At 31.4% G+C, this 123,299-nt stretch overlaps 7 protein-coding genes across 7 annotated transcripts; 4 read left to right on the top strand and 3 right to left on the bottom strand.

The window, feature by feature from the left end:
• Positions 1–20,037: 20,037 nt before the first annotated feature.
• LOC125820884 (peroxidase 27-like) lies at positions 20,038–22,954 on the bottom strand. Its single transcript, XM_049500308.1, has 4 exons — positions 22,722–22,954; positions 21,937–22,122; positions 20,699–20,864; positions 20,038–20,585 (listed from the first exon to the last, which is right to left on the bottom strand). The coding sequence occupies exons 1-4, from the start codon at positions 22,944–22,946 to the stop codon at positions 20,176–20,178; spliced, it is 987 nt and encodes a 328-aa protein (XP_049356265.1). The 5' UTR covers positions 22,947–22,954; the 3' UTR covers positions 20,038–20,175.
• A 17,634-nt stretch (positions 22,955–40,588) lies between these two features.
• Positions 40,589–46,205, top strand: LOC125820940 (diacylglycerol kinase 5-like). The gene is made up of 13 exons (XM_049500363.1): positions 40,589–40,659; positions 41,579–41,786; positions 42,209–42,331; positions 42,411–42,539; positions 42,842–42,927; positions 43,319–43,442; positions 43,756–43,804; positions 44,194–44,276; positions 44,439–44,506; positions 45,346–45,420; positions 45,499–45,586; positions 45,681–45,797; positions 45,903–46,205. The coding sequence occupies exons 1-13, from the start codon at positions 40,610–40,612 to the stop codon at positions 46,203–46,205; spliced, it is 1,503 nt and encodes a 500-aa protein (XP_049356320.1). The 5' UTR covers positions 40,589–40,609.
• Positions 46,206–52,190: 5,985 nt separating this feature from the next.
• On the top strand, positions 52,191–56,362 carry LOC125820870 (vesicle-associated protein 4-1-like). The gene is made up of 7 exons (XM_049500293.1): positions 52,191–52,438; positions 53,091–53,161; positions 53,517–53,598; positions 53,718–53,836; positions 55,746–55,823; positions 55,908–56,027; positions 56,124–56,362. The coding sequence occupies exons 1-7, from the start codon at positions 52,306–52,308 to the stop codon at positions 56,187–56,189; spliced, it is 669 nt and encodes a 222-aa protein (XP_049356250.1). The 5' UTR covers positions 52,191–52,305; the 3' UTR covers positions 56,190–56,362.
• A 261-nt stretch (positions 56,363–56,623) lies between these two features.
• LOC125820869 (cyclic nucleotide-gated ion channel 4-like) lies at positions 56,624–63,824 on the bottom strand. The gene is made up of 8 exons (XM_049500291.1): positions 63,187–63,824; positions 61,069–61,284; positions 60,320–60,633; positions 59,548–59,656; positions 58,864–59,100; positions 57,551–57,637; positions 57,280–57,422; positions 56,624–57,013 (listed from the first exon to the last, which is right to left on the bottom strand). The coding sequence occupies exons 1-8, from the start codon at positions 63,760–63,762 to the stop codon at positions 56,641–56,643; spliced, it is 2,055 nt and encodes a 684-aa protein (XP_049356248.1). The 5' UTR covers positions 63,763–63,824; the 3' UTR covers positions 56,624–56,640.
• Positions 63,825–68,971: 5,147 nt separating this feature from the next.
• LOC125820873 (probable sodium/metabolite cotransporter BASS1, chloroplastic) lies at positions 68,972–73,876 on the bottom strand. Its single transcript, XM_049500296.1, has 7 exons — positions 73,254–73,876; positions 71,658–71,751; positions 71,549–71,582; positions 71,383–71,437; positions 70,066–70,149; positions 69,696–69,983; positions 68,972–69,503 (listed from the first exon to the last, which is right to left on the bottom strand). Exons 1-7 carry the CDS (start codon positions 73,773–73,775, stop codon positions 69,351–69,353), a joined length of 1,230 nt encoding a protein of 409 aa, XP_049356253.1. The 5' UTR covers positions 73,776–73,876; the 3' UTR covers positions 68,972–69,350.
• A 12,989-nt stretch (positions 73,877–86,865) lies between these two features.
• Positions 86,866–91,562, top strand: LOC125820896 (B-box zinc finger protein 22-like). Its single transcript, XM_049500321.1, has 3 exons — positions 86,866–87,048; positions 89,853–90,281; positions 91,227–91,562. Exons 1-3 carry the CDS (start codon positions 86,866–86,868, stop codon positions 91,512–91,514), a joined length of 900 nt encoding a protein of 299 aa, XP_049356278.1. The 3' UTR covers positions 91,515–91,562.
• Positions 91,563–103,870: 12,308 nt separating this feature from the next.
• On the top strand, positions 103,871–105,205 carry LOC125820895 (acetyl-CoA-benzylalcohol acetyltransferase-like). Its single transcript, XM_049500320.1, has one exon. The coding sequence runs from the start codon at positions 103,871–103,873 to the stop codon at positions 105,203–105,205; it is 1,335 nt and encodes a 444-aa protein (XP_049356277.1).
• The last annotated feature ends 18,094 nt before the right edge of the window (positions 105,206–123,299 follow it).

Raw genomic sequence — 123,299 nt, 5'->3', positions numbered from 1 at the left:
TATGCGCCGCAACTTCACTTTTTCTCTTTGCAAACTGCTCCAACAATGCAGCCATTTTTTTCATTAAATGCTTTGCCAAGAACTTATTTTTGGGATTTCATTATCACGTTAGCATACGTAGCGCTTCTTTAGCATTGCGGCCCTAAGAATTTTGTTGTCTTTTTCCAATGTCTCAACATCAAACATCACCATAACTAGATAGCTAATCTCTAAAGATGTAAGAATAATGTAATAATGAACAAGTAACCCTAAGAATATTGTATTAATGAAAAAGTATGAATAAAGGTAGTAAGGAAAAGTATAATATATACATATAGTTGTGCGTTTTTTGTATTGAAAAAGGATTACCAAAGTTTCCAAAAATTAATTAGGGGTAGTTACTATATGGAAACTTTTCTAACGCTTAATACCAGACTTGGTTAGGATTGTGTGTTGAGTATAATGGCGGTGACATTATTTGTCTTCCAAATACATCTAGGAAAAGGAATTTTTCAACTTGTTATATATAGGACCTATTATTATACAATTTTTCTAATCATTCATTCTAAATTCTAAATTAAAGTTTAACCCTTTCTATTGCAAAGTTTGTCTTCCAATTAGGAAAAGGAATCCCTTTCTCAGTTGAAGACGAATTTTTCAACTTGTTATATATAGCACGCATCAGTATACAATTTTTCATTCATTCTAAATTCCAAATTGAAAGAATTATAAGTATGATTACAACAGATAACTAGGATTGTTCAACATCTCTACTACGGTTAATGATAATCCTTTTGGTGATTATTGGATTTCAGAGTGCCATTTGCTTACTACAACCTGTGATAAATGGATAGCCAAAATAAGGAGATTAATCAATGATCTAAAGAGGGAATTAACGACACAGTTGAAACCTACAGAGGACATGACTCTAGATAGGAAGATATATATATATAGAGGTCGGAGATTAGAATAGAAGACTAATTACTAGGATTGTTCTTAATTACTCGTATATTATCTTGTTCCAATTTAATTTATTATCTTTTTTTTTTTTTACTTCGGTTATAATATTATTATTGTTCTCTTTTGCAATACTATATTTTCTTTTTAATAATTGATTTTGTTATGCCTGACTCTACTGAATTCATGTTCTGTCAATTAATTAAGAAATTGTTTGCTCCAAACTATTCTGTAATTTACATGAGCATACACATATGTTTGAACTTCTGGAGCAATAATTACTTTTTTCATTGAAATATTATTATATATAAACCATCACATTAGTCTCATATCCAAAACATGATAAGTTGATGCAATATCCAATACAATAGAATTGACTGAGTAGAAGAATAATCAAATATATTCAGTTATTTGCTTTTATTAGCACAGAGTTTATACATATTACAACATAAAAGAAACTAGATTGTTTGTCCAATATATTTAAACAATAATAACAATATAATCAGTGATATTCAATATACTTAAAATAGAACATAAAATTGATTTAAAATATGCAATACATATACAACTTTAAAGATAAAATATAGGCAAGGCATGCAATAATATATATTACCTTTATTTTCATTATTGCTACACACATATATAAATGATATAAGCAAAGACTATTGGTTTCAGGAAACTCGTAACTAAAGCTTTGGATCCACCACTTATTCATGTCAATCCATATTATAGACATTCCGTAATTAAGTATAAGGAATTTGAGATCTTTGATTACGAATGAAGGAATATTTATCATTTCAAGCACTATTTGGAGTTGTGTGTGCTATGAAAAGTTATATGCTACAAGAAAATAACACAAAGCTGTGAAAAAGTATAAGAAAATATTTATAAATTATATCAAAGTTGGAACACCCAGAAAATTTCTCAGCTAAGACCCAAATCATTCTTCATTTGCGTATAAGGTTGTATCGGGTGATTTGCAAATTGTTCTTAGGTGTTAAAGTTAATTCTTTAGTGTGAGAATGATTTTGGATATGAATTAAGGTCACTAGAATCACCTGACACAAAGTTACGTTGAAAGCTTCCTTACCGATTAAGTTTTGATGTAAGATTCTACTTAGGTAAACTTCAGATGATCATGCATCTCAGTACATAATGAATTATGTGGCCCATGACCTATCAAATTAAAGGACTATGAGTCCTCTTTCCAACGCCACCAAGTTTGCCTCATTTTGAATTTGGAGTAAAAAGTTATGATGGTCTTACCAGAAACTACCACAACACAATTTTTTGAGTCAGTAGCCTACGAATCACTTCTACGAGTCATAAAATGTAACACCCCAGAGAATTTTTCGAACTAAGACTCGAGCCGTCCTTCATGTGGAGTGAGCTTTTACCGAGGAATAAAAATTTCTTGAGTGTTAAGTTAAGGTCCCTAGATGTAGCACATTGAGTTCCAAGAAGAGTTGAATTGGAAATAGTCATTTTTGGAAAGAATTCAAAAATCTGGAAAATTTGGCTAAGTATGGAAAAAAAAGGTGAGTTTTTGGTCAACTTTGAGCAGTCATAACTCCTATCTCAAAATGATTTAGGCGAATTTCCAGTTATGTCTGGAAAGCCCTTGGAATGATCTTTCCAACTCCGTGGAGTTTGCTCGATTCCGAGTTCGTATGAGCAAGTTATGCCCTTTGAAAGTTGGGCAGTCGGCAGGGGATCCGTCCGGAAATTTTAAGGGTATTTTGGTCTTTTCCCTAATCATTTCTTTGGGTTATATTGAGGTGTTAGACTGATGTTTGGATCATTTTTGTCCCATTTTGAAGAGTGAGAGTAAGAGTGAGAGTTAGGGCTTGGGAAGATAAGAGAGAAAGAAGAGAAGAAGAGGAGAAAGGGAAGATCAAGCAAGGAGATCATCGTGGATTTCGTCGAGGGTGATCCCTATCAAGGTATGTGAGTTCTTAGTGATGGGTTGATCCTTTCCCCCATACACCAAAATCGTTTTATTTTTGAGAAAAAATTGGTCATGTTGTTGGTGTTGTTGGTTTGTGTTGTTAAAGTTGTTGGAAGTTCTTGTTGGTTTAGTACATGATTTGATTGTGTTTTTGAGTTGAATCTCTTGTTTGTTGAGGGATTTTATGATCCTTAGTGTTGGAGTTGAAACCCGTGAAGTTAGGGTGGTTTAGAGATGGAGAAACAAGAGAGGAAAGTTGAATTTCGGGGAAAAAGGGGCTGGGGCGTCGCGCCAGCCAGCGCGCCCCTGCAGGGGCTCTGAAGTTTCCCCTATGGGGCGCCGCGCCTAGCAGTGCGCCCCAGCAGATCCTCTGAGCTCCAAGGTCTGGCGCCCCGCGCCTTGCAGAGCGCCAAATTTTTCCCATTCCTTCCCCACTTTCTCATGCATGTTCCTAGGTATTATACCTATGTTTCATAGTTGTTTCCGACACTCCAAAGTACGTCTAAACATCAAGAATCCCTCCATAACATGTGATCAAACACCTTGAATTCATAATTCCAATTCAAGGAAAGTTAGTTTTCAAGTCAAGTAGAGTTAGTTTCCAAGTCAAGTGAAGTTAGTTTCAAAGTCAAGTGAAGTTAGTTTCCAAGTCAAGTGAAGTCAAGCTTAGAAATAAGTAAGTCAAAACAAGTCTTCAAAGTTTTCAAGAGTCTTCATTGAACGTTTTAACTTCATTTTAAGGTTCAAGTTTCAAGTTAAGTTTAGAGTTTCAAGTCAAGCAAATAGTATAGAGTTTTAAGCTAAGTAAAAAGTCTCAAGTTAGAAGTCAAGTAAAGAGTATCGAGTTTCAAGTTAAGTCAAGAGTTTCGAGATAAGTCAAGAGTCAAGTGCATTTCTCAAAAGTTATTAGGGAACTAAGTATTTCCCAAAGAAGTTTACAAATGTTTTCACATTTAAGATGAGAGGAAACTGAGATTTCCAGAAGAGTTTTGAGAAGTTTGAGTACTATCTCTTTTTGAGAAAAGATGAATTTTGCAAAAGAGTTTCTAAAACATGATTAGTATGACAAATCGAGTATGTCATCAATGTTTAAACAGTATGGTCTCTAGATATACCATCAATGTTTAAGCAGTATGAATATCCCGAGTCATCAATGATCATATTTAAAATATGGTTTTGATTTGTTCCTTTTAAAAAGAGTTTTCAAGAGCCTTTGGGCTAAGTTTTGAGTAATTATCTCAACTAAAGAAAGATGTGTTTAAAACACTTATGAGCTAAAGTATTTTTGGGAGTAGTTTTGAGCACCGAATTGGGGACACGAGTTCATATTAACTCCACTCTCCATAAGAGCCATGTAGCCAAACATGGGATTTCTCGGATCATACTTTTTAGATGATCACGAAAGTTAAGCTAGTGGATCTATTAAGCAAAAAGTTAAAGTTAGCTTCCTATATCACGGCAAGATATAGGATGGTCCTTGGGCAACGTGAGGTAAAAGTATCACTACTTAAGCATGTAGTGGTGGTTATCGGTTAGAGAACTCCCACAGTAGAAAGAGCTTGGTTCATCGAGAAGTTCTGCTTAGTGTGGATGGGGGTATAGGACTTCATTCATGCATTGCACAAGTAGACTTCGAAAGGAAGCATGGTATTTTCATGATATTATAAATATGATTTTTACGTCATGTTTTAAATAGTTTTGCAAGCTTTATATATATTGCACGTGTCTCATTGCTTTATATTGAGTTCAGTTATTTGTAAGTTGTATAGAGCCGAGGTAAGTTCTCTTTTGTATTCTTTTCAAGCTTAAGTTATTGTTTAGCGTTCTAGCTCGCATACTCGTACATTCCATATACTGATGTCAGTTGGCCTGCATCTTGTTATGATGCAGACGCAGGTACCCAGGATCAGCATCCAATACACCGTTGATCCAGCTGAGCACTCCAGAGTCAGTGGTGAGCCTCTTTGCATTCCGGAGGACTCAATTATTTATGTTCTTAAGTTTTGTTTTATTAGGATGTTGCGGGGTCTGTCCCAACATCCATCTCAGTATTTTAGAGGCTTAATAGACAGTCAGTCAGTCAGTCAGTTAGTTTGAGTCTCTCTTTTGTGTATATATATGTAAATATTCTATTTTGAGACTCAAGTTGCCGTTTTGGCCAGATTTTATCAATTGGTTGTTTTATAACCTTTCATTGCATTGAGTTATGCTTTTGAGATAAGTTTTCGCTGAGTTAAGAAAGGCAGGCCAAGGGTTCGCTTGGGGCCAGCAATGGTCTCCGAGTGTCGGTCCCGCCCAGGGTGTAGGTTCGGGTTGTGACATAAAAAGAGCTACAACCCATACTGTTGACTCTTAGAAAAAGTACTAAAAGTCAAAATTTTGGGTCAAATTCCTATGGACCCATCTATGGTTGTAGTGTGGGCCTATAGAATGAACTTTTTATCCTTAAAACTTTTATATGAATTGTTGTGTCGTAATTTTCCTATCTATAGAAAAATCACTTTTTTGAAATGTTCTAAATATAAAACATTTTAAGAAAAATACTTAGAAAAGAGTCGCCACTTAATTTTTTAAAGAAATTAAGAAAACTTATAATTTTCAAAGATTTAAACAGAAAAAATTATTTGAAAATACCAAAGAGGGTTCGGGGTTCAATTTACACTTCGAGAAGGGTTTAAGCATTCGAAGTGTCCGCTAACATGCGGTTGACCTGTGACTTGACTAAAATATATTTGACTATTTTTTATAAAAAATAAAGATTTAGCATAAAAAAATAATAACTTACAATATATTTGATTAACTTTGAGAAAGTAATTAAATAAATGACGCATTTTTTATTTTTAATTTATTTTTTAGAGAAAGGGACCCAAAAATGAAACATTTGACTCGAAATACAAGTGATTAGAATATTAACAAAACTAGATTAATTAGAATTTATTTAATTCATTTTGAAATAACAATTTAGACCAATTTAATAAATTAACGCATGAACATCATTTTAAATTAATTGACTAACCCTTTTTAAGAAAATGACTAAGTAAGTATTTTATTTTAATTAATTGAAAAAAGGCTTTCTAAAGTTTATTTGGGAGAAACCTTAACTTGAAATAATTTTTTGATGAACTAAAAATGTGTTAAGTGAAAAACATTAAGTAACTCTTCTTTTTAAGAACAAAGAGTTTTAATTCAATTAATGATATAAGATCTTATTAGTAAAATAAATGAACACAAAAAAAAAATTAAAAGTAAACCAACATATCAAAAAATAACTCATCTTTTGGGGAATCTAATTAGAATTATAAAGTTAGAGTTAAACAACAAACAATAAATAATCACAATTAAATAATTAAAGAGTAAGGGAGATTGAATTTGGGCCCTTTTTGGGCCAAATTCGCTGCTACTATTGGGCTTAATCCAATTCCCCTTTTTTGTATACAGCTGGTGTATATCAGTGTATATCAGCATGTGCATAGGCTCTTTTCATGTATCTCTTGCTTCCGAACACCTATATTTCACCTTAGCCTTGTATTTTGCGTTTTTGACCTGTATATAAGTGTATACAGCGGCATATAGCGTATATTGAATGTATATTGTCCATCTTAGGACTTTTGGAGGCTTGTATCTGGGTTTCCAGCCCTTGTGTTTTCGTTCTACTGCCTATAACCTATTCATCGGCTATTTTTGGACTCAATAAAGGGAAGCATAATCCCCGAAATGCAAGGATAGGAGTGGAGTCCCCATGGACTCAAGTGGCATTCGCATATAGCGAAAGAAAGAAGAAATATATTAGTACGATTCAAAGAAAAAACTTTCATGACATAAGAAATAACTATTTTTACTTGGGATGGTAAAGAAGATAAAATAAATTCAAGTAAGGGAATTCGAAACAAAAAGTGAACAAATGAAACAACTCTCAAGCATAACTATTCAGAACTTAAAATCAAAAGCACCTGTCCACTTAAATATACTTCCCTTTCCCAGATAACAAAGAACATAAATAACATCAAATATAAACCTTTCTTAAGCTCAAATAACATCAAGAGATAGATGTGTTTAACGTACCAAGAAGTGATTAAACCACAAAGATGAGCATACCAAACAAATATGACTATATGAAATGAGCAATAGTGACAAGTTGGGAACAAGAAATGATTTTGGAGCACTTGTATTTTGGGCAGCAGCTTACTGCTAGTCTCAGTCCCTCTTTTTAGAACATTATAACCATGATACACACTCTCCAGAAGCTATAAACAACAAGCAAAAAAATTTCTTTTTTTTAAACTTAAATCTGGGCGGAATGAAATCCATTGTTAGAGGACTATCTCGAGATAAAAAAAAAGGGGAGAAAATACGAACTATTGCATCCAATGCATAACAGACACAACAACATTCAATCTCCGTATTAACTAGCTTCGAGATTACAAAACAATACTCTAAAAAAAACAACAATGAACCCAAGAGCATGTCTCATGCTTCAAACAACTAAGACAATATTTAACTTGAAAACCAAACATTCCACTATCAGACTTCAGCAGCAAGCTACAAATAACAGGGATGCAAGCTAAGAAAAGACAGAAACAAACGAGAGCCCTAGTTCACAAACAAAATATCAACTAAAACACTAAAATCAAAGACATTTACCTTTGAGGGAGCAGCGAAACAGGGGTGAGACGAGCAACCACGAAGACGATTTCACCACCAAAGGAGATTACAAAGACTCCTACAAATGAGCAGGGGAATCACACTATGATCACACTAATCTATTATCTGTTTCGAATATGTTTCGTATGTATTTTACTATTTTTTGCTTGAGTTCTTTAGGTTCTTTTTCGTTCCCCCAAAATTCAACCTTGAACAATGGAGAAGGAGGGGATATATATAGGGGGGAAAACTAGAGCTCGCGATTTGGAAGAGTCGGGTGAATTTCTGGAGTAGCTTAGGGCAAAATCGTCAATCCGGATTCAATCCATTTGAATTTTTTCTCCAAGGGGAGGGAAAGCTGCTGCTTGTACCAGATTTTCAACCGAAATCCCCCAAAATTTGGATGAAAAGATCAAGGTAGGCGGCTGTTGCAGAGAAAGTTGTGGGAGTTGTTGGATATTGATGCGTGAGGTAGAACAAAAATGCACACTGCTGCTGTATGGTTCACGTGAGCTGCTGGATTCGCGTAGAAGAAGGAGATGCGCAGGGGTCGGGTCTCTTTGTGAAGGAAAAAAGTGAATTTGGGCCGGGTTGAGGGTAATGGGCTGGGAATTGAGGGAGTGGGGCTGTTGGTCGGTTGTTGTACGTTGTTGTTGTTAATTTTGTTGGGTTTGGGGAATGGGTTGGGAATTGAGAGAGTTGGGCTGGAAATTTTGAGAAAGGTCCCAATTTTGGTCCTTTTAAATGGGTTAGGGATAAAATTAGATTGGTTAGATTTTGGAGTTTAAGAAATAGCCAAATTTAGTTAAATTGAAAAATTCGGCTAAAATCTAAGTAAGATGAATTAAAACAAGATTAATTAACAAGCTTCTTATCTTTTAACAAAATAAAATAATTAACTTAACCAAACTAATTATTTCAAAAACATACCTATAATTCAAACTAAATTAAATTAGTAAAGTGTTTAACGTTTAAAATAAATGAAATATTTTCAAGATAGTTTTCAAGTATATGTAAAATATACTAGTTACATACGTAACAATACAAAACATATTTATTATTTCAAATATTATAAAAGTGAATAAAATTCTTAAAAATATCTTGAAACATATTTTGCATTTTTTATAAAATCGATTATTTCAAATCGTTTGAAATTAAAGAAGCTCGAAAATTAATTATTATCGGGGAGGGTCAAAATCGGGTGTCAACATGAATTCCACGGATGGGATCTACCGTCCGTAGATCAAACTACGAACTGTAGATGGCCCCTGAAAGTTTTTCAATAGTTTTTCAAGTTGAGTTTCTTTTTTTTCCCCCACTTTTTCTAAACCCAAGCAATTACGTTTTAAGTTCAATTAGGGGAATATATTCCACCAAGTACTCAATTTTCTTTTAATTTTTTGCTCTCAACTGCCCAACTCAAAAAGAAAACCGCAAAGAAGACAAAAACTAGGGTTTCAAGGCTTCCAATCAAGTTTCTCTTCAAACTTCTTCAAGAACTTTGTTCTTGTAGGTATGCATGGCTACTCATAGTGATGGACTAGTTTGTCCTCAGGCCCTACATCTCAATTCAGTCAGTGAAACATTATATATTTAGAGTTCTATCCGCAGTTTTCTTGAAATTTGAATTCAGTTGTGTTTCTTATTTTGAGTTCCAATTCCTTAATCGTTGAGATTTTGATTTCTATTTGTGCATATTGAATTCTAAATTGATGTGCATGCTTCGTATCACATGAACTTTATAAAAGTCATGTTTTTAAAGATCATTATATGAGATTTCTTATACATCAATTTCAAACTTAAAGGCTGAGTCGAGAAGTATATGTTTTAAATGCATGTTTTGAAAGGAGTTTTTAAAGAAAGATACAAATGATTTCATATGTACTATTTGACAGTTGAAAAGAGAAAGAGTATAATTGATTTTCTAGAAAACTAATTCAGTAAAGAAAAGTGAAAGTAATATAAAGTAAGTTCTCTCTGAGGACTATTGAGCATATTGATATTGATCATTGTGGGAGTAGTATCGAGCATCGAAATGGGTAAGAGTCTATTTTTAACTCAACGCCCCATAAAACTACGTAGCCAACGTAGAATAGGATTGTACCCACTTCATGGTCGACTCATCGCTGCCTCAAAAAGGCTTATTGGATGGATCCATAGTTATAGCTAGCATCCTACCCCAGATAAAGTATAAGATGACCTTTGCAATATGGGTGAAATGTTGTATCATCGTTATGATCATAGTAATGGTTGACGGTTAGAGAAACTCCCCATAAAGTAAAGTTTTCTACTCTTATATTGTTTTTATTGCATTTCTTATTGTAAAGTAAAAATGATTTTCAATACTTGTTCATACATTAATTTACTTGATATGTGTTTAATATCAGTCCAATTATCATTTTATTCAGTCATATTACATACTCATGCATTTAATTTACTGATGTCATTTGACATGCATCTTTTTATGATGCAGATTCAGGTATTTAAGATCATCAACAGGCGTTCCATTGAGATTACTTCATCTACTCATCAGCTTCTGGTGAGATCTCACTACTTTTGAAAAACTCTATTTTTATTGCTCTATAGTAGTAGGGTTTTGAGGTGTCATTGGAATTTCCCCGAAACACCAATCTTTAGATAGCAGAGGCTTCATGGGCAGGCAGAATTAAACGGTTTCCAATATTTTTCTCAGATATTTTATAAACATTTAACTATTTATATTTAAGTATTTTCAGACGTTGTTTTAAAAGTTCTTTAAAGCTTTTAAATGTTCATCTATTAAAGCTTTCATGGATTCTTTTGAGTTATATGTGTCATAGTCAGCCTGGCCCAATGGTTCGTCTGGGAACCAGTAATGATTCTCGAATATAGGCCACATCCAAATGTAGGCTCGGGACATGACAAAAGTTATATAAAATAAATTGTAATTTGGTCTGGGATTGACTTTTTTAAAGTTAAAACCAAACCAACCCAAGTATAATCTGTAACACCCCAGAATTTTTTTAAAACTAAGACTCGAACCATCTTTTGTTGTGAGTAGTATTTTACCGAGGAACTAAAAGTTTCTTGAATGTTAAGGTCACTAGAGTATCACATTGAGTTCCAAGAATAACTAAAGAGAGTTAATTTAAGTCATTCCTAAGTTCTTCTAAGTTTTGGGTCAACTTCAAACGACCATAACATTTAGCACAAGATGAGTTAGGTAGCCCATAAGATATCAAATGAAAGGTCTTTGAATTATCTTTCCAACGCCACCAAGTTTGCTAATTTTAGAGTTTGGATGAGTGAGATATGCCCTTTTGAAGTCAGGTTGTCCAATTAAGGAAAGTTACCCGAAAATAGTGAGGGGTATTTTGGTCTTTTCCTTACCTAATCAAATTTAATTCATTTTTAGTAAGGTTTTAGGGGTCTAATATAATTAGGTTCAATTTTATAATCCTAATATACGCATAGGATTTTAGTTGAGAGTTCAAGAAGAGAAAAAAGGAGATGATCAAAGCTTTTGTCGAGATTTTTGAGCTTTGTTGAGGATTTTTGCCATGGGTTTAATCCCTAAGAGGTATGTAAGTTTCCATAGTGTTGGATTCTTTTACCCACACGCCAATCATATTATTTTCAACGTAATTTCATTCTCAAAAGTTGAAGGTTTTGAGTTCTTGATAAGTGAAAGTTCATTCTAAATCTGGTTTTGTTGGGTTTTTAATGAATTCTTGAGATGAAAGTTAGTGATTTGAGTGTTATTTTGAGTAGATTAGTTTGTACTTAGGTTGGGTAATTGAACCTAAGGAAAACTTGAGAAAAGAAATCGATTAGAAGTGATTTAGGATCAGAAAACGAGAGACTAAATTCGTCAAAATTCTTCCTGGGAAGGGCGCACCTCAGCAGTGCGCCACAATCATGCCTCTGAAGTTAAGAAGTTGGAGCCCCGCGCCCCATTCCTTTTCCGTCGGTTGTCCCGTTTGAGTCCCTTTAAAGTGTACCTTCACTCCATTTTGTTTCTAACTACTCTAAACTACTTCTAAACACCTAGAAATCATTCATAACATGAATCATAACCTTGAATTCATAATTCAAATTCAAGGTAGAGTTAAGAGTTAAGTCTTAAGAGTTCTTTCGAACATTTTAAGAAAATCCCTTTGAGTCTTTTTGAGGAGTCTTCTATAATTTTTAATAACTTGTTTCAAGACTCGAGCAAGTGAGTATGAGAATGAGGAGAATGTATTCATGAGTCTACTTTATCATGACGAGATCCTTCATATCATGAACCATAACTCTTGAATTCATAATTTACATTCAAGAGAAAGTTAAGAGTAGAGTTCAAGAAAGCTTTTGAGTTCAATTGTGAATCCTTTGAGATCAACTATCGATTTGAACTAAATTTTGAGAAAATAAGTATGAGAAAGGGGAAGAGTTGTATACATGAGTTCCATACTGTTATGTAGACCCCCGAGTCGAGTCGTTCATGCCCATAAATTTCGAATGAACTCCATAAGTTGAGTATTTTTGAGAGGAGTAGTATCTTCAAGTTCTAAGTCTTAAGTATTGAGTTCCTAACCATTTTGAGATTATATTCCTAATCATGGGGCTATTACATATTACCCATGAAGGTTCTTGAGTTGAGTTGTTCATGCCCATAATTCCGCATGAACCTTATGAGTTGAGCAGTCTTGAGATGAGAACTATCATTGAGCCCTTGAGTTGAGTAGTTCATGTCCATAATTTCGCATGAAACCCCCCCCCCCCCTTTGAGTTAAGTATTCTTGAAATGAGTAGTGTCATTGAAGTTCTTGAGTATTCTTGAAATGAGTAGTGTCATTGCGAAATAGATCATTTGTATCCTTTGTTATATTTTCAGATCAAAATTTTCCCCACCGTTATCTCAAGAGACCACAAATACCCAGTCATAGGCTTTCTGATTCTCAAAGGCACTTTGTAACACTCCAAAAAAGTTTAAATTGATATCTGCATTTTCAATTAATCATTTTTCGATTGAAGATTAAAATTTACTGCACACTTTCTAAATGTGAATTTTACAATATTAAAAAATCTGCTTATTTTAGACTGTGATAATATTTTTAAAGGAGTATTTTTGAGGTATTTATGTAAAATACTTTTTTTGTCATTCTCTAAATTTTCCATCTCCTCTCATTCATGTCAAATAAATCTCAATATTCTCTTATCACCAAATCAACCAATAAGACTTAATTTCTTCTTCTTTTTTTTTACTGAAACTCATGTTACTCTCTCCTAAATTAATTTTCTAAATGTTCATTCAAATTTTGAAAATTATATTTAAATATCACTTTTGTTTATTTAAGAGCAAAATATTACTCAACTATATCTATTGTCCTAAAAAATACTAATTACTTCAAAAATCTCGTTCTCTCCTAATTAACATGTCATGTCATTAAAATCCCATTTTTTTTAATAATAAACTTATTTAGTTCATCAATTTAACTAAATTTATAATCTTATTTTTTTTATAAAAAATACATTAATTTACGAAGAAGAAAATTTCATACTATGAACCCTTTATCATTTTTTTTTATACTATGGAATAATAAATCTTTAGAACTTAGCATAAAGTTATTACTAAAATAAATAAATTAGGTTTTAACGTACCAACTAAGAGAGAATGAGGCTTTTAAAGTATTTAGTATTTTTAGAGAAAATTGTGATAGTTTTTGAAGTAGTACGCATTTGTTGACCAATTAATTTATGTTTAATTATTTTTGAAGTTTTAGCTATATTGACTCATATTTAAAAACATTAAAATCTAATATTCGATATCAAAATTAGAATCTGACTAAATCCATCCTAACAAAGTCATAAATTATTTTATTATAAATATATAAATTCTAATAACATATGCAATAACAAAGACAAAATAAACAACATAATGTCAATCGACATTCAAACATCGAAAACTGCATAAACTTAACATTATTCAAAACTTCCTACATAAAAATAAATTAAATACTAAATAAATTACGTATTCATTATATTTTATAAAATAAATAAAAAATACTAAACAAGTTTGTTAGCAAGTGCAGTGAAGAACTAACAAGATGTATGGTTATGTTAGGCATAACATTAAAAGTTAGTTACAAGCTAATGAGGTGGCAGTAGTTAGTTACAAAGTTGTTAAAAGATATTTTGCACTCTTTCATTGATAGTGTACTATAAAAGGGCATACATGTACAAATTCATTGCATCAAGACATTAATACAATCTTCTCTTCTTTCTTCTTTCTTCAAATGCTCTGTAATTGCTTCTAGTTCTCAACCTCCATTCATGGAGTTATCATGGTATCAGAGCCCTCAATCGTGAAGGGTTAAACAACAAGTAGCTAAGCAAAAGGTGTTCAGGTTCACCACTGTTCAAAGGTGGATTGAAAGAAAGCATCAAAAGTAAAGCTAAACAACAATGGCGATTGGAAATGCATCTGAGGAAACAAACACTGGAAATGGGACTTCAAGTCAAGTTGTATTCTCAGTAATTGATCACAAGCATCCATTATTTCTTCAACACACTGATATTCCAGGTAGTTCTCTAATCTCTCTTCAGTTAACTGGTTCAGAAAACTATTCTTTGTGGAGTAGGTCTTTTAGGATTGGATTGGTAGGGAAAAACAAGCTAGGTTTTGTAGATGGGCGATTTCCTAAGTCCATGTTTGTACCAATTTTGTTTGATCAGTGGGAAAAGTGCAATGTTGTAGTATTAAGCTAGATTATGAATGTTGTACGATCAGGACTTCTAAGCTCTGTAGTGTATGCTTCAGATGCACGAAAAGTGTGGCTAGATTTGAGAGAGAGGTTTGATACAATAAATGGATCTAGGATTTTTCAATTGCATAGAGAGATTCACACACTGGTGCATAGAACTATGTCTGTTGCTGACTATCATTCTAGACTAAGAGATTTGTGGGATGAATATGATGCTCTTATGCCTTGTGGGATGAATATGATGCTTTTATGCCTTGTCCTAGTTGTCCCTATCTAGAGTCAAAGAAATTTGGTGAACACTGTGACTATCAAAGACTCTTACAGTTCCTTATGGGACTAAATGAGTCCTACTCAACTCCTAGAGGTCAGATTCTCATGATGAGTCCAATGTCAACACTTAACAAGGCTTATGCTCTTATTATTGACCAAGAGAGTCAGAGAAATCTAGCCAGTTCTGCTTCTAATAGCTCAGGGTGATAGAAGGAACATCAATGTATACTCATAAAAGAAACACCTACAGTGGTAGAGCAGGTACATCTAAAAACTCTTTCCCAAGTAGAGCAGGTGGTTCATATTCAGGAGGATTTTGTGGTGGATATAGCAGTGGTGCCAGTATTTCTGGAGGAAATTACAAAGCCAGGAAGTCATTGCTTGTGTATGAACACTGTGGGTGTAAAGGTCATTCTACGGAACAATGCTATAAAATTGTTGGATATCCTGTAGATTTCAAATCTAAGAGGAAGTCAAATATGTATGATAATCAAGCTACTGCTTCAGAGGAGTGTGGACATGAGGTCAGGGTCAACAACAATTCACTTTTAAATCAATTAGGAGCTGGTGCAGGGTCAAACAATGGTACATTTTTCACTTCAGATCAATACCAACATATACTACAAGTCCTTACAAAATCTAGAGGTGACAAGGTAGGAGAGTCCTCTGCAAACATTGCCACTGTTGCAAATGCATATAGCTCTCTTATAGCTTTATCTTGTAGTAGTAGCTGTAGTAGTAAATGGATTATTGATACAGGAGCCTCTCATCATATTACATCTAACATGGATATTGTTGACAAAGCTAAGAAGACACCTCCTCATACAGATAATAAAGTACATCTACCAAATGGAAAAAATATCAGTATCACATGTTGGCAAGTCTTACGTGTTCACATATCAGTCCATTTCTAATGTTCTCTTTATTCCAGAGTTCAAGTGCAATTTACTATCAGTTTCAAAGCTCACCAAAGAATTACAGTGTATGGTAGCATTTTTTCCTGACTTCTGTGTTTTCCAGGACCTCTCCATTGGTCAGGTGAATGGGATTGGTAAATAAAAGCATGAACTCTATTTTCTTCATGAGGAACCAAGTAACACTCCAAAGAAGTTAGTCAATACTATTACTGCAGTTTCTGTATTTGCTAAGTCTGTTTCTAGTGATGTTTGGCATAAGAGGTTAGGACATGCTCCAATTGATGTAATAAAGAGACATGAGTCTCTTAGATCTCTAAACTTCACAGACCACTTTCATTGCACTGGGTGCCCTGTCGCTAAACAATCAAAGCTTTCATTTTCTTAAGTGTTCATAACACTACTATTGTATTTGAGTTGATTCACTGTGATATAAGGTCCCTACTCATAATGGAAAGAGGTACTTTGTTACAATTGTAGATGATTTTAGCAGATACACTTAGGTGTTTTTGATTACTTCCAAAGCTGACTCAATAATTGTAATCAAACATTTCCTTACAAGAGTTCATAATTTATTTTCCACTAGTGTGAAATCATTTAGGTCTAACAATGGCTGTGAATTTCTAAGTACTGAGTTTCAGAATCTACTGAGTGGAATGGGCATTGTACATCAGACTACTTGTGTATATACCCCACAACAAAATGGGGTTGCTTAAAGAAAGCATAGAACCATTCTTGATATGGCCAGAGCTCTAAGGTTTCAAGCATCTATACCTTTGAGGTTCTGGGGAGAGTGTGTCCTCACAGTTGTGTATCTTTTAAACAGACTTCCTACCAGGTTACTAGGCTACAAATCCTCGTTTGAGAAACTGTATATGCATCCTCCAAACTTATCTCACCTAAGGGTATTTGGTTGTTTGTGTTATGCTACTAGTCCTAAGAAACCTGATAAGTTCTCTGCCAAGGCTGTTCCTACAATTTTTATGGGCTACTCCTCAACACAAAAGGGTTATATTATCTATGATCTTCATGCCAAAATGTTTTTTGTCAATAGACATGTTGTGTTTCAAGAAGAATTATTTCCCTACAAAGCTAGGCTTGTGGCTAGAGGTTTCAGTCAACAAAAAGGGCTTGATTATGGTGAGACTTTTAGTCCTGTAGCCAAAATGGTGACTGTCAGATCTGTGGTAGCTTTGCCTGCATCAAAAGGGTGGTATATATATCAGATGGATGTCCACAATGCCTTCTTGAATGGTGACTTGCAAGAGGAGGTCTACATGGAAATTCCCTGTGGTTTTGCCATACAGGGAGAGAGTCACAAAGTCTACAAACCCCACAAGTCATTATATGGCTTGAAACAAGCACCTAGACAGTGGAATATGAAGTTAACTGAGGCACTAGTCCAGATGGGGTTCAAACAAAGCCACTATGACTATTCTCTATTCACACAGTAAACTGGGAGTGACATTGTGGTGGTGCTGGTGTATGTAGATGATCTTTTGATCACTGGAAGCAATCACAAACTTCTATGCAACACAAGAGAGGAGATTCAAAAAAAGTTCAAAATGAAGGACCTAGGGAAACTAAAATTCTTCTTAGGTATTGAGTTTTCTAGATCAAACAAGGGTATATTGATGACACAGAGGAAATATGCCTTGGTGATTTCTGAGACTGGCCTAGGAGGAGCAAAGCCTGCTAATACACCATTGGAGCTGAACAAAAAACTCACATCAGTTCAATATGATGAATATATGACTGGTTCAAATCCTGATCATGATAAGCCACTTGTTAATCCCACAATGTATCAAAAGCTGGAAGGAAAGCTCTTTTATCTAACCATGACTAGGCCTGATCTTGCTTTTACTTCACAAGTTCTTAGCCAGTTCATGCATTGTCCTAAGGAATCACATATGGAACCAACATTAAGAGCAGTAAGGTATATCAAAGAATCCCCTAGTCTAGGACTGCTAATGCCAGCAGAACAAACCACACAACTAACAACTTATTGTGACTCTGACTGGGGGGCATGTCTTGAAACAAGGAAGTCAGTTATAGGGTATCTGGTGAAGTTTGAAGGAGGATTAATATCTTGGAAGTCTAAGAAGCAAGGAAATGTGTCAAGAAGCTCAGCTGAGGTAGAATTCAGGAGCATGGCTACATGTGCAGCTGAAATAACTTGGTTAATAGGCTTATACAAGGAGCTGGGAGTCAATGTAGCATTACTAGTCAAAATGGTATGTGATAGCAAGACAGCCATCCAAATAGCTGCCAATCCTATCTTTCATGAGCGTATAAAAGACATAGATTGTCATTTTGTGAGAGAAAGAATCTGTCAAGGAGTACTGCAGACAAAATACACTAACACTAAGCATCAACTGGCTGATCTATTTAAAAAGAGTCTTGGACAAGGACAACACAATCTACTACTAAGCAAACTTGGAATGAAGAATGTATTTCAACCATAAGCTTGAGGGAGAGTGTTAGCAAGTGCAGTGAAGAACTAACAAGTTGTATGGTTATGTTAGGCATAACATTTAAAAGTTAGTTACAAGCTGATGAGGTGGCAGTAATTAGTTACAAAGTTGTTAAGAGAAATTTTGCACTCTTTCATTGATAGTGTAGTATAAAAGGGCATACATGTACAGATTCATTGTATCAAGACATTAATACAATCTTCTCTTCTTTCTTCTTTCTTCTTTCTTCTTTCTTCAAATGCTCTGTAATTGCTTCTAGTTCTCAACCTCCATTCATGGAGTTATCAATGTTCTTACACTGGACAGAGATAGGAGTTATTACAACCTGATGGAAGAAGAATACTAAACAGTGATAAAAGTCAGACCCCATACATACGAATATCACCATTAAGGAGGCAATGGGAAAGGGGAGGATCGAGCCACAACTAAGGTGAGTAAGTTTCTGGGAAAGGAAAGGAAAAAAGCAGAATTAGGAAACGCTAACAGTCAGTGATTATAAGGAGTAGGGTGACCGAATGGGCTAACTTGATTTATGTGTATTGTTTTATTGGATTTGGGTATTAGACCCAAATGAGCTTGTAATTGTTTACTCCTGATTTGATATTAATGAAAGGCCTGCCAAAATTTGTTTAAAAAAAAGAAAAGGTAGGAGTTATTACACGTAAATCCTTTATTTACCAGGACTACGAATAATATTATATTAGTATACAAAAATACTAATTATGGAAATAATGTAACTTCAAATTTGTATTCCAATTAGGAAAAGGAATCCTTTTCTCCGTTGAAAACGAATTTTTCAACTTGTTATATATAGGACCTAATATTATACAATTTTTCTCATTCTTCATTCTAAATTCTAAATTGAAAGAACTATAATTATGATTACAACAGATAAACGTTGGATTAAACAGTATGTTCTTGGTATTGGATTTAATGGCCCTGTATATTTGGCAACACATTCTTCTGCCAACAATTATTCCCAAGCTGTAGCTGTCAAATCTGCAGAAATTGACACAGATGAGTGCTCTATTCTACGTGAAGAAGGAAAAATTTTGAACAAATTAAAAGGTTGCCCTTACATCGTTCGATGTTTTGGGGAAGACGAAAGTATTGAATACACAAAGTGGACGTATAATCTCTTGCTTGAATGCGCCCCTAGTCGCACTTTACGAGATTTCATACTTTGGAATGGAAGAATTCCGGAATCAGTGGCAGCACTCTATGCTTATCAACTCTTGAAGGGTATCCGTCACATTCATAACAAAGGGTTTATACATGGGGATATCAAATTAAGTAATATACTTATTTATCCGGATAACAAGTTGGTAAAAATTGCTGATTTTGGATCAGCCAAAGAAGAAACAAGTCGTGAGCATCAAGTTTTTGATATATGTTCTGTAGGGTGTGTTGTTGCAAAGATGCTTACCGGAAAGTACAGTTGGTATAAGGGACAGATTAAACAATATCAACGTCAGATTTGTGGTCTTGATTTGCCTGATGAAGAGTATTTCGATGATGCTTCTAAAATGGCTATAGATTTTGTAATAAATTGTTTGTTTTGTGAATTTAGATCATTGAGTGTGGATGAACTAATTAATCATCCTTTTGTTCAGAATGCAATTAGTACTCCTGAGAATGAAGAACACTTGATTAGACTCTCTAGTACTCATACTCCTTTTGGTGATTATTGGGTTTTAGAGCGTGATTTGTTTACTACAACTTCTGAGGAATGGGAAGCCAAAATAAGGAGATCGATCAATGCTCACAAGAAAGAAAGATACACTTGCGGTTTATCAAGGACATCACTCTAGATACGAAGATAAAAAATTGATGTATTAGGTTAATTAGTACGGTGCTATATCTTAATTACTCATATACTATCTTGTTCTTCAATATTATTTATTATCTATTGTTTTTTTCTGCTTCGATTATAATATTATATATTATTATTTTCTGCATTATCGTATTTATTTTTCTTTCCATACGAAGTTTTATTATGCTTCACTTGAACCAATATTCTATTGAATTCACAAAAATGTCCAAATTATTATTATTTTTTCTGCGTTATTATAGTTTTCTTTCCGTACATAATTTTATTATGTTTCTTGCATATGAATGATAGCCTAAGCTGCCTTTAAAATTTGATAGCCATTCCATTAAAAAAAACCACAATAAACTTACATCAATATTAAATGACAAACACAATTAAGAAATAAAACTTGCATCGATAATAAATGACAATCACATTTTTATTTTTTTGGGGTTTTCTAATTGATCCTTGAGCAAACTTTTCTAATTTCACCTTGATTTCCAGTAAGGACTTGAACTCTTCCCATTTTGACCATAGATTCACCAAAATCCTTAAAGAAAGTAGATCCATATTGATTAATTCCTTGTTTTTTGAGATAATCTTTGGTTTCACTATCATCAAGTAAAGCAGAATCAGAAGTAAAAAGTCCTCTTCTTTTAGCCACAAGCTTATAATAAGAATTATCAAATGTCCTAACACTTCCAGGGTCCATTTCCACAAGGGTATTTTGGTCATTTGGTGGACACTTCTTTTTCAAATTTTTTATATAGTTGGGATCCAATGAGGGATCTGTATCTCCTTTACCAGTAAAGTTGTAAAGACGATTGTTGAAGGATGAACAATGTGAGATTCCAATTGTGTGAGAACCTGTTAAACGGCGAAGTTAAAAATTTTATTAAGAATTAATTGCTTTTTAAAAATTTTTTAAATATATTATATGTAATTTAAACTTTAGAAGAATTAATTAATGAGTTAATTACCTGATAATACAACAAGGTCCTTGACACTCAGTCCTCTTTGCAAGAATCCTTGTTTCAATGATGTTATGTTTGCAAAAGGAGGAATTAAATTAAATAAGGCTTCTGTTATATTTGACACACTTCCATCTCTTCGTCCTGTTTCAACTTCCCATGATGGTCCCTTCACCTGATCACATTTAAATTAATACAAAAAAAATAAGAGACCATAATATACATTGTCAATCTAAATAATATTTATATTATCGGAAGATTTTATTTGTGATAACATAGTTAAGTCACTATTAAAAAGAATCACTAAAAGCATGTTTAGTCGCTCAATCTTCATAGATATTTTGATTGAAACGGTTAGAAAAGAAAAATACTATTCCCCACATGAGTGATTCATTTTTCATCTCAAAAATTACATAAAGAGATCGAAATCCAAAAATTCTACCACAAATTAATGGAATTTTCATAAAGAGATCGAAATCTCGAATATTCCGTAAATTCATGGAATATTCATAATGAGATTAAATTCAAATCAGCTTAATTCGAGAAATACGCTACTAACAACCCTCAAGTTATTAAGATGAAGTCCAAATCATCCTAGTTCGAGAAATACACCACTAACGACCATCGAATTATAGAAATCAAGTTCAAATCATCCAATTCGGCAAATACGCCACTAACTGCCCTCAAATCATGGATAAATCTTATAGAGAAGAATCAACGGAGGAACAAAATTGTACCCATATGATTATTAATAAAATGTTCATGTTTCTTCAGAAAAAAGAAAAAAAATATATGAAAAAATTAGAAAGTTTCTCATTATATTAATGAGAATCTGTTTCCTACCATACATTTTTCTAGTGAGTTGATTCGGTGGAAAATGAATAAAAATATCATGTTCTATAGCACAAATTTTCCACATATCTACGATGAAAAAAAAAAACTTTTTTTTCTTATCGTGAGTGATGTGCTAAAGATACTTTATGCGGTAACGGTGTGTGCATATAATTAAAGAGTTCAAATATAATATGATACTCCTTATGAGTAAATAATTTTATACCATCAAATTATCTTTACATGCATCTTATGCTATAGTAGGTAACATATTTAGTTTTTTAATATTTCAAATCTATAGTTTAAGAACGTTTACATATAAATATCTTTTGGATCATGACTTGATAATATATATAAAAAAATATATATACTGACAATATGTATGACTTAAACTCAAATTTAACATATATATTTACCGCAACAGTGACATCTCTTGCAACTAGGGCAACAATATCTGCACAAGAAATAATGCCGGGGCAAGCTTTTTCAAGAGCAGTCTTCACTTTATCAATAATTTGATATCCTCGAAGGCTTAAATTTGGGATTGAATCTTTTTCAGCTTGTTTTGTTGGGGAATCCAACAGAACTGATCCATCACAACCCTACCAAAATATAAAGGAAATACATAAGTTAGTGTATTTGATACGATGAAAGTTAATATTTCACGAAAGAACTCTTTTCGTGAAAAAAAAAAATTATGTTTGATTAATGAGTGAAAAATACTTTTTAAAACGAAATATATATGAAAGATTGATCGATGGAACTATATATTGAGTAATGAAGATCAATAATAATGTCTAAAGTGCTAGTTAGAACAAGAAATATAAAAAGTTAAAAGACGAGAGAGTAAGGAACATGACTTCCATGCGAAAATATTTTCTCATAACCAAAAAATGACTTTTTCGTCAAAAATATTTTATAAAAAATTATTTTCTATTTTTTTATGAAAAAATTTACTCAATACCTGCTTTGGGCTTGTTTTATCAGGAATTTTGTCAGATCTCATTTTGAAGGTAAAATACTACTACCAAAGACGATTCTACTCCATATCAGATTGAGCTCAAAATTTCTAGTTATTAAGAATAGAAGGTTACTTGCCACATCACCATAATCTTTTTTCGCAATTTTTAAAAAGATCTTTTCATACAAAACACACTTATAAAATGATAGTAACAAAAAATAATTATTTCTTCATACGTACCCTAACAAAACAATCATGATAGTGCATTCTCAACAATGGGGCAGCCAGGCTAGGGACTCTTGATATAACATCATCAACAATTTCCTTCGATATTAATTCAACATGAGGACATGTTTTGTGATAGAATCCTACTTTGAGTACTTCTCCATTTGCATGGTTTGAACCAAATGCAATAAGGAAAAAAGTCAATGAAATCAACAAACAATTTGAATTATTAATTGCCATTTCAATTATGGTTTGAAGAAAATGCATAGAGGTTCCTCTCCTTTTATATTATACTTAGTATAGTTAAGATTTGTATATTTTTCCTTTTGATTACATGATTAATTAGATTTGAAGTAGTCGTGAAGAGACGTAAGAACGTGGGTTCTTTTGACATTTTTTTAATTATGTTACAAGTTGAAATAAAGGCCTAATTGAATCATAAAAAATATTTGTCTATTGCCAACAAACCTACTCATCAAATTGTGGTTTTATTATTATTGTCTAAGACGAGGTGGTGGTGAGGATATTTCGGTTTTATTATTATTGTCTAAGACGAGGTGCCGGTGAGGATATTTATGTTTGGTATAAGGGATAAATATAATAATTTTGTGATAAAATGTGAGATTATTTTATTTTTGTGTTTGGTTGCAATTTTTGATTCGTGTATGTATAAATAATCTTACAATTATTATATCTTAATGTTCGTATATCTTTTTACTGAAAGCTAAATGCGAGATGATTCTGATATAAAAGTAATAAAATTATGGTGAAATGGATAAGTTCTCTCCATCTTTAATCATATGATTTTAAATTTTGGGAATAGAAAAAGAATTGCAAAACCTAAGCATTTCCTCATTTAATGGGTCTTAGGATAGGAAATTACCCTCAATAACTTTAATTAAAAATGGATGATCTTGAATTTTTGACTCTCTTATTCAATGAGAAAACCTTTAACGTGAAAGAAAAAACCTTCTTAAACTTGAAATAGTTGAAAGTCACATAAAGACAACTATGAAGGCTTTTCACTTTCATAGTTGCGGGGTAAGATAATATTGATGAAGCTACATTAGACTAAAGTCCGTAAGAACTTAAGCTAGTACTACTTCTGAATTAGACACTCTAAAATTAGCTAGTGTATTTAGATTGAGTTATAATCTCAACCTATGGTTTAGAAATTTCGTCCGTAGAGCTTGATTTAGCTAATTAAGTATATATGTAATTCTTCAGACTTTATCCCGTCCATGTGAATGAGTTATATTTGAAATATTAATTCTAGGCTCAAATAGAACATATAAGTAGTGAATTGGTATAGAAGTCCTAAGTTAGAGAGTTGAAAAGAGAGTCCGGAGCCTAAAGGGCAAACAAAATTGTCAAAAATTCCAAAAGGGCACATCACTTTTTATTCTAACCAAAAGGGCAAAATCGTTGCGTCAGCAGCGATTTTCCTCTGACAAAATCGCTGCTATTTCGTCTAAAAAAAAAATTTTAATTAAAAATCGCTGCCACAGCAGCGATTTTGTAAAAAAAAAATATTTTTTTTTTAATTAAAAATTGCTGCTTTTTCTTTAAAAAAAACTAAAACGGCACATCAAAAAAAAAATTAACCAAAAGGGCTTCTGACAAAACAAAAATAAAAATCAATTTTTTTTTAAATTTAATATTCTTTTATTATTATTTATGATATATAATTCAATTTTCCTCATGCTTCAACAATTTTATTGAGTATACTGTCGTCTTGTTTATCATTTTTATATTATTAATAAGTAATAATAGGCATGAAAATAATAGCACTCGGCATGAAAAACGCTGCCCCTGCAGCAATGTGTAAGGAAAAAAAAAATTGACTTAAAATTGCTGCCACAGCAAAAAAAAATTTTTTTTTTTTACAATGGCAGCGATTTTTAATAAAATAAAAAATAAAAATTTACAAAATCGCTGCTGTGGCAGCGATTTTGCCCTTTTGGTTAGAATAAAAAGTAATGTGCCCTTTTGGAATTTTTGACAATTTTTTTTGCCCTTTTGGAATTTTTGACAATTTTTTTTGCCCTTTAGGCTCCGGACTCGTTGAAAAGAGCCTACTATCCCATCATTTTCGGAAATTCTACTTTACATGATGTACATATTGCAAATCTCATCCAGGTAATTAAAGGCAAGAATTCGATTCAAACAAGGTCAAAAAATAAAGTTTAAGATCACTTGCCTTCACAATCATCCTTATCAATTACTTGTTTAATATGATCCTATGTGAATTCGAATTAACTAGTGGAGGGTTCAAGATAGATATCATACATCGAATGAATATTTTTTAAATGAAAAGAAAAGAAAGATAACAACCCTAAGATAATTAATCCTAAGATAAAATGATAAAAAAAAAATTCCCTTTCGCGGAACTCTTCTTGCAAATACTTTAAGAAGACCAAGATAAAAATTAAAATTAAAATATATCCAAGTTTATATGGTATAAAATCAAATATATATATATTGTACATTATATCCCTTATTATATCTATTTTTTTAATATGCAATGAACCACACCTTACCAAAAAGTATATATACTAAATATTCTCGGTATTATTTAAGGTGTGTTTGATATAAAGAATAATATTTCTAGAAAAATATTTTTCAAGAAAATAAGTAATTTCTTGATTTTCTTATGTTTAGTACGTATACAGAAAGTATTAGTCTAATTATTATGTTTACAGTTTAAATAAATAACATGAAAGGTGAAAGTGATACAACTACTAATCATGATACTATATTCCAAACATTAATTTCAGTATAACTTAATCCCAAGACAAACAGTCCCTTCAACGATATAATTGGTGATACAACTACTAAAATATGTTCTATAGCCACCACTTAGAACAGCTAATTTGGTACTGTGATTTTCTGTACTTTTAGTATTAATTAAAAGATAAAAGATTAGTTTTGTAGTTGACTTTAACGGTAACATGCCTCTTATCAGTTAATCAAAAATCTATTCTGACAGCTAAAAGATGAGTGGGCAATAGAATTAATATGTGACTTCTATGAACTAATAGGAAGCAATTTGGGAACATATAAAGAATTATATTTGATCGTTTAAACAATTATTTTAGACTTTGTGATTAGGTGAAGGTGATATCTAAGGCAATCAATCATTTTTTGAACATTTAACATTTATGATGGTTATTTGGTAACAAACATGTGCGCAAATCGTTTTGACAAGATTGGTGATCTAAAGTCAAATATCATACAGAGATTTTACTTATTTTTACTATATTATATGTATAAATATGGTATAACAATAACATATTCATTGTAATCTTATAAATGAGGTCTGAAAAAAGTAAGATCTACGCAAGCCTTATGAAGTAAGAATGTAAAGAATAATGCACATTTTAAACGAAAAATATATATATAACATAAAGTTAGAATAATAAAACCCAACTCATATCAAGAATTTGTGAGGTTGATATATATAATGGTATCAAAATAGTGTTGCACTGAATTTGATAAATTGATATAATGATATTGAAATAGTGTTGTGCTTGAAATTTGAAGAAGATACCAAAAAACAAGTTTGATCTTTTTGTGAACATACAACAATATATTTTACATAATACAGAAGGTTTAACCTTTTGAGAAACTTCAGAATATTGAATAATAAGAGAATAAAACTGGTGAAAGGGGAAGGAAAAAAAATATAGAAATAATAATGTGGGCTCATGTTAATGGTCATGATATAAATTAGCAACAAAATAGATAGTCAAGTAAGGAAAATACTACAAGTACCTAAAATTATTCAATTTCTCAATTATTACAACGATCCAGATTTAATATATAAGATAAAAAGTTATATTATATTTTCTACCCGATTTTTTTTCAAATCTAATAGCACATGAGATATTTTTTTAATAATACATATATAAAATACATTTTTAGAAAATATTGAAGCCCCAATTTATTGCTTTAGTAGCCTTATAATCGAGTCAATCCTTCTTGATTTACGTCAGATGAAATAGCAAGGCACAACAATCTGAAAAACAATACTAACAAAAATAATTTCAATAATTTTTTTTTAACAATAACAATAATAATGGTGCAAATAAATATATGAGTATCAAGTAAACATTAAAAAATTGAACATGCAAAATATAATTTTTAATAAAAGACGCAACAGTCCATGGGACAACATAGAGAAATGCACAACATTACTAACAAAAAGAGATACACATTGATCCTAGGTCCTTGTAAAGTATGGTCTGGATCTTGAATATTAATGTTGTTGAAAGATTAATCAACAAATAAAATCATTAGGAATCGCTGGGTTGAGTGTTAGTAATACTTGTATTAGTTATGCTTTTATTAGTTATGGAGAAATTAGTTCTAATATATTGTTTGATTTGATGTATTAAAAATAATATGTATTGCATAATTTAAAATATATATATATATTTATTTACAAAATTATCCTCTCACAAATATGGTGGAAAAGATGTAGAAAACATTTTTAGAGGCAGTTGTGTCTTTTATCATGTTAATGCATGCATCAAAAGTCCTTGCATTACTAATATCATAAATTTTCATGTACTAGTAATACATACCGCAGTACACAATAAAGTGTATAACTAATACAAGCATTAATTATATATAGGTTAAAAAGTATACCTAACAAAATATTATACTAATACACAAAATTAATACATCAAATATATTTTTTTTAATATATCCTACCGAACGATCCCTTATGTAACACCCCAGAAAATTTTTGACCTAAGACCCGAACCTTTCTTCGTAGTGAGTGAGATTTTCGCAAGGAATTAAAAATTTCTTAAGTGTTAAGGTCATTAGATGTAGCACCTTGAGTTCGAAAAAGAATTAAATTGGAAATAGCAAAATCTGAAATTTTGCAAGTTATGCTTAAGTATGAGTTTTGGGTTGACTTCAAAAGACCATAACTTTCAGTGCAGGATGAGTTAGGTGGGATACAAGGTACCCAATGAAAGGTCTTTGAAATATCTTTCCAACGCCACCTAGTTTGCTCAGTTTCTAAGTCGGGTGAGTGAGATATGGCCTTTTGAAGTTAGGCTGTCCAGTTAAGAAAAGTTAGCCGGAAATAGTGAGGGGTATTTTGGTCTTTTCCTTACCCAATCAGATTTAATTCGTTTTTAGTAATATTTTAAGGGTCTAATCCTATTGTTGACACCCAATTTTGACCCTCCACAATATTAATTAATCACCGAGCTTCTTCAATTTCAATAAATATAGTTTGCAAGTTATCTTAAATAGTTTTGTCACTTATTTATAATTTTTAAATAATATATATGTTTTATATAATTATATATATAATTAATGTATTTCATGACTATTCAAAAATCATCTCAAAAAGATTTCATATTTTTAATATTTTATTAGTGATGGTTATAATTTTGAATTAATGAGTTTCAGGAAATTCAAAATACTTCCAAGTTATTTTTAAAAGTAATTTTGTCATTTTAAATAATTTTCATAATTTTAAATAATAAATATGTATATTTTTACAATCACATTATTTTATAAATTTTTTGAAAATCATCACAAAAGATTTTACATTTTAGTTAAATATTTTACTAATTTACTTTAAGTTATAGTTATAATTCGAGTTATTAGTTTATAATTCAATTATTTATTTTATTAAGAAGTTCGTTAGTTGATTATATTAATTCATTTTATTTAAGTTTTAGCCAATTTTGTTACTTAAATTCAAATTGGCTATAGTTGAAATTCAAATGGTCATTTTCCTTTTATAATTCTAGCCCATTTCTACCCTAACCTTAAACCTATTTAAGACCAAGTTTTGGGCCCCTTTTCTACCTTTTCCAGCAGCCCAAACTAATTTTGGGCCCATGTCCCATGAGACCAACCCATCAGCCCAATATTCCCTTTATTTCCCAACCCACAAAATCCCATCAGCATTCCCAATTCCAGCATGCGACCCCACTACCCCAATATCATCTTCTTCTCGCAACAAACCCAGAAATTCAGCAAAAATCCCAGAAAATTCGGAAAATCCCACCAAATTGCGGATATTCAGCAACCTTATCCAAAAGGGAACTTGAATTTCAAATTCAAATACCTCCTATCCATCCAATTTCCTCCCAAAAAAAAATGATTTTCTTTTCCCCTATATAATTTCTCGACCAGTCAGTGTTTTAGATTGATGAATATAGTATCGATATAATACCAAAAACCACAAAGTTAGATCGAGATTTCTTGGAATTTCTCTTCGTCTCGTCGAAATCTCTTACCGGAGTTCATTAGAATTGTCAAAGTTTATCTCTTCTCTGGTGTGGAAGCTGCTTCATAGTCAAGCTCATTGTCCCAGTTCCTGCTCCGAGAAAGGTAAAATTCATTTTCAATCCTAATTTATTTCAGTTAATGTGTTTGTTTACGTTATCGAATTTAGTCATAATTTGTCTCTTTAGTAATGACTTTCTATCTGTTAAGTCATTTTCTTTTGTTGTAGAGAAGATATTTATAAATGTGTTATGCCTATACAGCTGTTTGTTTTTTTTTTTGAAAATGCTATCTAAGTGCACTGTTTTGATGTTTATGTTAGAATTATATGTTTTGGAACTTTGTTTCAATATCTTAAGACTCATAATGTAGTTGTGCATTGGATTTTTTTACTTAGCCATTATTTTTCTTTGGTATCACTTTAGTGTTAGTGTCATTTGTAATTTTTTATTTTTTTTTGTATGACCTACAACTATAACAGAAGTAATTTCCTTTTGTTTCATTTCTTCATATGGCTAAGTATGATATGTTTGCTAATTTGTCAAAGTGAAATTATTGAAATTGGCATGTAGTGTATCACGTGGTGGGCATTAGTGATACTTCATATGCTTATATATTTTATTTGATGCTTGTAGTAATTTGTAGATATCTTGAGTTAAGCTATATCATGGTTATTCCTAGTTGAAAGCATAATTGCATATGTGAATTGTTCGAAACCCTCCATTAATTTCTTTTCCCTTATTTTGATACATGTGACATTCATCCGAGTCCATTTCGGACTCCATCCCCGCATTTCGTTGAATTGAATTCCTCTCGAGTCAGCCAAAGTGATGAAAAGGTCTTGCAAAGCTAGAAATGGGTTGTATACATATTGTATACAGCAGTATACACTCATTATACAGAGATATACAGGTCAAAAACGCAAGAATACAGGGATGAGGCAAAATACATGTGTTTGGAAGCAATAAATACATGAAAAGGGCTAATATACACGCTAATATACACTAATATACACCAGGTGTATACAAAAACGGGTTTAGAATTAAACCCCCAAAAATTGCAGCAGGCCCAAGAAGGGCCCAAATTTAATCTCTCATTTACTCTTAAATTATTTAATTGTGATTATTTATTATGTGTTTTTATTCAACTCTAACTTTAGAATTATTAATTAACCTAATTAAATTCCCCAAAAGATAAGTTATTTTCTTTGTATTGGTTAACTTTTAATATTTTTTTTATTTTATTAATCAAATATGTTGATCAAACTATACTTTCTAATTAAGTTAAACCTTTTGTTCTTAAGAGATATGTTTTAACGTCTCTTCACTTATTTAAAATGATTTTCATGCTTTAATTTATTAAATTGGTTTAAATCATTTTTTCAAAATGAATTAAATAAATTCTAATTAATTTATTTTTATTAATATTCTAATCACTTGTATTTCGAGTCAAATATTTCATTTTGGATCCCTTTTTCTAAAAACAATAAAATGAAATAAAATGTGTCATTTATTTAGCTATTTTTCTCAAATTTAACCAAATATCGTAAATTATTATTCTTATGTTAAATTACTTTTTTCTTAAAAAGTCAAAAATATATTTTAGTCAAGTCGCAGGTCAACCGCATGTTAGCGGGCACTTCGAATGCTTAAATCCTTCTCAAAGTGTAAATTGAACCCCGAACCCTCTTTGATATTTTCAAATGATTTTTTCTGTTTAAATCTTTGAAAATTATAAGTTTTCTTAATTTCTTTAAAAAATTAAGTGGCGACTCTTTCTAAGTATTTCTCAAATTATTTTTATACTTAGAACATTTCAAAAAGTGATTTTTCTGAAGATAGAAAAATTACGGCACAACACCTATTAGGTTCAGTTTTATAATCCTAAAATACGCATAGGGTTTTAGTTGAGAATTCAAGAAGAGAAAAGAGGAGAAAAGAGAAAGGATGAAAGCGTTCGTCGAGATTCTTGCATCTTGTTGCGGATTTTCGCCATGGGTTTAATCAATAAGAGGTATGTAAGCTTCCATAGTGTTGGGTTCTTTCACCCACACGCCAATCATGATTTATTCAACGTAATTTCGTTCTTGAAATTTAAAGATTAGAGTTCTTGATGAGTTCTTGAGCGCCGCGTCTGGATGGGCGGAATGGATGAGCGAAAGCTGTCATGCCATGGAGTGGGGAATAGCCCTCGTCTCATGTAAGACAACTAAATGCACCTAGGTGTTCTTGAAGTTTCATTAAGTTTTAATGTAGGATTCTGCTTGGGTCAACTTTAAACGACCATATCTCTTAGAATATTAAGAGTTACGTGAGCCATAACCTATCCGATTAAAGGTAATTGAATCTACTTTCCAACCCCGCCAATTTCACGTCAATCCAATATCTGAGTAAAAAGTTATGACTATTTTAATAACCTATAGAGTGCTGTTACGAATTAGCCGACGGGAAAATATTGAAAATAATCGTTTTTGTCTTTTTACCTCCAAGAAAACCATAAACGAATTTTCTTGACTGATAAAAGGCTCAAAACAAATCAGATTTTCATCTTCACTAATGAAAATCATAATTCTTGGTCATGGAGATTTCAAGAAACTAATTCAAGAATTTAAAAAAAAAAAAGTTTTTTTGATTGTTTACCTTCAAGCTAGGGTTTCAAGGATTCTAATCAAGTCCTTCTTCAAGATTCTTATAGATTCTTCAAGAATCTTTTTCTTCTAGGTATGTAGGGCTATCATAGTGTAGGACTAGTTCGTCCTCACGCCCTACATCTACTTTCAGATCAGTAAAAGAGTAATCTAGGATACTTTCCCTAGATTTGAGTATTCTTGAGATAAGTTGATTTTGAGTTCTTGAATTCGTGTTTCTATTAAAAGTTCTATTCCTAATTATCGAGTAGCTATATTGTTATTGAGATTCTTCATATCATGAATCATAACTCTTGAATTTATAATTCAAATTCAAGAGAGAGTTAAGAGTAGAGTTCAAGGAAGCCTTTGAGTTCAATTGTGAATCCTTTGAGATCCATCATCAATTTGAGTTAAGTTTTGAGTAAGTAAGTAAGAGAATGAGAAGAGTCGTGTACATGAGTTCCATGTAGTTATGTAGACCTTTGAGTCGAGTCGTTCATGCCCATAATTCCGCATGAACTCCATAAATTGAGTATCATTGAGATGAGTAGTATCTTTAAGTTCTAAGTCTTGAGTATTGAGTTTATAATACCCTTTGAGATTATATTCCTAATCATGGGACTATTACATGCTACCCATGAAGTCCTTGAGTTAGGTTATTCATGTCAATAATTCTGCATGAACCCTATGAGTCGAGCAGTCTTGAAACGAGAAGTATATTCGAGTCCTTGAGTTGAGTAGTTCATGCTTATAAATTTCGTATGAACCCTCTGAGTTGAGCATTCTTGAAGTGAGTAGTACTGTTAAAGTTCTTGAGTTCCAAGTATTGAGTTCTATCTATGGTTATTGAAAACCTTGCATTGAGTCGTTCACGTCCATAATTCGGCATGAACCATATTTTAAGAAGTCTTTTACAAACGTTTTAACTTTGTTTTAAGACTTAAGTTTTGAGTTCAGTAAAGAGTAAAGTTTGAAGTCCTTTTCTTCAAAAGTATATGGGGACTAAGTATTCCCAAAAGTTTATAAATGTTTTCACATTTAAATAAGAACGGAAACTGAGATTTCCAAAGGGCCTTCGGGCTAGTTTTCAGAAAAGAGTAATAGCTTTCTAAATGAAGCACGCAGGGAAACTGAGATTTCCAAGATAGCATTTGAGCTAAGTTTTTGAGCAATTATCTCAAATCAGCAGAAAGAAGTATGTTTTTAAAACATAAGATCTAGTATATTTTTGAGAGTAGAATTGAGCACCGATATGGGGGAGAGTTCAGACAACTCACAGTCTCCATAAACCATGTAGCCACCATGGGTAGAAAAGGGTTATACTTTTTAGATGAACCCTTTTCGAAATAGACTAGTGGATGCATTAGGCAGTTCAGGTTCTATACCTTTGGCTGGGTATAGGATGCTCTGGCAACGTGAGGGAAATCGCTATATCATCACAATAGCTCTTACGTGATGGTTGTCGGTTAGAGAAACTCCCACATAAGTTATTGTATTTTTATATACATTAGCTTATTGTATTTTTACATACATTTCAGAGTTATGTTGTATCCTTGCATACACACAGAGTTTTCAACATGTTTTTAAACAGTTTGTTTCTTTATATTGCACTTATTTTAAATTGCTTTATATTGAAATGAGTTCAGTTATATTGAGTTGAGTATACAGAGTTGAGTACCCAGAGTTGAATAACATATCTTTGAGTTGAGTATCTTATCCTTGAGTACTTCTGAGTTGAGTAAGTTTGAGTAGTTTGGAGTATTCCTTGAGTTGAGTAAGATTGAAAAAAGTTAAGTATGTTTCCTTTTTATCAAGTTTCAAGCTTATGTTTATGCTTTAGAATTCCCCTTACATGCTCGTACATTCCACGTACTGAGACATTTGGCCTACATCTTCTCATGATGCAGACACATGTATTGATCAGGATCGTCAATAGGAGCTTCGTTGATACATCCGGGAGTTCGAGTTAGCTATGGTGAGCCTCCTTGTTTCCGGAAGATTTCATTTACTTTTCAGTTTAGACAAGATGTCGGGGGTCTTGTCCCGACTTCCATCTTTATCAATAGAGGCTTCATAGATAGTCAGTATAGTTGAGAAGCCTGTATTATTCATTTATTTTATTAAATGTTTTAAAGACTTAAGTTGCCTATTTTATGGCAAGTTGAATAATTTATTTTATTCGGAGTTTTCTTTTAAGTTAAAGCTTTCTATTTAAGTTTTATGAACTTTTATTTCAGTTTTAAGCTTTTGCATGCTTAAGTTAGTCTTCCGCTTGTAGTTAACTAGGATGAGGGTTCGCTTGGGGACCAACAATGGTTCTTGAGTGCCGGCCACGTCCAAGGTGTAGACTCGGGTCGTGACACCTTACCGTTGGTGACTCGCTACATAGGTTGCTCAAAGGTGGCTTAATAAGGACTACAATTTTATTATTATTATTATTATTATTATTAACAATATTGAAACAATAAAATAAATAAATTATTACTTGTGTAGCTCATATCATTGAGTACACAAATTTTTAAAAAATTACGTAAATATTACTAAGTAATATATTTGAGTTACAAAATAAATATATATAAAAAAAGAGTTTTAAGTTCCTGAAAAAATATTGATTTGCTTTAGCTATCTTAATAAGGGAATAATATTTTTTTTTTTAAAATTATACATGAATTAATATTTAATTCTTTAAAATAGATTGAGAACTTACTATTTTCACTTTCCTATAAAGTATAGATGAGACGAGAAGTTCTATTGTCTTTTTTTTTTTCTGAAAAAATTAATTAGTCAAATATGTGATATATATTTTTCCTAAAATTTCACATTAAACAATATTGAAAATTACAATGTATATAAAACTATCTACATTTTATGAAAAATATTTTAGAACTTCAAATTCAACAATTCAAACCTTCATATTATTAAATAAAGTTTTTATAATTATTAACATCCAAGGTAATATATTACAAACATATGGCTAACATCTTATTAACTAAAATTAATCCTTTGTTTTAAAAATAACAATATTGCAATGTAAAGTTAATAAATCTAAACCTCTAAACAAAACAAATCAATAAAAAAAAAAGTAATATAAAACTAAAAACTCCCCACACACTTATTTTGATACTAGAAAATTTGAATAATTAAAATAATATCCAAACAATGTTACAATGATATAACAGACAACTAACTGGAGTCCTTTAAGATATATAAATCTCTTGCCATAGTAGTGGTAACATGCAAATGTTGTTATTAGTTGTATGTTGGTATATTATGCCCTCTTATACTTATGTTCATGAACTTTTCTCAAATTGGTATAAAAGCTTGACTTTCAAATAAAATATCCATTTTAAGCATGGTTTTTGCATGGCTATCATACTTAGTACTTAATTGTGCTAATCCATATTTCTTCTATTTTACTACAAGTGTAGGTTCCGACATTTGAGTTGATTCTTTCTAGTTGAAGCTTGAATTGAGTTCTTCTAAGACTATTGGTATGTCCTTATGGATTCGAGGACAAGTACTTTGATGTTTCATTTCTTTCATGTATTAGACATTTGTTAGACTTTTGATTTTAAAGGGCCGTGTTTCTACTTTTGTTTCGGATATTATTTTTAGATGGCCATGTGAGACTAGTAGACTTCCGTTGTTTTAAATAAAGTTGAATTTAAAGAAAAGTTTTAATTCCGTACCATTTTCCTTATATCGAATGTTATGAATGCTATGAGCCTTGTATGAAACTTTTCGGAGTCTTGTACGCCGTGTCGCTTCCAGGGTATAGGCTTTGGTCGTGACACTAAGAAATGGAAAGAACATGGACTATAGAAAAAAGGCTGTGAAAAAATTTGGCACTCTATATTAGTCTTCTTTCATTTTAACAGTTAAATTCTATTTTTCTGTATCATTTTAATATGAAAATATTATTTTTATGATTTCTTTAATTTTATATATGCTCTTCAATTATAATTTCTTATTTTAAAAATTGACATGTGTCAGTTTATTTTAGTAAAAGAAATTAAAAATTAACAAATAAACATTGATTCTTTCTAAGAAAATAATAATTTCTTTTTGATAGTTTTTCTATATTTTTGTGTGAAAAATAACAGATGATATTGTATTTGTTTTCTTTCATAATAAATCATCGACATTTCGATAAAGTCAGTTGAATTTTAAAAAAATTTTAATGTTATAATTAGGAATGAACAAGAGTCTCTTTTTTTTATTCGTATTGAGTTATATTAAAAACTAAAAGTGAGTATTTGTGTTAGATTCAGATAGCCTAGATGATTAGAAAAAATAAAATATGAAGTGTTATTTAACTTAATTGAATGTTTAAGAAAGAAAATCAAAGAACTTTCGTTGATTTATTTTCATGCAAAAATACAGAGAAAATCTCAAAAAATAATGTTATTATTTCAAAAATAATTACATTCGCTAATTTTTAATTTTTTAATGAAAATTAAAATACACAAATCAATTTTTAAAATAAGAAACTGCAATTGAAGAACATAAATAAAAACAAAGAAATCATAAAAATTAGTATTTCGTGTTTAAATGCTACATAAAAAATGGATTTAAGGATTAAAATAGAACAAGACTAAGTTGGAGTGCCAAAATGAAAAATGAGGACAAGTTTTGAGAGATGGTTAATTGTGAACTCGATATCTATTATTCAATTTTATATATATATATATATATACTAGAAGAACATGGCCCGTGCTAGCACAAACCCAACAAAATATTATTCATCACAAATGATTGCTCGAAGGAATTATTAAGCTATTCAGATACTCATATGAGAATACAACTTTAACGTATCATCAGACAATAATATGACATGTTTGGATTTCTGTAATGGTATAATATTCGCACAATAATATTAAAAAGGGAGGAATTTGTTGTCCCAAATTGAATCTCTATTTGATCAAAAATGGTACAGAACTATATTAATTTTTTTTAAATTTAAATACAACTTCCCAATAGCATAAGTAATAAATCATTGCTAGCAACTTATATGATATTTAAAATATCTCCATTCTCATAACGTCTTTGCAGGTATATGTTCGATGTTTGTCCTCATGGCAAGAGCGGCAGACATAGCAGATCCTCTAATAACACTATACTAAATACCTTGAGATACATATTGAAAAAAATAAGTAATGACATACAATAATAGTAATGATAATAAAATGTATAAATGTACAATGATCAAGGATATAATAATATCTTTCACGATCAGAAGCCAACAATTATATATATTTAACATATCCTATCATCACATAAATGCAGTTGTGCTCAATTTGTTCTATTTTATAGAACACTCAAATTAAAAAGACCAGCAAGCTACACAAGTGTCTAATTAACACATAACAACATTGCTTTGTTTAAAATTTAACATTGCATACTAGTTACCTCCACTCTCTTTTTTTGGTTAAAAAATAAGGGGAATGTTGATTACCGTGCTCATTTGACATTTATCCTTACTATCCTTAAGGGATAATTGTGGAAGCTATTAAAGCAATTCTATAGAGATTCGAGTTCTTAGTAATGACTTTACAGATTAGAGCTTTATATAGTTGACAATGTATTATACCTTCTAACACCATTCCATATAATTAATTGGAGTCAAGCTAATCATGCATCTCAAAAGTATAATAAAATAAGTTTGAACCTTAGAAATTTTCTTTATGAAACTCAAGCTTTATGTTTGCCTTGTGTAAGAAATCTTGAGATAGATGTCTTAGCTCTCCAATCAGATCTTATGGACCACAATAAAAGATACGTCATATGCATAAATTCAAAAAATAATTTTTTTAAAAATGGACCAAAACATTACTAATAATTTGACGACAACAATAACATACTCAATTTGATAGCTTGTGAGGTGAAAAGGCGTTCTTGATATATTTCAAAACTAAACTTTATTAATAAGGATGAACAATAATTAAAGATGCTAGATAAATACTAACCAATTCTTTGATCAGGATGATTAATTGCTATATGTTTGAAAACTTGGCGCCACTTTAATCTAACAAAATGAGTCTTCACATTTATTCAGAGACTATGTCAACAACACTACTTTTAACTTGTTGGATTGCTTGAAGCATAGTAATTAGTGCAGACCACCAGGCATCACTTTTATCATAAAATTGACAATCTTTTCCTGGCCTCTTTGCCATCTGGGTCATCTCTAGAAATAGGCAAAAAGAAAAAAATTATCAAAAAATTTAATAATTCTCAATGAATTTCTAGCAGTGAAATCACATCCAGATAAAAGAACATGATAAGAAATTAGGTTTTACTGCACAGAGAATTAATTTCTTTTCACTTGAAACTTTATTTAATTAATTTGGTATCTTTTCACTTATAATTATTTTTAATAAATTATGTGTATTTTTTTAAAAAAATAAATTAAAAGTGTCCTTTAATTTTAATGTTTTAATATTTTTATGTTTCATTTGATTTTCTTCACTTATTTTGATATCCGTTCAAAATTAACTTATTTTAAATACAAGACATTTGAACTCAAATCAAAATGAAAAACAAAGAAAATAATCAATAGAAAAATAAAAGAGAAAAAACAATGAATTTAAATAAAAAAGAAAGTTTTGAAACAAGGTAAAAAAATGAGTATTAACTTAATTTAAATACAAGATTAAAAAAATGTGTATTAACTTAATTTAAATACAAGATAAAAAAAAATAAGAATGTTTTTTTTTAAAAAAATTAAGAAATTAATTTATTTTTAAAAATAATAATTTTTAATTTAAAAAATAAAAATATATATATTTACACACATGACGGGCGAGTGTGTACAAACACAACCAACTTGGGTGATTGAAGGTGCCACATCAACACAAAAGGTGCACAAAAATACGAAAAAGATGAGTTTAGAGATAATAAGATCTTAGTTAAGTTTAAGTGTATCTCTGAAATTTCGGTCATAGTCTAGGACACTTATGCCTTTTCCCTATAATTATTACTGTATATATTACTTTGACTCTTGAATTCACTTTTGAAACTTAGAGATAGATGACAATTGAAACTTGCACAATACAATATTTTCTTTGTTTCAATTTATGCAGTAAAATTGACTTTCAAATATTTTAAACCATAAATTATTAGACTTTTAACATAATTTTTAAATATATAAAATTCTATTTTTAAAAAACTTAGTAATATCATATCAAATTCACAATTAAAATATTTGACTGTCGGAATGGCACAAAGGATTTAGCCTTATTTCCCCTTTTAATTAATGTGTTTGTTTCTCTGATTTTGTTTGTTTTAAATTTTAATTGTTATTTTTTTCCCTCTTGTGTGTTTCTGAACTAACAAGGTTGACAAAGAAATCTCACGAGTTGGGCCGATTCAAATTGTGGACTTTGAAATAAGACTAGTGTAAGAAAGTGGAAGCATTTAGGCAATAAACACCATCTTTGATTTTTACTATCGTGGTTTCTGAGTCAACTTACGTGAAAATCACCGTCAATAGATATTAAATGATCATGTTCACCAAAGCTAAGACAGATAAATGAGAAGAAATCACTTAATATTTTTACTACTTCATTAGCGGCTAAATCACACCCTTAAACGGTGTTGGTGCACATTTGGATTGTTAATATTTCTCACCAAATATTGAAATTAGTAAAGATTTTAAGAAAATTATTAATTAGAAATTACCTAATAAAAATATTCACACAATCAGTGCATAATTTATGTGATTGTAGCCCAAAAAAAGTTGACCGGAGGAATGCCTTTTGTTGAAACTACGAGCAAATAGATGACTGCCACGTCTACAATCTTTTTTTTTCAATCAAAAAAATAGCACTAGTCATAACTCACAAGTATATACGTCAACGAATCGAGAAAATAACATCAAAGTTTATTGCTAAATATTGAAATAATAATTTAAAGTTGCAGAATCTTAAGTTGTTTAGAATTTGTTATTTTCTATATTTATTTTAATTACTATCTAGTTAGAATTTGTTTGTTATAATTTATATAGAATAAATTTTCTAGTCCTAGTTGAATTTGATTTCTTATTATTATAAATATAGGAATGTTGCTAGTTATTTTCAATAGAAAGAAATAGAAAGAGAATAGGAAAAAGAGAGAAATAGAAAGAACTTGAAGTAAGATTCAAGAGCTTTTGAGTTAATGAGTAAAATAATTTCCTTCAAATAAACTGTGAAACTTGATCTCGGCGGGCAAGTAAGCATTCTAATTTTGAGTACGTACATTTAGACACCTCATCTCGTTTCAATTGTACCAGTTGAAAACTTTAACTAACAAAATGATCATCTAAACACCTCCAAAATTTATGTATCACATCAGCGTTTGATGTGCACTACACATAATGATTAATGGGGACGAGTTAGACTATTTAATTGTCAATTGAAACGAAATTAATATATCTAAATATACACTTTTAAAGTTAGAGTGCTTAGTTTACCAGTCAAGATAAAATTTAATATGTTGATGTTTTATGCTTATTGTCTGAGAATAGATTCAAGACAATCCATTAATTAAATTTTATTTTTAACCATTTCAATCCTTTAAATTAGTCAAGAGTAGGCCGTTTTAATTTTAGTCTCAGTCAAATATTTTTTAAAAATATACTAAGGTTTACCTGATTATAGTTTAATTATATTATGGCAAGTTAGACATAAATATTGCATACTCTCCTTCAACTAATCCACTTTTCTGCCTAACTTCCTTGTCTTTATATACACATTTAATGTCACACAAATTCTAATCATTCTACTTTTTCTTAATAATTAAGAAAAGCTTAGGAAGTTTTCAGTAATATTAACTTTGGTTAATTAGTTACTCTTCTCAAACTCTACTTGTAATTTAAACATTTGGTTTATTACTCAAGTTAAGTATCTTCCGTACTACTATAGATTGTGATTCTACGTTTTCTTTTATATTCTTCAAAATTTAGTTATACAGATATAATTATCTGAATTCAAATTTTATAATATTGCTAAAGCAGATTGTCTACAGGATTGCAACTATGGTCAAGAATGCAAACTTATCAACACTTGGCAATTTGTTCCACAAAAGGTGCTCTTTTATAACTCTGTCTTAATATACAGATTGTTAGAGTGAATTTTTTAATTTTAATCGTTAGTTTAGATTTAGATACTACTTTAAAAGTACTTGTAGACACTAAATTTTATGAGACTCAGACAAATTCAATTTCAATTAGGGTTCAGAAAGTTTACTATGTCCTAAATGCTAACTTATGCCCATATAAAAGATAATATATAAATTTAGGAGGAGTCTTGAAAATTCTATAAATTTATGAAATGTTCGAGATCAGATATGAAGATAAGTCAGAATGCTTCTTGACAACCATCCATACAATTCTTTCATGAATATATGGAATCACAGCAAGAAAGAATCTGTAAAGTTGTCTATAAATGTAAAATCATATATAACCCCTTATTTTGAGGCAACTATTCCTTAAAATATGTTTCAAACAGTACTATAGTAATTACAATAACTAACAATTTGAAATAATTAAACCGAATATGAACAATAAAAAACTTATTTGACTCTCAAGTACTAGTTTTGTCCTACAATTTGTTGGAAGATGGTGCTCCAAGGAGGGAATATAATCGATATTGACATCAATTTTTATTATTTTCTTTATATAATGAAGGTATTTCCTATTGAAAAATGTTGAGCGATTATTTCCATAGAAATTTTGATTGAAATCATTGCAAAAAGGCAAAATAGTAGTGCTTTTACACGGAAAAATTAGAAAGTTTTTCAGTATTTCAGTGATAATTTGTTTTCCACCATGCATTTTTCATAGAGTTGGTCCAGTGGAAAATAGATGAAAAAATCGTGTTTTATATCACAAATTTATAGTGCGACTCTACCAAGATTTAATAGTACAAATTAAGTTGTTATTGTTTCATGGGCATCATGACAATTTACATTTGAATTTTTAAACCATATGGCTTTTTTTTTGCAGTCATGAAGCACTTATTACAGATTGTGAAGCTGAAAACTATTTGAAGGATTATTACATTCCTGATTACATACTTCTACCAGAAAAGGAAATACAAAATGGCTATGAAGTAGCTTCTTGTCCTGTATTAGTATTTATCAACTCCAAAAGTGGTGGTCAACTAGGAGGACAACTTCTTTTCACATATGCTACTCTTCTTAACAAAAATCAGGTAAATTTGTTATGAAGTTAAAATGTTAATAGGAAGTTAAAAGTGTTTGTCTTTCGATTTCTGTTACTATCTGTTGTTTCTTGTACTTTGATTATTTTGTTTTAGTTATTGTTTTGTTACTATCTGTTGTTTCTTGTACTTTTGTTACTTCTTTTTCTGGATTGCTCTGGACTTCTTTTCCTTGAGCCGAGGGTCTATCAGAAATAACCTATCTACCTTTGAGGTAGGGGTAAGGTGTGCGAGCACTCTGCCCTCTCTAGACTCCGTTTTGTGGGACTATAGTGAGTGTGTTGTTATTCTTGGTATGCATACACATTTCTCGTTTCTTCAGATACATAAAATTCAAAGGTTATTAAGCTCTTTGTGGAGTACAAAATGTCGCGATCTTCCAAAGTGTTCAATGTGGAAATGATTGTTTTCAGGTATTTGATTTGGGAGAAAAGGCTCCTGACAAAGTTCTACATCAATTCTACTCCAATTTAGAAAAGCATAAGCAAAATGGAGATAGCTTGTCTTATGAGATCGAAAGGAGATTGAGAATCATAGTGAGTTTAGTAATTAGTTGAAGTATTACCTATGTTTTATTCGTTGCGATATATCTGAGGTATATTTACTCACCTCTAGGTGGCAGGTGGGGATGGAACAGCAGGTTGGATTCTTGGTGTTGTATCAGATCTAAAATTAGCTCATCCACCTCCTATTGCAACCGTGCCATTAGGAACAGGAAACAATCTGCCTTTTGCGTTTGGTTGGGTAAGATACGTACTAAGATCACATTTATCATCTTGTATAACGAACAATTTATGCTATATATGACATTAAACATGTTGCAATAGTTCACTCTTGATACTGTTTTTCGGGTGATTCTAGACTCTATGAAAGTATAAAATCAAAAAGTTTATGGTCTAAATGCAGAATAATAGCACTTGTGCTTAGAGGCAGATCTAGCATATAACTAATGAGTGCTTTGTTACTGTCTATGTTTATAGAGCACTCTTATAGGTAGTATATCGATTAATTTTTCATCTCCTTGAGAATTTGTCTAATGATTGCAGGGGAAAAAGAATCCTGGTATTAACTGCCAGTCCGTGAAGTCGTTCTTGAATCAAGTGAAAAATGGAAAAGAAATGAAAGTTGACAGGTAACGTTGGTTTTACTTACGTTGTGAATTTGAAGATTCTCTTCATGTATGCTTGTCAACACATAGATATGTTTCGCGCCCTGAGGTTATTGTACCTCATATATTGCTGTAAATATTTGCTTCGTCTTGGCCTGCAATACACCATTGTGTCGACTAATCTTCAGTACATACATTGTCCAATAATTCCTCGAAAACAGTTGGTTTCAAGAATTTACCTTGTTTACATTGACTGACACTGATGCGGAAGCTGTTTGAAGGAAAATATGTGATTAATGTTCAAAAACCTTGTTTCTCTACAATGCACACACAAGTTTTTTTTTCTTCATAAAGATGATTCATTAGACCACCTTGATAAATCGGAAATGACATGATGGTTATTGTGTTTCATCAGCTGGCATATTCTTATGAAAATGAGGGTTCCTAAAGAAGGTTCTTGTGATCCTATTGCACCTCTTGAGCTACCACATTCATTGCATGCTTTTCACGGTGCGCCTCAAGCTGATACTTTGAACAAGGTATCAAATTCTGCAGTCCATTTTTTTCTTCATTATGGAAAAGCCATTTTCTTATGAAGTGTATTATGCAGCTAGAAATGTAGTTCAGCAAAGAGTATCTAGATATGCTCTGCCTATTTTGTACTCATGCTTAAGATATTAATCCTTTTTATAGATTGGAATACATCTAATATTTGATTGGTTTGGTTCAAAATAACTTTGTAACGTATACCTCACTTTGTTTTGCTTGAGAAGCCTGGTTTTCTCTTTAATAAGTTAAAAATTAAAATGTGGGATCTGCTTTTACCTAAAGGTGCATTCTGCTTATTTTCAGGAAGGCTATCATGTATTTCGGGGAGGATTTTGGAACTACTTCAGCATAGGTAAGAATTGTAATCTGTCTTTTGAAATACATCTTCAACTGGTCTTTACAATATTGTAGTACTCCATTTTGGCATTTCTAGTCCAGAAAAAAATATTTTCGGTTGGTATACATATAGCCTGTTTTAGCGAACAATTATCAGACTAGATTGGTTTTATGACACCATTGTGTATGTTGATGAAAGCTAAAACCAACAGTATATCTATACTAAAAACTGTATTTAAGAGATCTACATTTCGTAGAATCACTTCATATTTGAATCTGTTCAGTAGTGAGATGTTTCCTGTTGTGGCCGATTTGATCAAGAGCTTAATTCTTGCGTTATCTGGTGTAATATTAATATTTTCATTCCTGAGTTGAAGTTTTTCACTTCTTTTCGTTAACTTGCAGGAATGGATGCTCAAGTTTCACATGCATTTCACAGTGAGAGGAAGCTCCATCCAGAAAAGTTCAAACACCAGTTGGTTAATCAGGTCCTTATTGTCATTTGGAATATGGTGTTATAATGTTATATTTTCCTACATGTTGTCTATATTTATGTACTTCAACTGTTGGTCCTTTTGTCTTTTCATTTGTTCGATTACTTTTATATGAAGTATCTGATGTTCTTTTCTCTTTGTTCACGATTTGTTTAGAGGAATTATGCGAAGCTTGTCTGTAAACAAGGATGGTTTTGCACTTCTTTCATGCACCCATCGTCAAGGTTAGTTTTATAGTCAAGGTTAACCTGTATATATCGCTGGTCATATCATTTCTTTCTTCATTGTTTGAACACATACCATTACCTTTCTCCCTGCCCGTATGCCACTATGGTTTGGGAAATAATTTTAGCAATAGTGTACTTCCACGAGGTTCTCCTTTAGATGAAAACCTTGTACTGATACTGATTACAGTATCAGTAATTTTCTCTCGTTATTCATAGTGAATAGTGGTTGTTGGGTAGCGCCAACATTTTGCCTATGGCAAGACCAATGAGGGGGGATGGAGTGGCTTGGGTCGGAGTCATGATTGAATATGGCACTTGCTTGGTTCTCTTAGTTAAGAAATAAAGTTGTGTCTGTGCTATTAGCTATAGCTTTTGGCATAATGATAAGCACTTGATCCTAACAAGTTGTATCAGAGCCAAGGTCACGAATTCAATTTCCAAGCGCAACATGTTGCATGAGGCAGGTGTTGGGAGAGGGGGATTGTTAATGCCAACATTCTGCCTATAGCAAGACCCCATGAAGGGGCTGGAGTGGCATGGGTCATAGTCATAAATCATAATCGAACATAGTGCTTGGTTGGTTAATAATAAAGTTGTGCCCTTGCTATTAACTATAGCTTTTGGCATGATGATACGCGTTTCATCCTAACAATGATCCTTTCTTAGGACCATCATCTTTGCTTTTTACACTTTGTCGCCGATTGTCTGTCCATATCTGTTCTGTGTTACATTAGTATGCGAAGATGCTGATGAATGTAACAATGCCTCTCTTATAACTATTGTTTCATTTCAAACTAAACGTCGTTGATTGTATCTCTTTAATTTTCTGCGCGCAGAAACATTGCTCAGCTAGCAAATGTCAAAATAATGAAAAGGTCAGGTGAATGGATAGACCTACACATACCAAGCAGGTAGCAATATTGTTCTCTATTACCTACTGCATTACTTTCGCGCCTTTTTCTTAACCATATCTGTGGTTGGATATGCAGCATCAGGTCTATCGTCTGCATTAATTTACCCAGCTTTTCCGGTGGACTTAATCCTTGGGGAAGACCTAACAAACAGAAGCTGCATGAGGTCAGTTTCGATTTTCTTTAAGTATCCTCTGCCCAAATCTAATCTAAGAATGTCATGCATCAATAATGTAAAACATTTTCTGTACTTTAAACAGAGGGATCTTACTCCTCCATATGTTGATGATGGTCTACTTGAAGTTGTTGGTTTTCGCGATGCTTGGCATGGACTTATTTTGTTTACTCCAGGAGGGCACGGGACACGCCTTGCACAGGTTGTTAATTCAATAGAAACATGTTTGATTGATTATGTGTTCTTACTAATCGATCGTTAGATCATAGATGTATAATGTTATCTCTATTTCTACTCTTTTTTTTAGGCAAATAGAATACGATTTGAGTTTCACAAGGGTGCTGGTGAGCATACATTTATGAGAATGGATGGGGAACCATGGAAGCAACCACTTCCTATAGATGATGACAAAGTTGTTATAGAAATCTCTCATTTTGGTCAAGTGAACATGCTTGCTACTCCACATTGTCTATCAAAAAGTATCAATCTTCCTTCTATAGATCAAAGTTTTTTTGAAGAAGACTTGGTGGAGGAGAGGAGAAAGTTGGGTGCAGCTGATAGTTTCCGAATTCCAGATGGTTTCGATATAAAACATCGTGAACAGAGTTAACCAGTACATGTGTTAGTAGGATGTAACAGGCGTTCCTGTGAATTGTTACGCTAGCCAGGGAAATTACAGTTATAGGAAAGAAAAAAGGTTAGTTGGGCCTTTAGAATTAGCTTACATACAACCATTGTAGCATACTAGACAAATAAAAAGGAAACCAATATTGTAGTACTTTTTATCATGATATTTGAGTATCTTTTTGAATAATTTTTTAATTATAAAAGCTAATTATCTGTAATTCATATATGTCTAATTTACGTTTAAAAAAAATACTATCAGATTAAGGACCATCATATTCTGGATAAAACCATTTTTTTTTCATGAGGTCAGAATATTACTTCCTCTTTCCAAATTTGTTTGCTATAAATTATAATTTACCCTGATATAGAGAGTTTAACTAAAATAAAAAGAAAAGAGACATGAAGTTTAAATAGTACTCCCTCTGTCCCTAATTACTTGTCCATTTTTCATTTTATAGTTGTTCCTAATTACTTGTCCATTTTTCATTTTATAGTTGTTCCTAATTACTTGTCTATTTTGACAAATCAAGAAAGAACAATTTTTTTTACCTATTATACCCTCAATTAATTACTTTGAAAAAGATAGAACTTTTTGAAAATCTTAAATTTTTAATTCATCAACTTCACAATTAATAGGGGTAAAATGATAAACTCACTATATCAATAATTATTTTTTTAATAGGTAGGTCAATTCAAAAGTGAACAAGTAATTAGAGACAGAGAAAGTATAACATTAGCTAGGTATGAAAAAATCATTTATAAAGAGTGTTTTTCTTTTAATGGAGCTTTATATAATGCAAATTTCAATATAATTAGGCTCTAATGTCGATACCCGACATCAAAGGCAAACAAAACCAAAAAAAAGACAGTATAACACTAGGTTTTGTAATATTCAAATAAGATCTACAAGAAGTCATGCCAATGAAAGCAGGAGACTGAAAGCTGAATTAATTTTCATTACAAAAGTTTGTACTACGTTTTATTTTTTTGATTTTTCACCTAATATCGGATACCATGTGAGGGAAAGCGGACCTATCAAGAATCTTTTCATACAATATGACTCGAATTCGAGACCTCTGATTAAGGAAGGAATAATTTTATCCAATGCATTACATTCTTTGGTGGTGTATTCCGTTTCAATATATTTGTCTATTTTTTTAATTCATCTTTAAAAATAGCTCTTTTCTATTTTAGTTTTTTTTTAAAATTGTAACTTTATGTGTGACATATTTAACATCACAAAATTAAAAAATATTTAAACATATTTGATATATATTTAATTTAACTCAACAAAATTAAAAAAAACGTGCTTTAATTTTAACTTCTCTATTATGTTAAAATAGGATAAATAAATTAAAACGAAAGAATGTAAATATTGGTGAAAATAGATAAAAGTGGAATCGAAAACAAATTGCTATGGATAATTGGAATAAAAATAGTGATTATTATTCATTGGATATTTTGGTTTTTATATTGTTTGGATTAGGATCCAAGTCCAGCCCCACAGTCTAGGGAAAACCAGGTGCTCCCTACTCCTGTCCATACCAAACAAACAGATAATTGGATCAGCTAAATTGATACTCCCTAGATAAATACATACATCTTTTAAATTTTAATTTACTTATATTTATTTTTTTATTTTTTTATCTGATTTAAATTTAATATGAAATTCTAGAAATAAACGAAAATTAAAAAATTGTCAAAGAAATTAAAGAGTTGTCGAGAGGTATTTTTTATACATATTAAAAAAAGTAAAACAAATTAAAACGAAGAAACGTCTTTTATATATAAATGTAAATTGTAATATTTTAAATTATACAGATTTTATGATAAATATCTTATTCGTCTCAATTTTTGTATTTGTTTTTTTTTCTAATTTTTGAGAGTCAATATAGTTAATTATTAAAATTATTAGATTATATCAACTTAATATTAGTCAAATTTATATAATTTGATCTGAACAACTAAAATTGCATAAACTGAAACTAAGCAACTATATATAACTTTGTTATAATTATACAAACACTTTAAATTTATAAAGTTTAAATATTTTGTAATGACACAAAAACATTACATTATTATATATTTTATTATATTTAAACCATAAATAAAAGATCTTCCTGTTTATTAAATTCATACAAAACTAAATAATTACTATAGTGTCACTTAATTTGGAAGCACTTCACCCTTAAATATGAAACTTTTTTATGTGAATTTAAATTTAATTAATATTTAATATAAATATATAAAATTTTCGTTAGATGAATTCAAATTTAATCGACGTTCGATATGAATAAAAAATTAATAGCATAAGAAATAAAATGAACCCCCTTTCTTTCCTGTGCATCCAACGTACACACCCCACTTGTCATTCAAAACCAGGAGACACCGCAAATCCCTCTCCACCGCCTTTTTTCCTTTTTTTTTTTTAATTATTATTTTTGTATTTTTTTTTTCGCCCCCAATTGCTGTCCAATTTCCTATAAAAAAAAAAAGCGTCACTACACCTTCATTCTTCATCCAAAAACAAACAAAGCAAAATTAAGACAAAAAAATATCACTCCTTTTTTATTACTTTACAATCAAAAGGAAGTTTTGAAGAAAATGAGTTCATCAAGAAGAGCATGGATAGTTGCAAGTAGCATTGGAGCAATAGAGGCATTAAAAGATGAAGGTTTTGCTAGATGGAATTACACAATGAGACTATTACAACAACATGCCAAGACTAATTATCTCACTAGGCAGAGCCTTTCTGGAAAATCATCTACAATAATTGTTTCAAATAAAATGATTATGATGAAAGACAAGAAATTGAAGCAATCTGAAGAGTCTTTAAGAAATGTTATGTACTTGAGCTGTTGGGGACCTAATTGATAAGAGTAATCTCAATCTCAAGCAATATGTTTGTATGTATATATTTGATGATGATCACGATAAATCAATCAATAAAATGTTGTTCTTTTTAGTACTACGACGTTATGAAATCTTACATGATTTCACGCATTAAATTTCGTTGTTACAACGACACAGGTTGGTTAGAGTTATGAATGTAATATATAAATAAATTATATGAAGTTATTCATATATTAGTCATTATATTTTTTATATATATATATTATTCCTCTATAATTTATATGTGTTATATTTATGTTTAATTTTAAAATATAAAACACGTGCGTGGTGTGTTGAATTTTAGTAGGGAGTAGATCCAAATCCACTAATAGGAGTATATATACGAATATAATCCAATTTCAATTAGAGTAAGTTTAAATTAGAGACAGGCTAATTCATTTGAATATAATATTTATAATTAATTATATTTAATTTTGATTTTATATATTAACACGTTAAATATATGTATTTGAAGTTTAAATTCGGTTAAGTTCATAATATTGTAATTAATTAATTCTTAAATTAGTGGGATTTAGAAAATTTGAGTGAGGAGAATCAGATTAGAAAGTTATTAACAAGTCTAAAAAGCGAATTTGAATTTTGAATATGATTTTTGTAAATTATTTGGAAATGATGTTGTTTAATTTGCTGAAAATAGTGTTTGGAGATTGTTGGTCGGAGATTGGACGGTTGGTGGAATTTTGGACTGATTTTGAATAATAATGTAATTGGATATCACATAAAAGTCTTAACGTGTTATACCTTTTTTAATTCAAAATAAATATACTTGTAGATATTATTATACAATATATTTAAATTATTTGTATATGATACAAAAAATGTATAACAATAAATAATATTGTACAAAAATTGAACTATACAGATATAAATTTAAAATATGACTATGTGGAGTGCTAGGCTGTATATTTTTAGGAAAAAAGATAGTATGCCTTTTATTTAGGATATAAATATTAATAAATAAGACATTTTTTACTACCATTTTACACCAAGTATTTGAATTGGATCGTGAGCGATTTAATGCCTCTAGACATTTGTCCGTTATTTGTAGTTCTGGCAACAATGATGTTTGTGGCAGCGAAGCTATGGGGACAACGAGGTTTAGATTCGAGCTTAAGTAAATGCACGGAGTAGTGACGGAGTCAGAAATTTCACGAAGGTTATGAAGAATGTCCAGAAAAAGTGGAAAAAAGAAGGTCACAAAGGGGTGAGATTTGCACACGTGAATACCTAAGCGTTGACCCTTTTCAAAGGTGTCTAAAATCACAGGATTACAATACCTTATTATATCAAAAACGTTCAAAATATGTTATTTAATCACATCATATGTCATTTTACTTATATATTTGGAACTATTTTTCGATGAAGTAATAATGATATAACATAGCTTACGCCCTTGACACGGAGTACTATGTGAGTTCATATAAACATCATGAAATTAACAGAGGATCTATAATTGTTTGGTACTAATTAAATAAATTTTTTCAGCGGTCTTCATTTGTTTTTTTTTTGATAATTCTTGCTGGTGATATCAAGTGTATAAGAACGATTTACAATATGTGTATCATTAGTGCATTTACCATTAGATATTTATTATACGCAAAATAATAAGTAAAAATTAGGCAAATGACATACTATAAGAAAGAAATTACTTATTTTCCCTACTCTTTCATTAATTACCAAAAATTCCTTTTTTTAGTATTTTTCGGATACATAATATAGCAGTGTGGATACTTAATATAGCAGCGCGGATACTTTAATTAATAACGAGCGGATACTTAAATTATTAAGTTGTTAGCAGCACGGATACTTAATTAACGGGCGGATGCATAATATAACAGCGTGGATACTTTAATTAATAATGCGCGGATACTTAAATTATTAAGTTGTTAGCAGCACGAATACTTAATTAACGGGCGGATGCATAATATAGCAGCGCTGATACTTTAATTAATAACGGGCGGATACTTAAACTAATAAAGTATCCGGTTAAGTTGAATTGAGGGAAAATAAGGGATTTTTGTATTTTAGTAAAAGAGTAGGGAAATATTGAGAATAGGTAAAGAAGTGTTGTGTATTTAAGTAATTTTTTCCAAATAATATTGTAGAAATATGTATTTTATACAATAATTATATAATTTTTATACTTATGATACATTTTCTATACATATTTAGTGATGATATGCTTTCTATTACTATATATAATTTAGAGCAACTTTCACATATAGCAAACACAAAATTCATATTTGTATGCTATAGCAGAGTTAGTATAATTGCGCTTCATAACAAACATAAATATGTATATTTCGCTATACATATACAAAAGAAAGCAATTGCATAATCTGTTTTGGTATACATATACAAAAAGATCAATTGTATAAAGTGAGAGAGGCTAGTGAGCGAGCGAGATCTGGGAGAGTGGCGAGCGAGATCTAGGAGAGGGGAACGAAAATATATGTACATATACAATTTTCACGCATTTTATACATTTGCGTTTTTGTATAAAGTGAGAGAGCGAGATCTGGGAGAGGGGAACGAAAATATATGTATATATACAATTTTCTCTCACTTTATACAAACACAAACACATTTTATACAATTTGCGTTTTTTGTATAAAGTGAGAGAGGCGAGTGAGAGAGTGAGATTTGGGAGAGTGGCGAGCGAGATCTGAGAGAGGGGAGAGAGGGGAACGAAAATATATGTATATATACAATTTTCTCTCGCTTTATACAAACACAAACGCACTTTATACACTTGTGTTTGTATAAAAAATGAGAGAGGCGAGGGAGAGAACGAGAGTGACGAGCAAGATTCATCAGAAGAGAGGTGAAATAACAACAGTTTGCTATGAGGTACAATTAAATCAAACTATATTTATTACATTTAATTTGAATTAATAGTTTGTTATTTTATACAATTTTCCTATAATTTATAACTTTTAAGTGACTTTAACTTATGTGCAGTTTTGGAATTTAATAACATTTTAAAACTTGATTTGACGAGTTGATAAACGTACAAAAAAGTCCATAATATTATCATCTTTTTTGACTTATACGTCTTCCCAAAAAAAAAAAAAATTAAAGTCAAGATTTTAGCTCCACCTAAACGACAACATTCATTCCCCTAAATTTGTTTATGGCCTGAAATTGAAAGTTATCATCGGCATTCCACCATGGCTGCCGCCGACCACCGCAAGCGACAGCAGTCCGACGGGAAACTCTCGTGGCTTTGCCCCTTCACTAAATCGATATTACCGGCGAAGCGTCGGCTCCGGCTTGATCCTTCTAACAATCTCTACTTTCCTTGTGAGTCATCGCTCCTAAACCCTATACTACTTTATTGCACTTTAGGTCGTTAGGTTCGAAGAAATCGTTATTGTTTGAATTATTCATAGTACGAAGAAAAGTAATTTGGGCTCAAATTCTGTATTTTTGTTAAAAATATTCATTTCATATGTTCAAAAAATCTATTCAGAACCTATAAACTTAAAATCAAGTGATATCTAGTCGGAGTTATGATATTTATAAAGCAAAATGGTTTCTGACCATAAGTGAAAGGAAGATACTTCTGTTTTTTTTTTTTTTTTTGATAACCATGGCGTCTGGGCCAGATTGCGCTCACCTGGACTAATTCCATGAGGTATCTGTCACCTCACCAGATTGCCCACCTCGACTAATTCCACGAGATATATGTCACCTCCCACTAGCAATAGGTGCAGATGGCAAGAAATCACCTAGTGTTTTGTCTCTATTGGGAATTGAACCTGAGACCTCATGGTGCTCAATTCACTTCATTGATCACTCAATTGAACACTGGAGAATGATTTTATCAAGGAAAACATTTTGCCTTGTACCAAATAATATTATATTCATGTTTGAAGCAATGAAATTCTGTTTTAGCTATGTTATGTTGGCAATTATAGAATGATGGTTGCTGTTTTACTTTTGTGTTCTGAAGATGAACCGGGAAAGCAGGCGAAGAGTGCCATAAAGATTAAGAACACAAGCAAATCTTTTGTAGCATTCAAGGTAAAATATTTCACGCTATTTCTTGTGTTTGCTGCCTTTCAAGCTTTTTGGCATTGATAATAAATGCAGATTTAAAAAAAAATTATTTTAGTTGAAACACAGTTTGAGTATGCGGTGCCATTGATATTTTACCGGCTTTACCGTTTCTGCAACACTTTTTGCATGCAGTAGCTTACTGATTTATAACTTGCTTAAGTTATAAAATTTGTGATGTTTCTTGCGAAATCCAATTCAAAGATATTGTATTGTTATCTTAATCATTAATCCATATGGATGATTAAATAAGCAGTGGTTTAAGATTCTAATTCCTTTTTGAATTTTTAAGTAAGTTTCTGGTTCCTTTTGAATTTTTAAGTTTCAAACTACTGCACCAAAGAGCTGCTACATGCGACCTCCTGGAGGTATTCTTGTACCTGGGGAAAGCTTGATTGCTACTGGTATAAATTTCTCCTCACTTTTATTTCAATTAATTTAATATCCTTTTTTGTTTTGAGTGGAAAACAGATATTTGTTTTTACATCTTCCATTTATTTTTTGTCATGTATCTGATTGACAGTCTTCAAGTTTATTGAACAACCTGAGAACAATGAGAAACCTATAGATCAAAAGACCAAAGTAAAGTTCAAGATCATAAGTTTGAAGGTGAAAGAAGGAACTGATTACGTACCTGAGTTGGTAAGTTAATCAAACTTCTATGCCTTGAAAAATTGCAAGTTTCTCTATTAAACCACAAATTCTTTAGGTGCCATCACTGTTCCTTGGCTTATATGCATGTGTACTTTCTTCTGTTACACATTGAACTTGTTACTGACAGAATCCTGTTTATTAGTTATTCACTTACAGCAAATTTTCAAACTTGAATCGATTTTGTAGATCATGGATTTAAACATACTTTAAATTGGAAGTCATTAAGTTTCTTATTTTCCTTTCTATTCCGTGTATCTTCTTTGGTGAGAATCCAATTCAATTTGCTCAAAGATATTTTAGAAACAATGATTAAGAAATATAAGCTTTTGTCATCTTCAGTTAATAATAGAGTATATTTTCATCAGATGTTTTGAATGAAAATAGGGGAGCTCCATCAAAGTTAACAACTGAATATTCTACGAATTGCTGGCAGCCTGGCACATTGACATCTTGTTAGATGATTGTCTCTTTGTAACTTCCATTAAGGGCATTCAGTGTGAAGGAAAATGATTTCTTGAATAATGTTTACTAGAAAAATAAGTGGATTTGTTACTTATTTTCTAATGTTCGGTATGTAAGCTAAAAATATTATCCTAAAAACATTTGTATGTATATAATCTAGACAAATGCTATGAGAGTGGGGGTGGGGGTAGGGATATGGGGTAGTGGGGATGGGGGCTATGAGCATGGGGATGAAGATGAGGTGTGTTGAAGGATGGGGGGAACACAATCTTGTGGAATGCCACTTGTGGAACTTGTTTTCCCTACTTCCATTAGGGAGGTCATCTTCCTCATTTTTAAGGAACTTGTTTTCCTATAGAAAATGTTTTCAAAACAATTTGATCAACCGAACATGGGAACACTGGAAACCGTTTTCTCATTTCCTCCATACTGAACACACCCTAAATATATTAGTAATTTGTTAGATGAGGTTACAAGCTCTGCAGTTGATGCCCTTTAGTTAAGAGAGTAAGGGACAAATCTGTTTGACCAATGATCTAAAGCTAATTGGTGCTGGCTATATTCATATGGTGTGATTTCTCTTCATCTTCCATTCACTTATTGAGGAGTTGTTCTAGCCACTTTTGTTGGCGTTCTACAAAAATGTTGATTGCTGCAGAGGCTTCTTTCTGTAGGTGATGGCTGAAAAGATGTTTTACTGGTACCTTCTTTTGCTTAAAGAATTACTAAGTTGCAAGAAAAGAGATGCTTTGTTCGTAGCAACTCATTCCCAGAATAGAAAATTCATTGATGAAATTTTAGAGAGATGTGTTTATAATTGTAGCAAAACCATGACCTTTTCCTCCCTGCTGTCTACATATTCCTGTTGTTCTTTTCCAGGAAAACCTGATGTTGGCGATTTCTACAATGAAAAAAGCCTTTGACATATAGGCTTGATGTGAGGCTTTCTTTTGACAAGTTTCTTTGCTAATCTCAATAGCTTAATCAGCTAAACATCTTAATATTTTCTTTTATGATGAAGAGAGTAGCATTACCGAGATTGAAAACTTTTCAGAACTTAATGATATTTAGTTGCTTTTGCATACAACTCTGAAATATAAATTTTCCACCTCCTGTATTACAAAAAATGAGAAGGATAACAATTTCATACATAATCCATCTTTCAGTCATAGTTTTTATCATTCTGGATATCTATGATTCCTTTTTCCCTTCATCATCATGCGTTACTCCTAGGTAAGTAGTCTTGGTGCAACAGCAGGACTACATTTGACCTGGGTGCTATTATTGGTAGAAAACTTTGTAATGTAAGAGGTAAATCATAGGTCGCAACCAAAACTAAAATGTGGGATTTCTGTTGCCCTTATATCGAATATCTGGTCTGTATCCGAAGTAATAGTTCTTAGTGGTGTAGCACTCATTTGTTTGTTTTATGCAGTTTGATGAACAAAAGGATAAAGTCAGTATTGAGCGTACTCTAAAGGTGGTGTTCTTGGACCCTGAACGCCCTTCTCCAGTAAGTGTTGAACATGTTATATTTGTTTGTTTATACATTGTGCTAATGGGCAGTCTCCAACCAAAGTTATTTTAATGATTAAAGGCACTGGATAAACTAAAACGTCAGCTGGCCCAAGCTGAGGCTGCAACAGAAGCTGAGAAGAAACCTCCTGTTGACACAGGTCCAAAAGTTGTGGGAGAAGGTTTAATAGTAGATGAATGGGTAAGTATCTGCTATTTGTGTAAAGACATGAATAATTCAAAGTCCCGGCTTACTTCATTCCTCTAACAATGTGTTTCTGCTCAATATGCTTTATAGAAAGAGCGGAGGGAGAGGTATCTTGCTCGGCAACAAGTTGATGCAGTGGATTCAGTAAAGCAGTAGAGAGTGTTTATGTAAGTGCGTCTTTTTCCAGAATAGCAATGTAAAATCAGATCCACACTTTTTATTATTGCCTTTCTTTGGATTGATGGTGTAGAAGGTTAATGCAATGCTTCATGTAAAGAAGAACAATGAGTGGAGATTTAAGATTATTTAAGATTAGAAATAATTATATTTGGGAAAAGATACAAGTAGCACACATGGAGAATAGAATCAGACAACACTTGATATGAGATGTTCTACATGACCTCAAAATGTACGGACTGCATAGATCAGAATCTCCTTTTCTTTCTTAAACTCCGTGTCTGATCAAACATGAATTCACATAAATTGAAACGGAGAGGTTACTACATACCACAATCGAAGGACATATAGAAGGAGGGGGATGTGTTCCTTTCTCATAACAGAAAAGAACGTTACATTCCACAGGAGAATTCTTTGTTTGTTGCTTTTCTTAAAAATCAAAATCATCCTGATTAGGCTTTGGTGAAGTGAGCAAAGCTGTATAAAGCCTGAGTCTGTCTTCTGTCAACGACGAAGATCGAGACAACGGTCTTCTTGGTCGAATGAACGACAACGATGTGAGTGTCAACCGGTGTCTATATCTCCTCCAGGCCAACTGAATAGCAACGGCAGCCCAAGTTCGCCATCCTGGAGAATAATATCTGGCGCTTCTCTTCACTTTCTCATTCACAAATGTGTAGCGAAAATGTTGAGTGACATACTTGACATCGTCTGCTTCGAGGCCAAACGCTTCTGTGGTCTCGAGAGTCACTAGCGATGAGGAGGAAGGCGGTAGACGCTCCACAAAGGGTTTCCGGAGGCACCTGTTGGGGAAAAAAAAGAATGAAAAACACAAAAGATTTAGGCTTGAAACATGTCAAAATATACAAAAGCCTGTTTACCCAAGCTTTTGGGAAGCCAAAGGTGTTATCATTCTATTATAGTGATTATTCCGATGTCATACACAGATAGGACCATCAATTAACCTTGTATACACTACCTTCTTAGTTTACTAGACCAATTTTTCAAATTAATTAGCCAAACACAAACTACTCTCCTCCGAAATATTTTAAATCACTTGTAACATTACCATGAGAGAAGTTCGTCGCCGCTGAAGTTTCCAGGGCCTAACATGCAACAACTTTTGACACCATCTCGAAGTTCTTGACTGCTTTGGAGATGGCCTCTCACTATGAACAACATTCTTTGAACTGGATCACCTTCTCTTGTTATCTTTAAGAAAAAAATCGTGGCGTTTGGATCAGTTTGTAGGCACGTTGACTAATTCTACGAAATATTTGTCACCTCTTACAAGCAACATGTACTAGGAATATGAATGTTTACATGACATTTAAACTTACGGTTTCCCCCTTTGTGAAAATCAAGGACTTGACGCGATCGCATATGTTCTCCAGGACCAAATTATCCATATGTTGAAACAAAGGAACCTGAATAAATATGTGCAAAAAATAATTAGTTTGGGCAATTACATATGAATGATTCTATCCCAGATAAGCTTAGTTGATTGCGTAAACGACCACTCAATTTTTATTTTATTTCACCAAAGTTACTAGACTATTTCTTGTAAGAAAAATAACATTACTTTGCACAAATATAACAGAAAGTTAGAATGCTATTTCTATTCAACTTTGCCTAAGAATCACAACAACATACCCGTTGTGTGACTTTTTTATTACAAAAAATAATTTAATGAATTCCGTAAATATTATAATAAAATCGAACGATTTTTTCGTTACAAAATATAATTGAATTAAATAAAATCAAAATTGAATGACCATCAATCTCACATTTTAGGCCCATTGTGTTATCAGTCCCTTTAAACTAAGAATACACTGACCAATCAAATTCTAGAAAAGGGTACGTACTTGTACAGCAAGTTGGATTGTTTGGTGTTAGGGATAAGAATAAATAGTCAAGGAATAAAAAAATAGTCCTGGGATAAAAAAAATTGGTGTCTTGTTTGGTTGCCATGTTTGGGACAACTTATCCCACCATGTATACCATAGTATTGGGATAAGTTATCTCATATACATGGTAGGATAAGTTATCCCAGGATAATTAGGATAACTTAGCTTGTTCCTAAGTTTTAATCCTCATTCCATTTTAACTTGTTTGTCCGATTTTAATTTGACATAAAATTTAGCAAGTAAAACAAAATTATAAATTTTAGGGGAAATGGCCAAAAACGCCTTTAAACTATGTGAAATGACCAAATGTCCCCCGTTTATTGTTTGACTCAAAAATGCCCTTACCGTCAATACTTTGGTTCAAAATTGTCTTTGCAGTCAATACTTTGGTCCAAAAATTCCCCTATAGTTACTAAATGAGTGAAAAATGCCCTTTTCCGAGAAGTTAGAATTAATGTAAAAAAGATACTCCCTCTGTCTCATTAAATTAGTTTGACTCGGCACGGAGCTTAATAAAGAAAGAAAGACTTGAAAATTGTGGTCTAAAATAAGTGATAGATGTTTGTGTGACTATAAATCATTTTATTAAGGATAAAATAAGCATTTTAAAATTAAATTATTACTTAATATAGAAATGTGTCATTCTTTTTGGAACTGACTAAAACGAAAAGTAAGTCATATAAATTGAGACAGAAAAAATAGTATTTTTTTAAACAGACTAAAAAGGAAAATAAGAAAAAGTTTACCTGTCTAACCAAGTCCAAACAAAGATGATATTTGATGTCTCTTCTAAGTCCCTCAGGAAGGTTGCTTATCATCTCATATTCATCAACTCCTCTTGTTGCTGCAAATCTATGCCTTTCATAATTTCTGACCCTTTGCTTGAATCCTTGAGGCAACCTTCTTCTCCTCATCCACCATTCTACATTTCTCATTTTTAGTTGCATTGCTTGTTTCTTTGATGTTGTTGCATGCAAGAATACCTTCACCACAACATTATTATAATTACTATTATATGACCATAACATATACAACACCATTACATTGTTTGGTTGCTGGTTAGGGAGTGAATTGTTTACGTATGCACTTGGTATACAATTCAACATAATACGTACTATGTTTGTCCATCATTCTATAATTCTACACAAATAAAACATGTAGTACAAGTTCTGAGTCAATTTATGTATTTTATTTTATGCAATATATATAGAAGATGGAATAACTAGGTCATACCTAAACCAATCCTTACGCACATAACTATAATCAACAATCAAACAACCCCTAATAACATTGCATGTTCTCTATTGTCAATGTTGACAATAACAGAGTCAGAATTTACACTAAAGAAATTCAAAATATAAAATTATAAATACACAAATAAGTCAAGAAAATTCAATAGCTATATTGAGATTCATGTTTAGGAAGGTTACCTTGATATTACCAATCAACATAGTGACAAGAAGAAGACCAGTAGTGAGAACAATGATTATGAATACATCTTCCAACCAATCTGTTGTGCTCTCTAAATTGCCAAATGTACTGCATGTAAAATTATCATATAATTAAATACAATATTCTGATTTGTTATTTTATACTACAGTGACAAGTAAATTATTTTATGGGGTCAGACTTCCAACCTACTACTATTTATTTTGCATCGAAAATATTGAGTTTAAAGATAAAAACGGTGTCATGACAACGCTACATCCGCCTCTGATTGTTTTAATGGCTATAATTAAGTGAAACGTTTAAAAGAGAAATCAAAAACAAATACTCCTATGACTAATTAAGGGCTACTAAATATTCATTTTTAAAGTTGTACAAAAATCTCAAAAAGACAGATAATATGAACGGAAGGAAGTTATTAGTGATCTTTCATTTCTTACTAAAATTTTCTCTTATATCAGTCAATCAAATAGTATAAAAACTGTATCTTATTATGTAGATTAGACAAGACACACTACACGAAAATAAGAAATTAGTGACAGATTTTTTTCCATAGTTAAATAGTAAAAATTCTATGTTAATCTCATTTAGTTATAAATTAGAAACGGATAATATAAAAATTCAATTAGCCAGAAGCTATTTAGCGATGAATTAGCTAGGAATTACTGATAAATTCTTAAAGCTAATCCATGTTTTCAAGAAGTGATGGGTCACCTTTTAAATTAAAGAGATAAAGTAAAATATGTACGTACGTACCTGAGAGTCATAAGACCCCAGAAGATGGGAAATAATATTTTCTCGAAACGATTCTCATTTGTGACAAGTTGAACAGTCCATTTATAAACTCCATAATCAAAATTGTGTTCAGAGGCTAGACATGTTGATCTTGGAATTTTGGTCTCACCCCATATGACTCTACTTTTATGCTTCACCAAACTACTTGTTCCATAAAATATTTGCTCTTCACATGCCAACATTCTTAGGCTACAACCATTTGTAACTCTGCACTGTTGTTTCAAACATTTTGCTGCCCTTTGGATTCCTAGCAAGTACCAACATGCTCCCACTGCCTGTATATATGCTCATATTTTAGAGTGTAACAATTCGGTATGAAACATAAACGTGTCTTTTAACTTGACGTTAATTAACATTTATGTTTGTCCTTCAACTTTGGATATGCACAATATTAGTTACTTAAAACTTGTATAAAGTTGAACAAGTAAACACATGGCGTCTCATACAAATTGTCATGTAGTGTATCTACTCATTCAACTTTATACAAGTTTAAGTATCTATTGTGCACGCACACCCAAAATCGAAAGATATAAATATCAAATGAGAACAAATTAAAGAACATGTATATGTATTATGTCTAATAAAACAAGAAAATATTAATTATCTTTTCTTGATATGTTAAAAATGATAAGTAAAAATAAAAATCTATTTTTTAAAATACTGAACAAATAAAAATGAACGAATTGAATATGAAAATAGTGAATACTTACGTGAGAGGCAACAAAATAAGCAATCAAGTTAAGAGCAATTCCCCACCAAACAGTACCAAAAATGTATCCAGAGAGATTCTGCATGCGTCTTAGTAGGCAAACTGAGTGATAAATTTTGGGCAGATATTGAAACAGAAACATTATTAATAACACTGTCATCACTGTTGTTGTATATCCTTTCTCCAGTAAACCTGGAATCCCTACCCACATTACTATCTGCAACAAAATAATATCAAATTATTAATTAATAATTCCCTCAAACTTCTAAAATTAATAAATATTATTTACTAAGCTACTGAATGTACATGTCAAAAATATGGATAGTCCTATTAATTAATGAGGTAATTTTATTTTGATCGCTTGGTTCGGAACAAGTTATCTCGTAATTAATTATTAATTAAATATTCTGGAATAAGTTATCCTAAGATAAGTTATTCCTCCATGTTTATGAGATATATAACTAATCTTATCACTAAGATATAAATGGTGGAATTAATATTCCAGGGTTGTCTAATATAATACTCCCTCTGTCCATAATTACTTGTCCACTTTTCCTTTTATAGTTGTCCCTAATTACTTGTCAATTTTGACAAATCAAGAAAGGATAAAATAATTTTACCTATTATACCCTCAATTAATTACTTTGAAAAAGATGGAATTTCTTGAAAATCTTGAATTTTTAATCCATCCACTTCATAATTAATAGGGGTAAAATGGTAAACTCACTATGTCAATAATTGCTTTCTTAATAGGTGTGTCAATTCAAAAGTGGACAAGTAATTAGGGACAGAGGGAGTATCTCCAACCAAACGTAGGAGAAAATAATCATGCATTTTATCCCTGGATTATTATACCTTATACCTCATACCAAACGACTCCTAATAATGTTGGTGTTCGCACAACTTAAAAATCACTATTTTCTCATTGAAAAATGTTCAGCGGCGATTTGATTGAATCAATGTGAAAAAAAAAATAGTAATTATGAGGAAGCTTTCCAATATATCAATGAGAGTTTGTTTCTCACGCTATGTATTTTTCTAGCTGATTTGGTGAAAAATAAATTAAAACATTATGTTTTATAACACAAATTTTCTACTAATTTACGGTGAGAAAATCTTTATTTCTAGCAGTATCAACTAAAATCTTGCGGCTTCAAGATACATTTTATACACATCACGATCACAAATTCGAGTTTGGCATCCGTTTTTGTCCATACATATATATATATTTAAAATATGAAATATAAAGTCTGAAAATCATCCTTTTATCTGTTCATTATATAGTGTTGATTCTATAATATTAAAAAAAAAAAAAGGACAAGTAAAAATTTTTTTAGAGGGCCCCCCTTTTTTTTAGTTATAAATAGATTATAGGAGTAGGGTTTTTTTTTTAAAATATTGAATACTATTTGTTAAATGTTTATCAATTCTTTTTATCAATTTCACTACTTCTATCCAAATATATATAGTAATTGCTTATTTATAAAACTAATTTAGTACCTAAAACCATTTTTGAACACTTGATGTTTATAATCTACTTTTAAACATCTAACCCAAAGGGGCTATTGGTGACTCAGAAGCTATATATAGAAGAAAATAAAAAAATAGACTTGGGAGATATCTGTGAGGTAGACTACTCCTCATTATATTATCGTACAAATTTGTTTGAGTTCCTCTTTCTCTACAAAAAACAGACGAGATGCAGAATCTGAAGTTTATGGCTTTGTGATTCTAATCGTTTTAAGTTATTGGATCCTAAAAGTAATAACTCGAGGTTATAATAGTAATAAATTTGTAGTAATATTTAATGAATGTCTTAAAAATAATATAATAATTTTAATAAAAAATTATTGAATTCGACCGAACCGTAACGCAAAGTTATCACGGCGTGCATAAGAACCAACGGCCATGACATGCATGCCTTTGTCTTCTTTTACTAACAATTTCATACTAAAATACAAAACACGCATCACCATTTATCATCACAATATATTGTACATACACCACAAAAGAATCATCTAGGTTTATATTTTCTTTGATTCTTTGTGTTTAGCTTATACTTCATCGATCAACATCTAAAAATTTAACCTGTTAGATAAAAAATATTCAACAAACGCACCTGAGGTAAAGGAAGGATGACAAAGAGATCGAAAAAGAAACCCTTCTTGGATTTCAAGTATCGTAAGGCCACAAAACATCGAAAACTCTGGTCTTGATGTAGTCGAGAACCTCGACTACTACTACTAATTCGATTTTCATCCATTTTTCCATCGTAAGGACGTAATTTATGCATCTTGAATTGTATCCACATGTTCCATAAATGCATCGCATCGGTCATGCATCGAAGAACCGTGACCGTTACCGCGAACCAACCGTCGATAAAAAGGCACATGCAAGTCTCGCTTATAGAAAGGGCGTAGAAAAAAAGAGGATCCACAAATAGCCCCGTGGCGCATACTAATAAAAATACTCTATTCCATTCTTGAACCCAAGGCGCTCTAGGGTCTATGACTTTCCACGAGAAAAAGTTTGTTAGTCCTCCTCTTCGACTACGACCACTACAAATGTTGTAGTCATTAGAATTATCATCTTCTTGTTCCTCATCTTCTATGTTATCTTGCTCTTCCTCGTCCATGTCATCATCACTTCGATCACTATAATTATTTGATAGTTCAAGTTCATGATGACTAGCCATTAATTTTTTTTTTCCTTTTATGGGTTTGGGATATGGAGATAACAAAGAATGAAGAGAATATATGTACTGATTTTTTTGGAGTTAGGAGGGGATATATAATTTGAAACAATTAATAATAACAAGAAGAGGACATAAATTATTGTAGATATGGGAAGAGCATGACCTGACAAAAATGATAGGAACTTCCATGACTACCCTTATGTAATTACAAAGACATATACCAATAAATTAGTTTTAAAAATGTAATCAGCGAAATTTGTTTTTGAATTTTTTGAAATTACTACTAACGTTTTATAATTAAGTAGTTTTATTTTATTTCATTTTTGCCAAAGATGAAAAAGCACTTTCTAACGGTGTTTGGTTGGAAATACTATTTTCCTCTAATTAATATAAAAGAATTATTAAGATATGATACATTCCATATTTAAAGACAATAATTAAAAGACAACTTGTCTTTATTACTCTTTTAAGTCTTTCCAAATTCTTCTTAATGAGATTTAAAAATAGTTGAAATCAAATTAAATAAAAAATAATTCTAGAAAAAGAAGTTAATACATTTTTAAATTTTGAATGATTTATTTATATCGAACTAGAAGGAATATTATAATATTTACCATCTAAGAGTACTGATGGCTATTTGATGGGGACATTAACATGGGACCAAATAAATATTTTTTGTAAGCTAATGTATGTAATGTACGTAGGCAAGAGCTATTTAACTTTTTGGAGAAAGGCATACTTTAGTAACTTTTGTTTGTCATTTAAATCCTTTGTGTAACTTTCATTTTTCCTCCAAATATCTTTCAATAACTTCAATTTTTCCATGTAATGACACTTAATTAATTATTTCAGTCATGATAAGTGTATAATATAACACTTGTAAGTTGTATCGCACAATTATTTCTATAACGATTTGAACTTTGGACTACATCATATATAATCTCTCTTGTTTCCCTGCCCTCCACTTCACATTATCGCAAGTGTAATGTTTTATACATTTTGTATCATCAAAACGCTATACGTATCATAAAAAATAAGGTAAAATTACTATTTTTTTTGTTCCAATAAATCATTTGACACTTTTCGTTTTGGTCAGTCATAAAAAGAATAACACATTTTTCTATTCAATAACAGTTTAACTATAAAATTCTCATTTTACCCTTAATGACTATTTCATGCCACACAAAATCTATGACTTATTTTAGACCAGAATTTAAAAGTTTCTTTTTTAAAATTAACTTTACTCAATCAAACTACATCATATAAACTGAAACAGAAGGAACCTTTGTTATATCATGTTAACAATATGGATAATATAAAAATTATTGAGAGTGTTATTATATATAATTTAAATTCTAAAAGTAACAAAAAAAAAGAAGTTGAAATGGGGGGTAATTTAGGAATAAGTGAAGAGAGAAAGGAGAGACAAAGAGAAGTTGAGTCGGGCAGGTTGGCAAAGGGGCAAAGGTCATATTCACGAATAAGTTTGAACAACACAGGTTCTTCGCACTTTCCCTCATTTTGTTTGTTTCTTAAGTCAATTATTATACCAAAAGAAAACTAATATATATATATATGAAATATAAGTTAACCACGAATAAAATCTGAAAAAATAAGAATATTATTGATAAAACGATATGAGTATGATTTTATTCCTTCATTGATTCTTTACTAAGATTTTTCCGTTAGTGACGTATCTCTCGAACTATAATGATTTGAATTTGATCTCTTTGAAAAGATTTGTGGATCTTCTTGAAGTATTTGATTATCAAGAAAGAGTCGGACATATCTTGATCTCTTTATCAATATCCCAAGAGTTTATGAGATATTCGAGATACTCTTTAAAGATATATAATATCCTTTATATAAGCTATAGCCTATAGGCATATATATAATATAGTATTGTTTATATAGACATGAACTAGGGTCCCAACTAGAATTGAACACGTCGGGTAAAGTCTTATAAATTTCAATGTCTACAACCTAATTTAAGTAAGTGAATAATTTTTTTAAATCTAATGGTCTAAAATGATTGATATGTCAAATGTATTAAAATGTCTCTTAATTATATGATTTTAAATGGGAGAAATTACGCGGATAAGCAAACATATACTAGTTAATTAGGTAACATAGCTATAGTTTGAATTAATTACCACTCGCAGCCTCTTTTTAGCTATAATTACGTGCGTCTCTCTTCTCTCTGCCCTCTCTCGCTCGCCTCTCCCAATCTCGCTTGTCAGACATACAAATACATATGTATACCAGTTATATATATACACACACAATTATCTGACATATATACAAATATAATTCACCTCTCTCCACTCTTTGCCCTCTCTCGCTTGCCTCTCTCCTCCCTCTCCTAGTTTCGCTCGCGTCTCTCCTCCCTCTAACATGTAGCTACGGATAATAATTAACAAACCATAGCTATGAAGCCTAATTAAATTATTTTTAGTGGCTATTTGCGAAATTTCCTCTTTTAAATATGTGATGTGGAAACTTTAAACAAAAAAGTACATTTTATATCATAATTGAATCACTTTCTTAAACCAAAAATAAGGAAGAATTGAATCACTTACTAAGGAAACACACTTTACGTACAGAGCCGTCATGAACTTGAACACATCATCTCAATATTCTCATATTTCTTATCTATCATTCTTATACATATGAAATGTATAAAATATTATCTATTTTAATTGTTTAATTGATTACATAAAAATAAATATTGAATTTTAATATAAATGAATAAGTAAAAGTGGACGAAAAGTATATCAAATAATCACGAGTTTAATGTACTATATTTAATTTGTCTACTTTCATTTGTTTGTTCCACCTCACAAATATCAAGAATTAAAAGCTCCTTTTGTTTCTCAAAAAATGAATTCTCATGTGACATAAAGTTTGAGATGGGTTGCAGTAGGTCCTAACGAAACTAAAAATAAATAAATTATACACGTGATTTTGAAAAACTCATAGAATATCATATTTGTGACTTTTACCTATGGTCTAATGCAATTACTTTTTTTTACCTCTTCTCAGAATAGCTTTCGTCCTTTTTATTTTCACGGTGATTTGAATTCATAATCTTATAATTGAAAGTAAAAGTGCTTATCATACGAGAAACTTTTCCTTGTCACTATTTTTGAACTTGTTTTGACATTTAACCCGAATGATCCAGTGGTTTGGGCTTGAAACTTTCATGTTGAAGGTCTCAAGTTCGAAGTTCCTTGCCAGTGAAAGGAAGAGGTTTTCCTTCTGGCCTGGGTCGATCAAGCCCAGTGCGGGATACCTCTGTGGTTTGCGAGCTATTGCATAGGAGTGGGGGTTTTATTTTGCGCCCAAAAAATAACAGCTATGGGATTCCTTTGTCATAAAAAAAAAAGTTACTTATGTAGAGCGCGAATTTAAAAGCTTAAGATAACAAACAAATTCATTTTTACCCTATTCAAACAATGTAATTTTTCGATAGAAACGCTGTCATTGCACAATGAGTAAGGTGCGGAGCTATTCTTTAAAGACAGATTTGATATATTCCAACCTTCCTGCTGCTTTAATTTGTATTATTGTATAGTCTCATTGGAAGGCAGTACATATTCTAGGAAATCAATTGAACCCTATTTTAACTTAATTCTGCCCCTGGGTCCAAACATGTCCTATTTGCGATCCTGGTCCATCATAACAGAAACAGATATAAACCATGCAGGTTTTTTTTTTTTTTTATGTTCGATATTTGTTTTGAAATCCGACTAATCCAGATTCGCATCAAAAAATTTCACATTGAGACCTGGGGATAAAACACTCTCTAACAATAGCGACTCCTTATTATTGATATATAGTAGTATTTTTCTCCAAGGTTTCTTCTACCTAACACAGTCTAACTAAACAAAGCAGATATAGATGGAGCCTGTTGCAATGTATTTAACTGAATATGGGCGTATCTAGGGGTGAGGGTGTTCATCTGAATTCCCTTAATAAAAAATTATATTGTATATATAATGTAATATTTTTTTTGTATATATAAAGATTTTGAATCCCTTGTTAGGACTCAGTGATTTCGGGAATTCAAAATCCACCTTGAGATTCCAAATTTAAATCCCAAAAGGTAAAAAATTTTGAACCGCCGCTGAAACTAAACCCTATATATATATATATGAAAAACCACTAAAGTTTCAAGAGATTGTATGATTTGTTGACACATCTGCAATATGCAAATGTACAGTGGGGTGTGGGTGTGAGTGTGATAAAATTCAGCAGAGGACCACATGAAGTTATTTTGTATCACACATCTGTTTCAGAAGTAGCTTTGCTCATTCTATAATTATATGCTACTCTTAGGCCTGGTTTTGTCAAATATGTAGTCCACTCGTCTCAATTTTTGTGACACTCTTGTTATAAATCATAAATTTCAAAAGTTTGTTTTTCGATCAATTAAATACATTCACATAAATTGGGACGGTAAAAATAGTTAAATTTGTAGTCAACAGACATGACGGACTCGAACATTATTTCTGGCATATATTAACAGAATTTGTACCCTTTCTTGAACTTTAGCTGTTCTGTTTTTCGATCAATTAAATACATTCACATAAATTGGGACAGTAAAAATAGTTAAATTTGTAGTCAACAGACATGACGGACTCGAACATTATTTCTGGCATATATTAACAGAATTTGTACCCTTTCTTGAACTTTAGCTGTTCCCTGGGATTCTTTCCTGCTAAAGCAAGATTTCTATATTTATTGACTTGCATATGGTCCCTTCTATTTACAGCTCTATATGGAAATGCTTTGTAGGAAAGTCCAAGAGTCTCATTTACGACAGGTTTTGTGAATTCAACTGAATATATTGTTTACTGCTCAAATAAATGCATACATCTGCATTGAATTGAGATATTGAATTGATCCTTATTTCTCTAGGTAAATAACTTAACATCTAACCAAGTGAACCATTCAACCTTTTTGAAACGTGGGTACCACTGAATAATATTATATCAATTCTAAAAAATAGTGTACATATAATACTTGGTTTTGTGGAGCGATCATGAGTTCACGTGCATCAGTATTTACCCAATATATCCACCCCTGACTAGGAGTGACTTCCTGGATTCTATTGAAAAACACAATTTTGTTTCTCAAAATTTAAACTAGTTGAAATAATCAACATCACCATTCTAAGTAAAAACTCAGTTTGTTTCAATTTGTAATGTGAGAGAATAAAGGTGTTGCAAGCTAACTAAATACTGTGACACAAGACTACTCTTGCTCACTCGACACGAACATACGAGACCACGAGTCATCCAACACGATCATTACTGAACAAGAATTGGAGATCAAATGCAGATAAATTTCCTGCCAATGATCAAGATGTTTAGTCGACTCCCGATAGGTTTTACTACCGCCACCACCAGAAAAGTAAAATTGGTTTTACAACCGATAGGTTAATGCTGATTCGCCAGACATCAACACCCAAAAAAAAGAAAGAAAAAGACCCTCCGAATTCACTTGAGTACCAAGCTTGATGATCACTGCAAAAAACTACAATCTTAGATTCACACACACCATCATAGGATTGCCAACAGAGTGACTTAGTCCTGCACTTTATCTGGAATAGAACGCCTCCATATGCCAGCCAAGGCACTACCAAATATCGAGTGACAAACACTAGAAACTGCACATGGTACTGCAGTAAGTGGATTACCGAAGTGCTGAGTGGCTAGAACTACTCCAAGAACCGAGTTCTGCAACAAACAAAGTACAATTTAATGACAACACAGAGCCTTACTAAAAGGCATGATATATCAAGGGCTTATCTAACTATTCAAGTGTTATCTTTGCCATGATTGTTTTTCAGGTGCCATTTTGGCAATGCATTTATGAATAGTTTCTTCAGTTATATAATGAGGATCGAAAGTGAACAAATATTTTCTTACCTGCATGCCGACTTCAATAGATATTGTCCTTGAGGAGGACACATCAACTCCAAGCATCCTCGCAAGTACATAGCCAAAGAAGAAGCCAGACGCATGAAGAAGAGCAGTAGCTATGACAACCTGTTGACCTGACATAAGGATTGCGGAAGAACTCTGTGCAATTGCATTTCCACAAAGAACTGCAACAGTTGCTACAGCAATAGGTGGCATCAATGGAGACACAAATTTGACAAGGCCTTTGAAATACTGATTCAGAAATGCACCAGCTAATACAGGAAGAAGCACCACCTGTATTTTGACAGGGTTTATAGTTTATTAATTATGACAAACTACAATATTGATAAGCCAACAACCAGATGAAGGAATGGACCTGTAAAGTGGACATGAAAAGCCCAGCTGCATCAACTGCGACAAATTGCCCTGCAAGTTTCTCTGTTAGAAAAGGAGTCATCACCTGCATGTGTAACCAGAAAGGTCAATTAACTTAAGGGAGCTCTCACACCATCAAATAGGATGAGAGTATCTGCAATGATATTAAGGGAAGTGTGGGAACTTTTTCCACATTACTTAAGAATATGAGTGTACTAACAAAGAACTGCCTGCCAGTCTTAGACAACAGTGCTCTGGTGGCCTATTAATTGGCAAGATGATATAATACTTTGTTTATTACATTTAGATATAAAGATAGCCATTTGTGTCTTTTTTATGAGTCCCAAACACGGATTTTCCTACCAATAATTTTGTTGTTATAGTTCAACACGGATCAACTATCTAAGAAAACTACTTATAAGAAAACATTTGAAGACCGTAAATCTTCTTATTCTTGAGTATACAGAAAAACTTTCATGTTCTGGACTTTACACATTTGTATTTTTATTTCTTTTATGACAAGGGAAACCCATAGCCGCTACCCTTTGGGTGCGCATAGGGTAAAACCCCCGCTCCTATGCAATAGCTCGCAAACCACATAGGAGAGGTAACCCGCACTAGGCAAGTCCGGTGCGACGAGCTCGATCCAGAAGGCAAACCCCTTGCTTTCGCTAGCAAGGGGTTTCGAACTTGAGACCTCCAACATGGAAGTCCCAAGCCCAAACCACTGGGCCACCTCGAAGGGTGACTTTACACATTTGTATGACCATTCAATACTCAGTTTTATGCCTTCTAACCCCGCATCTTCATTGCAGTCTAGAGGTAAGTTAGTTGGACCTGTTTGCACAACTACTCTGATGGTAGTGGTTGATTAAATTTTTTAAATGATTGTAACTAGCACTGAAGCTTTGTCTTTGACTATGACAACAATTGACTGCTTTGACATTCTTATTGTGCCTGCATTGCTCTTAGGAGAAAATAGACCAACTCCTCCCAATGCTTACATGCTTTTGGAATCAAGAGAATTCCCAAACTCAAAGTAACTTGAAAAAGAAGCTCTCCAATTTTATTTTAGTTGCTTGTTGATTATTCTGTCAACAACGCATTTCTTTGTTGTCCAGCAGCTTTCATCTCAAGAGTAAAAAGGTTACACATTTCTCAATAAGAACTATTTCGTCTAAGTTTCTTTTAGGAACAAACTGTTTTCGGTCAATTGTTCTTGTGATGCATAGAACACACGACACACTATGCACGGATATAAATGTCTTATATTGGCTAAGATATTTATCAACCAAATAATGAAATAAAAGCTACCAACCACAGCAGATAGGGTACTTGCAGCAGTCATCAAAACTGAAAGCGCCACATTTCCACTGCAATAAAATGAAGTATCAACACCTAGTAGGTATTATAATGAAAATAATAGCAAAACAGGATAATAATAAATATGATGATATAACAGAATCTTCAACGTGTCAACCTACCGTGCAATGTAAGTGACAATGTTACTTGCTGTCCCTGCAAAGTAATGCATGAAATGATTAGTGAATGCCTATAAGTAGAAGGCTTGGAAAGGAGTTTAGTTGAGCATACCTCCAGGACAGCAGCCAACCAATATCAAGCCTGCTGCATAATGGGATGGCAAATTTAATAGCTTACTAACAAAATATCCTGATAAAGGCATCACCTACACCAGAAAACAGCATGTTAACTTATCTATGCCAATGAATTTGAGCAGGGCATATATCTTCTTAGGTGTTTGTGGGATAAACAGCAAATCTATTGCAGGTAATCATAATTGACAATGAAATGACTAATTAACGACAAGGTAACCAGAAATATGGACAAGTCCAATTAATAAAGAATACATTTTATAAGAGACGTCACAAGAAGTGCAATATTTTGAACCAAAAGAAGAAGATGACAAATAGAGCATACAATTAGTGACGAGAAAAAACAAGGTCCAGGGAGCATATATTTGTGTCGCAATCAAAGAGCTAAAATTCAAGAGGAAGAAAATGAAATGCTCTTGGCAGCGAAGTGCTATAATTCATATCAGATTTGCATTTGGTATTTGGTTATGTACTGGCGTCTGGCTTACAAGTTGTCAGCATACTTCATCCATATCATTTCATCATCTTGCTCATGAAGCAGGAAGGAGTTGGATGGTATCAAACTTCAGTTCTAGTCAGAAGATAAATAAACAATTAACTTCTAAATTAGAGTAGACATGCATCAAGTGTACGGATACTATTGGGGAACCAAGTCTGGTATTTAAGTACAGTATAGTAAAAGGGCAGGTCCATAATTCATTGAGTACAAAAAAGAAGATAACAAATAGAACAAACAATTAGTTTAACAAGAAAAAACAAGATCCAGGAGAGCATATTTTGTGTTGCAATCAACAACAACAGCAACGTAGCAAGTGTAATCCCACAAGTGAAGTTTGGGGAGGGTAGTATGTATGCAGACCTTGCTCTTTACCTTGGGAGGTAGGGAGATTGTTGCCGATAGACCCTCATCTCAAGGAAAAGCATATTTGTATTGCAATCAAAGAGCTAAAATTACAGAGGAAGAAAATGCAGTCTAGACAAGAAAAACAGTCCCCAGATTTAGTGACATAACATCAAGGCAGTATCAGTTTGCATCCTAAAGGAGTGGTATCCACGGAGCCTCTATCATACATCTCCAGTGAGTCCATAACGACAATTTCAAGTGTTAATAATTGGGTTCTAAACTTAATATTTGTACATATTTAATAAGCTTGCTAATACAAATACACTATTTGATCAAAAGTACCTGGGTTCGGACGAACCCGTACCCGGGCTTCTAGCTCCACCCTTGATCTCAACCTAAATAAGTCTTCACATAACGAAATGCTCTTGGTGGCAATGATTCATATCAGATTTGCATTTGGTATTTGGTAATATACTGCCTTACAAGTTAAAGAGTATGAAATGCATCAAAACAATACTCAGGAAATGAATCATCCACTGTTCAATTTAAGCCGTATTCATAACAAAATTAGATCTTTCAGTGGAATTATGTGATATCTATACCTCCTTACCTAACCCATTGTCACTTCTTGGTCATTCTCATTGAGAATCGTCTCAATTCACATTTAATGGCCCAAAGAAATCACTATGCTAAGTACAAAAAATTTACAGTTTGAACAATGAAAGAAATTACCGAGTACTGAAGCACGAAACCGCAGAACAACTCTTTAGGCATGGCTAAAGCACCACGAAGGTCATCAAAAGTAAGAGTCATTCCCATGCCAAGCATCGTTAGTGTAATACCCATCACAGTCCATTCAGGTTTGACCCAATTGTATGAGCTAGGTTTAAGCAGCCCAATCAAACAACCCAAAGCTACCCACAAAGGAAACAAAACAGAAATCGTTTCCCCAACACTTTGGATCCAATCCCCAAAGCTCTTATTCTTGTTGTCATCAGTAGTAATGGCAGTTGACGAATTTGAACACAGAAGCTGTCCTCTGGGTATTAATGAAATGGGTTTTTGATACAGAACAAGATTTTGTGATTGAAAAGGCAAATGGGTGCTTGAGAAACAAAGTGATTTAGTGGGTGATGAAGAAGAAGAAGAAAAGGGGTAATTCTTGGAGGTGTGATATTGATTATTGTGTATAAATCTTCGTCTTCCTGTGTAATTGATGTAACAGCTACTTGGTGCTGACACAAGAGCCTGCATTTTTTCCCCTAGCTGTTGAATATTCCAGCAATAATGCCACTGTTCTGGTAGTCACTCATCCACCATCGCTATACGCTAATCGGGTGAAGCGGACATAGTACAAGTTTGGAAATTTCTAATTGGCTATCTGAATTTTCAGCTCGAAATAAGTTTTAGGCTAAAATCATCTCTCAAGTATAACATAAACTTAGTATACATTCTTATAGTATAATTGTGAACAAAAAACATCCTTTAACTATCCCAACACTTATATAAACATCCTTTCTGTTAACTAGTGTTAAAAAACTAACAGAAACAAATACATGTGCCAAGCACATGACTTCCCCCAAATCCCCATCTATTGTACGATATTTTTATTGATATTTCTATTGTTTTACCGGTCTCTTCATGTTATTTTTCTTATGTTTTGCCAAAATGTGTGTTGTTTACTAGTGGTTTACCAATTTTTCTATTGTACTGCAATTTGTTTTTGCTGTTTTATTCTAGTTTGGTGTTGTTTTGCTGATTTTCTTGAGGTTTATATATTGGTTTATCAAAAAAAAATTGTTGTTTTTCCATTGTGTTGTTGTTTTTTGCTAGTTTGGTATTGTTTTGCTGATTTTTTGGCTGCTTCTGTACTGAATTATCAGTTTTTAAATCGTTTTATCAGTTTTTTTCGATTTATTTAGTTGCCTTGGTGTTTTCTTGTGTGTATTTTTTTTGTGCAAGTTTTGGTCCTATTTTTCAGATGAAATATTAATTTTTTTTGTTGGTTTTAAGTGTTAAAATGCTCAAGGTGGAAAAATGAAGAAAAAATAAATGTTTTTAGGCAACTCAGAGTACTTTCATTGCGCTTGGCAAACATACAAGATACATTTGCGAAAAATTTAATATAACATAAAACGATTACTTTTACTACAATTTCAAATTCTCATCTTCTTTCTTTTCAAGGTGAGATCAATCCTCCCTCTTGTAGGCTTACTTCTTTTTCAGACGCAGTGTAGTTCTATGGACGTTGTTTATCATTTCTCAACTAGGCGCATTACACTAGTCTCGCTTCCTTTTTGCTTGCATAAGAGAATGAATTTGTATGACGACTCCAAGGCATTAATTCTAAGAGTTGGTAATATATATGCCCTCCCTGGAAGTGGGTTGTGTCATTTTCTTGGTGTAGAAAAGCATGGAGTCATTTCTGTGTAACTAGGATTAATAGTAAAATTGTAAATGTCAACAAATGTCGCACATGAAAAGTGCTTATTCTATTGATTTCATCCGGTTTCTTTGGTACCTCTGCATAATACAGTACCTAGGAACAAAAATTTTGAATTTTCTTTATCATTGCATTGAAGACTCTATGGATGACACTTTTAATTATAAGCACCCTATCAACTGTTGAAAAATCATGTTTCTAGCGGCACCTCGCACAACTAAGCAAAATTCTCTCTTCAGACAAACATGTTTGGTGTATTTCTTATTAACATGAGCCTTATTGTCTCATATAAATGCCTCTTGACTGCTAATTTCTTCTCCAAATTGCGTCTCAAGAATTTCCAACCACTGTGCATCTTTTAAATTATCGAGTGCTATTAGCTTCTTTCGAAAATATGAGTGCAATGATCAGTTATATGAGCAGTTAATTCCAACCCTCGGTTAGGGACGCAATATTGCTTAAGGATAGACTGAAAGTGGGGCAATTAGAGCAGATTAATTTTCTGCACAAAAGCATGAAAGAAAGTCCCAACTATGATGTATGCTATTGTTTATGAAGATGAAGAAATCAATCTATAGCATATGGAGATTTGGGGGGAGTCATGTGCATAGCACATGTATTTATTTCTGTTAGTTTTTTAACAATAGTTAACAAAAGGATGTTTAGCCATGTTTTGGGATAGTTGAATTTTTTGTTCACAATTATACTATAAGGATGTAGTCTAAGTTTAGGTTATACTTGAGGGATGCCTAAAAACTCGCTCGAAATTATTGGAATTAGTAATATAGTATGCCAATAGGCATTACATTTTGAAAATTTTACATGTTTTAATTAACTTATTATTATATAGTATAAAATACCATTAACAACAAAATTTTGAAATATTTTTTTTGATGACAAGGGAAACCCACAGCAGCTACCCTTTGGGTGCACACAGGGTAAAACTTAAATATACACACGTGAAACTGTCAAAATTTCAAAATCATTGACATGAAAGATATGGATGAAGGAGACCATATATTGGGTGTTAAGATCCTCTATTTATTAAAATGTAATGCTATATCTTTTGTCCTTGAGAATCGGCTGGGTATAGCGGGAAAGAGTTTGACGATCTAGTTACATATCTTCCCTTTCTTACCAAACCTCATTACACCCTTCATAGGTGTAATATTCATGGAAACCCAATCATGAACCTCAAATTCAAGATCCCTTCTTCTAACATCGGCATATGACTTTTGTCGACTTTAAGCCGTTTTCAACTTTTCTCTAATAAGTCAAACTTTCTCAATAGCCTCATGAACTAACTCGGGGCCTATCAAAGCAACTTCACCCACCTCAAACCAACATATGAGAGATCTACACCTCCTAACATAAAGAGCCTCAAATGGAGCCATAGCAATACTCGAGTGATAGCTATTATTATAGGCAACTCTATCAATGGCAAATGGTCATCCCAATTACCCTTAAAATCAATTACACAAGTCCTTAACATATCTTCCAAAGTTTGGATAGTACGCTCCGCTTGCCCATCGGTTTGGACCGTTCTAAGCTTAAATTTTGTGCCAAGACCCTTTTGGAATGACTTCCAAAATTGAGAAGTGAATTGAGTACCACGATCAGAAATAATGGACAAAGACACTCCATGCAACTTGACCATTTCTCTCAAGTACATCTTAGCATACTCCTCCGCCGTGAACAGTTGACGAGGTTGCTTATGAGTTGAATCTACCTCCAACATTCTCAATTATTCAACCAGTTTCCATGTTTCGATGTTACGCGTTTATATTCCTGATAGAGTCTCATGCGCTCCAATATGATGCGGTAGAGTAAGATGACCATTTGACTTTTTGGAGGAGCCAATATTTTACTATTTAAATATTTTGGCCTTTCTATGAGGTTTATTCGTTGCGACCTTTTTTCTTTTTTCTTTTACTAAAATATTTTCTTTTAAGAGTCGAACATGATCACTAAGAAAATATAAATATTTTTTTATGTTTATGACGACGATAAATTACAATTGTGCCTAGTGGCTTTGTTGTTGCAATATGTTATTCGTGAGTGTCATTGTTGCTGAGCGGGTTAGATCCATTGTCGAGCTTCTCAACGATCGATTTTAGTTATAGATCCTCCAACAATCGAAAGGCGATTATAGCGGCCAGTGTTTTAAAAGATTTTGTTGGGACTCGTCCTGGGAGGGGCTCTAGCAAAACTCCCCGAGACTCAAGTGAGGGGCTTAGTTCTGTAAGACTTTCACTTTAAGCGCCTGACTATATGCCCTAAGCAGACCCAACGTCCAACACTCGTGGCTCGTCTAACAGATCTTACACAAATTATGTGTTAAATTCTTTAGTTAACATTGTTGATCCTCATAAATTTTGAATAAACAAATGATACTTAATATAGTTTTTAAATCTATAGAGATAAGAAGATTGAGAGTAACTCAAATAACAAGTCGTAGTATCGTATCTTTACTATTTGGTAACACTGTGGGGGTGATTATACATTACGTAATATTTCTTTTAAAAATACATAGCGAAATTTACTTTTTCACTTATCATTGATTTTCATGTCTCAAAATTATCGTATTTTATTTAGCTATTTGAAAATAATTTTATTTTTATTCATAATGGAGTGATGTTTTTATTATAATACTAGTAAGTTTTATTGATTATTTTCTTTTAGGGAGGTAAATTGTATAGTATGATAAAAATAATATTTTTAGAAATAATGATTCTTTTATTATTAGAAAGTTAAGATATTAGATTATTTATACTTGTATAATCATGTTAGAAGTTTTATTTTCTATGAGTTTTCTTAATCATATTTGTAATTATTTCAAACTATGATGTATTTTTATAATTTCGTGTTATTATATTATTATACTATATTATAAATTAAAAATTTAAAGATTCTTAGGGCTTCCTTCTCGCCCTATGCATCGCCCCGTCTCACGCCGCCCCGTCTTTTAAAACACTGATAACAACAGTCAATGGTGAGGCGTTGGAAACCTTTTTCAAATTGAGATTATTTTTGTATTAATGTATCTGTATTTTTGTATTCGGAGGAAGGAGGAATTTTTCGACATCAAAAACATTTTTAGATTCGGGATATATTTTACGATATTTTTATATTTTGAAAAAGGTATTTTTCGATAAATTCTTATATTTTTACCACGAAGAGGTTTATATGGAGCAATCATCTAGTTTTGTTGCTCAAGAAAAGTATTGAAAAGTCCATCATTTAAAGAAGTTCGTGTATGACTTAAAACGTTATCCTCGAGCTTAATTTGAAAAAAATTAGCAAGGTAGTTTGCAAAAAGAACAAATGTGATCATTTCAAATCTTTTACAGGCAATTTGCAACTTGAATGTTCTCCTTATTGTATATGTCGATGGCGTTGTCATTACAAGAAGTTATAGTGTAGGAATCTCCTCTCAAGTATTTCTTACATACCAATTTTCACAGGGATAAGGTACAAGTAGTCCTTGACTATGATTGAAATTTCAGAAATACATCTTTAACTAAACTAAGATCTTATTATTCCTGAATTCATTCTTTTTAATGGGAAAAACCTCAAATATGTCATCGAACTTTCAGAAAAGGCTCATTTATGTCATCCGTTAAAAATTTGGCTCATCTATGCCATTACCGTTTAAGAAAATGCTCATTCATGCCATTATTTTTTAACAGTAATTTTACAAAATCATTTTTTACACGTGATCAATTATTATTCGGCCACATCATTATTTTTTTTAATAATAAAAATTAAAATTCTGAACAAAAATTGAATTAAAAAAATCCTAAAATATTCCCTTTATTTCCGCGCCACCTCATTGCGTCACATACTCTAACACATGACACGTATATATAAACCGGCTTTCTACTATAAATATAATATAAAATATAATAAAATAAAAACATATAACATAAATTATTATTTTTTGAAACATAAGCATAAATCCCATTACAAACCCCCCCTTTTGTTTTGGGCGGTGGTCTTCTATTTTGTTTGCTACCGCTTCCCCCAAGTTTTGTTTGAGTTCGAGATTCTACCCAGGTTCCTTGTTGCTGTTCGTATTTGAGTTCTGTGGTAGGAAGATCGTGATCGCTGGCTCATTTCGTCTCAGTCGCTGTCCGGAAGATGGTAACACCTCCTCCTTTATAATATGTTCTCGTCTTTTATATTTTGAAATGACGATTCCAGCGTATCTAAGGCCTGTGTTGCCGCTATTTGTCATTGAGTTCTTGGTATCTTTATATGTTATACGTGTCCTTATGAGACTTCATGATCTAGTTTCAATATTGAGCTTAAGGTTTGCCATTTTAGTCCTAGTTCTGTTGATTCCTTGTTTCACTATTTGAGTTTATCCGGTGGTTTTTCTTCATTTTATTTTTTGGATGTTGAATTTGCTTTCTGTAGCCTTCAAGTATAATATGTTCTCATTTAGGTTGTTACTGTTGATATTTGTCCTCGAAAAGATATGAGAGTCTTAGAAACTAGCTAACTCGGTGAGTTTATGTGATATTTTCTTGTTGTTTTCTGGATTTAGCTAGTTTGTTATTTCTATCCTCCGATTTCGTCATTCTAGTTTAATTTGTTAGGTTGCGAAGCTGCTATCCTGTCTTACTTTTTTTTTTTTTAGATTCTGCTTACTTTGGATGTTTGGCTTTTGAAATATTTGTCAGTAAGTATTTGGATAAACTCGAACCTCTTAGTAATCAAGAAATAGTCGTAATTTTTAGGTTCTTGAAGCAGCTTCCTGTCTATTTGTTTCCATCCTTAATGTTCAGTATGTGCAATGCCTCATTTGGTTCATTCAGATTATTTATTATGGTTTTTCTTTAATGTCGATTCAATCTGCAAATTTGTGAATAAACTATGTCGTCTTTCCTCTTTGATGGTGCGATTCTGTTGCAAAATTAATAGGTGAAAAAATAAAACTTGTTTACTTTATATCTTTTCGATTTCGAGGTTCTAAAGGGTCTGCTTTGATAATAGTAATGAGTTGGTTTTAACTTAATTCATGATCAAGTTAGTGTATATTTTATCCATCTTTGAAAGTAACAAGTATGTCATATCCAAGTTTGCATTTATTGGTCTATTCGCTTGATTTCGGGTCTGATCAATTTCGTTATATCATATCATATCATGTGTTATAATTTTCTAGCATGCTTCCATCTTCTTGTGTTTCCATCTTGTTTTCGTTTTGAATGGCATTCCATTATTCATTCGTTTCTTAGAACCTGGAAGTTGTTGGAATGCTTTTTGGTTATAATGCTAATCATCTGTAATGCTCATCGCATAGTAGGCTAATTAGTCAATTTGTTTATACTATTAGGATTCTTTTTTTTAATGCACTTATATGGAACAGTAGCTTGAATGTCCATTACTTTGTTTATTAGCGGGATTTGGGTCAGTAACATTCTTCGTTGTATAGTTCGACCGAGTTTATTTTGCCATATATTATTATAAGAGTTGAATTGATAAATTGTCTTAGATATATTGTTACTCTTATTATTTTCGGGCACTAATTCTTATCTTCCTTTCTTGCATGTGAAATCTGTCCGAGTTCATCATGAACTCCTTTTTCCTTTCCCCGCATTTCGAGAGAGCCGTAAAGGGTCAAATCCTTCCTTTTGAGTCAGCCAGCAAGTGGAACCGAAGAATAAGTCCATTAATTCGATGTACATGTGTTCAGAGCTGATTTACGGGATTGCATACACTAGTATACCTCTAGTGTATACGAAAAGTGGGAAAATGGGCCAGAGAAGCCCCCTTCGAATTTCAGAAATTGCATTTTGTTATTATTGGGCCTAGGCCCACTTATTTATTATTATCTCGTGTTAGTTATTAGGACATGTACCAAATGCAAGAAGTGGGCCTAAAGCCCAATGGAGAACAGTGGCAGATCTATGATTTGAAGGTTATGGGTGCTCACTTCCTTTAACATAAAATTGATTGTCAAGAAAGGTTTCCTTCTAAAAACTTATATTTTTACAGTTTAACTTGGTAAATGAAATATTAAAAATAGAAAAATGAACAAACAATAAATTGGAAAGGAAAAAAAAAAAAAACCAAGCAAATAACAATGAATAGGTATAAAAAGAAGAGTAAAAATGAAAAAAAAATCAGTTTGCCGGGATTCAAACCCTCAAAGTAGAGGGTATCAACATAAGCTTTAACTTTGTTCTGTGAACCAAAGCACCCGTCAGCCCTTTTTGTTCAGTGGGTGCTCACAAATTGATTATATATATTTTTTCAGTAGTTTATATAAGCATATACAAAATTTTCGTCGAGTTAATGGGTGCTCGAGCACCCGATACCTCCTATGAGGGTCAGCCCCTGATGGAGAAATTAGCTTATCTTGGTGCAAACGGGGTATAAGGTCCAAAATGAAATTAGGCCCAAGTACTGGCCTAGGTGGACAGAATCAGACATGGGCCCAAATCTTTCTTCCTTCTCTATTTATTTGCTATTATGTACTTTATGTGTTTATTTAATTTTAAGGTTTTTCCTAATCAATTCCCCAAAAGATAACCATTTTGTAATAATTACTTGTATTTTCTAAAAAATTAAATAGTTACACTTGTCTTCCACTTAAATTACTTTGAAATAATTTACTTTAGTAACCCCTTATACTATTTTCCTTTCTCCTAAAAAATATTTCAAGTCTTGAGTTTGTTTATTTCTAAACGAAATATGCATGTTTAATTGCATGTTAGCGGACATTTCGGGTGCTTTCAAATCCTTCCCGAAATGTTAATATGAACCCCAAACCCTTTTAATATTTTCATCCGATTTTCTGTTTTTTAATCTTTAAAAATTAAGTGACGACTCTTAAAACCTGTCAGTTTCTTATTTTTAAAATAAAACAAGTTTAACACACCTACAAGATAGATCACCCATTTCATTTATAGAAGAGTAGCAAGCAAGTATACATGCTAAGTTTACAAATCCATTCATCATGTTGTCCGAGTTATCTGAGTTAGGACCTCAGTTTCCAACTTGTAAGGTTCCCAAAAGATTAAGCAATTGTTCATATTGGTCCTTAGACAAATTCAATGGCATTTTCCTATTTAATTTAGGGTCTTCCTTACTCTGGTGCTTATTCATCTCAGAAACACACACATTTCCTGCAGAACCTGGACCTTTTCCCTTTGGAAACCTTGAGTTGGATGGGTAGTCATGAAGTTTGTAGCACCTGTCCTTTGTGTGTCCTGATCTTTTACAGAGTCACTGAATAAGGAGTACATGTTAGTGCTAGAGCTACCTCTAAACACATTGTTGTTGAAATTACCAAAGCCATTTCCACCTCCCCTAATTAGTCGTGGGATTTTTTAATCCTGTACCATTGTTAAACTGGCCATATGTATTCAGTGAGGTGGAGTCCAACACTGTGTGGTTATGAGGCTTCACCTCCCTTTATTTTTTCTCTTGGGATAGAATGACAAAGGCTTGTGCCATGCTAGGAAGTGTGCTCATCATGAGGATATTGCCTCTAATGGACGTATACATCTCATTAAGCCTCATAAAAAAAATGTATAAATCATATGTCCTGTTTAGCTTTGTACAACTTAGTCTTACCACCACAAGTGCACATACAGGTACAATGGGAACTGATATCAATAGTGTTCATCTCTTCCCATAACTTCTTCATTTTCGTGTAATGGCCAGTAATATCTAAAGCACCTTGGAGGTCATTTATCTTCTTTTGTAGCTGATACATTTTGCATCTGTTTGTTTGGTCACACCTTTCTTCCAACTTTGCCCAAACCTCCTTAGCATTGTTCACATAATGCAGGTTGTCACGCAAATTAGGGTACAATGAATTTAAGATCCAAGATGTTACCACGTCGTTACATCTTTCCCATTGTAGAAAATCGAGATCAGTAGGATCAGGTCGCACTAGTGTTCCACTAATGAATCCTGTTTTGCCTTTCACTGATAGGGCTCTAAGGACAACTCTTCTCTAGGATCTATAACCACCACCATCAAACACAGTAGGTAATAAAGAGGATCCAACATTCTCCAATAAGTGCAGGTAGAAAGGGCTAGAAAATCCATTTGAACTGATATAGAATCAACTGGAAGATGAGAAGAACTTGAAGTAGGATCAACGTGTATATCAACCATGGTGTTTCAAGGATCGCAAAGAGAAGCAATTAACAGCAGACAAACAACAACAACAACAACAAAACTACAGATCCAATCTTGCCAATCGAAAAAGAGAAAAACTCCAATCGATCAAAGGAAGATAAAAAATGGTAGAAACAATAAATGAATTCAGAATGCAATTATTCAATCAGAAAAAAATGAGTAACTAGAAGAAATGAGCTCGCGAAGTGGATTTGATACAGAGCAAAACTTGCGAGCAATTTCCTGCTCTGATACCATGAGAATATCAACAACACAATCTGTGAAGTAAATGAAAAACTCCATTGATGAAGGCTCACATGGAGAAAATTGAAGTTAGAGAAGAATTGCATGAAGCTGTGAATTTTATTGAAAGTGAATTAAAAATATAAGCATTACAATGTGATCCTTTATATACAATCACTACTTGGGGAATTCTAGAAGATTCTAATCTTAACTGCATTATAACAAAACTCTAGTAACAAACGTGATGCCTAACTAACTGCAATGTAACTAACTTTCTAACTAACATTTAATTATAGCTAATTTGACTGTGTATTCTCATCAAAATTGTTTAACTTTTTATAATCCAAACTATGCAACATAAACGAAAACAAAGAGAGTGATATACTTTAATTTTTAGCATAATTTTCTTTGCCATCTAATATTTCATCAACATGATTTATTATTAGCTTTTGCACCATGCTCCGATGATTAACCCAGGGCCGACTTAACAAGACTTGGGGGCCTAAAGCGAAACTTTAAAAATGGGACCTTATTTTATTTTTTATTTTTTTTATTTAAAAAAAGAAGAAGAATCATCATATATATTTTTATTTGAAATCTACTTTTCTAGCTTTTTTAAATACGAAGTCATTAATTACTGTTTATAATCGATTTGTTTTAGTAATTCCTTTTCAGTTGATGATATAGCTAATCCATTCATTTTCTCTTGAGACATTGCTGATCTTAGATAAGATTTTATCGATTTTAGTTTCGAAAAACTTCTTTCAACTGAAACAACGATTACATGAATTGTTAACATTATTCTATAAGCAATATATGCATTAGGAAAAGAATCAAGTCTTTTTATTTGATTGAGTATTTCCATTAGATCATTATCTTCTACTTGTATTATTTCTCTTAATACTTTTAATTCAAAAAAATAAATATAAATCATCAATATAAGAATAACTATTATGTGTTAAAGAAAGTTCAACGTTAATACAATATTTTTTTTAAAATTCATCATCTAGTGATCTCAAATTTTAACCACTAAATAAGAAACCAAAAATATTTTCATATGCTTCAAATTGTTCAAAACAAGACTATATATATACTTAATATCAACAATAATAAAGTTTACAAGAAAAAAATTATAAAATAAAGTTAGAATAACAAAACCCAACACGAATTTGATAAGTTGATATAATAATATCGAAATAGCGTTGCGTTCCTTCAATATAATGATTGCAAGTTGCACTTCTTGAGGTTTTGAAGAAGCCACTCAAAAGCAAATTTTATTCTTTTATAACTTGTAAGCAACAACAAATCAAAAAAAATTGTAGGAGAGAGTTCAATATTGAGAATAATCATTGAAAGTCATTTCAATCCATTGAGAGACATTTTCAATCTTTTTGTGCTGCCCCATTTTTAAAAAACACCAACAGTGGTATCAAGAGCTTCATTGATCTTAAGGGATCTGTGAAATCTTCCAAAGAACTACCATGCATTTTTAACCAGTAAGGGCTACCTTTTTAACCCATCGGGGCTACCCATTTTAACCTATCAAGGCTACCTTTTCAAGCCGTGTTGTTTTCAACACAACGACTTTTCTAAATCAATTTTTAACCAAAAATAATGGCAAGCAGCAGGCTCTCTTTGAATCACCACAAATTTTCACAGACGAAAACAATCAAATTTGGTCTGTGAGAATAAAACCATATTTTGAAACCTATGTGATATGTGAGGTTGGGATGGAAGAAAAACCCTTATAACCTCTCTCTGCAAATCATACAAAAGTTCAAATTAAAACACTTTCAAAAAAACTTCTACACAAGACAATGCCATCACATGTGTTTTTGAAGAACAAAATCAAAAGAAGAAATTTTGCAAGTTCAAAAACAATGAAAAAAATCCAGCATCAACTACCAAAGAAAAAATTGAGAAGGAGCATTTTTTTCAATTGCAGTAACTAAAGCAAAGGAAGAGTGTTGAAGTTTGCTTTTAGTTACTGCAGTAGCTTTTAGCAAAATAAGTTATTTCGTTTGAATAAATTTGAATTTTGAATTTTAGTTAGTTTGTTTAAAAAAAATAAAATAAATAAATAAATATATATATATATATATTGAGAATAAAAAAGATGAATATAAGCTAATAATACTATAGGGTCAATTTCCCACAGAAGGAAATTATTCCCAAAATATGTTTCATTCCCTTAGAAAAGTGGAAAAACTAACGGCATTTCTTTTTTACTTCTTACACATTTTTATTTTAATTTAAAAGTATATATAATTTTTTTTAATAATACGTATAAGTATTTTTTTTTTAAATGAAGGCCTCCAAAAATATGAGGCCCCAAGTGATGACTTTAGTGACCTAGTGATTAAGACAACCCTGTTTCAACCTCACCCCCAAATGACTCTTAAATGATTTACTCCATAGACAATAAATTATACTATGGACTGCCCGCTCCAAATAGTTTCGGTCGCAGGCCGTATACACGCGGGCGCTTCATCAGTATATAATATTGACAAGTTGCCTCAGCGGAGCACCAACAGGCAATTGGGCAAACAGACAATCTCCTGAATGTCACTCTCACTTTATACATAAATTTATATAATTTACTTTCTTTTTAAGTTTATTTTTTTTTAAATAATATATTTTTATATTTAATAATAATTTAATTTTAAAATATTTATTTTACTGTTAATGAGATAATTTTTAATCACACAAATATTTATAATTTATTTTAGATTATAATTTTTTTTTTAAATTATTTCTTTTTTAAATTTTGTATCCGGTGCCAGAGCCACCTAATAGTGAGGGGATTCATCCAGACCCCCTTCGACGAAAAATTATATTATTTATATATGGTTAAAATAATTTTTTGATATATATAGTAGATTCAAACCCCCTTCGACTACTTCGTGTGTCTATTTCTTCAAATTTTGAACCCTTTATTGAAAATTTTGACTCCGTCACTATCTATATCAAGTCAAACTAACTCATGTAAATTAGAACGCAGGGTATTATATATGTGTCACTTACATGTAAAAAGTCCCACGTGAATTTGCGCTTACAAGGATTGGACAATATTCTTCAGTACGAAGTAACTTCCAGCATTACCCACAAATCACCACAAACACTTGTAACTCTATTAGAGTATGTGACACTGACAATATTTCCTAATTTTCCGTGCCACCTCACTGCGTCACATACTCTAACACATGACACGTATATATAAACCGCCTTTCTACTAAATATAATAAAATAAAAACATTATAACATAAAAAATAAAAAAATAAAACATTTTTTGGAAACATAAAGCATAAATCCCATTACAAACCCCCCTTATGTTTTGGGCGGTGGTGTCTGACAATTTTTTTTTCTTTTAGTTCATACTGCTTTTACACAAACACAAACATACACTCTTTTTAGGTTTCCACCAATATTTCACTAGCAGATCTTTGTTAGATCTCGCTTGTGTGTTTTAATTTGGTGGTGAAAGTTGTTTTTTTTGTTTGTTGGAAAAAAAATAATTAAAGGATGAAGATTCAATGTAATGCGTGTGAGGTAGCAGAGGCAAAAGTATTATGTTGTGCTGATGAAGCAGCACTTTGTTGGTATTGTGATGATAAAGTTCATGCTGCAAATAAGTTTGCTAATAAGCATCAAAGAGTACCTCTTTCTGCTTCATCTTCACCCATGCCAAAGTGTGACATATGCCAAGTAAACTTTCTTTTTATGTCTCGGTCGGTTTGTTTATCTGATTTTGATTTACTACGAAATTCAACAAAGTAAAATTTTTGATCTTAGATCAAAGATATATGTGCTGCTATTTCAAAATAGATATTTTTATATTTATTTTTATGTTTACTAGTCATTTTTTAGTATTGGAAAAAGTCAATTATTATTATTGTTTATTTTTTCTTCATATTTTACTAAAAAGCATTAATGGCTCCTTATATCCAGAGGCGTATCCAGGATCTCGGCTAAATGGGTGCACGATTACGAAAAAATGTATCTCTAATATAAATTTGATCGATTTGACTTTTAGTTTTTAATATGAATATTAAAGTTTAAAAATTATAGATCCAAAATATATAATACTACTAGTTTTAAATTTTAATATACACATTTGATTTAATTATATAAAAAATTTACAATGCTAAATTTTTTAGGAATTCTCAATGTAATGCACTTGAAAATTTTGAAAGAATAAAGGAAAAAAAAAGAAAAATTAGTTGAAACAAAAGTGTAACTGATAACCACTTGAAAAAGTGTTACTCAAAGAAACAAGATAGATATAAGAGATTTAAATTTTTATCTCTCACTTAGAGAAGTGCACCCAATCATCATCGCATTTTTATATGATACTTTGAACATGGGTGCACACATCTATATTTAAATATTTTTTAAAAATATAACACTACTATATATGATTTAGAGAGGGGAGCATGGGTTCACGTGAACCCACAGCACCCCCTCTAGATACACCTCTGCTTATATCTTCAAGATTTGAACTATACATCAATTAATATTTGAGTATTGTAGTAAATTATTTATATTAATCATTATTTTTAAAGGTCGTACAATGTCTAAATAAAAACAAATAAAGGGATTATATAGCAAGATTATATAGCAAGATGTGTTTTGAATTTGTAGTTCTAAGCATGTCAAATCAAAGTTTAAATTAAATTGAGGTTCCAGACTATTGACCAAAATTTCAGAGACGCATCCCAACTTAACTAAACTGATCCTATTACCCTAAACCTAATTTTTTTTTTGTAATTTTGCACACTTTTTTTACTTACGTGGCATTCAGATATCTCTCACTCCTCAACTCCGTGATTTCACGGAGTGTCACGTAAGCCAAAAAGTATACAAAATTTTTAAAAAATGAGTTCAAAGGGGTATAGGACCTGAGATTTTGGTCATAGTATAGAGAGATTTTCTTTTGCAATGTGCATTTCATCTTCTCTCAAGTATATTAGACATTCAAAAATATAATATTCCATTGTCCAAGTCTTGTTACACCAGTTTCTAGCATGCTGATAGCTCAGTTATGAGAACTTTGTGTTTTACTTGCTCTTCTCTGCTTGACTTATCAGGCAGCCATGTCAAGTTCAATGTGCTACTTTTAGTATATTCTGCACGCGATGTTGTGTTCCTTTACTTTTCGAGTAACAGAGGAATGTACAAGGTGTGTATTCTTGATGATGGATCCTTTACTTTTAGAGGCCAACACTCTAGAGCGTAGAGCCCGTGGTTGAGTCAAATTTTTTGCTGAACGAGTGTCGAAATATCAAAAACTAAAATTTTAACCTAACTAAAAAATTGTAAATTTTTCGACGAAGGGGTGTCACCAGTGTCTTGAGTCCATTCAAATAGAGTACTAATGGTAAGCAGCCAAGGTCTATGGGATAATTTTAGCTTCTTTTGTCCTTGCAAAGTTGCAATTTGATTGGCATTATTTGAAGGTGAGAGCAATTTATGAAAATTTTCTCCTAGAGCAACTGAGCAAAACATGGGGCATAGCACGAAGCATGTCTAGAGTAAGAGGATACATATATATATATATATATATATAATAATAATAAGAGAAGAGGGTCTATGGTTTGGTATTGTGATAGACCCTAATGTTGTGTTAAGGGATTTTTACACAAATAGCTGGTCGGATTCACAGTTTACTACTTTACTACAAACTTTTCCTAGCCGGTATACATAAATTATATGGAATGGTTATAGACATATTAACATGGATTACATATATACATCCGTCGATTATTTTTAGTTTAAGCCGGTGGGTGGGACGCTATTTAGGTTAATTGTTCTTATATTGACCTATCCTTGTCGTATGAATGATAGAGAAGGAAAGGTAGGAGTGGAGAAGAAGGGGAGAGGAGGGAAGGGGCGATTTACTCTGGACAGGAAGAGAAAGCTAAAACGGAACACACTACACGTCGTCTCCAAATAACAACTGTGAAAATTTTCGTGCTTCGTAACATATGGTTGAATTTTGCAATTCAAAATCCTTCCTGAACCCTTGTTCCCCAGAATGACAACTCTAAATTAAAGAAAAAAAATACATGCTTAATGTGTTAGGATCATATCTGACTACATGCCCCTTTGTGTACATCTGTATATAATATTCTTATCGTTTAACATTCGTTAGTAACTTAAGTATGTGCTTCGCAAACTGTAGTGCTGCCGAAGACTACTCAACTTCCTCTGTAGCAATAGTGCTCAAGGATTTTGAATGACCTTTCTAAGTCGCATGTGATTTTGCTTAGAACAAGCGATTTTTACGTGATTTAACCTGTACTTGTGATTTTTTAATAGCTTGTGGCGCCAAAGCAGTTATGTTTATCAGATCCAACAGAGTTGTCCACCTTCTTCAGTGAATTCTCATCATGTTGACATATCTTGATCACGAAATAAAAAATATACTTACTATATTTATCCATTCTTCATGCCGATTTCCCTGTTTTTTTTTCAATTTATACTATTAGTAAGAGATTTATTTTGTACAGGAAACTGTTGGCTTTTTCTTTTGCCTCGAGGATAGGGCTTTGCTCTGCAGAAAATGCGACATTTCTATTCACACCGTCAATGCTTATGTCTCATCTCACCAGAGGTTCTTGCTGACCGGAGTCAAAGTGGGACTTGAACCTCTCGGTCCTTCTGCATCAACATCCTCAGGAAAGTCGCCTTCTATCCAGAAGGTCGCGGAGCAAGAATCTCCTCCAATTCCGAAGAGTGTTTCTCCTCTGTCATCAGTTACTCCATCTGAAGGTGTATTACCTGTCCATACTAATGGGAATGGGAATTTTGCACCTAGTAGACTTCCAATGATTGGAGGTTCTGCAGCTGGAATCATTCCACAATGGCAATTTGATCAGTATCTTGGAATGGGTGATTTCAATCAGAATTACGGATACATGGATTATGGACAATCTAAGGTTACCTTTTCCTTTGTTCTCTTGATAAGGAGGTTCACATTTCCTTTTATGTTTGCGTTTATTATACATGATGGTATTGTGGCTTTCATCATCCAAATGTAGAATTGTGCACTGTGTATGTGAACGGCTTCTCCTGCTGGTGTATGGTCTGTATGCAGTGGCGTAGCCACATGGTGGTCAGCTGAGTCGGAAAAAATATCGTATATACAAGTAAAATGATACACAAAATGATTAAATAACATGTTTTGGACACCCTTACTACAACAAGGTATTGTAGCCCAGTGGTTTCACCTCCTTGGAATGAGGGAGTGCTCGTGTGTTCGAATCTTCACTAGTTCTAGTTTTTGAAAAGAGCTTTTATTGTGCTATTTCTGGACACCCTTTATGAAATTCCTGGCTCCGCCACTGTATGCTTCTGTTACATGCATGTCATTGTGTGTACATGTAGCAACAAGGTATATGCATGATTTTCATTTCTATATGGGGACGTGGAAGCGTCAGGATGTGTTTTGTTGGTGTAACATTCGTGCTTCGGTTTTATTCATTCTTCTGGTTACATCTTTTGGGAAAAGTTGAATGGGCTGTCGAGATAAGTGTGTTACAGACTTCTGGTTACATCTTTTGAGGAAAAGTTGCATGGCTGTCAAAAGATCATCTCTATGCTGTAGGATGGAGTTTCACCTTACCATTATTTGGCGAGGATAACACTGGTGAAATTGAGAGTGTTTAAAACATTATCATGTCGTATCATATTTGTTATTTCATCTATCTGTGATTTCCTGATGGAAAAGTTGTCACTTTGATGACTACCTGTACTCTAGATTGGATTTCATGCTTGTATGAGTCGGGGACTCTTTCCAAATGGCTATCAACATTTTTTACTGTATCAAACGGAATTCGCTGTGGTACCTAACTTCAGTTTTCCCTTCAATTGAAATCTCTCAGGCAGACAACGGAAAGCTTGGAGAATCAGCTAGTTCTCCATTCTTAAGAGATGCTGACGCTGAAGTTGCAGGTGACGAGTGCTTTAGCACTGAGGTGGCAGATACATGTTGGGCAGTCCCACAAATTCCTTCGCCACCAACAGCTTCTGGACTAAACTGGCCGACGAAAACTATCCAGAATCCGTTTGATGCTGCATTGTTGGAATCTGATGCTAGTTACTTCCCTTTGCAGAACATTCAAGATCAACAATCAAATGGTTCCGGTTCCAAAAGGAGTAGGCATTTCTAGCACATCCTCCTTAAGTTTCGTATGTTAGGTAGTGAATAAAGTGTTTCATGCACTGATCTTTGTTAGATAGATATTATCGGCAAGTGTTATTTTACGTGTAATTAAGTTGTCTTCCTTACAAGACGGTGCTATAGATGATATCCTGATAACTGCTCCCCGTACGTGGTAGTGAAAAGAGTCGTCATACACGAGACACCAGTGGGATTTTCAGGGTAACTGGAAACCAGCACAACATCTTCATACTCTTCTCGGATGGAAGCGGATTGATCAGACTTCAAGGTAAACGAAGTGGCCTACATGTGGAGGTATTGTCTGGTTTTTGCTATCACGTGAACGTGGAGTTAGTCCAGTTTTTAATACCTTCTATAGCTAAATAAGTTTATGATATGTATCTCGATAGTTTACCCGCGGGGAATAGCTCTATAGTTCACGTTCAGTTACATCTGAATGATGTAACGGATAAAGCTTTTTGTGTCTACTTGTATAAAAATAACAGACACTAATCAGCTTATGAATGGTTTAAATTTGTTTTGTTTCTGTCCTCTATATGCGTTTTGGAATTCAATGTACTTCATTTTCTTCCATCCCTTTTGTGTAATGGTAGTTGTAATTTGTATGAGAGCCACTTCTGTGGATTCGTGATCGAAGAATTCATCAAAGCTTGAAGGACTGACCTCCGAGCCAGAACTATCTGGTGGGGGAAACCCATCCCCACCAATGCGGCCTCAAAGCTTGAAGGAGAGTGGAAGGAGGAGGACACTCTTAACTACAGCATTATTCTATTCGAATTGCTGAGGGAACAAATTGAAGGTTTTACATATATTGAAATGTTTTAGGCTAAACAGAGCTGATCAAGACTTGGCCGGCCTTGTTCTTATGCAGCTGTAGCTCAGGTTGGGATTTCTGTCCAGGGGCGGATCCACGATATCGGGTGGTCCTTCGTTTGGATTTACTTGTCAGATGTTTCCTAATTTGATTTCTATTTTTATTTGTCAATTTTTTTGACAAATGAAGGAAGGGTAGTTTTTTTTTTTTTTTAAATTGTACGCTCAATTTATAATATTGCGTTAATCTCTTTGAAGAGTGTAGTAAGTAATATGTTTGAGATCAATTAGTAGGGGTAAGATAATAAATTTATTATAACAATAATTAATTATTTAACCGGTGTTAAATTAAAATTTAACAACTAAAACTGAACAGAGGAAGTAATTGATACTTATTTGTAGACCTATCAAAAAGGGCCGGTCCAGCCTCAAGCCTCGGGGTTAAAGGAATTTGAAGGGCTAGGGCGGGGCGACCCTTCATTTGGAATGATCTGAAAATGCTCAATCCAATCCAACCCTAGAAGTGTTGAGGATTGGGACGGATTAGCCCTTCTTTTGTTCTTTATTCAAATTTATAATTCTATAATATCAAGAAAATGAGAAGATTTTATCAAATATGACAAACAATAGTGTTGTTTCAATAACACTAGCAAAAAATTTAGTGTAATTAGCATGCATCTCTCGTACCAGATGCATGAGTGAGACAAGAGAGTGACACGCAAGATGAGAGGGAAGCGAGGGGGCGATATTTGTCTATGTATCCTAGATACATGCGAATACTTGGATAGAGTGTATCTAGAACAAATTAACCTAATTTTGAGTTCATATATTTCGAGATTCATGCATTTGGATGTACCAAGATCTGGTAAGATTCATAATATTACAACAGAGTGTGTATTTAAGTAATTAGATTATATACTAGTGAGATTATTTAAAGTTACCCTTAAATAAAAAGTTTTGGCCCATGAACCGATCCTAGCCCAGACCCGATCAAGCCTCAAGGGCCAAGAGCTTATATAGACTGGACTTATAAACCGTAATTTTAAATGAGCTTGAAAAATTCTATCTCAACCCTATCCCAATAACGGATTGGATTGAGCCGGCCCCATGGGCTAAGCCCATTTTAACGATTCCACTTAATTGCAAAAACAATAAACAAGAATACATTAAAATAAATTATCTTCGAGACCATATATTAAAAGAATATATCAAATTAGTATTATTAGAAAGAGTAAAAATTGGATAACAATAACAAGAATCTTATTACTCCTGCGTTTCATAATCAGTACTTCATTAAATTAATATAGGTGAAATATTATTATTTTGTAAAGATATTACTTAATCGATAAATTGATTTTGAGATCTAATGAAGATTAATTTTAATTACATTAAAATCATGACGAGGCTCATCTCCGGTACTAATCCCTCCGGGTTGGTTCGGTGCATATTTATTTTTGTGACATTTGTCCATTTCAAAATCTGATGTCCAGCGATTACTTAAATAAACCAATCCTATAGTTAAATATCCTAATTATCTAATTTAGTTCTTTTCTGATCTACTGAATCAATTTACGCGAAAATCATAATATTTATCAGGATTACTATGAATAAAATTGTTTGCTTCATGTATCAACACTTTACCAGATGAAATAGTGTCAACATTAATTAATTAATATATGTAACGAAAGCTTTGAAACATCAGACTTTTTCAGTTCCAGAAGTGGAGGAGCTTATGTAGAAAAAACTGTAAAAGAGCACCACCACGGTTCAGATCCCAACACATGGGGGATTAATTAAGCTGCAACGATCGTGAATTAAGGGAAGAATGGGACCATAAGTTAAAAGTCACCCCCGACCGAGACCTAGATGACGAAAGTCGTTTCATTTAGTATGAGATCGCTTCACACCTTGCGGTACTTACACCTCTCGCCTATCAAAATTTTGTTCAAAAACCTCGTCCAAAACTTGTATTAGATAGAGAAAAATTTCCCGGAGTGGGGATGTAACGATGAAGCTGTCACCTCCTGCACACTTAAAACTTATCAAAATGGTTAAGTTAGAGTTTAGACCCTTCTCTTCTACACAATCAACTTCCTTTTCCAAGACATCATTAAAAGTGATATTCATGTGAAAAATTAATAAGAGTTCGGAGTTAAGAAGATTATTTTTTTCTTCAAAAATAAAAAAATATCATATATTTTGCTATTTAATCGAAACAGATAAATTGTTCAACTTTAAGCGGAGTGTCTATTTTGTATTTTTAATTTTTACTTCTCACTCAAGGTAGGTTGAGCCATATATCTTCTTTTTACTTACATGGTGGACCCTTATATTTGTATGATTTTGTATTGTGGACTTACCTGAGAAATTTGTTGGGAATATACATTTCGTAGGTAATATATTCTAATATTGAGGAATTTAAAACTTTTGCAAGAAAATCCGCATGAAATAATTGCGAAAATTTTCCCTAGGAAAAATCCCCATGTAATACACAGTTTTCTTGTAGTGAAAGAACAATAATTGGAAACTAAGCTCCTTTCTTCCTTGGAGCTCCACCCACGCAAACCTTCCCATGTTACCCATCAGAATTTAGAACCCCCGACGTCGTCTTTTTTACTTCTTTTTTTCTTCTTCTTCTTTATCATACATTAACAATGATAGATTATTTAGATTCAAAATTTTAAAAATTTTTAATAGTTACATTGTTGTCAATTCACCCAAATTCTTCCCCTTCTACTCATCAGAACAACCACTCTTTTCTTCTTCTTTTTTCTTCTTTATAATAAACGAATCAACAATGGGGAAATATTCATTTTCTTTTATTTGAATAGCATCAAAATTTCTATTTGTTACCTTTATTTTTTTCTCATTAGTAATCATTTATCACAATTACAATAGATAAGTAATAAATATTTGCCTGAAAAAATCAATTCACAAAGATAAATTGAGATGTTCAAATAAAATATGAAGACAACTTTAATGGGCTGCATATGACTTAAGCCATTTATATATTTATATATATGATCAGATGAAGATATGATAGATTTCTAAATCTTAGCACCCTCTCAGTCTTGCACTGCCTTCCCTTCAAATCAGTCCAATTCACCTAAAAATATGACAGAATTTCATTGCAGGTCTTTGTATGACTTATTTTGTATTAAAATGAAGTTTAGAAAAATAAAATAAAAATTTAAATTTTGTGGTTTTATTATTGATATATGTCAAATTTATTAAAATTTTCTTTAAATCTTGTGGTGTTAAATATGTTATGTGACACGTTGGAACTAAAACATCTCTCTGTTGACATGCATACTTCTAGCCGAGGACATTTGTGTAATTTTATAACTTTTCGTTTTAATTTATTTATCTTTTTTATCTTTTGAATATTTGAAAATTATGTAAATTATTTTTATAAATTACGATAGCTAACAACTTAAAATATTTTTTTTAAAAAAACACAAAAAAATGATTAATATAAAATATGATTGACTCTTAAAATTCTATTGGTACCATGTACATTAGGACATAGAGATTAATATGTGTTATTGAAAAATAATATGTAAAACATACTATAAATTATAAAAATTAATAACTTAAAATATTTAAAAACTACTAAATTTTCTTGGATGATTCTCTAAATTTCAACTGAGGCATAAAATGAAACTGGGAGAATAACATGTATAGGGTGTGTATATGTGTATATACACTTGACAATTTTGAATCTTATGTGGCGTCTTATTTGTATTATGTTATGTAGAACATGTGTGTCTACTTGATCAATTTTATACAAATTTAAATATTTATTAGTGCACACTCAAAATTGAAGAACATAGATACCAACTGAAATCAAGTAAAAAAACATATTTATGTATTATATCATGTATATATTTGATGAGTATTTGATAAGGTGTCCATATGATTAATTTTTTTTGGTTTGGGGGGAAATGCCCATGATTCAGCCTTACTTTAGTGTATGCTATTTTATTTCTTTTCTATTTCCTACACTAGTATACGTATCTGCGCATTGCGTGGATATTTTAAAATTTTGAAATAACTAATACAAATTATTATTGAGTATATATACAATTGATGCTAACAAAATTCCCCCCCTAATATATGTGCAATGATGATGCGTTCTTTAAAAACACTAAACATTATTCTAACAACTTCCCCTTCTTCTGGTATACTGAAAACTAAAAGCATATATGGTGTTTGTTGAACTAATCTTGTGTTAATTAATTAAATCTTAAATTTATAGATCAATCAAAAATATAGTATTAAAAATATTGACTCTACTTTTAGCTAAAATCTAAATATAATTTACAAAGTATGTTGTAATCTCTTTAGCACAATCATCTCTCGTTCAATCTTGCAAAATAAGACGATTTTCATTTAATCAAATAATTGCATGTACAAAAATCAAAATGATGAATTTCGGTGACCAATTTAAAAAAAATTATTATAAGTAAATTAATTAATATAACCACATAAAATAAGTTATCAAATTAATACACCACATAAAAATAAATTATATTTAGTTCAAAGAAAAAGTTGAAAGATGAAAAAACAGATCAACTTCTATCCCTTTAATTTACTATAAATCTCTTCTTTTATTTCATGGATTTTTAGATTTGTTTAGCTTTTTTAAATATATCTTTATTCTTTAGTAGATATGTTTATCTTAACATAGTATAAAAACTTTAATCATATTTTATATAAATAATTAATATATTATTTTTAATTTAGATAAAGTTAATAAATTATAAGTACCATCAACATGCTATTATCACTGAAAAAAATGTTGTTGAGATTAATAAGGTTAGTTTCAAGTCATATCTCTTCAAAGAAAAGGAAAATAAAATTGTTTTTTTAAAGATGTTTAAAAAATTATGACAGGTTGTTTCTTAATTAAAAATTTCATATGCACTATAATTCCCCATAAAAATAGTATTTATTATTAATAAAATTAATCTTAAAAGATTCTTTATTTAAAAACAAATATTTATAAAAACATAAATTTTACAAAATTATCTGTTGCAAAAAAAAAAAAAACAAACACATGCATGTAATTGCAGTTAATTATTTTAAAATTAGTGGATCAGTTTTAAATAAGTTAGTGAGATCAGTTTTAAATTTATGTAAATATTTTTAACTTTTAAATTTTGAGTTATGTAAAGAGAAGTAGTGAATTCCTAAAATATAAGTAAATTGATTAAGAATTTCTACTTCCAATTTGAAATTCCATAATTCAAATAATTTTAATTTATAAATTAAAATTTAACAAAAAAGTAATATAATAAAACTGTTAATTATAATTTGACCAAAAAAATAATGCAATAAAAACAAAATGGAAACAAAACAAAGAGTTAGTAGAAACTCCTATTTAAAAGTCCAATTTCCCTATATTTCCTCTCCAGTTCACACTTCAGTCTTCACTAACAGTTAAATTATTATTTTTTAGATAAATTGATTTCAAAATTTTAAAAATAGTATAACGGAAACATAAAAAATAAAAATTTCATGTTACCTTAGTTAACTCTTTTCTATTATTTTTATTTTTAGTTTAACAAAAAAAATGATTAAATCTTCTTAATTATTTTTATTTTTATTTTTTCTTAAAAAAATGACAACTTACGATGGGTGAGAATTCTAACTAATCACATTTCAACACAAACACGTGCATTTAAGTTTTTATTTTTTAATTAAATTGTTGAAAATATTTACATCTTAATTCAAATTAAAAATAACTATATCAACTCTAAACTAATAAACTATACATAATCTGTTTATTTATAATTTTATTCTCAACTTAGAATCCAACTTTTATTTTTATTTTTAAGTTTAAAAGTTAAAATGGGAAAACAATTGCATTTATTTTTTTTTAAAAAACAATTATTTTTTAAAATACAAATCTTTCGAAGGTTTGCCATACAAATGTCATTTTTTTGTTGATTATTTGGTAGCAATATTTTTGGTTAGAAGTATTTTTATATATAAAATTGAAAAATAATTTAAAATTTAAGTAGATGTAAACATATGAATTTTAGAAATGCCATTTTATCTCATGATATTTTGTGAAAATACGGTTTCAAAAGTATAGGATCTCAGACATATTTTGTGGAACTAAACAACGTGTGTAACTTGTTTTTGAAACTGAAAAGATTGTGTGATTTTTAATTGTAAAAGAGTTTATATTTAATTATTTCTTAGTTATTTAAAATTTGATTTTATTCTATAATTATTAAAATCATGCATTTACTTTTATTTTATCCTCTATTTATGTATATGTTTCAATAAAATTTTAAATTCATGAACATTCCTAAATTAATTTTCATTATATGTAGGAAATTTAAATTAATATCTAACAGATCCCATTATAATAAATTGTTATTTATATGTTGAATTCACGTTTGAATTTGATTTTAGGGATGAATTTAAAGTTTTAATTTTTAAATTTAACCAGGGGCGGCACAACGTAATCGGAGGCCTAAAGCGAAATTTCAACTAGAGGCCTAAAATCTAAATAAACTTCATATTTCATTATTTTAAAAAAAAAACTTACATTTTTAAATGCAAAGTATAGTTAATATTTTTTTATAAATGATTTATTCGATTTCTTTTTCAATTATTAGTTTTAGATAAGATTTTATCAATTCAATGTTGAAATTTTTTTTCTTACTCGGGCAATTATTATACGACTTGTTAACATAGAATTTGATTCAAGAAGTTGATAATTTTGTATACTCCACATTTTACTATGCTTGTTGTAATGCTTGAAAATCTAAGAAGAAATAGAAAAAAAAATTACAATTCACTTTGCTCAACACTTTTTGACTATTGATTCATATTTTTGATGGAGTATTACTCTAACTTATCAAAAATTTAAAGAAGAGAGTGTAAAAGGAGTTAAAAGAATAAAATAATGTGAATATTAGCGTAGAGAGTGTAAAAAAATAAAACAATTCTTCTTGATTTCTTTTATATAAATGGAATTAAAGAGAATAAAATAATATTTTTGAAAAAATATTATCATAAATAATTAATCTTTTTTTAAAAAAAATTAACACATAATTTATTTTTGGTAAAAAATTGAGGGGGGCCTAAGGCCAATGCCTTATTCAAATAAGCATAGAGCCGGCCCTGAATTTAACATGTTACTATTTAATTAAATTTAAAGTTACTTATATATCATTTCAGAGGGATACATCATGTATTGTGAATTTGGCAAGTGAGTAATAATGACACTCAGCTTAAAGAATACTTGGGAAATGGCAACATACCCCAAATTATTGAAATAATCAATTTTTAACTTTTTATAATAAATCTTTGTAAGCCTAAATTAATCAATAAGTACAAATAAAAAATAGGTTACACGTAAGTATGCATGATTTGTGGGAATATTTTTACCATATTCACGTTTTTTTTCCTTTTTAAACTGAATTTATTTATTATTTAATAACATTATATGTAATTAATTTAGAGTCCTAAACGGCTTATTATAAAAAAGTGTCCAAAACGTCTATTTTTACCGTGTTTTCCAAAATTTGTAGGAATTTTTTTTACCATATTCAAGTTTTATTTTTTTATTTTTTATTTTTTAAAAAAAAGTTTTTCAGTTACATGGAACTAATTTTTAAAATTGTTTTAAAATGATTTATATTTAGTTATCCTAATTTTATTTTAATTATTTAAAAATATGATTTTTGTGGTGCTGACACGTATGCGTTTTTTCCTCTCCTATATAGATTTGTAGATATCATGATTTAGGAAGTTTATTTTTCTGCTTTAAAAAAATGATTTAGGGAAGTATGCTTTACTTTTGTAGTATAAATATCTTTGGAAGCATGCCTACAGTAGTTGCAAAATGCTGAATACGTGTTGTTTCCTTGCTAAAAAATTACGTATTGATTATACAAGGTTGATATATTATATAGAATAAGTGTATAATGTTGTATATAGGTGTATAAGCATTGTTGAAAAAAAAATATTTATAATACAATCACAATATATTTTTAATACATATTGCAGACATCATCTCTACAACCTACATTGGTTAGGAATGAGGAAATATATTTGTATATAGCTAAATAAGTTTATGATATCGTTTAAATATTACAAGTTTCCATAACTCGATAGTTTACATAGCTCCATAGTTCACGTTTAGTTACATAATGATGTAACGGATAAAGCTTTTTGTGTCTACTTGTATATATGTATAACAAACACTAATCAGCTTATGAATGATTTCATCTGTTCTGTTTCTCATCCTTTTCTATATGCGTTTGGAATTCAATATACTTCATTTTCTTCCATCCCTTCATGTCAGTATATCAGAAAGGTGTTACAAATTGCAAAAAGAATATCAAAAAAGAATTATATTCGAGATCACATAATTTAGTGTGGGTCAAACGAACTTAACTCCCTTATTGTACATTGTGAACTTAACTCCCTTGTTGTACATTGTGTTTGTTAATATATGTCATTTGGGTCTAATTTCAAGATAAGCTACCTTATGAGGGAAGATTTTATTCTTAACAATTTTCGGCACGTTCAGATATCAACTAGAGTGTGAACCCTTAAAAATGGGATATTGGTAAACAACAAATTGGAATGAGTTTGACTATGATACCATGCTAAAATATGACACTCGAGCCTAGCTCATGAGAGGAGGTTTGCCCAAATTCATATAAGGAGACCAATTTTTCATCTGTCTACCTATGTGAGACTTCTTAACAATGTTCAATTCAGTATTATAAAAAAGATTCTTATAAATTGAAAAACAATAAACAAGAATTTTATCACTTCTTAGTTTCATAATCAGTATATCATAAAGTCTAAAGAGTCTTACAAAAAACAATAAACAAGAATTTATTACTTTTCATTTCATTTTATGGGCACTTTTAGATTTGACACAGTAACTAAGAAAAAGAGATTTTTTTTTTTTGAAATTTATGGTTCAAAATAATCTGAAGATATTGCGTGATTTAAAATTATTTTATTAAGGTTAAATAGAGGAATTTTAAAATTATATATATATATATATTTCTTCTTTTTTTTAATTATTTTTTTAAAAAAAATTATAGTAAGATAATATTTTTTTAGAATAAATTAAAAAGGAAATGGTGATACAAATCAGACAGAGGAAGTAAAAAGAAATAATATTATAAAAAAGTCAAATACATGTTATCGGTAAAAACTTGGCCAACAGACATCATCACATAGGTATGTTTGGAAGCCACTCTGAACTTTTCAAATGACAGAATTCTCTTTTTTTTAATGTTTAATTTATTTTTAATCAAAGAAATTACAAGATATATATCTCTACTTTTATTTTCAATATATATATATATATATATATATATATATATATATATGTTGTATCGGTAAAAAAATTCCACGTGTAGCGAGTGAATAATATGCTTTTGTGTATGAATGTGAGGGGTGTATTTAAGTTTAATTTTTTAAGTAGAAGAGTATTTTTAAGTTTGTCAATAGTTTGGAGACGCAATTAATAATTCGCACATCAACTATGTGCTCAATACTTTTCATATCAAATTTAATAGAAAAAATTATCTTCACATTTTGAAGGACTATTTAGAGAGCCCATAGTGTTCTTCATTTTTACCATAGTTATGACTATTATTATTGTGTCCTTTGTCACAGCCACATTCATTATACAATCATATTAGTCACTTTTTAGACTTATTATGTGTTGTCCATGACCGACTCAACAAAATTAGAACCGAAATTTAAGAGACGGATCCTAATATTTTTTTTTCATTATAGATACTTTTATTTAAAATCTACTTTTCTAGCTATTTTAGATGCGAAGTTATTAAGTATTGTTTTATAATCAATTTATTTCTAATAATTCCTTTTCAAATGATAATATAGCTAATTCATTCATTCTCTCTTGAGACGTTGATCTTAAAGAAGATTTAATCAATTTTAATTTTGAAAAAACTTTTTTTGGTTGAGGCAATGGTTACATGAATGGTTAACATGATCCTATAAGCAATATGTGTATTTGGAAAAGAATCAAGTATTTTTGTTTGATCGAGTATTTTCATTAAATCATTATCTTCTACTTATATTATTTTGAAAGATAATTCTTGAATTACTTTGGATTGGGGTAGGAACATTTAATTATTTTGGATTTTATGACTCATTTATGTAGTTTTCCTAAACTTAAATCTTAAATCAAAGTATCTCTATATATTCTCATTCAACTTTTTTACATTACCATATAGTCGATTTAATGAGTCAAACTAAGATGCATAAAATAAAGGGTAAAAGGATAAATATACCTCCCAACTAGCGTAAATTGTATACAGATACCCTCCGTCATACTTTTGGGATATTAGTGTCTCTGCCGTCGAAAAACTAGAGCATATTTGCCCTTCACTCTAATGGAAGGCCAAATAGGGACATGTGATGCAATCTTACAGATGGACATGTGAGTGGTTATTTAAATTTTGGATGGGCAAATATGCTCTAATTTTTTAACGGCAAGAGCACCAATATCCCAAAAATATGACAAAGGATATTTGTATACCATTTACAATAGTTCAAAGATATATTTGTTCTTTTTCCCTAAAATAAAATAATAAAAAAAGAGGGAGTAAACTTTTGGTTCCATTTTATGTGGATGCTCTTTTACCGTTTTCTTGATATGTTTCAAAACAATATTATGCAAAAACTTTTCTAGCTACCCACCATATGATTTCATTAGTTACCTCATTTTCAATGTGGGATATATATTTGATTTGACATAAAATTATTTTGGGTTTTATGACTCATTTATGTAGTTTTCCCAAACTTAAATCTTAAATCAAAGTATCTCTATATATTCTCATTCAACTTTTTTACATTACCATATAGTCGATTTAATGAGTCAAACTAAGATGCATAAAATAAAGGGTAAAAGGATAAATATACCTCCCAACTAGTGTAAATTGTATACAGATACCCTCCGTCATACTTTTGGGATATTAGTGTCTCTGCCGTCGAAAAACTAGAGCATATTTGCCCTTCACTCTAATGGAAGACCAAATAGGGACATGTGATGCAATCTTACAGATGGACATGTGAGTGGTTATTTAAATTTTGGACGGGCAAATATGTTCTAATTTTTGGACGACAGGGGCATCAATATCCCAAAAGTATGACAAAGGATATTTGTATACCATTTACGATAGTTTAAAGGTATATTTGTTCTTTTTCCCTAGAATAAAAAAAAAAAAAAAAAAAGAGGGAGTAAATTTTTGGTTCCATTTTATGTGGATACTCTTTTCCCGTTTTCTTGATATGTTTCAAAACAATATTATTCAAAAACTTTTCTAGCTACCTACCATATGATTTGACATTAGTTACCACATTTTCATTAGTTACCATATGCTCTGCCCGCGGAAAAAAGCAAGTCCTATTGGATTGTCTCTTAGTGAATGCATTATGAGTCTGTGACCCCCTCCAATTAATAATAGTGTCCAGTATATATATAATCGTAGCCTTATTTGAGTTTGTGTAGCAAAAATGGAAATTGAAATCTTATGCACAAAGCTCATAAAGCCATCTTCACCTACTCTCTCTCACAATCAATGTTACAAGCTCTCTTTCTTTGATCAAATAGCTGAAAGAGAACACCTTCCTGTTGTTCTTTTCTATCCTTATAATAATTTCAATAGCCCCACTATCGATGAACAGCTTGAGAAATCCCTTTCTAATGTATTAACTCATGTTTATCCAGCAGCAGGAAGGTATGACAAAGATGAATGTTCGATTCTTTGCCTTGATCAAGGTGTTCCCTACACTAAGGCCAAGGTCAATTGTAAGCTAGATAATTTCTTGGAGAAAGCACACAAGGATCTTAGTCTTGCAGCTTTATTTTGGCCACATGAAAACAAGAATGTGGATCAAAATAATTTTATGGTATCACCAATTGTCACCATTCAAGTAACAAAATTTGAATGTGGTGGCCTAGCTTTATCATTCAGTGTTTCACACCCTGCAATTGATGGTGTCACATGTTTTAATTTTCTGTTTGGATGGGGAAAAGTGTGTAGATTGGGAACTCCAATTGATAAGATTAATTTTCTAAGCTTCAATTTAGGTCATGTTTTTCCAACCAGAGATATATCAAGTCTTTTCAAGTCAATCCATGTAGAAAATAGAGAAGAAAATATTGTTGTTAAGAGATTTGTCGTCCATGAAGCTGCTCTATCAAGGCTCAGAAAACAATGCATTGATGAATCAGGTGGAGCTTTGAATTTTCAACCTTCAAGGGTTGAAATTATTACAGCAATCCTATGGAGGGCTTTAATCCGCATTTCAGCAGCTAGAAATGGATATTTCAGGTCTTCTCTAATGGACTTACCGTTGAATTTGCGCTCTAAATCATCTTTACCTCAAGTAAACAACTCTATGGGAAATTTTAGAATCGATATTCCGATAAAATTCATTCCAGGGGAGACCAAGATGGAATTACACAACTTCATAATATTAATCAGGAATACTGTGAATAAAGTTGTTGCTTCATGTACCAACGCGTCACCAGATGAAATAGTGTCAACATTAGTTAATATATATAACGAAAGCTTTGAAGCACCGGAATGGGGAGGTAACGATGAAGTTGACAAAGTGGCATGTTCAAGTATGTGCAAGTTCCCTTTGCAGGATATTGATTTTGGTTTGGGAAAACCATCTTTAATATATTTTGGTTTGAAAGATATGGAAATATTTTGGTTATATGATACAGATTGTCACACTGAAGTTGGTGTGCAATTGGACTTGAAGGAAAGTTGCATGCAATTATTTGAGTGTGACAACGATATCAAAGATCTCAGGTTTATACGTGATGCAAAACTTTGATGATATATCATTTTAATTTTTCATTATGTTGTTGGTATTTGTTTTAGTTGTAATAATATGTTGTTATAATTATTATCTTCTCGTCGCTATTTATGTCGCTATGATTTTCTTATCTTATTAAGATTTTCTTTTACTTTTTCAAATGGAATTGCATCACTTCATAATATTAATCAGGAATACTGTGAATAAAGTTGTTGCTTCATGTGTCAACGCTTCACCAGATGAAATAGTGTCAACATTGGTTAATATATATAACGAAAGCTTTGAAGCACCAGAATGGGGAGGTAACGATGAAGTTGACAAAGTGGCATGTTCAAGTATGTGCAAGTTCCCTTTAAAGGATATTGATTTTGGTTTGGGAAAACCATCTTTAGTATATTTTGGTTTGAAAGATATGGAAATATTTTGGCTTTATGATACAGATTGTCACACTGAAGTTGGTGTGCAATTGGACTTGAAGGAAAGTTGCATGCAATTATTTGAGTGTGACAACGATATCAAAGCTCTCATATTTATACGTGATGCAAAACTTTGATGATATATCATTTTAATTTTTCATTATGTTGTTGGTACTTGTTTTAGTTGTAATATATTGTTATAATTATTATTATCTTCTCGTCGCTATTGAAAAGGTAAAACATTTAGCGATTTTTATGCTTTATATCTCTTAACTCAAGTTTATTACCAAAATAAGCCTTTACTTTAAGATCCTACCCTTATTAAGCTCAACCCACCTCACAACGCTCCTTTGTCATCCATAAAAAAAATTAAATACAAAAACACTCAATAGCTATTGAATAAAAAGAAATTATCAATTATGAACGTAAGTTTAAAATAATAAAAATATAACTGATTGCTCAACTTTGAACGGGAAGCACATGTTTTTGTTTTTTTTGGAAACACGTGCATTTATATTACCCTTATTTAGAAGAGGGAGTTGTGAAGGACGAACAAAGCTCCAAAAAGTTGTTCCAAATGTAATTTAAGTTGTACTATGTTAAGGTCCACTTTACTATATTAGGGCCCACTCTATTCAACAAGTATTGAACTAGCATTGTTGATAATACATGAGTACTAATTATAATCTGGTGTGTAATTTCTTTTAAGTCCCCATGTGTCTATAAACTTGGTTCAATCTATTGGCTATTCAATATCTTTTACTTTTGTATAAACACCTGTACTATAGTTCTTTCCCATCAAACCATGTGTACTATTTAGGCAAATTTTATTTTCTTGATTTGCCTACCGCTGATTTCTTCCATTGCTTTCTAAGTTTTTAAATCTCTCTATAATTATACATTTTTTCTTTTTATTGGTTTCCAAATTTTGTCATCTGATAGTGAGGAATTTACCGTTCAAATTTCTTTATTATTGAAATTTTGTTGTCTGTAATCACCATTTGTTTTTTAGGGTTGTTTTCTATTGAATTTTTAATATGCATGTACTAATTATTTTTATATCTATTCAAGTGCAATTTTATGGATGATTTTGAATTCAAGCTTAAAGATAATGGCCTACTTTAGGGCTTTTCTCTTTCAAATGAAATGCGCAGTTAATTCAGTTTAAGAATTTATGCAACAAAGGTGTTTGATAGTATGCTTGAACCAACTAAAAAAAAATTCATTTCTCTTCCTTACATGTCTTCTACAAGGTACGCCTCTTCAATTTTTAAGACTCTGGGTCAGTATTAACTTTTTTTGGATTTTGTTGGTGAGTCTAAGCTGTTATACTCAACTACTCATGAATCATATTGTCTTCTATATTTTCTAATGAATTTCTTATTTTGTTGACCCTGGCAAAGCAGGGAGTGATCTTCAAATTTCAAGAAACATTGAAGACAATATTGTCAAAGGAGAAATTTATGAAACCATTATCTCTCAACATACTTTTCGGTTCATGAGTAATATTTGTTATTCTTTCAATTACAAATGATGATCGTCACCTATGATATTGCCTCTTAATAAATTCTACATTTATTATTAGATTGGAGAATAAAATTAAATATTGCTTCTTTTGAATTATTATTTATTAGTTTGATTAATCAATTCACTTTTGTTAAGTAGTAGGATAGTCACACATTAGGACTATCAACATGCTCGATGTCCTGTTGGTAAACATTAATCTGATTGAAAGTTTAAACTTGAACCTTAAAAAGCTTTATAGTGATTATATTTTCCTTTTATCATTGTCAGTAGAGTGCAATATAACTATTTTGTTCGAGTTTAAACTTCCTGGATACCCTTTTGTTGAATATCTATGGTCACTTTTTTTTAAAACTTTTTTCTTGGGTTGGTATTTCTTTTATTTACTTCAGCAATTCCTCACTTAATACCCTTGATGTTTACATGATTTTCGTAGTGCAGGGTCTGTTTTAATCTATTGGTTCTAACAAGTCGTCGACTCTTTGAATGACTATCCTATCATCTCTTTTTTGGTTCGACTTTCATGATTATAACTCTTAATTCTGCATTTTCAGCAATGAAGTTTCTCACTATGACATTCCCTCTTTTGAGTAAACAAGGGACAGAGGGAGCAGGGGTAGAAAAATTAAGAGAAATGGTTTTTTGAGTAAGCAAGGGTCTGAGGGAGCAGGGGTAGTAAAATCAAGAGAAATGGTCTTTCGAGTAAACAAGCGTCAGAGGGAGCAGGGGTATAAAGATCAAGAGAAATGGTTATGAAAAGGTTAGACCTATACCATATGTTCCTCTAGAGAAAATGGTAATCCAATGTTTTATTTTTGTGCAAGATGTCTGTGTTATTTCTAATCACTTGAAATGCCTAAAAGTTTTTGTAAATGATAGTACATTTGCTGAGAAAGAGAGAAGTCCATGTTGTTCATGTTAACAAAAGTAGGGGTGTAGGAATTATTTTCTTAGTTTGAGACTCATGTCTGCTCCTTATATCATACAATGCATGAAGTGCATTGGTCGTCTGGTACAAATTGTGGGATAAAATATTCATGGGTTAGTTGATGTCTCATACCAAACATGAAATGAAGTTAATCCTAAACCTTATCTCCATATTGTTTTTCTTATCTGGTGTACCAAATGACCCTAAAGGTATAAGTGGATACTTGAGATACTATGACATCATGTAACATAGATTACATTATTGCCTTTCTGGTGGGATTTGTAAAAAGCCCCTCTATTTTGTTTTCTCTTTACATAAATAAAATATGTATATGATGAATTTAATATTTGGACAAGCAGAAAACAAGAGACAAACAAAATGTTTTTGGAGCCAAGGACAGACATATAATTACTAATTTTTGTACATCAAAATGATCTTAATTTATCGTGCCTTTTGATCTTGCACAGGCAATCAAACTTTTAATCAGCTAAAGCAGGAAAGACAAACAGACAGACATTGAAGAAAGTTTCAGAATTTTCTTGTGTAAGTTGTTGTTGACCAAATATGTTTCGGCATCCATTGCTGTGATTTCATATGGGTACTCAGTAGGCCAATCTTATTATATCTTATTTTTATTTTGCCACAAGTTTCATCCGTGTTGCCATATGCATTCTTAAATGACTTCAATTTTTCAATACTCTTCATCTCTATATTATTGGAGTTGTAAATTACTCTTTGTAAGTACAAAATGAAGTACTTGAGTACACTATAAAATGAGTGATGCTATGTTCACAGTCAGAACTCAGAACATAAAACAAGTTCTCTTGCAAGTACCGAATTAGCATCCACTGAAGTCATGCACACAAAATGAGCAAATGGGTAAGTAATCGATGGTAGAAATTAGTTTGCTATGTTGTGTGGAGAAGTCTGAGTTAATCTACCTAAGAAGCTTAAGAAATTCAGAGACCCTATGTAGTAAAATTTGCAGGGAAGCACGAGAGAGGCGCTATTATATGGTTTGTACCAGGCATAATTTTTTGAAGATATGTATTTCCCTTTACCTAACATTTCCCATATAAGTTTATGCAATTTTGGCTTTAATTTTTTCCATGTTCTATTTTGTCGCTCTTTTCTTTAACTAATTTTGTCACCAAATCACATGGTGAAATAAAATGTTGAGCTCGTGTTGACACGAGCCTTGCCTATCTAGCTTTTATATAAGCCACAGTAGGGAGGACGAACATAGCTTCATAAGGTTGTACAGAATGGAACAAACATTGTACCGTGAATTTGGAAAGACAGTAGGGGAGGACGAACACAACTTCATAAGGTTGTATAGAATGGAACAAACATTGTACCGTGAATTTGGAAAGATCAGGGCTAATTTTGGAATCCCAAAGTTATTTGTGTGTCTTTTAACGTCCCCACGTGTCCCATTTTCTCCTATTTACAATTCTTCAAAATCCTTCGCCTTACAGTGTTTTGCTTCCCTTGCTCTTCTTCTTTTTGTTTTGTTGTTGTATCCGTTGTTTTACTCTTCTAATTTGTTACTTCTCTTACTTTGTATATTGATTTGCACATGCATTTATTAGGTAATGCCATCAAAATGAAGGGGGTGAAGTTGAAGTGACCAACCTTCTGCTGCAAGTATTTGCTCTAGAATACAGGTATTTTGGGATCTCCTTTCTACTAACTTTTAAACCTTTGTTTTCTTTTGAATTTAAAGAGTTTTTTTCCCTATTTTTTAGTATCTTCATTTACTTTGGGTCATCTTGGGTATATACTGTTATTGTTCGAAGTTTTCGAAATACTATGGATTTTATATCTCAAAAAGATAAAAATTTGTGCCGTTACATTCATATAAATGTTGATTCTTAATCCATTGGACAAATTTTAATGATTGAGCAACTTTTAATTAGGATTTGAGTCAGAGATCAATCCTCAATTAGGTGAAGAAATGCATTTGAGTATTTGACTGTTAAAAGAGAGAAAAAAAGGCTAATCTCATAACAAGCCATTTATTCATATTATTTGTGGTTTATAAGGCTAGCTTCCAACTTCGGCGGAGTTACTACTGGAAAGATAGATGAACGCAACTTTTGAATAACACACTACGAGTAAGATGGTGTTTTTATTCTATCATAAATAAATATTCTACCACATGATCGGATGAGTATCACTGAACAATTAAAAAGAATCAAACATATTTTGTGGATGCCATCTTGAAAATACTGTATATGTGTACTAAAGGAAAAATAGTGAATTTATATGTCAGTGAGTTTTTTTAATAGAATATTACTTTAAATTTGAGAAATACAATGAAACTTTTTTTATGAATGTATCCTCATATAGACATGTTGTAGAAATCAACCCCACATTATACGATCTTTACAATAGAAAAATTGATTAAAATTTCCTTTGGTATAAAGTAGATCAAGAAAAGGAATGTAGTACAATTATTGATCTATGAAAAATGTTGAATCATTTGTACTTGTATCCCTATTTTGTCTTGGTCATATTCACTTACTTCTGCGTCTTCGGCCTACTCCGCAACCTATCTTTTTTAGTAACTACTCAGTCCATGTTGTTGTTTTAGTTTAATCCCATCTATCCTTTCTTCTTTCATGCCCTCTTTCACTCTGTTTTGCCCGTCGCTTTCCATCCCCCACTTCTATCTCATGATATTGTTGTATCTTCCTTGATGATATCAGTTTCTTCAGGATCATTCTACTTTAATGTGGCTGGATCAATCTCTTTTGTTCGGTAAGATTGCTCATCGTTTTCAGTTCTTCATTACATTTTTAAAAAGCTTCCGATTCAGATGAACACTGAGTTGATAGTACCTAGGAGATTGTCCTGATCTATTTACATTTTAAAGAAAAATCTCACAAAAAGCTTGAAGTTTGTTACAATGATGTGAATCTTGAAGTTCTGTTATAATCAAATCATGATCTCTGCTTATTATTAGTTCCAAGAGTTGATTGTTTTGGGAGATGATTCAAGGCACTAATGAAGTTGAACGGTGGACTTAGGTAAGTAGGCATTTTTTTCTCGTGATATCTTTTTTTTCATATAGTATTTTTCCCAAACAATTGATTAATCTTTATATGTTAAGGCTTCTGCTTTGAGGTGATTTAATTGTCCCGTGGGCTATGATATCACAACTTTCAGGTGATTGTTTAGAAAGAATTTGAGTTGCCAAATTCTTTAGTGCTTTCATGAAATTAGTAGTGATATCGACGACTGAAAATTCAGCGTAAGCTTTCAATATTGATTGTTTTGTTGTTAAATTTGCTGCTATCAATGTGTTGAAGAAAATCTTAGGCCCCATTTGAGACGGTTGGAATTGTCTAAAACTGAAGAAAGTCATCCATGAAAACCTTAGACTAGCATTGGAAGCAGTTGTCCAACAAAGGTTAGAACCGACAACCCAGAGGATTCCATGTCCACATCACATAGTTCTGCTTTCTGCTATTCTGATTTTTGCACATCCACAGATACCTGCACAAAGAGAAAGTTAATGGTCCAGAGGTAATGCAACGTTTTATGAACTTGCTGAGAGGTCACTAGATGAGCCAGTTAATGATGGAATGAAAGAGCATATATCAAAGGTATTATTCAAACTTTTGTTGTATCTTATGAATTTAGTATGCAATTATCTCCTATAATTCAGTCTTCTAAAAGGTTACTACGAGTTGAAGAGAGTTGCATTCACCTAGATTATGAACTGTCAATCATTGTATTAATAAGCTTTTGTTGTGACCCTGTGGTTCCTGGAGTAGATTTGTGTGGATATCATTTATTTGTTGCAAGAAATGTATCCACTAGTTTTCTAATGTACCATATTCCGTGATTTTAATAATATATATGATTTGTTTCTCCCTATTTGCGATATATATAGTATCCTTTTGGATGTGCTTCAGCATAATCAATACAATAACCTAATGGGACTATGATGAATCAGAACATTCCTGCTCCAGTAGAGGATGATGAGATTGATCGAGTTTAGCTTTTTGTAGTTTTATCATATAAAGTACTTAAATGAGATTATAAAGCAAGAGTCAATGGTAGTGTCTCCGCTAATAACCTAATAAGTACTTGACCTATTGAACTCAGAAGAATTTTTTTCCCTTCTTCATTCGTTTTATTTCCCATAGCATATTGGATTTGATCCCTTCTGTTAAGTCTTAGGGAAAAATAGGTTCAAGTAAATAGTTTTTGCAGATAAGGTAAGGAATTGCAACCAACTGCTTCCTGAGATGCAACTAGAAGAGCGATGTACGACAAGTAAAGAAAATAGGAAGAAAAAGGTCAAGGGCGACATTTTATTGTTATTAGCATTTGTAGCCAAATACATGTGAATATGAGAAGAAAATCAAATGATCTTTAGCGGCAATTAATTAACCGCAAAGCATATAGCAACATTAGATCCAATGATAATTAATTAATGTCGGTAAAAGCTTTAACACTCCATGAATGTGTATATTTATCTGTTTTTGTTGTAGTGAATGTCTAACATGTGAGGATTATAATGAGATAAAAGCACATTTTTTATTTTCTCAGGTTGTCTAAAAGCAAAAAGCACTTGTTGCTTTACAACTTTCAAGACGAAGGAGGAACAAAAAATAGTCTATGGTGAATGAGGTTAGTTAGCAAACACAAACCCCGTTCCTATTCTTCCTATTGATAAATGTATATTATAGTGTACAACATCATAACAAAGCAGAATAAGAGAAATGTAGTATGTTGTTCATTTTATGCTATTCTTACATCTACAGATTGAAAAATAATTGTGTTGCTTCTATCTCATTCTACTTTTCATTTCAAGGTACACTAATAATATGAATTAGAAGAAGATGATCTACATGGATATAATAGACAACCAATTGAGTTCAATTCTCAAGTTAGCTATGTCTAAGATTTGAGGATAACTTATAAAAGGTTTGTATAACTTATAAAATCATTGTCCAGTACTTGTTCGACAAAAATGTTCATAGTTCTTTTCTAAAAAAAAAAAATGTTCATAGTTCTGCTGCTCTATTTTCAAACAAATATTTATCTCCTTAATTAAAGGTTGGAGAGATGCGGTGATCTTTCATCGACTGGTATTTTATTTACTCTATTATGGCAGAAGAATCAAAAGAGAGGACCAAGAGGAAGCAGATTTTGTTGCGTCAGCCATATTTTTGGAGATATAAAAGGCTGAATGGCCATGTTTTAGTAATAAAAGGTTTATTTTTTTAAGTGAGGTATTTTTAGTATAAGTAATTTAATTCAATGGTAATTTTGTTTAATTTACCCAATATAAAATGTTGGCCCATGCTGGCACGGGCCACACCTATCTAGTATTTATATATAGAGCACTGCTAATTGGCAAGACAGAATTTTGGCACGAATTACCAAGACATGAGTAAATGACGAAAATGTCCCTTTGGCTCCAAAACCACTTGTATTTCCCTCCAAAAAAGAAATCCACTTGTATAAGGCTTTTGTTGGCTGCCAAATGTACAAATGGGACCCATACCTTAACTATTTCATTTTCTTTCATCTTCTTACTCTTTTTCATTCATTTTAAAAAAAATTCCTTCGACTTTCTTTTTTCCTCCTCTACATTACTTCATTTGTCAGAGTTATAAAGAATTTTTAAGACTTGCCCAAAATGTCTAATATGCATATTTTACAGTATTATTTATTTGATAGAAAAAATAAAGTGAATGTGGCGAGAAAATTTCAAATTAATTTTTGAATTAAAAAAATGTTATAAATATTTTTTAAAAAAAAATTCTTTGTTTTATTCATGTATTTCTCTTTATAATAATCAAGTTATTTGCATTTACTTCATATTTTAATTTATATTTTTATTTTAAGAATATCAAGAATGAATTTTCATGTTCAAAATAACTTATGTCTTTTTAATTGATTATTTTTATTTAAATCAAGCATCACCAAGACATAGTATATCACAACTAATTTTTTAACTTTTTGTAAAAAAAATAAAATCGTTGGAACGAATTTATCATATTTCTTAGAAATAATTAAATTCTTAGATAATGCATACATTTTTTGAAGGATCCTATATATAATTAGATCAATTTCGTACATTATCATATATATTCTAATCGACCAAAACCAAATAGAAAATAAAATAAAAATTAAAGTGATAAAAAAATTGACTTAATTTCAACGTTTGAAAAATCAAATTATCGACCAAAACCAAATAGAGAAAAAAATAAAAAAATTAAAGTGATAAAATAATCGACTTAATTTCAACATTTCAAAAATCAAATTAATTTATTTAATAAAAAAAATTATCCAAACTAAATCACGGCTAATTTTAGTAAAAATAATTAAATTTCAGCATTTGATAAATAAACTAATTAATACGAAAAATAATAAAATTACACAAAGAAACGGAAAAGAAGAAGAAGATATGGAATTGGAGAAAAATAATAAAGAAATGGGGCCTTTTAGCTTTTTTTTTTAGTGGGACCCAATTTCCACTAAGTGTGCCTCACACATAATAATTTTTTAAAAAAAGTGGTTTTACTTTTGAGGGTAATTTAGATACATGAAATAAATAAATTTACCCAAATATCCTTAACTTTTCACCAAAATTACAAAAATACCTAATTTTTGTTGCTCATGTCATTTCGTGCCAAAAATCTGTCTTGCCAATTATATTTTCCGTTATATATATGATTACATGAAGCTATTAGATATGATTATATTTCTAAGTCTTACCACCCCCTCAAAGTCTTGCACTGCCAGCCTATCAAATCAGTCCAATTCACCTAAAAATATGACAGAATTTCATTGCAGATCTTTGTTTGACGTATTTTGTATTAAAATGAAGTTTAGAAAATAAAATAAAAATTTAAATTTTGTGATTTTATTATTGAAATATGTCAAATTTATTAAAAAAATTTTAAATCTTGTGGTGTTAAATATGTTATGTGACACGCTAGAACTAAAACGTCCCTCAGTTGACCTGCGCCATACTTCTAGCCGAGGACATTTGTGTAATTTTTTATAACTTTTCGTTTTAATTTATTTATTTATTTTTTCTTTTGAATATTCGAAAATAATGTAAGTTATTTTTATAAATTACGATAGCTAATAATTTATTTATGCTATTTTATTTCTTTTCTGTTTCCTATATTTGTAGATATCATGATTTAGGAAGTTTATTTTTCTTCTTTAAAAAAGTGATTTAGGGAAGTATGGTTTACTTTTGTAGTATAAATATCTTTGGAAGCATGCCTACAGTAGTTGCAAAATGCTGAATATGTATTGTTTCCTTGCTAAAAAATTACGTATTGATTATACAAGGTTGATATCTTATAAAGAATAAGTGTATAATGTTGTATATAGGTGTATAAGCATTGTTGAAAAAAATTTATTTATAATACAATCACAATATATATTTAATACATATTGCAGACATCATCTCTACAGCCTACATTGGTTAGGAATGAGGAAATATAGCTAAATAAGTTTATGATATCGTTCAAATATTACAAGTTTTTGTATCTCGATAGGTACATAACGCTCCATAGTTCACGTTTAGTTACAAAATGATGTAACAGATAAATCTTTTTGTGTCTACTTGTATATAAATAACATACACTAATCAACTTATGAATATTTTATCTGTTCTATTTCTCATCCTTTTCTATATGCGTTGACCAATTATACCATTTGTGAATAAAAAATTCTGAAAATTTATTCCCTCACCTAATTTAAAAATTATTCAGCACCTTCTTTATTTTGGGATAAAATATAATGGGTTATATAGACAATTAAAAATCACTGTTTCTATAAAATCATGAACTCAAAATCACAGGTTATCATAATTATGTGCCCAAAATCATGTGTTTATTATGTATCTATATATACAACTCTTTAATAACAAGTATAAATAATGATTCACAAGAGGCAAGACTATAACATTAATATGTAATTTTGTTGAATTTTTGTCAATTAGGATTGATAATTATGAACAACATGATTTATATAAATGTCGATGTCTAAAGAAATTTTAGTTGTTACTAGCATTAATGAAATGTTTTCAAACTATATTTAAAAATTTATTTCAATATATAATACAAAATGTTAAATTTATAAATCTTAATATTGTATTTAAATCTCTTGAATATTTTTAATTTAAATTACTGAATGTTCCTTTAAAATTTAAAATGCAAAAAAAAATATTTAAAATTCTTTAAAATATTTTTAATTTAAATACGTATTGGGAATGACTTGTATGTATAAAAAAATAACTAATAAATTAATTATATAAATAAATTTAAAATTAAACAAAAAGGGATAAAATATGTTTTTTTTATAATAAAAAATAATGTTTATAATGTGAATAGACAATGATATTGTACTTGGCCATAGTGGGCAAAATGATTTTTCCTTTAAAAAAAAAAACTTGTTTTTATTAGCTGGAGTGTTCATCATTGAATGCATATGAGTCAGTTATTTGTCCCTTCCAATAATATTGATCAAACTGTAGGGCCAAGATAATTTTTTGACTGACGAATTAGATAATGATAAAATATAAAATATGGTAATAATTATTATGTTTTTGTGAGTATTTTGTTTGAACAATTTTGATGGTAATAGTTTAGATAGAAAAAAGAGAACAATTCATATTTTAGGTGAGTGTCGATAAATAATTGATGAGATTTTACGAAGAAAAAGTGAATATAACTTAATAATTCAGATATAAAACTCACAAAACATGATATTTCAAATGTGTTTTTGACCTTCTTGAAAGTTCAGGAAGAAAAAGTGAATATATACTTGAGAGCAGAGGCGAATTTATGTACAAATTTTGGGTCACCGGAACCTGTGGTCATCCGACTAAACTCGATATATTACTTCTATAATTATTAAAGAATATATTAAATTAAAACTTGTGGAACCCGTTCTCAAAATAGCTGGATGGTTCACTGGTACAATTGCAAGATTTCAACACAAAGGTCGCAGGTTCGATCCCAGGCAGCCCCAATTTGCTTCAATGTTATTTAATTAACTAAAAACACGTTTTTCATTTTTAAAAAAAGAAAAAGAAGCTAAAATCTGAAAATATATGCTTTGTCCTTTTTCCCTTACTCTAGGTATATCAAATTTCTTCTAATAACTTTTTCTCTAAAGAATTTTTTTTTGCAAATGATATTTAATTTTTTTCTTATGAAAAAGTTATATCTATTATTGCTAAAATAATTGAGGTCCTTCAAATTTGGATGCCTAAAGTAGTTGCCTTTTTTTTAAAGGGGTAAAGTCGTCCCTGACAATGGTGCACCTGTCTTCTTGAAATCCTAGATTCGCCTCTGCTTGAGAGTTCATAATTCTCAACTCAATTTATTTTGCTACTAAATACTACTTTATTTTAGATTTTTACGATAATTAGAAATATTAATCAAATTAGAAACAAATTATAACTAATTTATTACTAAATCTAGATGTAATATACAATATCTGAAAACAATTTTCATGTGAATATGACCTTTTACTTTTCTATTAATCACAAATTGTATTATGGAAGACAAAAAAACACAAGTAGTCACATCCATGGAATTTGATTGCAAAAAGAGATGAATTATCTGGGGTCATCACCAATAATAAACTGCTCCATAATTTTACTGCAGAAAACACACACAAATAAAGTCATAACTCATATGACATATCCATGGAATTTGGTTGCAAAATGACAGATGAATTATTTTGTGTCACCAATAAATATTCAGAGATATTATTGCTCCTATTAATGAATATTTAGTATCAAATTTTAAAAAATATTTTGAGAAATAAATAATTAATGCTAAAGCTAAAATATGACGTTTTTTTTAAAAAAGAAAAAATCTATTTTGATAATGTTAACTAAAAGGACAAGTAAAATTGAAAATTGTTTTTTTGAAATATTGAACAAGTAAAATATGATATCTAACAATATAGGAACCATAAAAGAAATAAAATAGAAAGAAGGCAGGCCCCCATGTTGGGGACCTGCAAACCAAAATTCTGCCGCATTTTTTCAGCCTATAGATAGACTCGTTTTTTTGTTGTATTAAAGATTCTTTTTCTAATTTTTGAAAGACAAAACTTGGACGAATTTTCTCTTCAATTTTTAGGGCTCATTCCTACCCTTTTTAATGCTTCAATTTCTTCAATGACTATTAAAAATTCAAACTTTGTGAGTCAAACTATGAGTGGCTAGATTTTTGTTTGGATGTGGCTACGAATGATTGTACAATATCAATTCTATTGATGAAATCTGGTAATCATTAAAAGTTATTCTTATGTTCTTGACTTTACTATTTTAATGCTTGATCACCATTAGAATAAATATATTGTCTTTTCTTGAACTCGAGAGAGAAATAGAGAGATAGAACGTCGAATACAAAGAGCATGATTTTTTTGTCACGACTCAAAGTGCCCTCTAGATGTGACATGACGAATAGAAATGTGAGAGACCTTAAACCATCCACCTGACATAAAAGAAATACAATAAGAGAGAATAGACAATATAAGTCTTATATTATTTAAGGAGTCTGAACATAGGTGCAGAATTCTAAGTGTGTCTGACACAACCTTTCTAAACATCATAAGAGTGGCTGAGACGTAATCCATACACCACATACAAGTCGGAAACTAAAGACCACTCAAATAAAGGAACCATAAGAGATAGAACGTCGAATACAAAGAGCATGATTTTTTTGTCACGACTCAAAGTGCCCTCTAGATGTGACATGACGAATAGAAATGTGAGAGACCTTAAACCATCCACCTGACATAAAAGAAATACAATAAGAGAGAATAGACGATATAAGTCTTATATTATTTAAGGAATCTGAACATAGGTGCGGAATTCTAAGTGTGTCTGACACAACCTTTCTAAACATCATAAGAGTGGCTGAGACGTAATCCATACACCACATACAAGTCAGAAACTAAAGACAACTCAAATAAAGGAAACATAAATGATCTTGTCCTCGAACCATGAGGACTCACCAATTCCAAGTGCTAGTTGCTGGTGTAATATACCACAAATATATTAAATTACAGTTGAAATAAAATGAACAAAAATGTATGAATAAATCTTTAGGCTGAGGCACGCATATCTCGTTCTCTTTAAGGAGATTCAAGCCCACTGTGGTATAATCTACACCGATCTAGTAGTATATCTATTGACTTGTCCTCTCTATGATACAACGGCCCAACAACATCGTACAACTCAAACAACTCCGGATTAGTTGAAGAGTTCAAAGCTCCACAAAAGAACACCTTCCTTCAACATATAAATACTCTCTTGTATATGGTGAATATAGTTGAGGACTTAGAATATTTTTCTATGTCTCAACTCTCTCTTTCACTACTACACATTACAATATTATTTCACACTTCTCATCTTTTTGAGATACATCACAAAGGAAGAAACACCACTATTTATAGGTGAAGAAGTCTTCCATATAATCAATGGGTAGAATGAAGGGTAGTAATGTGGGTAGATGTTACGTGAGTTACAAGAAACTAATGGTCATATGAGTTACAAGAAACTAATTAATGTCCATGAGAGTTACAAGAACTAATGGTCATATGAGTTACAATACACTAATGACAATGAGAGTTACAAGAAGTAATGGACCTATAAGTTACAACAACCAATAGTCATCTTCTACCACAATTTATACCCACTAACATATGCACGTAGTATTTTATTTTAATAATAAAATGCATATACACCAACATTTCCCCACTCATTTTAATATTAAAATAAGAGAGTTCTTCACAATTTAGTTGAAGGTAGACTATTATGCATAATGAAGGTGTGCTCTGCATTGAACCTTCACTTAGTAAAGCAATAACCTTTACTCCAGAGTTAGTAGTGGTCTCAGACTTGAACTATGACTGCTTAAGGGAAATAAAGTATCACTGCTTACACACCATAATCAAGGTGTTGGCATAATCTTTAATAGCCAGCACATTCGACCTTGTGTTATCCCGGTTTTTATGAGCGTTTTTGAGAACAAGCTTATTCTCATAGAAAGCGACCTACTTTCACACTCACATAGGTGAAATCTGTCAAGGGTACTCCTATATATAGTTTGACACCCCACTCACACAAGATGTAAAATTTCATTAAGAGTTCAAGACTCAACCTCCACAAATCATAATAGGATAAATGCACTTACATCATAGGGATTGAATAAAATTAATATTAGTGCATTTCACAACAAGTCATCATATGATTCGTTCTTCCCATTGAACCTGATTATTGGATCTCTAGTCCCCAGGTTGGGTTTCCTCATATATGACTCAGAATTTATGAGCTTCAATTTTCATCTCCCTCGATGTGCTTCAGACTCTTTATCTTGCAAAGACCTTAATTCATGAATCTGTAAGATTATCAGAAATAATTTCAACAAAATTAATATTTATGGTATACCAATGATCAATACGATCTCACAATATTGTGTTTTCTTCTCATGAGTCTGAATTTGCCGTTATAATAACGATTTTGTATTCAACCATTATATTGGTGCTATCACGATTAATTAAAATTAGAAAAATTATTTTCTCAAAATAAAGTGTTTCAATTCACTTTTTCACTAGTTGAACTTTAATTTATTTTACTTCAACCATCATAATAGAGTTAGCAAAAAATAATTTGCTTTTCTCATCCCACCAAATAACACCAATTTTTTCTCATCTAGTTTGCTTGTACCTTCAAAGTACTTTTACTGCAAACACAACATCAAGTCAAGCTATTAGTCACATAGCTCATATTTTTATTAGGCTAGCAAACTCCCTTTTTTTATTTGTCACAATTTTCTCACACAATTGAATCAAAAGGAGTTGCAAGACTCACACAACCAACAAAATTGTATTTCACATACTTTTCAATATTATGTGACTTGACAAGGAAAATTCCATCACATGTTTTATGATATTTTTCATTTCAAGAATGAAATTTTTCTCACCCAAAATATTTTATGTTAAATGGCTACTCAAGATTTTTTTCATAACTTATTTGTAACTCTCATGTTAGAGCCAAAAATCATCTCATTATTGCCAAACAACATGTGATTTTCTCAAAGATGCAAAAATCATTTTTTTCACAATGACATTTTTCCTCATTTCATGAGCCCCCACTATTTTAAGAATTTAAATATCATTTATTTCATGACAAGTAGTATCACATTTTTCATGAATATTAGGTAAAACGTTTTTTTTTTCTTTACCTTTTCTCCACTTGAAATGAGCAAGTAGAAAAATACTTTACCGTACACCTCTTCTCTTCCATATCTTGAAGAGAACGACGTTGAGCAGAATTATGTTGAGATCCCTATCTTGATATCCGTACTTTTTTCAAACTGTAACAAAAACATGAATCTCCTTAAAATTGATGGTGTAATATACCACAAATATATTAAATTACAGTTGAAATAAATTGAATGAAAATGTATATACAAATATTTAGGCTGAGGCACGGATATCTTGCTCTCTTTAAGGAGATTCAAGTCCACTGCGGTATAATCTACACCGATCCAGCAATATATCTCTTGACTCGTCCCCTCTAGGATACAACAACCCAACAACATCGTACAACTCAAGCAACTCCGGATTAGTTGAAGAGTTCAAAGCTCCACAAAAGAACACCTTCCTTCAACATATAAATACTCTCTTGTATATAGTGAATATAGTTGAAGACTTAGAATATTTTTCTATGTCTCAACTCTCTCTTTCACTACTACACATTACAATATTATTTCACACTTCTCATCTTTTTGAGATGCATCACAAAGGAAGAAACACCACTATTTATAGGTGAAGAAGTCTTCCATATAATCAATGGGTAGAATGAGGGGTAGTAATGTGGGTAGATGTTACATGAGTTACAAGAAACTAATGGTCATATGAGTTACAAGAAACTAATGTCCATGAGAGTTACAAGAAGTAATGGACATATAACTTACAACAACCAATAGTCATCTTCTACCACAATTTATACCCACTAACATATGCACTTAGTATTTTATTTTAATAATAAAATGCATATACACCAACAATTAGGGGTGTTCGTGGTTCGGTTTGAACCGGTTATTGGTTAAAACCAAAACCAAACCAATCTAATCGGTTTTTTAAATTTCTAAAACCAAACGAAAAAATAACCATCGGTTTGATTCAGTTTCTCTGGTTTTTTTCAGTTTGAAAGTAATAAATTTTTAGGACATATATCTTGATAGACACACACCTAGTACATGAACAATCCACTAAAAAGCTATTGTTGGTTCAATTAAGCAATTAAACAATACTAAAGTTATCATTACACGAACAAAGTAATTCAATTAAGAGAAGGTGTAACTATCTTATAAAAGGTATGGTAGGTAAAAATTAAAGTAATATTTTGTTAAATTTTAAGTAACTTAAGTCTTTAACTTTACCATTTCTCAAGCCCAACACGAAAATTTTATCCCACCTATTACAATAATAAGTCCAAGTCAATTAAGAGAAGGTGTAACTATCTTATAAAAGGTATGGTAGGTAAAAATTAAAGTAATGAATTTTGATGGACTTGGACTTATTATTGTAATAGGTGGGATAAAATTTTCGTGTTGGGCTTGAGAAATGGTAAAGTTAAAGACTTAAGTTACTTAAAATTTAACAAAATATTTATATTTTATTTATGAATAATATATAAATAATTATAAAATTTATATATTTAATTTATCGGTTCGGTTTGGTTATTTTTGCAGTTATTTTTTAGTAAAACCAAAACCAAACCAAATAGTATCGATTGTTCAAAATGTAAAACCAAACCTAACCAAATATCTTTTTTTTTTAAATCGGTTTGGTTCGGATTGCGTTCGGTTTGATTTTTTAACCATAACCATGAACAGCCCTACGACAACACTAGTAGAGCAATCCAAGCTAGCAACGAGCGGAAAGAGGAGCGTCAGACCCTATATTATGAGACAACATAGGCACAAATATGCATTAGTACGATGAATGCACTAAGTATGAGAAAATGCATAAAACATGGGCATGATAATAAGAGGAACTTCAAACATGATATGCGTGACCAAGTAAAACACAGTAAGAGTCTTTAAAGAGAAATCATGAATCATAAACAAGGTCAATACATACTTAAAATTATAAGGAAATCTTTTGAAAATATTTGAAGAAAATGTAGTTCATTTGTGGGATATTTATCGTTAACCGACAATAAGACCAT

This window comes from Solanum verrucosum, unplaced genomic scaffold (genome assembly GCF_900185275.1).
Source record: "Solanum verrucosum unplaced genomic scaffold, falcon-dt-bn FXZP01000289.1, whole genome shotgun sequence".
NCBI lineage: Eukaryota > Viridiplantae > Streptophyta > Magnoliopsida > Solanales > Solanaceae > Solanum > Solanum verrucosum.
The sequence above is the reverse complement of the archived record's forward strand: the minus strand, read 5'-3'. Positions and strand labels throughout refer to the sequence as shown.

Excerpts from the sequence above, each read along its gene's own strand:
- LOC125820870 (XM_049500293.1), top strand. The coding sequence starts at position 52,306 with ATGGCTGCCGCCGACCACCGCAAGCGACAGCAGTCCGACGGGAAACTC. Across the intron at positions 53,599-53,717 it reads GGAAAGCTTGATTGCTACTG|TCTTCAAGTTTATTGAACAA; the intron begins GTATAAATTTCT and ends TCTGATTGACAG. Across the intron at positions 55,824-55,907 it reads ACCCTGAACGCCCTTCTCCA|GCACTGGATAAACTAAAACG; the intron begins GTAAGTGTTGAA and ends TAATGATTAAAG.
- LOC125820896 (XM_049500321.1), top strand. The coding sequence starts at position 86,866 with ATGAAGATTCAATGTAATGCGTGTGAGGTAGCAGAGGCAAAAGTATTA. Across the intron at positions 87,049-89,852 it reads CAAAGTGTGACATATGCCAA|GAAACTGTTGGCTTTTTCTT; the intron begins GTAAACTTTCTT and ends TATTTTGTACAG. Across the intron at positions 90,282-91,226 it reads TGGATTATGGACAATCTAAG|GCAGACAACGGAAAGCTTGG; the intron begins GTTACCTTTTCC and ends GAAATCTCTCAG.
- LOC125820869 (XM_049500291.1), bottom strand. The coding sequence starts at position 63,762 with ATGGCTAGTCATCATGAACTTGAACTATCAAATAATTATAGTGATCGA. Across the intron at positions 60,634-61,068 it reads CTTATTTTGTTGCCTCTCAC|GCAGTGGGAGCATGTTGGTA; the intron begins GTAAGTATTCAC and ends GCATATATACAG. Across the intron at positions 57,014-57,279 it reads GGCGACGAACTTCTCTCATG|GTGCCTCCGGAAACCCTTTG; the intron begins GTAATGTTACAA and ends TTTCCCCAACAG.
- LOC125820895 (XM_049500320.1), top strand. The coding sequence starts at position 103,871 with ATGGAAATTGAAATCTTATGCACAAAGCTCATAAAGCCATCTTCACCT.
- LOC125820940 (XM_049500363.1), top strand. The coding sequence starts at position 40,610 with ATGGTCAAGAATGCAAACTTATCAACACTTGGCAATTTGTTCCACAAA. Across the intron at positions 44,277-44,438 it reads AACACCAGTTGGTTAATCAG|AGGAATTATGCGAAGCTTGT; the intron begins GTCCTTATTGTC and ends CGATTTGTTTAG. Across the intron at positions 44,507-45,345 it reads TTCATGCACCCATCGTCAAG|AAACATTGCTCAGCTAGCAA; the intron begins GTTAGTTTTATA and ends TTCTGCGCGCAG.
- LOC125820884 (XM_049500308.1), bottom strand. The coding sequence starts at position 22,946 with ATGGCAATTAATAATTCAAATTGTTTGTTGATTTCATTGACTTTTTTC. Across the intron at positions 22,123-22,721 it reads ATCATGATTGTTTTGTTAGG|GGTTGTGATGGATCAGTTCT; the intron begins GTACGTATGAAG and ends ATATTTTGGTAG. Across the intron at positions 20,865-21,936 it reads CAAGAGATGTCACTGTTGCG|GTGAAGGGACCATCATGGGA; the intron begins GTAAATATATAT and ends AAATGTGATCAG.
- LOC125820873 (XM_049500296.1), bottom strand. The coding sequence starts at position 73,775 with ATGCAGGCTCTTGTGTCAGCACCAAGTAGCTGTTACATCAATTACACA. Across the intron at positions 69,984-70,065 it reads TTTTCATGTCCACTTTACAG|GTGGTGCTTCTTCCTGTATT; the intron begins GTCCATTCCTTC and ends GTCAAAATACAG. Across the intron at positions 69,504-69,695 it reads CTATTGAAGTCGGCATGCAG|AACTCGGTTCTTGGAGTAGT; the intron begins GTAAGAAAATAT and ends TGTTTGTTGCAG.